The sequence below is a fragment of the Glycine soja genome, chromosome 15 (genome assembly GCF_004193775.1).
Source record: "Glycine soja cultivar W05 chromosome 15, ASM419377v2, whole genome shotgun sequence".
In the NCBI taxonomy this organism is placed as follows: Eukaryota; Viridiplantae; Streptophyta; class Magnoliopsida; order Fabales; family Fabaceae; genus Glycine; species Glycine soja.
In genome coordinates, this window is record NC_041016.1 from 49,473,895 (window position 1) to 49,577,942 (window position 104,048).

Here is a 104,048-nt window from a genome sequence, read left to right on the forward strand (position 1 = left end):
ATGGTTTTTTTTGTATAGAATCGCTGACTACCTTTCATCACAAGGATCTAGGACCTAAAACACCTGTTTGGCTTGTTCTGCCAGGTTGAAAGGCTCATTCTTATAAGCAAGTTTCTTTAGATCTACCAAAGTAAATATAAAATCATCGGTTCGCACACTGATATTGCTATCAACCCACTTACACTTAAAAACACACACATTGAATTTAACATAATTAAGCTCCCAAATTTCTTCAATGACTTCCAAGTAAGGCATGGATGTCAGACGGGGATTGTCATCATTTACAGTAACAATATGTTGGGATTCAGCCTTAAGACTAACCACACTACTTTGCATTGTATTCTTGTCATCTTGTGATTTGGTGTAGAATGAATACTTATTGATATTGTATCCCTGCCAAGTCCAAACATTTCGTTTAGGTTCATTTGCTAACTTCCTTAAAATTCCAAAAGCATTGTCGTCACTAAACATTCCAGAAGCATTGTCATCACTTTCATTGTCTATGTCGAAGAGGACTAAAAAATTTATTCTTGGTCATTTTTTGGTTACTTTCCTTCACTAAGGTTTTGTGACTAATTATGTATGACATAGCTTCCTTAGTGTTATTCAATATATATAAATGCGCTTGATTCAATTCCTCTAGACCCAAAGTTATGACATTCAGTCCTCATGAAGTCTTACCTCCTACTCTTCTTTCTTCTCAATCCTATATTATCTACAAATTTGTTTTTTTTATGAGAAAGACAACCTATAAAATTCTAGGAGAAGATAATTGTTTATCCTTATGTAATAAAAAAAATATATGATTTAAGATTGAATCACATGAAATATATTCTCAGTAGATTTGGCTAATCAAATCTTTCTTCATTTTTTTCTACTCAATTATATGAATTTATCTAATTATTCAAATTATCTAATATTTTATTTTCTTTCAAGATATATTAAGATAAAACATGATAAGATTTAAATCATTCTCAATCATCACAAATTTAAATATAACAAATATCTTATTCAAACTAGATATACAATGTTATATTATTATACAATAATTATCTATACAATAATAATCTTTTAATCCTTTTAATTATGATATGAAGATGTCACACTTTCTTTTATAATTATAAAATAGTCTCATTAATCTTATATCAAGCACCTAATCTTTTTCATCGATAAAACAATTGTTTAGCTCAATCAATTTTAAATAAAGTAATTAAAATAGACATAGTTATTATTCATTCAATAATTTCAACGATATTTAATATATCATAATACAAGTATTTCATATATATATATATATATATATATATATATTATCATAATCATTTTAATTCAAACAAACTCTTACACTAATATTTTTTAAAACTAAAACTAATAAAAATTATTATATTAAAAATTGTAGGATCCAGTTGAGTTTGATGAAACCCAATGACTCGAGCCAAGTTGGTCCGACTTTACTTGGTTGGTTTTTTTTAGTTCCTAAAATATGTTAAATTGTTAATAACTAATTATTGAATAACATAATATGTTTTTATAATATTATTTTATTTTTCTTGATAACAATATATAATAACTAATTATTATGTATTGATCATGATATGGTATAATATTTATATGTTTTATACATTTTCATCAAATTCATTTATAATCATCCGATAACTTTTATATTTAATCCTAGAAAATAAAAGTTTTCTTAATTATTTAATGACAATATGCACAAAATAATTTATATAATAAATGATTATATAATTTTTATAATTTGATCATGATAATATATTTAATTTTAGAGCATAAAAATCTGAAATAATAATATTTTATTAGTTATATTATATATTTTAATTTTTTAATTTATAAATTGGATTAATCGAATTAATAATTGACTTGGTTAAACTTCTATCTCATTATTGACTCAGTGTTTCGACCAATGAATGGATCACGCGGCAGTTTTCATAACATTGCCTGAGACGGACAAATCCATAATTTAGCCATTGGTTCTTTAATTCCAAAGAGAACCAGTAAGGTGTTTCTGTTCACTGTATTCCTCTGGTTGAAAGTCAGACAAACTAGCTGATGTTGTCCCTGAGGCTTTGGTTCTCTTCTTTAGCCACTCACAACACCCTTTCATGTTCTTCGCGAAGATCCTTGTTTTTGGTTCCTCATCAAATACTCAACAACAACACCCTAATAAGCAACACCTCCAAAATTCTTAGTTGCTGCTATGAGAAACCCATTAAGCAAAATGGGATTTTTTCAGTTGCCAGTGACCTCCAATCTTCTTCTTTTTCTTCTTCCTTCCCCAAAGATTCTCCCTTTTCAGGTACCCATTTCCATTTAGGCTAAAAACAATGTTGCCTTTGTGACACTGACATGAACCCATATGCATAATCTTGTACTCATTCCCTTGCCATGTTTTGCAGGATTGGAGGATGCTTTGGTGAGTTATCTCTTTGGGAAGAAGAGGGCAACTGACATTGCTCACATGTATGTACTAATTGAAAATTGAAATGCTTCTGTTTTCAAAATTTCTGCTTGATTTTTCCATTTTTCAGGTTAGTATTTGGGGGGAAAAGTCAGTTTGTTGTCTAGGACTTATTTTCAATTTTGAGTTGTTATTGTTTCTTCTAATAGAGGGGCAGATTAAAATTTCAAATTTTTTGTACATGCTGTTTTTTTTTTCTCTTTTTCTCAACCATGGCTGATACTGATATGCTAATATAGAACTATTATGTCAGCTTTATTTGTTGTCACAAATAATCATATAAATAATTTTTATTTTTAATTTTAAGGTATGCATAGGCGGATGTTTTACGAGAGCCTGATACTAGAAAGTTACATTGTATATGATTCATTATGATTATTTACGTGAGTGTTAGACTTGGAATTGATCTTATGCTGCATTTGTATCACAGAGTCACAAAATGCTGAGCAATTTAACTTTTTGTAGTCTAAAATTCTAATAATTTGTGGCAAAATTCTCTTTGTTATATAATTTGGATGGCCTCTGCTATATCCATTTCAGTTTCCATGCTTATAAAAGGTGCTTTCGTTGAGTTAAAAGTAAACATATTCCATTTTGTTACAGAACTCTATTCGGCAGGCCTGCTACTTGTACTTGTTATTATTCTCATATTTATCTATATAGATTTAGCCTTGATAATGGCTATATTTCTTGTTCCTACCAGGGTGTGGAAACATGTTGTTCAGAAAGGAGACACTGTCATTGATGCCACTTGTGGCAATGGTTTTGACACCTTAGCAATGCTTAATTTGGTTGCTGATGATTCTCATAATGGTTGTGTATATGCATTGGACATTCAAAAAGATGCTTTAGATAACACTTCACTTTTGCTGGAAGAATCACTTAATCCCAATGAGGTCAGGACTATAAACGAGCAAATAGTTTCAACTTTGAATTGGTGAAAAATATTGTATAAAATAGTTTGTTATATAGCCGCACACAAAGTTACTAGTATAACACTTGATCCTGCTGTAGTCTTGGCACTTGAACTGGCCTAGAGCCTTTTATTTTTGGTGTAGTTAATTTGACAACAATTAAGAACTTTCATGTCACCAACAATAATTTCAAAATACATGCAGAAACAACTTGTCAAGCTCTTCAATATCTGCCATAGTAAAATGGAGAATGCTGTTCCAAGGAATGCCTCAGTTAGGTACTCGCTTCATGAACTTAACCTCATTCCCCTGTTCCTACTTTGTGTTTAGAAGCTAATGATAATAAATAGCTGGTGCAGTTAATTTCTTTAGTAAACCCTTATTTTAGTCTCTAAAATTGTAAGCATTTATCAATTTAGTCCTTGAATTTATAAAATTATTGCTGTTGTCTCTAACTTTGCAAAACATCATTCACTTTAGTTCTTTATTTACATGAAGTGACTGTGGAAAATAAAGGGGAGAAAAGGACTCAAATAAATGACATTTGGCAATGTCAAGGATTAAAGTAAGGATTATGTAGAGTTAGGAACTAAAGTGATTTTGCTTATCATGTTGGAGACTAGGACTGGGGTATACTCGTAATTTAATTATATTCTTCATTTTATAGATTTATTGAAAACAGAATTATAACTTTTATCTTTATTCCGACTTTGTCTCATCTGCATGAATCTTATTCAAGGCTAAACAGATATGTCTCAAAATTTACAATGAATTAATATAAAATTTTCATATCATGCCATTCCACTTTCATGGTCAGGCTTTAATGGCTGATTTGATTATAGATTTAGGTTGGTAAACTCACATTTGATAAAGTCCATATGGAGCTAATCATATATTATTGTTGATTAATGATTGATTGTGTCATTCTTATTAGCTCAGTGGATTGCAATAATCATACAGGAATACAGGATACTACCCAAACAATTTTCAAAGAATAAGATAGCCTAAGAATTTTATGTTAAATTTTTTTTTTTCATGTTTCCATCAATTGAATATGAGTAACTAGAAAAAAATAGTAATTTTGAATGTTGATTTACAAGCCTAACCATCAGTTTAGCGTCTACTTAAACATTACATTGGTACAAAGATTATCAATATTAGTTGTAACCCTGAATAATGATTGCATTTATGTATTTATTATTATAAAACTACATATCATGGTGAGTGGCTATGGATACAATTTCCTGAACATTTAAGGCTTGTTTCTATCTTAATATTCTGCATAGGCTTGTTGCATTCAACTTAGGTTATCTTCCAGGCGGTGACAAAGAGATAATAACAAGATCAAAAACAACATTACTAGCATTGGAAGCTGCAAAGAGAATTCTAATGCCAGGTGGGCTTATCAGCATAGTGGTTTATGTTGGGCACCCTGGAGGAAGGTGATAATTCTAACCCTTTACTTTGTGTCATTAATATATCTTTGAAGTGCCCAATATGCCAATTTTCCATCAATGTTTTGAATTATCTATGACTTTTTGAAGCATAACTAGCTTCAGTGAAGCCTTAAGCATCTCAATTAGTTCATTAAGATATATTGAAATAGTTTTTCCTGTTTTATACAGGCCAGGCGAGCTAGCTTGCATGATTTTGTGGTCATCATATTTTTTTTTGAAAACTTTTTAGATTTCATCTACATTGCATTTTCAAGGTTTTATACATCAATATGTGTTGGAACATAACTGTGAGGTAAAATCTCACATCGAGTAGAAATGGAGAGGTTGAGTACCATATAAGTGAGGATAAGACTCATAAACATGGGCTTTAAGATTTTGGGTTAAAATGTAACTTATATGGTTTGCTCATGGCTCATTAGTGAAAGTCTTCCTAGTATTTATCCTCTTCCAACAATAAAAATCTTCCTAAACAAAAATGATTTGGCTTGTTTCCAGGGAAGAGTTGGAAGTTGTTGAATCTTTTGCTGGTAGATTGTGTGTTGAGAATTGGATCTGCTGCAAGCTCCAGATGTTAAACCGGCCATGTGCTCCAATACCAATTTTCTTATTCAAAAGATAATGTAAATTAATACCTTCTCTGATTTCTTGGTTACAATTCATTAACGTTCCTAGTCCTTATAAAACAATAAATTCTATTTTGCCAGATTTATTTAACCAAAGTGATTGTCTTTACCAAAGGCTTCATTTGAATTGTCCCTATCTTAAGTGTTATGTGGGTTCTGGAATTCATCTTCACAACGTTCTTGCTTTTGAGCTTATACTGCCATTAATTTCATAAATGTGCACCTGCATTATCCTTCCTGCCAAGTCATATGTTCACAAATGCAGAAGCATATTTGTAGTAATTGACAAATTTTCAGTCCATTAATAAACCAAATTATTGAGTATATGATGCATAAGTAAGTTTCAGGGTTATTATAAATTTATAATTGACTTGGAGTAAATTAGTCATGTTTCTAACTACCCTGCCCCTTGGGATTAAGTATGCATAGTTGCAACTTGCTAATTATTTCTGGTTGAACTAATCATTTATTTTTTCATATTCTTGATTACAAACTCATTTGGTACTTATCCAACTAGCTAGAAAGACAGTATGCAAATACTCCCATTGTCTTATTCTGTTCCCAGGAGCATACCTGATTAACTTTTATAATATCTTTCATCTCTTTTCTTGTACTTGTTATTGTGCCTGCATTTTGAGTCAGTCATATTGTCCATACTACTGCAAACCACACAACATGCCACCCCCATTTAGCTTGCTATCCAATATTTAGAAGCCATCTCCATTGGTGGAAATTCATTCTCACGTCATTATGCAGTGTTTTTTTTTTTTGTTCCTTTAAGTCATTATGCATTATTGACCTAAGTTCCCACCAACACAACACTTCACACCAAATTTGGCGTGAGATCTCACAACCAATAAGGTGTTTTTTGTATTTTATTCTGACACTCACAACCTTTAAAATTACATATAAAAGATTTTTAAATCCAACAAAATAGTCATATGTAACACATATTGCATTTTGACATATATAAGATACAACTTAAATATAAGAATATAGCTACCTATACAAAGTTCACCCATATCAAACTTTAAATACTTCATCTATCACTTTTAACTAATTCACACCCTTTAAAAATAGTTGATTAACCTAGTTAATAACATTAAACTTGTTAACAATTTGTATTATTTTACCAAAATTACTCTTGGAACTCATAGTATCTCTTTCCAACTAATTACTTTTTCACCTTATTAGTTAATGTGTAGCCTTTCAAAAAAAGTAACAAACAAGGGGTATAGAGAGAGAGAAACTAATATATATATATATATATATATATATATATATATATATAAAGAGATAGAGAGGGTCATGGAAAAGTAGGGGCTGGGGGTATACAAAAAGGAAAAATTGTAAATTTGATTTTCCATTTTGTTTCCAATCTTGATTTTGGTCCCCCGTTAAAATTATTGATGAATTTTGTCCTCCTATTTTATCCAATCACACAATGTTGGTCCATCAGTCCAGAATTGGACGTTGACTGTTAACAACTGACGTTGACCGACATGTGTCAACGTCTGAGAGGTACGTCAAAGGGTTCGCAATTTTTAACCCAGTAACATTTTTACCCCAACCCTAAATGGTAATATCGAAGTTATGTTTTAGAACTGCTCCTTGAAAATCCAAAATTGGAATCGCAAACCGTAATGGAAATCTCATGTGCGTGAGGTGTCGTTGTTGATTGTTCACGATGGTGTTCGTGTGCGTGAAATGTCGTTGTTCATTGTCGTAGGAAGATGGAAGTGTCTTTTATTTGCAAGTAAGTTAGGTTATTTTATTGAAGTTTTGTTTCTATTATAATGGCGGATAATTGTGGTCCATTTGTGGGGTTTGTTTGTTGATGTGGTCCACAAAGTGTTTTCCAGTGTGAATTTGTGTTGAGGTTTTAGGGTCCACGAGGTGTTTAGTGCTTTTTTTTTTTGTTGTGGTGGTCCCTTATGTCTTTGTTAGTGGTGTGGTCCCGATTTTGTCTTTAACAGGGTGTGTGCTGATTTTTTTGATCAAAAACCCTTCATTGGTTATCGTTTCATCTTGAAACATGAATGATGCCTTTTTTTTGTTGTGGTGGTCCCGATTTTGGCTTTTGTTTTTGTTTTGTTCTGAAAACCTTTGGTGGGTGTTGTTTTTATTCATTTTTTGGGCTTTGTTGTTGTTCATGTTTTTTGCAGGCCAACCTAAGAACAAACGAGGTTAAAAATTCACCATGGAGGGATGTTTATTTATAATTCATTTACTGTGTATGTCAATGGTCAGATCGTTGAAGAAGAATGGGGTTGGGATGTGGAGACTATGTCGTATATTGATGTGGTTGAAGTGTATGTGGACGAATGGGTGTTTGACAAATCTGAAAAAAAGTTGAATGATTTTAAGGGAGATGAGGTTGTTGTAATTGATGGAGTGGAGGCTAAAGCAGTTGTGGAGGGTGAAGATGAGATTGAGGTTCAAGTGGAGGCTGAGGTTCTGTTTGATGAGCAAGGTTTGGTCGAGGTTCAAGTGCAGGGTGAAGATGAGGCTGGTGTTCTAGGTGAGATGGAGGTTGTTGTTGAGGGTGTGATGGAGGATGATGTTGGGGCTGAGGAAGATGATGATGATGATAGCAGTAATTGTAGTGAAGTTTCAGATAGTGACTTTGAAGAAAGCTCAGATTGGACAGAATGGTTGGACCCTAAGACATTTAGTCAGAGTAGTGACCCCACATTTGATACTAATAAAGTAGAGTTAACAAATTTTGATTTTGATGATGAAGTTGGATATTCTGATGAGTTGGATACTCTAGGCGGAAATGAAGATGAAGGTCCTCCAAAAGTCATATTTCCTTGTTTTAAGGTGCCTGAAAATGATGAAGATGTCAAGTTTGAGGTAAGGTTGTCAAGTTTAAGAAACAAATTCTAGAGGCTATCAAAACCTTTGTTATAATGTCTAAGAAGAATCTCAAGGTAGGGGTGGGAATAGGTCAGGCCAGGTCAGACTTTAAAAGGCATGAGTATAACCTACGATTAATTTTTGAGGCCTGAGTCTGGCCTATAGCCTATCAAATGCTTTTATTTTGGCTCGGCCTGGCCTTTTTAAAAGCCTAGCCTGGCCTGGTAGCCTATTTAAAAGCCTATTTAAAAGTCTTCTTCACATTAAATCTTTAATATTCCTAGTTGTTTTTTACCAAAAGAAAAATAAATAACATACCATCTATAATAGGCTAAACACATAATGTTAATTACCTCTATCAAAAAGCTTGAAGTGAAAAGGATACACCTGACTCACACCTTGTAATTAAAATTTTACTTAATTATAGGAATGAAATCTGCTAGTTTTTTAAAAAAATAATATTAATTATACCCAAAAAATAATATAAGTATATATATATATATAGGTCGGCCTATCAGGCTTATAAGGCTTTTTAATAAGCCTAAGCCTGGTCTATTTAATTTAATAGGCTTTTAAAAAAGCTTGAGCCTGACCTTTTAATTAAATAGGTCAGGCCAGGCTAGGCTTTATGTAGGCCAAGTCGTAGGCCCCTATAGACCGGCCTAGCCTATTCTCACCCCTATCTCAAGGATAAAAAATGACAAGAAGAGTCATTGTTATCTATAAACAAAAGGGTTGTCCCTTCTACTTACGGGTCAGCAAGTCCATTCAAGTGACTTATTGGCAGGTAGTGACATTGAAGGATGACCATTATTGCTTTAGAACTGCCAAAAACAGCCAGGCTACACTTGAGTGGGTGGAAAAAAGGTTGATGTCTTTATTAATGCATACTCCGTACATAAAGCTAAAAGCCTTAGTTGCTTATGTTGTAGAAAAATGGGGATTCAGGTTGAGTATGGATCAAACATACAAAACAAAGGTTAAGGCAATGGAAAAAATTGAAGGTGCAACCAGAGATCAGTATAAACATTTAAGAAGTTATGTTGCGGAGCTAACAGAAAAAAAAAAACAAAAATAGTGCTGTGAAGATCAAATGTGACTTAACTCCTCATGGTCCTGTGTTTGAACTTGTGTATGTATTCCTAGAGGCTTGTAAGAGTGCATTTGCAACCACTTGTAGGCCTGTGATAAGATTGGATGGCTGCTTTTTGGAAGAATATGGTGGCCAATTGTTGTCTGGAGTAGGTAAAGATGGAAACAATCAAATGTTTCCCATTGCTTATGCTGTAGTGGAATTTAAAAATTATTCGTCTTGGAAGTGGTTTGTTGATATCTTGATAGCTGACTTACATGGTATTCAGGAAGGATGTTGGGCTTTCATTTCTGACCAACAAAAGGTAAATATTAAAATTATGTTGGACATCTAATTGTTACTATAATTTAATTTATTCACTGTTATTTTCAGGGGTTGGTTGAGGTAATCAAGGAGCTTGGCGATAACGTAGAACATAGATTGTGTGTCAAACATTTGTATGGTAATTGGAAGAAAAAGTATCCAAAAGCACGCATGAAAGAGTTGATGTGGATGGCAGCTTGAGCAACAACTACCCCTGATTGGGACAAGGCCATGAATTAGATTAAAAGTTATGATGTAGAAGCTTTGAAGGATCTGGAAAAAGGTTAAACCCTGCTACTTGCACAAGATCTGCTTTTAAGGTAAACACAAAATGTGATTTGCAAGTCAATAACATATGTCAGGCATTTAACAATGTAATAATGGAGTACAAAGACAAGCCAATTATTACTCTACTGGAGGGAATCCAATTTTACACAAGTTCCAAAATTTTGAAGTTGAGGACTATCCTCATGAGGTATGAGGGTTCCATTTGTCCCAAAGTTCAGCAAATCATTGAAAAAAATAAAAAAGCATGTGAAGCATAGCGACCACATTGGTCTGGTGATGCTGATTTGTCTTTGTTTGAGGTTTCAAAGGGCATGAAAAAATTTGTTGTCAATCTTAAACATCAGACATGTTCTTGTAGAAAGTGGGAGTTAACTGCAATTTCATGCACTCATTCAATAGCATGCATGTGGATCAATGGTGTCAAACTTGAACTTAGTGTCATTTCTTATTACAGGTGTTGTTTTCTATAATTATATTGTTAATTTGTTGTTTTGAATGGAATATGTTTAGTTGTTGCATTTGGCAGGAAATCTACTATGTTGACAATATATTCATTTATTGTCTATCCATGTAAAATCGAATTTATGATCTCCTTTACAAACACTAGTGATGCTTCCACCCGGTGATGAGGAGAGTTCTTGGAAGACCAAAGAAAGCAAGGAACAAGAGAAATGATGAGTTTACGAACACATTCAAGCTACAAAGACAGTCAAAATCAGTTGTTTGTAAAAAATGTGGGAAAATTGGTCACAATAAAAAGACATGTAAAGGAAAGACATCTGCAGATAGGAATATTCCAAAAGAGGGAAATAAGGTAATTTGTCTTCAATATGTGTTTTCCATTGCATTTAACAGAGTTTATGACTTTCAACATTCTTATAATATTTGTATTCAATACTAACAAAACTTGAAGAGACAAACAACATCTCTCACCAATGTTGTAACAAAGAAACAAAAGAATGTTTCATGCACAAGTCAGATCACATCTGCAGGAATTTAAGGAGGTGACAGTACCAATGAAACACAACAATCATGAATCAGTTAAGGGAGCCGACTAGGAGAACTTGGGCACAATGGATTATTAGTTTAAGTTTTTAGGATGCAGAACTTATATATTTTGTGCCTCGGTTCAATGAGGCTTTGTAATGCACTCTTTATGTTATTAATTATTAAGTTTATGTTTAAGTTTTTAGGATGCAGAACTTATATATTTGGTGACTCTGTTCAATGAGGCTTTGCAATGCACTTTTTATCTAATTAATTATTCACTTTATGCAGAACTCTCATGTTTTGTTGTTACTGCTTTGTTTAGTACAAAAAGTCAATGAAATTTCAGTGAAAACAAATTTCAAAGCTGAATACCAAATCAATACCAAACTTCAGAAGCAATGAAATATTCTTTTATTAGCATATTTCATTGCAAACTTGAAATTATGTTAATGAAAGAAGATTTCATTGCCTTTGAAGATTTATAATGCACTCTTTTTGGTTGTACGAGTCAGAAGGCTGTGGTGGTTGGGTGCACGGTGGTTGTGTGTGCTGATGATTATTGCGGTGGTCCAGGGATAAGAAGATGAGAATGAAGAAAGAAACTTATACATTGTGACGATTTTTAATTATTAGTATTTTAATTTCATTAACAATATTAACATTTAATAGATGAAATAATCATTTTTGAATCAATTTAAAAAGATAAATGATCAAAATAAATTTTTTAAAAGATAAAAAAATTAAGGTCATTTATCCTAAAATCTACATAAAAAGCTTTATTGTTAATTTACTATTTAAACTTTAAACATATTGGGCGCTAAATCGACAAACGCAGCAAAGGGCAACTATAAACCCCGGCCTAAATTGATTATGCGTGTGAATGCCAATCCAAACGTAAATTAGAAGTAAAGCATGTTTTATTACTGCTATTTAGCAGGAACACCATTATCGATCGTGACATTCAGTGATTTTCTTATATTTCCTTAATTTCTAGTTATAAAACTCTTTCAATTAATTTGTAAGAAAAATAATTAGTTTAATTAATCACATTAAATTTATTAATTATCTATACTATCATTCAAAAATTATCATTTTCTTATTATTTATCTATTTAATTATTTCTTATTAATATTTAAAGAGAAAATAATTAAATAAAAATATATAAAAAATAATAATTAATATATATACAAATTTAAAAAAAAACACAAACAAATTTAAAAAAATATCTTATAATTAAAGATGGAGAGACAACATGACAGTGAATTTATTGCTAATTGAAATATTGAAGGTATAACATATCATTCATCATAAATTATACCAAGTTAAGCCAATCATATATAGTTGACATATATCACTCGGAATGTTTCAGGAGAGGCAATATAATTAAAGACTTTAGTCTCTAGCAAGCTAGAGAAAAAGGATTATTATATAGGCTGAGCTGAGCAAGCCGGCAAGCCCGGCTATTCTTCTCTTAGTAATATGGCAAATATTTCGAAAATAATTTTACCGCATAAGAGGTGGCTCACCTGCACCAATAAGATAATTTTTAAGGTAAGAAAAAATCATTAGAAGCCACATGCAAAGCATAACTATACATGGGATTAATTACACATAAATGTCCTTGAGTATATGTATTTGCATGCATAAAATGAATTCTCTCGTGTTAGATTTTGGCATAATTTTTTCATTTTAAAAAAATTGTAATTATCTCTTTTTTTTACATAAGAACATTTTAAAATTTGATAAAACCTCAACTATTTAATATGTATGGGGAAATATATATATATATATATATATATATATATATATATATATATATATTAAAATATGTTCACAATATTTAATAAATATTTAAATTTTGTGTGTTTATTCCTTAATTAGGAAACAAAAATTTGTTATACTATTAGAGACTTATAAAAATATCAAAAATAAAAAATAAAATTATTTTTTTAAAGACTTAATATAAAGAATATATTTATAAAAAATAAATACAAAATTCAAGTATTTATTAAACAGGAAATCCACAACATAGCCCCCACACACATATATTCTTCACATGATTTTGTTACTTGAAAAGTTCACTAAATAAAAGGATGCATATTCCTGTATTGTATGAATAAAATTTTATTGATATACATACAAATAACTTTTGTAAAAAGTATGAGGAACCATGCTTTTTCTTCCAATTACAAATTGGATAAGTATATAATAAGTAGTATGACTTTTTGTCAACAGTCTTAGAAAGTAAAAAATTTCTTACGACCCTACCTACAATGATGGTTAATAAATGTTGTTGAATGTGTTTTTTAATCGATGTAAAAATCGTTTTTTTAGTAGTATTAGTTATTGTTTCTTCCCCGGCCTTCTCTAGCCACTCTTGTTTCAGTTGATGCCTTAGATGAGGTTCTGTCACTACTGTAAAAATAGTTTTTTACAATACGTATCCTACGACGGTTATATAGAAACCGCCTTAAAAAATAGTACGATGGCATTTTTGTAATTATTGTTAATTTTAGAGTATTTTACGACACATATTCTAAGACGGTCATTGAAAACCGCCTTAGAATGTTATATGTAATTAAATTCACTACGGGTCTTAATAAAAACCCGTCGTAATTGAGAAACAAAAGAAGCAAAATGCGTCCTCCTCCTCCTCCTTTCGCGAACCCTAATTCTTGAACCTTCCTGCCTCCACTCAGCTACCCTCTCATACTCTCACTCTCATACTCTCTCTTCTCTTTCTCGTAAGGGTCCCCACAGTGCACATGGGAGCTGGTGTTGACGATGAAATGAGAAAGAGCACAAGACGTTTATGAAAAAGCGTGCAATAGCTTTCACTAATTTGGCAAAGAGGCCTCCCATTTGCGGCAATGCAAACGCACCTCCTCTTTCCCTCATTAATTGAAATCGCTGCACCAGATCGAGCAAGTGAAGAAGCTTTTTTTTTTTAATAAGACAGATAGAGAAGTAAACGGGGAAAAGAACACATGAAAATATACATACCAGGTGTAGTTGAATCGGGATACACGCATTGATAGAGAGATGGAATGAGACAAGCCGCTAAAACCGATGTAGCAACGTTAGGATCAGTGGTTGTCAAACAAGTGCGTGCAGTGACATGAGCGCATGTTGTCAAGATGGTTTGGAATTTGAGAGTCTGAATGAGGAGTGGGGAAGTAACATCTCTGGGTCTTGGAAAATCATTGAAGTGTAGAGGGACATCATCAGTAACAGTTTCGGGAGATGATGCAATAATAGGGGGTCCTATGAGTCTGCGTGGTATGGGTGGTATGATTATGGGTTTGGGTTCTATGGGGGGGGGGGGGGGGGGGTACGGGTATGGGTTTGGGGTCTATGGGTTTGGGTTCTATGGGTGGTATTATAATAGGGCCATCATCAGTAACAGTTTCGGGTTCTATGGGTGGTATTATAATGGGGGTCCTATGGGTCCTATGGGTCTTGTGGGTCTTGTGGGTCTGGGTGGTATTATAATAGGGGGTCCTATGGGTCCTATGGGTCTTCTGGGTGGTATGGGTATGGGATCTATTACGGGTGCGGGTTTTATGGGTGGTATTAACACAATCGAAGCACCTTTTACAAGTTGTGAAGTTCTAGGGTTAGTAGGAGTAGTTTTGAGTGGGGCTGCTGCTCCATGCTCTAGCAAGCAACTATCCATAGAATCCAAAAGGCAAAGAGCCTACACATTTGGACGATGCAATGCTTGTTCTTCACTTCCACTGCTGCATGTTTCAGCAACATGCCAAGTGCATTGTTTCACTAAGTTTTTGAATATAGGAGACTCATACGCCTCTGGTTGGCTATTAAGCATAGGGTTAGTGGCTTCACCAATATTAACAACTTCTTCAACGGGATTAGTGGCTGCTTTACCAACACCAGCATCTTCTGCAGAATTTGTGACTTTGTCAATGCCTGTTTTGTCTGCAATTACCGCACCTAAAACAATAATAGGGTAATTAGTATCACCCTCATTTTCTCCAGTAATTAGTTATCTTAGTTAATTAATTTGCACTTTTGAGCTATTTGGTTGGTATATATATAAATATATGAGAGTATAGAAACTATAAATAAATGTTTATTATAAAAAATTTATAACGATCTTTGGTCCTTATGATATATCCTGACTTGCTTGCTTTCCAAGAGGTACAAGTATACATGTCTTTCTAACATTAAAATGGAACATAGTTAACAAAAAAAAATAATAGAACATGTTTCATCACCACACCAATTACTACTGAATTCATATTTATATTTTTTCCTTTTCTTTGGTTAAAGAGTTTCTTTTAGATGTATATCAGTAGACGTATTAACAATTAGTTGTTTTAAGAGGTAAATACATATGGTTTAAAATTCCATTTGAAGATATATAAAGATTACATTTAAGAATTTAACTTCTTTAAAATAAGAGAATATGTTTTAGAAAATACACAATGGTTATATTGATTCAAAAGTAATGATTATAATGCATATGTGTAATAAAATATAAATATATTAAATTTTCAACTGTAAATTTTTAAATTAATTGTAACTATTTATTTTGAAGAAACAAATCTTATATTTGCTGTGTGACTGTACACACCTTGAGTAAGATTATTTCTTACAAAAAAATACAAGCAAGAAAAAAAGTAGTTATGTATTTATTATTTTAATTATGTTCAATAAATTCAATCGTTTGTGATAAAGTTAATATATTTTATAAGTCATTCGTGTATTGGAAAGAACAAAAACTTCCATCAAACAATGGTGACATTTTGGAAAAAAAATGGTTTTAAAATTAAGAGTCGTTCATTTTATTATTTAAAGATGCTTGATAATTAGGAAGTTTAAATTCATTAAAAAAAGAGCAATTGATGTCACCGTCTAAAATTGTATGATTAGGACGATGATTATTTTAAAAAGTTAAATTTTGTGCTAATTTATATTTTTTAAAAGATATTTAAATTACATTTTTATTTCTTTAATTTTAAAAGTCAAATTATCTTTTCCTGACAAATAATGATGAAAATAAACATTTAAAACATACAAAATTGTGTTAATTAGTTATTGAATTGTATATATAGGACTGCATTATTTATTAGGACTCATTTAATGGTATTGCCTATGATTTTTAATTATATGGAATGATATTATATGATTTACGCAATTGATCTTATGGGATAATATTTTATTGTTGTGTCAAATTTTGTAAAATTACTTTTATAACCTTTTATTAAAAATTAATTACATTTTATAATTAACTATTAAATATAAATTTTTAGGACTCATGGTTAGGATAATATAAGATATAATAAGATATAAGAATTACTTGTGGAATGAGCAGTTCTAATGTATGCGCCACTAGTTTTAAATTGTTTCTATGCACTACTAGAAATTAAACAGCCTTACTATGACACTGGATCAAGGACGATCCTTCCAAAACATCGTTATCTTTAATAGGATGGTATTTTTGTAAATATAATAAATATTTTAAAGGTGGTTTGTATGAAAACCGTCTTTATACAATTAAAATAATAAAACAAAGATGGTTTTGATATATGACCGGCGTGGATATCAAATATTCAAAGACGGTCCATTTGGAAAACCGCCTTTAAATGAAAACGAATTTTTATTTTAATTTTAATGTTGTAGTACCGAAAGTTCTAGAGAGAGTACGAAGAGGACAAGTTGTCGTACCTCCCCCTCTCCCTCTCAGTGTATCTGAGTAATAAGGCGGTCCTTCTCCCTCTCCCTATCTGCTGGTCTGGCACTCTCAATTCCCTCTTGTGAGTTTCCTCTCAAGGAGGTAGCTCCGCTTCCAAATGTGGCCTAGTCGGTGGTAGTACTGTTTCGACTTCAAGAACTGGTCCAGATCGGACTTCACCTTGTTCTTCAGCTCCACGTCCATCGCCACCGTGTCAAAGCTCGTCGGATGCGTGAACGGCACCAAGCGCCACTCACCGGTGTCGGAGTTCATGTACAGCTTGACATCCTTTTTTCTTCGTTGCTCGATCTCGTCAGTGACAGAGAGAATGTGTTGGAAGTACTACCGAAAGACTCTGCGCTTGTCTTTCTTCTTTAGTCGAAGGACGAGTGCGTCTCCAGAAGCGTTGGTCCAGGAGAGCCTGGCGCCGAGGAAGGTGTGATGAACGGTGTGGTTAGGGTCGAAGTGGAGGAAGATGTCGGAGGGATTGGGGCCGGAGAAGAGGTTCGTGTAATTAGAATCTTCAATGGAGGGAAGAGAATCGAGGTAGGTGAGGATTTTTCGGTAGAGACTATTGTCCAAAGAGTGAAGATTATAGCGAGGGATTTTGAAGGACTAGTGAAGGTGGAGACGGTTTTTGAAGCAAAGGAACCATTGGTTAAGGATGTGAAGTGCAGAGGTTTTGCAAAAGAAGAAAACGATTAGAAAATAGGAGAAGAGGAAGAAGAAAAGGAAAAGCATGCTAATTTAAGAAATCATGGCATGAGTGTGTGTAGTTAATGAATTGAATTTCTTGATATTGCAGTTGTAGTTGCAGGGTACAAGCAAGCAGGGGAAAGAACTTTGTATGAGAAAGAGGTTTGAAAGGGTCAGGTCTGTGTCGGCAATTTTATTATTTTCAATCAAAACATGTGTTCTTCTTTGGTGTGTTTTGATTTTCAAGGTTTTTGACTCTTGCTAGCACTGTGCCCACATTTCTCAATTATCGTTATTAGGATTTTTGTAAGTCTTCTTTTATTTATTTTCTTGACATATGTTAATATATATGGGCGAATGATGATGACTTCTTCTAATGATAGGTTGCTCACATGATTTCATAAAGGGGCACTTTACAGAAAATGACACACTTACAGGTAAGTTATCTTAAATCAACCGTGGCTACGAATTTGTGTCGTAATACATGTTGTTATGCCAACTATTGGATTGGGGGGTGGGGGGAAAGTAGAGCCTCTAATTGATCTTTTTATGCCTTTAATTGTTGTTTGATTTCATCTTCATTACGATTTTTACCTTCCGTTCTCACTTTCATGATGTTGTTCTAGCGAGAGTCTTGGATGAGGGTATTGGTTCAAATCTTAACTTCATAATACATTCAAACAATGGCTATGTAAGATTTGATTAACTAGGAATAAAGACATATCATTTAATTTAGTGAATGATGTCCTTATTGTTGTCTGCTATGTTATTTTTAGATTGTCTCTTTGTTGAAGGATGACAGTACATTTATCCAGGAGTTGTTTGCTAGGCTAAAATCGCCAACCACCTCTCAAGAATCAAAGAAGAACTTGGTAAGCCTTGATGAAGATATTGCCAATATGCTGAGTGCTGACATGACAAAACAAGGACATTTAGTATACTAATTCTACATATGGCTAGTTGCCTTGAGTTAGTCCTAATTCCACATTTCTGTTAAACTATGCAGCTAAAAATTAGAGGTCCAATTACATAATGAAGACACATTCAAAACTAAGCTTCTACCAGGAATAAATGAAGCCGCAACTCAAAATTGCTCTTGCTTTAGTTATTAGCTTGCTTTGGATTCAACAATCATTTTGTGGTTAGTATAGCAATTTGCCTTTTAACTTTTGACAGGCATGACAATATGTTGAGTGCTGATATTACCAGGAATAAATGAAGCCGCAACTCACATGTGACTTCTAGTTGTATATGTTTTTTGTAGTTACCATGATTTTAGCCAGGCTATAATGATAATTATCATAATTAAAGTTAATTATGATTAACATAATTGGGTCAGTATGTGGGAGGGGGTAGATGTTTTAATTTGTGTAAGCGTGTGTTTTTTAGCTGGCAATTGCCAAACTATAGGTACCAAAAATATTTTAGCTGGCATATTATTAATAAGAAAAGAATCTCAGTACAAGCTTTATATATATATCTATATATAAAACTCAATACAATCATATTTCTTTCTTCTTATTTTTATCTTGTTCGTAAAAATTCAAATACTACATAAACTAAATAATGAAAATAAAAATTTATTTGAATAAATAATTAATTAAAGTTCTTAAAATATTTTTATGAGAATGGGGGGAAACATGATAAAGAGAAGACGTAAAAAATTATATTCATTTTAAAAAAATGATTTTTTTAAATTATAAGATAATTAAAGATTTTTATTTCTTGTGTACAAACTATTTTGTTGAGCAATTGTGAGCCTAGAGCCCACCAAGGTATTATGTTGTAATGAAGCTTATTCATTGCTGAACAATGAATGACCAAAATTCTAGGCTCAGAAATTGACTACTGCTGTGAGATTTCTTCTGACACTGCATTATATGTTTCACCATACCAAAAGTTGTGATTTAAATTTCAAATTATTGTGCAGGCCTTGCGACATGCTAGACAAATTGTACAGGAATCAAGTGGAGATGTTCATTATGGTGGGGGTCGTCAACCTATTGTCTTGAGGACATTTAGTCAAAGGCTTCGCAAGTAAGGCCCTTTCATGGATTGATAAATGAATTGATAACTTGATGATTCATGGATTCTGCTCCATTCCTGAAATTGTAATTCTCTTTACTACTCATGGGCATCTTAATCTAATTCATATGACTCCTGGAATATTATAACAGTGGTAGAATTACTTAAATTAACTTTTGGCCTACATTTTTCTGTAATGATATTTATGAACTTAAAATGAGTCATACAATTCTTAAGAATTTTGTTTAGAATATTACTCATCTAAGCAATGATTCTTATATGAGAATTCTCATGTCAATTGCTTTAACGATAAAACTAGATAATAATAGATCGATTTTTAAAGATTAAGAATTTCATAAAAAAACTCCCATTGGACATGTTCCAAGTGCCATTTTGGTTACTTACTAGAATCAATGTTCCAAGGTATTGGTTCCAAGTGCTAAGTGCCAGTTTGGTTCCAAGATTAAGAATTCTTAAGAATTTCATATGACTTCCAACTTTAGTGTTGTTTTGGTGATTGCCTGTGACTGAGATTAGTAGTCACACTTGTTCCCAAGATGCTTGGATAATATGATTTGTATATCATGTGGTTTGTCTAGGCAAGACAAATGCATTTATGTAAGTAGCCCATTCAATTCCATTAATTCCATATACTACTAGCTTTCAATTCTGTAAAAAAAAAGTAGCTCGAACTAAAAAAAATAAAAAAGTCATTCTACATCGGTTCTGAGGCGACTGATGTACAATGCTAATCATTCTAAGACGATCACGTGTTAAAGACCGTCTTAGAATGTAATGCATTCTATAGAACCGATGTAGAATGATAACCATTCTAATGTGTTAAAGACCGTCGTAGAATGCAATGCAACCGTCGTCTGCATTCTAAGACGGTCGTCTGCAACCGTCGTAGAAAAGCTTCCCCTTTTTACGACGTTTCCTACGATGACGGTCATAAATCGATGTAGTATACTTCAAATAACCAATGTAGAATCTCGCTTTTCTAGTAGTGATGAGAGTCACACCTATTGGAGCAAGGCAAAGCTTGCTTAGGACATAGGGATCATGCCCCCCACCCACAAATATTTTTTAATATAATGAGAATATCGTTTTTATATGAAAGTAATAAGAAAAATAAGTATTAATCATTAAATCTTATCATGAATGCTCATTTGAATTTTTTAATAGTCCCATTAATTTCTTATGCCACTCTCATATAAAAATAATTCTTCCACTAGATTTGTCTCCTATAACATTATGAAATATTCTTTAAAATTATTTATTTCTCAATTATTAATGATTTTAAGTCATTGACAGAGCTTATAGAATTTTAATTTGCAAACTTTTAGTTGCTGAAAGAGCATAAACAATGTAATATTCATTCATTTTCTTTATTATTGTTATTTTTTATAGACAATTTATGTTAATATTGCATTTAAGGTTTTGCTTTGGATAACATCAACTCTTATGATTGATTTAATAATATTTTTAATACACTAACTATTTCATTAATTTCATTTTCATATTTAAAAAAGCTTAATTTTGTTTTTTTTTTGTTTGCGTTTTTTCAATCCAATTTTTCTGTGTTTTATATCTTCATTTCAATATGGTATACAAAAGCTTATACAATATTGACTTGAACCTGTGAATTTTTCTTGTTAATTTATTATAATGTTTTTATGGATTTTGTGAAGTTTTTTCCAAAAAAAAATCTACAAATTTTGTTACATTTGAAAAAATAGGATTATTTCCTTAAATTTGTTGAAAAATTCATGGCTTAATTGCACTTGTTGCCCACAAAGTATATATAAATTTTCAGCTTGCTTAAGTGCATGGCATGTCACACCTAAGTGAGCTTAATTATATGATAAATATTCTAAATTTCTCTGGCTCAACAATTGTGTTTAAGCAAGACAAGTTAGTGTCTTCTTCAATTGATTTTGTCTTGGTAAGCTTAAGTACACAACAAGTTACGCTTAAGTGAGCATAACTTCACTTGTCTTTTTGACTCAATTTCCTATAAAAACTCTCACAAAAACATCAAAAAGACCTAAAACTAACCAAACAAAGATCGTAAGTGGTAATTCCTTATCTATCCTAATTTTTGTGTTAAAACAAGGATCAATTTATAAAAAATGCTAGATAAGGTGATCCATTTTGATTTCGCGAGAGGTGGAGGCATTTAGATCGAGCAATGGAGCTCAAGAGGACTTTTCTTATGTGTCGAGTAAGGGGTTGTAGAAGGGTGACAAAGGTGATCCTCTGTGAATAAAATTGATGTGATAACTGCTGATTATGAGTATATTTTGGAGTTAAATTATATATGAATTTATAATTTTTCTCTCTAAATTCTTCTTTTTTAAGCAAATAATTGTTAAATTAACATCATTTAAGTTTTTGTGAAGAAAATATTAAAAGTGATGAATTTATAATTCTTAGTGAGTATAATAAAGAAAAAAAAAGGATAATTCAAGTAAGCATGGATAATTAAGGAAACTAGACTAATTATGGAAAACTAACTAATTAAGGAAAACAAACTAATTTAGGAAAACATGGTTAATTAAAGAATGCAGACAAATTCAGAAAAGTAAAGGTAGTCTTAGCACGAGAAGCCCACCTAGTTAAGCTAATTTGCACCTATAAAAGAAGAAGAGAGAAGAAGGAAAAAACATACAGAAATTCCAAGAGAATACAATCCCTTGTAGAAGACAAAGGCTAGAAGAAGGAGAAGCAAGCATTAAGAGTTATTTCTTCCCTCTATTCCTTTTCTTATTTTCTTTTCCTTTACTAAATATTTTCCTCTGGTAGTTGTAAAGTCTCCATGACAATGAAAGGTTAAACCCCCTTTGTTGGGAACTTGACAGCTAACTACTCTTGATGTAATTTCTCTTCATATCTATTTATAAATATTGCATTTGCATTATCTTTTCTTGTGCTTAATATTATTGTTTGTGGCTTAATCACCCATTTGCATGATAAGTTTTAGGGGTACCATTGGAAAACGTGATTTTCTAATAGAATTGGGAAATGATATCTAAATAAAGTCATCGCTAAGAATAGGTTGATATTTGTTTAACCTGTTATACATCTTTATTCTTAATGCAATTTACTATTTAGCTATGCAGAGGGAATGAATGCTATCTTAGATCCTAAGTTTTGAATCCTAGAAAAACCGTGATTTCTTTGTTAGCTCAGTCATGTTACAAGCCTATTAAAGTCCTTAGTGATCTATATTGAGCATATATGATAACATTGATTGAGATGATGTGCAAAGTTGAGAATTTTACTATTCAATTGTTATAATTGAAACAATTTTACCGAGACACTTGTGGGATTGAGAGAAACACTTGCCTTGTGAGGATTGAAGTTGATGATTATTCCTTGTGATATGTCATTATTGCTAACCATTTCATTTGAAGTGCATCTTGTTCTGCTCCTTTCATGAACTTATGCTCTCCTTTCATGAAGCTTTTTGGAATGTATGTGGTTATCTCATGAATTGTGATTGATAAACTCTAAATTTTTTCCTTTTGCTTGAGGACAAACAAAGGTTTAAATTTGGAGGAGTTTGATAACGACTAATTATGAGTATATTTTGATGTTAAATTATATAGGAATTTGTATTTTTTTCTCATAATTCTTCCTTTTTTAGCAAATAATTGTTAAATTAACATCATTTAGGTTTTTGTACAGAAAACATTACAAGTCATGAATTTATGATGCTTAGGGAGTAAAATAAAGTAAAAAAAAAAACAGGATAATTCAAGAAAGCATAGATAATTAAAGAAATCATGCTAATTAAGAAAAATAGATTAATTAAGGAAAGCAAGCTGATTAAGAAAAGTAGGTCTAATTAAGAAAGTCATGTTAATTAAGAAAAATAGACTAATTAAGGAAAACATACTGGTTAAGAAAAGTAGGTCTAATTAAGGAAAACAAACCAATTCAAGAAAGTAAAGGCGGACTTAGTGCGAGAAATCCTTAGCTAAGCTAATCTGCTTTTATAAAAGAAGAAGAGAGAAGAAGGAAAAAATACAGAAATTCCAAGAAAATACAATTTCTTATAGAAAGCAAAGGTTAAAAGAAGGAGAAACAAGCATTGAGAGTCATTCCTTTCCTCTATTCCTTTTCTTATCTTCTTCCCTTTTACTAAATATTTCCCTCTTGTAATTATAAAGCCTCCATGACAACGAGATGTTAAACCCTCTTTGTTGGGAAACTACTCTTGATGTAATTTCCCTTCCTATCTATTTATGAATATTACTTTGCATTATCTTTTCTTGTGCTTAATATTATTACCTGTGGCTTGATCGGCTATTTGCATGGTAAGTTTTAGAGATATTGTTGGGAAACATTATTTTCTAATATAACTAGAAAAAAATATCTAAATAAAGTCATCAATAGGGATAAATTAATATTTGTTTAGCCTGTTATACATTTATATCCTTAATGCAATTTACTATTTAGCTCTACAAAGGAATTAGGGAGAGAAAATAGATAAATTAGGTTCTTTCATACCAGGGACCAAAGTTAGAGTATACTAGTAGACGCATAATAATATAAATAGAGAAAAATCATTAACATTACATCAAAAAGTAGTTCTGGTCCGCTAAGTTCCCAATGTTCTCATCTTCTGAATTTATTTCTACAATATTATTGGGTTCTTTAATTTTTCTGTCTTTAATTAATCAATTTAAATTCTTGTTTGATTTAATTTTATGCAAATTTAAATTATTGTTTTTCTCATAACCTTTTCAAGTTAATTTTCTTTTACTTCTTTTATTAATAAAATATTTATCTACCTAAATACAAACAAAATCTCTGTTTGACACTCAAACTTTCATTTTAACTTTATTACTTGCGACGAATTGATGTACTTATCAATCCATCAACACCATGGTGAAGCCACTCAATTTTGGAGGCTTCAACGAAGGATGGAATAGAAAGTGGACATAGGACTTAAGAAATAAAACACAAAAGCACGCATGTTTGATAATTAAGGTGTACAAGGGATAGAATTGGAATGGATGGAGGAGTATATATGTCAAAGGGCTTCTATTATATGAGTATTCCCTACATTGTATACATTCCATTGATATCCTTTTTTTCTCAATATATATATATACGTATTTTAATTTTAAGTGCTCATGGATGTTTTTATTCATCACGTAACTAATATGTCCCGATGGTCTTTGAGATGAGCCTTTTAATTTATCAATAGTTACATTTGCTCTTGTACCCGTCTGTTGTTTTGGTGAAGACGAGTTTTTTGAAGAATGTTTAACAACGTGTTTGACACATTGAGGAGGCTCAATCTTGGGCTTTTTTAATGCCTTCACTTGAGAAGCAGAGGTGAAAGACAATCTTCTTGTGGCCAATGAAGGTTGCATTGTGTCGATGATGCACCCTTTGTAACATGCAAATGATAAAAAATACACCTTTGATATTATATAGTTACTAACTGTTTTCATCAAATAGCAAAAATATTATTTTTTTGTGTTTTATATCTTCATTTCAATATGGTATACGAAAGCTTATACAATATTGACATGAACCTGTGCATTTTTTGTTGATTTATTATAATGTATTTATGGATTTTGTGAAGGCGTTTTGGAGATAAGCTAAGGCGTTTTGGTCAAGCAATGAAGCTCAATAGGACTTTTCTTAAGCGTCGAGTGAGTAGCTAGTGAAAGGTTGTAGAAGGGTGACAAAGGTGATCCTCCATGAATAAGATTGATGTGATAATTGCTAATTGTGAGCATATTTTAGAGTTAAATTGTATAGGAAATTGTAATTTTTCTCTCCTAATTCTTCTTTTTTGAACAAATAATTATTAAATTAACATTATTTAAGTTTTTGTGCAGAAAATATTAAAAGTGATGAATTTATGATGCTGAGTAAGTAAAATAAAGCCTAGAAAAAGCAGGATTATTCAGGAAAATAGGGATAATTAAGGAAAACAGACTAATTCCCGAAAGTAAAGACGATATTAGTGTGAGAAACCCGCTTAGCTAAGCTAATCTACACCTATAAAAGAAGAACAGAAAAGAAGGAAAAAACACACAGAAATTCTAAGAGAATACAATCCCTTATAGAAGACAAAAGTTAGAAGAAGGAGAAGCAAGTATTGAGAGTAATTCTTTCCCTCCATTCTCTTTCTTATCTTCTTTCCCTTTACTAAATATTTCCCCCTTGTAGTTATAAAACCTCCATGATAATGAGAGGCTAAACTTCCTTTGTTGGGAACTTGACAGTCAACTACTCTTGATGAAATTTTTTTTCATATCTATTTATGAATATTACATTTGCATTATCTTTTCTTGTGCTTAATATTATTGTTTGTGGCTTGATCACCCATTTATATGGTAAGTTTTAGGGGCAACGTTAGGAAACATGATTTTCTAATAGAACTGGAAAATGGTATCTAAATAAAGTCATCGCTAAGGATAACTTGATATTTGTTTAGCTTGTTATACATCTCTATCCTTAATGTAATTAGCTCTACAAAGGAATTTGGGAGACAAAATAGATAAATTAGATTCTTTCATGCGGGGAACCAAAATTAGAATATACTAGTAGATGCAGGTGTAAATTGAAAAAATTATAAATAGAGAAAAATCATTAACATTACATCAAAGGGTAGTTCTGGTAGGCTAAGTTCTAAACATTCTCATTTACTTCTATAATATTATTGGGTTCTCTAATTTTTCTCTTTAATTAATCAATTTAAATTATTGTTTAATTTCTTATCTTGTTTGATTTAATTTTCTGTCAATTTTAATTACTATTTTTCCCATAACCTTTCCAAGTCAATTCTCTATAACTATTTTTATTAGTAAAATATTCATCTACCTAAGTACAAACCAAATCCCTATGAATTCGATACTCAGACTTTTGTTTTAATTTTACTACTTAGGACAAATTGGTGCCCTTGTTAATCCATCCACACGATGGTGAAGTCACTCAAAGTTTTGGAGGCTTCAACGAAGGATGAAATAGAAAGTGAACATAGGACTTAAGAAAGAAAACACAAAAGCACGCATGTTTGATAATTAAGGTGTACAAGGGATAGAATTGGAATGGATGGAGGAATATATATGTCAAAGGGCTTCTATTTATAGATGTTTTTATTAAGAGTAATGGTATATATGAATATTTCCTACATTGTATATGTTAGTCGGTTAATACGACTAACTTTTGTGTAAAAAATTGTTGTAAATTGTATACAGCTCCTCCCATTTACAGTTCTTTTTGTAGTATTGTAATTACTTTTTGTTAAAATAGGTAATCAGTACTGAGTATCCTAATTTTGTGTGTTTAATGATCATTCCATTTCAATTTCAGGTAAATTAGGTAAGTTTGGTGAAGTGCAGAATTGAGTGGTTCGTTAAGCCGCTGTGCGCACTTAGCGAGCCATCCGCTAAGCGCACCCTCCTTCGGCTGAGCGTGAGGAAGGATCTGGAAGAAGGATGAGTTGTACATGCACGCTAAGCGAGGGTCCAACTCGCTAAGCGCACCGCCTGCATCCTTCAGCTGAGTGAGAAGATGTGCGCTAAGCCGCCAGCCACTTATGCGCGCTAAGCGAGCCATCTCCGTGCTAAGCGCGCGGCCACCAGCAAGACTGCCTATTTAAAGCTGAAACCTCAAAATTGAAGGGGTGAGTGGTTTTTAGAGAGAGATATTAGTTTTAGAGAGAGAACCAGCCAATGGAGAAAGAGAGATAGTCGAGCTTGAAGAGGAAGACATCTTGCAGAGCTTTGGATGAGATCTTGAGTGATTGTGAGGTTTCTAGAGGTGGAGGAGACATCCCCACTACTTGTATTTCTTCAGTTTTTCATCTTCTCTTTCCATTGTTGTAAAAGAAGCTTCCCTGCTATGGAGAGCTAAATCCTCAGTTGGTTCTTCCCATGGGGTATTTGATGTAAACACTTTCATATTTATCTAATGATGTTTTATGTGTTCTCTGTTCTATCAATACTTAATTCTAGTGTGCCTTTGCCTTGATCACGCAATTGCATGCTTAGTTAGGGTCACTCAACATTGGGAAATGGTTTGATCCTTAGAACTTGATAGGAAAGGACTAGCTTATCGTACATGCACGAGAGATTGGGGTACGATAACTTAGTTTTTGATATGTTTGTCTTAATGCGGTTTTGGTTAAATTTAGTCCAATAAGAGGGATTTGAGAACGATGCTTGATTAGGATTAGGCTAAACATGCACAAGGGATCGGGGTTTAGTAGTCCAAGAGACGACATAGAACACATGAACATTGTTAGGTAAAGAACATCCTTAGTAACATCAGACCACCCTGTAGGAAGACCAACAAGTTGTCTATCTGTCTTCACACACCGCCACTCACCTTTACCTGCTTTTGAATAGTTAGTTTACATACTTGTCCATACCACACACCACACTTTTATCACATGACGCTTATTTACTGAACCATAACTTTATCAAGTAAAACAAGTTCCCCGAGAGTCCAATACTCGGTATTCACTTACCGTTTTATACTACTTGAGCGATCCGGTACACTTGCCGGCCGTCGACCAGTATACATTCCATTGATATCTTTTTTTTTTGTTTTTTGTTTCTCTCTCTCTATATATATATGTATTTTAATTTTAAGTGTTCATGAATATTTTTATTCATGTAACTAATATGTCTCAATGGTCTTTGAGATGAGCCCTTTAATTTATAAATAGTTACATTTGCTCTTGTACCCGTTTGTTGTTTGAGTGAAGACAAGTTTTTTGCAAAATGCTTAATGTGTTTGACACATTGAGGAGGCTCAATCTTGGGCTCTTTTAATGCCCTCACTTGAGAAGCAGAGGTGAAAGACAATCTTCTTGTTGCCAATGAAGGTTGCATTCTGTCGGTGATGCACCCTTTGTAATGTGCAAATGATAAAAAATACACCATTTATATTATATAGTTACTGTTTTCGTCAGATAGCAAAAATAATAACCACCTTTACAAATCTTTCATGCACATTTGTCACCATAGAGGTTACCTTAGAAGTCAGTGTCCTCTTGTAGTTACTCATGAACAAGTTTTTATTACCCACACCATCTATTTTGGAATCATCTTCACACGTACACACTTGACCTTCATGGGGCGGCCACCTTTGGTAGACATGTGGAGAAAAATTTATGTCTCACATCGGTTAAAAATAAAATCAAATTAAAATATATATAAGTTAGAGACAACTCTTACCCCTTGAACTACCTTTTAAGATTGAGTTAAATCTAAACTCACATGCACTAAATCAAGTCTTCACCAACTAATGTTCCCTTGCACTTTAAATGGAAATAAACTTTATTTGGGTGCATTGGTGGTTTAAAATACCTGGACTGCCCAATAATATATAATTATATTACTTAAGCTGGTTTTATATTTTATATGTGTACCATAAGAGCTTATGAAGGTTATTAGTTCCCAAGCTGTATTAATGGAAAAAAAATCATGGTTATTTGCTGACAATCAATAACAACGTTCATTCGATGGATTATAAGGTGAAGTAGTAAATTACTTCCTCACCGGTGTGGAAGTGATGATTTTTATCTGTTATAGCAGGTTAGTTACCGGGATTATTTTTTAAAATATAATTAATAAATATTAAAAAATCTTAAATATAATAATAATAATTTTAAAACCCCTTTTACTTCCCTTCTCTTACGTCTCCGATCACTCCTCGAGTGTTTTACACATAAAAAATAAATATTTATTCAAATAATATAATTTAAAAAATATTTATTGATACATTTTCATGAAGTAAGAACTCGATTCCCCCAAACCATTTTTACACTTCCTCTTTTCAATTTATTTTATCCTCTACAATCGCCATTTGACTTCGCTTCTCTGTTATTGCTATAGCCTCTAAGCACCATTTCTATAGCTTACAAATTCTACTCCTGCAAGTGGTATCAACACGACCAACTTAATTTCTGCATAGTTAAATGGAAAGATGGTAAAACTTTTTTCATGTGAGAGACATTGCATCGCAAAACAGAGGAATACGTTTCATGAGAGACATCGAGAGGAACAACTTTTTTCATAAAAAAATAATTAAAAAGGTTACGCGTGGATTAAGAAGATTTCTTTTTTATTTTAAAAAAACTTGACATTTATTTATTACCTATTAAAACCAGTTACCAATATCTCTTGCACCCTAGAACTCTCCTATAAGCTAGTTATAAGTATTTGTAACATAAGATAAGTCTAAATAAGCGTTTGACAATCTCTTTCAAATGGAATCTCAAAAATTAACATTAGACATGATTTATACAATTTCAACTCAATATTACAATGATTGATAGTCATATTAATTATATTTGTTTGATTTTTAATTGTAATTGTTAATATATATTATTTTTATTGTTAAACTTATATATAATGGCATAGTAATTTAATTTAATTTTAATTTTAAATGTGTTAGGAATTATAAATTATGATATTTGTAAATGAAATTTAATTTTATACTATTGTAAGATTATGAATTTTATTTAAATATTATTCCATTTTTATTTGATATTATTTACTAGTTTAATTACCAGTTACATCCTTGAACTTTGAATAAGCATCAAATTACTTCATCCATTTTAGAAACTTTGATATGATGGGTTTCAGTTTAAAACATTTTTATATGATGAGATTTAGTTCAGTTATTTGAACATGTATGAGTTATTATAATTTTTTTTTGTTATTGAAAAAAATATAAAAAATCAATATTTTTTTAACATTATATTAATTAATTTTACTTAATTTCTAATAAATCTCATTTAGCTTTTTAATTTAATATAATATTAATAACAAAGTTAGTTGTATAAAATTACTTTTTTTTATTACTTTATTAACCTTTTTTTGTGTAAGAAATCTTTAACAACACTCGTTATAAGATAGAGGAGTAAAAATTAATCAATTCTAAATCATTAAATATTACCTGGCATTTTTTTTTCGAAAATCAATACACAGGATTTAGCAAGACGAAAGTTGGTAAGAAATGATCATGTTGACCCTTCTGTATTTATCTGTAAGGAAGGAGCTAGATTTGATTTTTTCTCGTTTGACTAAATGCAGAAATAAATAAATAAAAAACAATAATAAATCTAATTTCGGCAGAAGCGAAAACGGAAAGGACGGTGGATGCAAATGGGTAGACAGAGAAAAAAAGAACCGTCTTTTTCAGCAGAAAGGAGTTCAACAACTTGAAGAACAAGTTGATTCACGCACTGCGATGTGAAACCAACATTACTGCGTGATACCCAGGAGAAAAAACAAGTGGGTTCGTTTCATTTTCCTCTCAAACCCCTTTTTCTGGATTCAAAATTTGGTCTTTATTGTGATCCCTTCTTGACTTGTAGCAGCATCTTTTCAGCTAAGAGCATTGGGTAAGGGAAAGTTTTGGTTTTTATCAGCGTTTTTGCTTCATTGGATGGCTAGATTCAGTCTCATATTCTGTCTGTATTCTGTTTTGTTTGTGATTCTCTTTGTTGGTTTTGTCTGTTTTTGGTTTTGTTTGCCTCATTGTGAAGCTCAGCTATTGGTTGGTAGAACAGAACCCTAGATTGACTTTCCTGGGTTTGGGGATTGAGATGGAGTTGAAGGGGTTCTGATTGTGTTTCTGGTGGAGTCTAGATTGTGACCAAACTTGTTACATTTGAATGTGTTTTTTACTGTTGTTTATCGGTGTTTCATTTTTTTGGATTGGTGGTTGTCTCTCTTACTTGATTTCTACTTGCAACTGTGTTTGAATATTAGCTGATTTACCCCTGAATGCAATCGATTAGTTAGTTTTGATGCTTTTAAGATCGGCAAAAGCTTTAGACATTTTGTGGAATTCAACACCTAAAATTATGTTAGACTAGTTGAATGAAGAGCTAATAAGATGCCATTGTTATTTCCATTTCGTAATTTATTTGATAACTTACCAAGACAATTGCAAGTATTCACGATATCTGTGATGTGTAGTTATCCAAGTCATGCCCCAAAGACATAACGGTCCTTTAGCCATGGAAAGTCCATTACCGTTGTCCATTGAATAGACTATAGAGTATCTTTTCATGCTGCCAAATCCATCATTTGGTACCAAAGCTATTTACTGCATTAAAAGTTGTTAATGTTAACCTAGCAAAAGGTGTGGCCATTGTGGGTTTTTCTATAGTTATTCTTTTTGTAACTTAACATGTATTGTCATCTGTGGGCATGTCATATATTTGTTTCCATCTACAGGGACAATGTGACATCCTATTGAATGCTAATTTGTCGCTAGAACTTGTCTTGATTCCACTGTGTTTTACAGGGAGCTTGCATTGTATTTAATTTGCATTTTGGGAGCACAAGTACAACTGTTATTGATAGTTTTCAAGATTGCAGACACTTCAAATTTCTATGCAGCGACTAAAACTGCTCAGTTACCAAAAGTGTAGAGCTTCTTTTTGACTCAGATTTTTAATGTATTTTTCTATTATAAAGAAGAAAAAGATAGCGTGATGGAACAATCAAGATTCCAAAACACGGTTCTATACAATAACATGGAAGCTAGACACGACGAATACCACCAGCCTGGGTCACAGTCAGTGATGCAGGACCATCTGGATAGCACACATTCCGGTAGAAGACCAGCTGACCTCAATACATCAGAAGTTAAACCTGTACTTAATTACTCCATACAGACAGGTGAGGAATTTGCTCTTGAATTTATGAGAGATAGGGTGAATATCAGGAAGCCTGTATTATCAAATGTCAGCGATTCCAATTATACCCCAGGTTATATGGAACTGAAAGGCATTTTAGGCATCAGTCATGCAGGATCTGAAAGTGGATCTGATATTTCTATGCTCTCAATAGTTGACAAATATCCAAAAGAATTTGATAGAATGAATACATCATTACCTGGAGACAGAAGCAACTATGGGTCGATTCAATCAATGCCAAGAACTTCATTGAATCAGGACAATAGACAATTTGTGCCGGGGTATGGCTCTTTTGGAGTTTATGATAGATCCATGATGATGAAGTTTCTTTGTAGCTTTGGTGGTAGAATATTGCCACGACCATGTGATGGAAAGCTAAGGTATGTTGGAGGCCAAACACGTATTCTTCGAATAAGAAAGGACATATCTTGGCAGGAGCTCATGCAGAAAGCATTACAAATCTATAATCAGGTTCATGCAATCAAGTATCAGCTTCCTGGGGAAGATCTCGATGCTTTAGTATCTGTGTCATCTGATGAGGATTTGCAGAATATGATGGAGGAATGTAATCATCTATTAGATAGAGAAGGATCACAAAAGCTTAGGATGTTTTTATTCTCTATGAGTGATTTGGAGGATGCTCAGTTTGGTCTCAGCAGCATCGGCGATGATTCTGAGATCCAGTATGTTGTTGCTGTTAATGGCATGGACTTGGAATCAAGAAAAAACACAACCATGTTTGGTGTCAGTTTTTCTGCAAATGATATAAATGAATTGGACAGGCAAAGTATTGACAGGGAGACTAGTAGAGTTGGTGTAGAATCTATTGCACAGAGTGCTCCCCTGACTAACAATTTTGACTCATCATTGGCTACTCATTCTTCACCACCAGTGCTACCAACTTCCTCAAATTCTTATGATGCGTATCCACAGTTTTATGGTGATCAAATGATGCACCATGGGGAACCTAGTGATCAATATACTATTAATCATGGCCTTAATCCTTCTCATAAACCTGTTATTGGAGAGACTCCTATCATTATGCCTCCTCATATGCTTTTTAATCAACAAGGGATTTTGGGTGAAAGCCTTCAACCTCGTGGAATACAAGTACAAAATTCAGAAATACCAGGAACATTGGCAAACAATCTGGTTGATAGTTCAATTCAACAAGGAAGTGACCCTGGCAAAGTTTTAGTCTCAGAATTACCGTCAACAGCTCCTGCACAACTGCTTAATAATGGTTACATGAAAAATAATTTTCCTGAAGCATCAGTTGTTGTTACTGCACCAGAGGGGCATTCGTTGCATCCAACAAAGATGGACAAGCTCCAGGATTATGAAGTGACTTCTTCTACATCTAGCAGTGCATTTGGTGCTGCTTATGTTGATTCCCGCTCCAATGCAGCTGACTTGAGTTCGCTTCATCCTCCTCCTCTTCCTAAAAGAGTTTATTATTCGGAGAGAATTCCACGGGAACAATTAGAGTTGCTGAATCGGTCCTCAAAATCAGATGATACACACAGTTCTCAGTTTCATGTTTCAGATTTACTTTCTGACATCAACCCACCAGATTCAGTTACAGAATCTGGTGACAAGTTGCATGGTGGAAATCTGCCTAATCTATCTGAGGAATTAGGCATCGCGGAAAATCACTTGCATGCAGATGACTATGCTGTTGATAATGTGGCTGTCAATCATCAAATATACAAACTGCTGCCTGATGCAAGCAGTCAGATGAAATCAAAGCTAACTGAGCATGTGAATCCTGAGTTGAAGCAAGTATTATTGGACAATGGAGGATGCAAAGATTTGTTAAATAAGGATGATGTTGTTGGGTTGGAAACGGAAATTTATAGTAAAAATAACTATAATAAACCCCTGGTGGATGAGACAAAAGCCAGCAAACCAGACTTGCCTAATTTGCGCCAGGTTTCTTTTGATAAGCTCCTTGATGATCCAGCATCCAATCTTCCAGAAGTTGATTGGGGTGATACTTCTGTGAAGGAGTCTAATGAGGATATTAATGTTCAAGCCTTACCTGTTTCCATAAATGGGAATACAACTACAGAAGATTATTCTGAAGAATTTCCTTCAAATGTTGTTTCCAAACAAGTGCAAGCTGACATCCTTATTGATATTAATGATCGGTTCCCCCGTGAATTTTTCACTGATATGTTCTCTAAAGCAGTACTTGAAGAAGATCCCTCTAGTCTGCATCCATTAACCTCAGATGGAGTGGGCTCAAGTGTAAACATGGAAAATCGTGAACCTATACGATGGTCATATTTTCAAAAATTGGCTCAAGAAGGGATTGATAATGTGTCTCTTATGGACCAGGATCATCTTGGTTTTTCACCAGGAAAAGTGGTTGGAGATAATAGGGCTCAACATGTTACACCTTTAACAACTGATGAAGTTTCTCTGAACCATGCAGAGTCCCACCTTGATTTTGTTGAAGAAAATATAAGAGACTTGCATGGAAGGATTGGAGCAGAAACCACTCTTCTGAAGTCAAATTATGATCATTCCCAAGTGAATGACACTGAAAGTATGCAATTTGATGTTATGATGGAAAACATAAGAGCACAAGAGTCAGGATATGAGGTATGATTTTAACTATTTTGGGTTTTGGATTATGTATAAATATGTTTATTGGCTTACAGAAGTTCTTATCACTTAGGTTGGAAAGTTTGAAAAAATGAATAGCAATCTACCTCCTCCTGATCCTTCTTTTGCAGGAGAGTTTGATCCGAGTACCTTTCAGGTAAGATGCTTATTCTTGTGTGTGCAATATTCTCGTGTTTGCAATTGTGGGAGGTGTATTAAAGAGGATTTTGGTAAAAGAAATTCCTTACTTGTTACCGGATTTCTGTTAATGGATTGTTGTCTTGTGTATAAATGAATGTTACTAACAATAAGATTGAGAATGACATTCTAATGGTCTGGTTCTTTAATTATTCATTTACTTATTCAGGTTTGATTAAGTTGGGTTCAAAAGTTTAGGTTTGCACTTGACAGTAGATACGCTTGCATTTTAGTGATGAACATAACCTGATCATGTTAATCCATTCCTACCCTTCTGTTTCCATTTAAATCCTATCAGTGCCGATTATGTTGCGATATTAGTAATTAAAATCCCCTAATGCTTTTTGTTGTACTTTTAGAAGAATGACACATAAAATTCCATACAGGTCAGAATTGCTCCCTCTTGTATTAAAATTAAAACTAAGGGTGTGCTTTACCAGACCAAAAGTTAATAAATGGAAATTAGGTTTGTATCTAGAGTAAATAGTGTAATTCTCTGTCTAGCGTCAACTACTGTTCGTTCTGTTTTCTTTGTAATTTCTAAAAGTTCTTTCTGGAAAACCTTGTTTTCTAAAATTACTTCAAAAGAAAACTTACTACACTCTACTAGAAATTTAAATTGTTCCTGTCATCAATGATATGAGTACGGAAACTGCACAAAATAGATGAGGCAGCTCTGATTATTAAATTTCATCAATTTCAACAGGAGGTAGCAGTGTGTGTCTGTGTGTTTCACCGGTGGAGTGTTTAGGGTGGTGCTAGGAAGTAGAAGTTATGAAAGTTATTGATAGCCTCTATGTAACTATTCAAATTCTTTATGAAGTGTTTCTTTATTCAAATTCTTTGGTGAAGTGTTTCTTTGACATGATCTCTAACATGTAGATTAGCAATGCATTTTATGAACAACTCAATCCCATTCTTGGTTGTGGTATGTGTCTTGGACATTTTTGCATCCCTCATTTGACCTTTTGAAGTATATGCTTCTCCGATCATCTAGCTGTTTTTCACAAATATTCTTGCTTGAACACTGGCCTGAAAATCTTTAATTTCTTTCTTTATTCTAATGCACTGTTTAGGTCATAATGAATGACGATCTTGAAGAGCTGAAGGAACTGGGTTCTGGTACCTTTGGGACTGTGTATCATGGGAAATGGCGAGGAACAGATGTTGCCATTAAAAGAATAAAGAAAATCTGCTTCACTGGTCGATCATCTGAGCAAGAGAGACTGGTAAGTTATAATTTAATTTCTCTTGGATGGCACACTATCTCTTTTTATTATAAATTATTTCCTACCTTTTTATTCTTTCTTATTTTCCTTCCAACTAAATTTACTTGAAAGTGCTTCAATCAATTATTGATAGACCTTGAGGCATGTGAGACGATATTTGTTTCATTTCTCAGACTGTAGAATTCTGGCGGGAAGCAGAAATTCTTTCCAAGCTTCATCATCCAAATGTGGTGGCATTTTATGGTGTAGTGCAGGATGGACCAGGAGGAACGATGGCTACTGTTGCAGAGTACATGGTGGATGGTTCTCTTAGGCATGTATTACTTCGCAAGGATAGGTAATGCAACTAGAAAAAGTTTTTTGCATTTTTATTATTTAGTTTTATTAATCAATTACCTAAAATATTGGCATGTTTTGTTCATACCATTGTATTTAAAAACTAACCAGTAAAGGGCTGGTTTACTGCTGCCTCTTATTTGAAGTGAAATTCATGTTTTTATAACCATAACAACTCCTGTCTCGTATGAAATACATGATGATATATACACTTGTGTGTGTTTGGTGATGATGAATTTCTTTTTTTTACTGAAGGATCTGGATTCCATTGCAGGTATCTTGATCGTCGCAAGAGACTGATAATTGCAATGGATGCAGCTTTTGGAATGGAATATTTGCACTCAAAAAATATTGTACACTTTGACTTAAAATGTGACAATTTGTTGGTGAACTTGAAAGATCCTATGCGGCCTATATGCAAGGTATCTAAGCTGCAATTTTTCTCCAGTTTTCTATAAATTCAAAATGTTCTGCATTTAAAATAGAGGTTGAGTAGACTAAGAAATTTGTTTTTTCAGGTTGGGGATTTTGGCTTGTCCAAAATTAAACGAAATACCTTGGTTTCTGGTGGTGTGCGAGGGACACTTCCTTGGATGGCACCAGAGCTTCTGAATGGTAGCAGCAACAAGGTCTCAGAAAAGGTAGAATTTTTGTCTGAATGAAATACTTTTCCTATGATCCCTTGATAAAGAATTGAAATTTAACTAAGGAGCTGAGTTGTATTGATCTCTTTTCTTGATGTTAAAATAGCCTTAATCTAGCAAAAGTCTCTTTAACCAGTTCATATTACCCGGACAGTGGGACTACATTCTTCCTCTCACTTTTAAGCTTTAGTTATTCATAGCTTGCTATAGCAGCATTGCAGTGCGGAGCAGCTGTGGACTGTTACAAAATGTGAATAGTAGTGTGTGTCAAGTTGCAGCTGTAGTGGCCAAATCGCGGCCTTTAGCAGCACTAGAATGAGGAGTTTTAGAAAAACTATTTTTGCCCTCAAAACAGCGACATTTTTGGTGTTTTTTAGAGGCATAATTGAAATTTCTCTCCCCCTTTCTAGAGCTTAAAAAAATCCTAATTGGATAGTTTCCCACACTTCTTTCTACTGTGCAACAGCCACAATGATCAAACACCCTCCCCTCTCTGGCAGCATTTCCGGTGGCTGCTACCCTCCATTCTTTTCTTGGTTCTGATCTATGAATCACCACTTTTCTGAATTGAGTATTTTTTTTTAACTTTTGAGCATTTATATGTATATAGTATAAGTTGTTTAATCTGTATAAAAAGTTTCAGAATAGTGGCCGTGTTGCTATGTGCTATCTTGCCTTCGCATTTTTGGTTGACTGCTTGCTATCCAAGACTGATAACTATGCCTTTGAATAGAAATTTAAGCAAATTTAGTTTCAACATTTTAAACGTACAAAATTTCCTGTTTATTTCTTTTTCTACTTTTGGAAATCTGTTCATAAGAGAATAATGGATGCTTAGAACTTTCACCTCGATAATTTTTGAAAGGAATATCCGAAAATTAAATAATTTCAGTTTACAATCCATATATATCACCTTGGTGCTTGGAATTATTGATTGCTGAAATTGAATTTTGATTTGTAGGTTGATGTGTTCTCCTTTGGCATAGTATTATGGGAGATTCTAACTGGTGAGGAGCCATATGCCAATATGCACTATGGTGCAATCATAGGTATGCTATTTTTCTTATGTAGTTTTTCATGTCTGTGCAACTACATTCTTGCTGCATCCTCCTGAAAATGGTTTCTACTTTTCATTGAATCAACAATATTAGGAAAGTTTCTTCTGTAGTTTAAACAGTGACCATACCAGATTTTGTGAAATTGGTAATCAAAGTTGAGAATTAAGGTGAGGTAGGTTAGGCTTTCAAAAGAACTAGCTTATATCAAATGAAAATGTGTAATGTTACAGATTAAAGACGATGAAAACGAGAAATCCTGGTTTTAAACTTAGGACTCGGGGCATCACGCTAAAATGTGTTAGGCAACTACGTTTTCATATGTCTGGGATGGAACCAGTTTTTTTTTTTTTTTTTCAATTCAATCATAGAAGTATCCGAAAAATGGAATGTTAACTTCATTTCATTCTATTCCATTCATGATCAGGTATCCAAACATGGCCTTAAGATTGTTCTAAATTTCGCTGCCTCTCACTTGTTCTTGTTTTCTAATTTCTAATGTGTTTGCATTTGCATCTCACTGCCACATATAAATTAAAATTTTGATCCTCCTGTAATTTTAAACTCACCACATTTTATTCAAAGATCAAATAATAAATCATATAAATTATTTTGAAAATTAATTTAATATACATATTATTTCTATTCTAATTATATAAATCAATATAATTGCCTTAATTAATATGTAAATTATACAAATTATGTAAGTTTATTTTAACATGTAAATTATTTTTATTCTAATTATATAAATTAAAAAATTAATATTTATGTTTTTAGAAAACTTACATGTTAATATTTTCATTTTAACTATAAAAAAGTTATCTATTGAATAAGTTTTTTTTAATACCAATTATGTAAATGAAGAAAATTACATTAATTAATATGTAAATTATTTTATGTAATTTACAAGAGCCATGTAAATTTATTTTTATATATAAATAATACAAATTCTTATTTTAATTATAAAAAATAATAAATTTTCAATTTCTTATATTATTTAAATGTTATTTTAATTTACTTAATTCGTATAACTTACATAAAATAATTTTATTAAATAATCTATATGTTAGTTTATGTAGTTTTTTTAAAATCATAATAAAATAAGAACAAATTTTTATATATAATAATATATTAATTTATATTATAATAAAATATTGTGATAAAAATAAATACCTGTAAAATTAAATAATAAAAATATTTAAATATTATTTTTTTATATTTTAATTTATAAATTTTTATAATTCGAAAATAATTCATACATGTAAAATACTGTTTATAAAATTAACTAAAGAAAGCAAGATTTAGTTGCAAAAGGAAGCTTTTGTTGCTTTGGAAATGACACGCATATGCCAGTCTAAAAAGGGTATCCAAAAATACTATTATTGTACTCCACTAGTTATCTATTTATCATACTGGCTCCACTAACTAATTTCTTTCTGCCTATACAGGTGGCATTGTGAATAACACATTAAGGCCAACAATCCCAGATCATTGTGATTCTGAATGGAGAACACTGATGGAGCAGTGTTGGGCACCTAATCCTGCTGCTAGGCCATCCTTCACTGAAATAGCCAGTCGATTGCGCCTAATGTCTGCAGCAGCTAGCCAAACCAAAACACTGAAGCCAACTAAATGATTGAAACAGATCCTGACCCTCTTACACTAATGTTGGTATTCATGCTTTTTCTTGATAAAATTGAATACTGTTAAATTTATTCATTGAATGGTACTCCAAAGTTGTATTTTATTACCAGGGGCAGTGTTGTCTGGTACACTGTTATTTCTTTTTTTATGATTCAATGCTTGCCTGATTAACTTTTTGTTGTACCTTCAAATGCTTTAATAGAAATTCAAATGTCATTTTATTTTTTGTTTGGCTCCCTCAATTGTCTTTTTTATTTTTAATTTTTACATTCCTCTTCCATTACTCGTTCTTAAATCTTGGATTAGAAGCATTGGATTTACTATGGGCACATGTTAATGATCCCACATCGACTATTGACACGACCAAAGTATAGTATATAATTGGGGGACAATTTGACCTTTCAAGAATTTTGGTCTTGAAAAAACAAGCTATCATTTGTTTTATGAACAATGAATATGCAATTTCAGAAATTGAACTTTCTTTTATATATTTTTCCTATCTTGAAGCAATAGCTCAATGATGATGTGTCGATGTCCAATTCACATTTTGGAGTTCAATGATACACAAAGCAAACTCAAATTGGACAATAAAATTAGCTTCATTTTGTTGTAGGCAGATTATTGCTAGAGTAATATTTACGTTTTATAATTTGGTTCATACTTATGATCCATTTTAATTTGACCAAAACATATCCACAAATGTCCCAGTCACCGGAAAAGTGAAATTATGATCTTAGACAAATCTTACCTATAATTGCACCAATTATTCCAATGTTTATAGCTTTTTGTGTGAGAATTCAGTCACATGCAAAATTTAAAAAAAAAAATTGATTCATGATTATATAAAGATACGCAATAAATATTTCAACAAGTTCTATTCAAAAAGGAATCCAAAAAATCAATTAAATAAACTAACGTGTGATATTCGGAATGATAAGAAAAGCCGACCAAATAATAAAAAATTTAATAATTAGTTATCTGTTTATATTTAGAAATATTGACTTATTACAGTAAGTTTACCTCATTAAAATATGAAACTTAGGTGTGAGAAAAAAATTTTAAAAATTAACTTCTCGTAAATTATACAAACATTATTGATACAATTATTTTCTTTTCTCATTCAACAGGGTTCTATTATATGCTTTTAAAAACGTTCACCTTCGTCAATTCTAACGTTTTTCAACAAGTTGCTGGTAAAATTTTATTATTTTATCACTGTATATATAATAATATAATAATAACGTTATTTTCTCTCCTTGAAAAACGAACACGTGGCTAACGATTAACGAACTGTTGCAGTAAGAATAATAAAAAAAAAAGGTGCAAATTTTTGGACATAACTGTTTCTTCACTCCTTTGACTGTTTTGCAGACACAAAAGCTTATTTTATTCCAAAACAGGAACACAGCTTCACAAATCCACAGATATAGAGAGAGAAACAAGAGAGAGAGAGAGAGTGTGTGCTTTCATTTTGTTCCAAAAGGATCATTCAAGTAGAAGTAGATTCAGACAGTTTGGAACCCAAAAGAACAAAAAAAAAAAAAAAAGGTAAATCAAAAGATGGGGTAGACAAAGTTGGATTCTTTTTGGTTTCTTTCTTTCCCATATATACCTTTTTCATTTGATTTTAGTTTTTCCCCCAGATACCAGCCATGGCTCTTCCTCTGAAACCTTCTTGAGCCAAAGGCTGTATCAAGCTCAAAAACAATCATCATCAGTCAGGTATTTAGTTGATTCTGGTTCATCCTTTTTCATGATTCAGCTGTGATTTTTGTGATTGATGATGTCTTTTGCTGTTAATTGAATCAAACTTGATTTGTGTGCATATGATCCTCCATGCTGTGTTTTGATGGGGAAAGGTTGAAGTTAAGATCCAAGTTTGATAATTTGAGGATTGTATAATCATGGGAGAGTTGAGCAGCAGTGATCTAATATAGGGTCTGGTTTTTTAGTTGACCTTGATTGTTTATTCACTTTTTCCTCCATTTGATCTTTGCACGTGGTTTGATTTGCTCCAAGAATGATGGGTAATATATTTTCAGCTATTTTCTTATGGTTGGTGTTGGGTTTTGCTTCACTGCATCCTGCTATGGTTCTATGACTTGACAATATTTTGGGTGATGCATGTTGGATAAGGAATTTTCAGAGCAAGAAGTTCTAGCTTATAAATCTTTTTCTTCTTATTATTATGTAGTTAGTGTAAGTAATTAGAAGTAGTTAAGGAATGTACTAGGGATTGAAAGGAATAAGTACTAGATAAAGAACTTATTTTATCCGAGGACCAGAGTCTACTATCTGATTACTAACAAATGAAGACCATGAAGAAACAATCTTAGATCTATAGTATCCTCAACCTTAAGATTGTTAGAAAGCTGAGTTTTGTGAGATTTTGTGTTCTTCAAACAATAATAAGAGGCCAAAGTAGTATTTTATTTTTCATGTATGGCAGGTAACTAAAATTGCTAGTGGTATATGAGATATTGAATATCATTACAATTCCAATATGTTGGTGATATATTTTCCAATTGATTTTTTTGGGTATAATTCTTTTGATCTTTTATCTTGTATTCCTTCCTATTATGTAGTTGTTTCTATATCTTGCTACATCTTATAAGCTAAGCTGTTTCTAAATTTCATCATGCACGCAGGGTGACATATTCCAAAGGTAGTTTGATCTTTGAAGAAAGTACCTTATTCTTGAGAATTCTTAAGATTGCGGAAGCTTCTTCATGTGTTGATTATGGTGACATAAACTTGAGCATAAGTAAAGCTTCTTTCTGACCCATTGCCATGGGTAAAGAATTCAAACTTATGCAGTTGTTAGCAGTCTTGTTTGTGAGATTTGGAAATTGAATTTACAGTATTAGGTGCATTATTTCTACGTGATGTTAAGTGTCTTTCCGGACTGTGGCATTACAGTGAATCCATGCATTTAACTTTACTAATGAGGCTTTGATTAGACAATCAAGGATGCAGAAACATCAATACAATTCCATGGAACCTAACAATGAGGAATTCCATTCTGCACCACAGTTGGTCCCACAAGACCTTCGCGATGGCATGCATATAAATGCACGACCTCCAGCATTTAATATGGCAGAAAATAAACCTGTACTTAATTACTCCATACAGACTGGTGAGGAATTTGCTCTTGAGTTTATGAGAGATAGGGTGAATCTCAGGAAGCCTGCCTTTCCAAATGTTGTGGGTGATCCCAATTATTCAACAGGCTATATGGAATTGAAAGGCATTTTGGGCCATCCAGGATCTGAGAGTGGATCAGATATTTCTGTGCTCACAAAGGTTGAAAAGGGTCCAAAAGAGTTTGACAGAAGGAACTCTTCTCAACACCAGGACAGAAGTAATTATGGTTCAGCTCGATCCATTCCTAGAACTTCATCTAATCAAGACAGTTACCGAGTACTTCATGGTACTGCCTCTTCTAGTGTTTCTGAAAGCACACCAATGAAGATGAAGGTTCTATGCAGCTTTGGGGGTAGAATATTGCCACGACCTGGTGATGGAAAGCTTAGATATGTTGGGGGTGAAACACGTATTATTAGTATAAGAAGGGACATACGTTTTCATGAGCTTATGCTTAAAACATTGTCAATCTATAATGAAACTCATGTGATAAAATATCAGCTCCCTGGAGAAGATCTTGATGCGTTAGTTTCAGTATCTTCTGATGAGGATCTGCGGAATATGATGGAGGAATGTCATGATCTACAAGGCGGCCGAGGATCAAATAAGCTTAGGATTTTTCTGTTCTCTTTGAATGATTTGGATGATACTCAGTTCGGTATAGGTAGCATGGATGGTGATTCTGAAATCCAGTATGTAGTTGCTGTTAATGGTATGGACATGGGTTCAAGAAACAACTCAATCCTTTGTGGTGAAAGTGGCTCTACTCATAACTTACATGAATTGAATGAACAAAATAATGAGAGGGAGACCAACAGAGTTCTAATGGACACATTTGGTGTTAGCGGTTCATCCTTGACAGACAATGTTAAACCATCATTGACTATTCAATCTTCACAACCAGTGCTTCCAATCTCCTCTAATGCTTATGAAACCCATCCATTGTTTTATGATGACCCGGTCATTCGCCATGGGGAGGCTAGTCAATATCCACTACAGCATGGTCTTGGTCCTTCTAACAACTCTGCTCACAATATCCAAGAGATTCCAGTTTCTATGCCTACTCATGGTCATGTTGACCAAGGAATAATGAATGATGGACAAGCATCCAGTGAGTTGCAGGTACAAATTTCAGCTATGCCAGAAACGCTGGTAAAAAGAAAGGGTGATAATTTCATTCATACAGACAATGACCCCGGAAAAGTTTTCCCCTTGGAAGCAACATATCCTATTCCTTCGCAGCCATTTGAGGGCAATTTGCATGCTAATTTATCAGAGGCATCAGCTACAACTGCTATATCAGAAGGGCTTCATCCTGCATTGCCATCAAAGAACAAGGGTAAGCACCAGCAGTCTGAAGATGCCTCTTCATTATTTAGTAGTATGAATCCCACACAGACTCCTAAGTCTGTTGAAGATGACTTCTTTACTACATCCAATGATGCATTCAGCCGAGCTCATGTTGATGCCGAGTCCAATGTGATAGATTTCAGTTACCTTGAACCACCTCCACTTCCAAACAGAGTCTATTATTCAGAGAGAATTCCAAGGGAGCAGGCAGATTTGCTGAACCGATCTACAAAGTCAGATGATGCTCATGGTTCTCACTTACTCATGTCAGATTTGCTTTCTGACTTCAGCCAGAAGAATTCAATTACAGAATCCAGTGACATATTGCACAGTGGGAATATGTCAAATCTGAACATGATGTCCAGCTCAGCAGCAAAGCCTTTGCAAGCAGATGGCCATACTATTAATGATGTCCCGCCACAGACATACAAACAGTTGCCTGATACGACAAGTAAGGTGAATTCGAAGTTATTGCAGCATGTGAATTCTGAGTCGAAGCAAGTGTTAGAAGATAATAAAGTTTCTAGAAATGAGGATCAGGTCCTTAGTTCTGAAAACAGAACCAAAGGTGCTGAACATCTTGCATTTCATCGGGTTCCTTCTGTTGAACACAATCAGAATCTAACATCTAAACTTCCAGACCTCAATTTGTCTGAGGTTTCTACCAGGGAGTCTGATAATGATACTAAGGTCCAATCCCAGACTTTTCCTTTAACTGGAAACACAGGCCAAGATGTTTCTCAAGAATTTCCCCCAGAAGCTAAATCTAGACCTACACAGGGCGACATTCTGATTGATATTGAGGACAGGTTTCCCCGGGATTTCCTTTATGACATGTTCTCCAAAGCAATAATTTCTGAAGATTCCTCAAGCATTGGTCCATTACCAACAGATAGAGCAGGTTTGAGCTTAAACATGGGCAATCATGAGCCTAAACGTTGGTCATATTTTCAGAACTTGGCCAAAGAGGGGTTTGATAATGTATCTCTAATTGATCAGGATAATCTTGGTTTTTCGTCTGCTGTGAGAAAAGTACAAGAGGGGGATAGTAAATCTCAGCCATCTGCTCCTCTACCAGCTGCTGGTGTTTTGGCAGGACACACGGAATCCCACCTCAATGTTGGTGAAGAAAGTCAGAAAAATGTACCTGTGGCAACTAAAACAGAAGCAACAATCTTTCACCAAAAATATGAGCATTCCCAACTAAAGGGCAATGAAAATAAGAACATGGATGCCGTAATGGAAAACATACAACCACAGGAGTCTGAATACCAGGTATGTTATTAGTGGTTCTTTATCTGAAGAGCCTGCACAAAATTGCTCTTTTTGCTGATAAATACTGTAATGAATTGAATTTAGGATGGCAAGGATGAACCAAGGAATGTGGTTGTAGCAGGGGAATTCGACACCAGTACTGTGCAGGTATCATGCTTGGATGTATCATTTTGTTTGCATTGATGTATTCTACCTGTCTTTTCTACAGAGAATAATAATTTGAGAAATGCTAGCAACACTCTCTAACACACTCTCTACTATTAGTTGGAATTTTTTGAAAATTATTAATTTTTGTGGTCCTACTTCCTATTTAATGAGTCTGCTAATTTTGTGGTTTATAATAATTTTAGCCAACAATAGAGTGTGTTGCTAGCACTGTAATAATTTTAGTCTACTTTTCTATTTCCCATTGTAGAAATTGAGTTCAATTTTCTATCTTGTCATAAATGGATTACTGTCTAACATAAGATCCTACACTTGCAATATTAACCTATGTGAAATTTATAGGTTAAAGTATTTTCTGGCAGGATACTTATTCTACCTTGCTTAACTACTTTGATGGTACATCTGAGTTTATTCTTGAAAAGTACAATGTCACTCTTAGGTGACCCTGATGTTAATTGACTCATTAATCCACAACCATTACATAATCTGTTTTTCCCAGTAACATGTGCTCTCTACTAAGATGAATGACTATGGCATATCCTACTTAGACTTGTTTCTATAATTGACTTGAAGAACATCTGTACTAGATGATGGCTTGGTTGCTTAATGGACTTTTTTTTTCTCAAATAACATTATAGAATTTGAGTTCATAAGATTTACTAACATTTAATTTATTACATATATTTATAATGCACATGGCAGTTCATAAAGAATGAAGATCTAGAAGAGTTGCGAGAGCTGGGTTCTGGTACGTTTGGGACTGTGTACCATGGAAAATGGAGAGGATCGGATGTTGCAATTAAAAGAATAAAGAAAAGCTGCTTCGCTGGTCGATCTTCAGAACAAGAAAGGCTGGTAACTTGCCTATGAATCACCTACCGTGATTGTGTTCCTTTTCTCATGTTTTAGTCGCATATTTTTGTCAAGTCACTTTTATTTAAGGGGCTTATATTGATGTTATTCATTTCCACTTTCAGACCATAGAGTTCTGGCGGGAAGCTGACATACTTTCCAAGCTTCACCATCCAAATGTGGTGGCATTTTATGGTGTAGTTCAGGATGGACCAGGAGCAACACTAGCGACTGTTGCCGAGTACATGGTGGATGGTTCTCTTAGGAATGTTTTGCTTCGTAAGGATAGGTAATTCATCCATCCCCCTAGGGAATGGATCTTGTATTAAAATTTCACATTACTTACAGACTTAGTCATGTAAAAATTCTCTCTCTCTCTCTCTCTCTCTGCATAAACATTAAATAGGCATTGCCTAATCAAAATTGGTGAATTTTATATAGAAAGAGATAGATACAAAATTTTCATACAACAAGGTCATAGGAAATTTTAACAAAAGAGGTTCTGTTACCATCTTCTAGTTTTTTTTATTTCTATAAAGTGGCGCTATTATTTTTCAATTAAAGCCCTCACATTTTTCTACTTTTTATAATCCTTAGAAACCATTAACTATTTTGTCATAAAGAAAAATGGTGAGATTTTTGCATGATCTTATCCTGATTCCAGGTATCTTGATCGCCGCAAGAGACTGATAATTGCCATGGATGCTGCTTTTGGAATGGAATATTTACACTCGAAAAATATTGTGCATTTTGACTTGAAATGTGACAATTTGCTCGTGAACTTGAAGGATCCTATGCGGCCAATATGCAAGGTATCTTTTCAAGCTGTGGATTATTCATTCTATTACATTGTCTTCATTGTGATAAAGCTAAGAAACTTGCTTTTCACCAGGTTGGTGATTTTGGCCTATCAAAGATTAAGCGAAATACCTTGGTGTCTGGTGGTGTTCGTGGAACTCTACCTTGGATGGCACCAGAGCTACTAAATGGTAGTAGCAATAAGGTCTCAGAAAAGGTACAACTTCACATATTAAGTGGAAATTTAGAATCTCCGTTAGTTACAATGAATACAAAAATAGCTAGCTACAGGTTGATTCAAGTTTACCTTCTATTAGATTTTGACTTTGCCACCAACAAGCTTGTAGTTCAATTGGCACCTCCTTATGCTTTTAAGACTTTTTCATCGAGTTCCAATCTGTCTCACAGATTCACATTGAAAAAAGAAAGAAATTACTACTTTGCCTATTTAGTGGATCATTGTCCTTTACTGTCTCTAATTATCTCTATTATTTGAGAAGCATTAATTATTAATGTTATTATGTTTTTTAATCTTTAGGTTGATGTGTTCTCTTTTGGCATTGTCTTATGGGAGATTCTTACTGGTGATGAGCCATATGCTAATATGCACTATGGTGCAATCATAGGTGCGGTTTTTTTCTCTTCTCTTTGGAACCTTTTTTACAGTTGCATGGACTCTAGTAGTAGTCTTTCACTTTTCTGAGGCACTAGTTTGCATCAATAGTACTTCGATTGCATTGATAGAGCTTTTATTAAATACTCTTTAATAATCAAGGTACACTGTCTGAATTTAATTAACTATAATAAAACTTATCAAATGGGTAAAATCTGAAGGCCTAGGTGGATAATAGCCACTAGCAATCAAGTTAAAAAGGCCCCTATAGGTTATACCTAAACTAAAAAAAAATTAGAACACTTGTATTTAAATTCAAGTTACCCACTTACTTCGACTTACAAAAGCAACCCATGGACAACCTGAAGGAAAAACAATCAGGACAGCAGAAACTCATTGGGCAAGCTAAACCATCTTATCTTGTTTATTATAATAGAATTTGAATACTTTTCGCCACTCCTTCCTTGATATGTAAGTTTCCTTTGACATCTGTTGCTTCCATTTTCCAATGACATCTCACATCTGTTGATGAGAAAATTGCAGAACACAAATAATTTTTTCTTGTATGCATAAATTTAAGAATGACTGAGATTTATTTTTGAATTCAAAGTTGTACTTTCGGATTCAGATGGTTTACATTACATTGTCATTGCATTCATGCATCTAGCATCTATGAATTTTTTTTCTCCCTGCAATAATTTGTTTAACCTATCTGGAACTAACATGATCTACTTTCTCAAATTTTTCCACATTTTCTCCACTCATTTTGTTCATGCATACTGATCATTAAAGAAATCGTTCAGTTTCCCCTCACCCCCACCCAAAAGAATTTTTTCTCACTGCCTTGCACACTACTTGCAGGAGGCATTGTGAATAACACATTAAGACCAACAATCCCCAGTTATTGTGATCTTGACTGGAAAACACTAATGGAGCAGTGTTGGGCACCCAATCCAGCAGTCAGGCCATCCTTCACCGAAATTGCTCGCCGCTTGCGTGTGATGTCTGCAGCCGCTAGTCAGATCAAAGGACAGGGCCACAAGGCATCTAAATGAAAATCAACAGATTTGATCTGATTGCCACACACGGTTCATTCAATTATGCTCCAAAAAGATATATATTATTGTTATACAAGGGCCAACAATAATTGTTTGTATTGTAGTTTTCTGGTCCCTGCTCTTTTTGTATTTGATTGTGAATATGTATGTGTGCATGTGAAAAACCACATATATAGACTGTGCAAATTAACATTTGACTTAATGCTATTTCCACAGTGAATTTTGGACTGCCATTTCCCTCCTTTTACTTTCTCAGGATACTAGTTTAGATATCTCCTAGAGAGATAAAAAAAAAAAAAAAAACATTAAAGTAAAATAAAAAACCAAAGCTCCCAAGAGTGGGAAATCAACTAATATTTTACCTACAGCTTGAAGTTTCATGATCAACTAAAGGATGAAAGCTCTATATCAGAAAATGTTATTGTTACTGGGTTTTTCTTTGTCACTTTTCTAGCAAAAGTATTAAGCAAGGCTTGTTTATCATTACTCAAATCTCGAGTTGATTGCCTAAATTCTCTCTCCAATACGGGGGGGCTGGGAGATATTGATTGCTCTTTCATGCTTTTCTTCTTTTGCCACTACCCGTTTGCACTTTATTTCCCAAAATTATTTATCTGAAGCAGCATGGAAAAGAAATTTCTAATTTGATTTAATATGTAAAGAAACAAGAACACTTCCCAATTATTATTGTGATTTTTTGTTGATTGTGGCATTGTGCTGGGGTTTCATTGTTTTTGTAATCTCTTCCTTAGCAGAATGTGAAAAATTACCTTTTGATTTACCTGAAGCGGAAGAAGAACTAGTGGGTTATCAAACCAAATACTCCAATATCAAATTTGGTTTATTTTATGTTGCTTTCTATCTAAACCTATTCATTTCTTTCTTATTTGTAACAGATCTATACTTTGGTGGTTCAAATATCTCTTTTCCTTACATATTCATTTCTAATTTATTTAGAAATAAATCAAACATATGGAGTTTTTGTAATGATAATTGGTATCTTTATTACACTAACTAAAACATATTTATTTTTATTCCTTTCTATTGCAACAACATGAACTTTGCCTAAGGCTAAGAATAGATCAATTATTAAATCTTAAAAATTCCTTTTACCCATTTCTCTAAGCTATCTATTATTAATAACTTTGTCTCAATTTTACTATAAAAAAAAAAGTGAACCTTATACATTCATAACTTGTTTCAAACAAGTGAAAGAAAAAATATTCAGATGTGGGTTTTTGAGGTTTGGGGAAGGGGAGAAGAGGAAAGGGGTGAGATATCATGTTTTTATTTATTTTCTTCTTGCAATTTGTGACAATTTTAAACCACACCAAAATCATACTATTGTATTGTTAAAATCAAAATCAAAATTTGAAGATAAAAGATTGTCAAAATTGCAAATTGCAAATTTCATAGTTTTCTATTTGATGTGCACTTATGCATGAGAGGGACTAAAAAGTGTATTGAATTATGATTTTAGAAAAAAAAATTTGTCATAAAAAATCTATTAGATTTAAAAAACTTTGTAGAAAAGTAATGATTTTTAAAAAAAATTAAAAGATTTTTATGATTAGAATTTTATAGTTTAAATTTTAATGAATGTATAACGTTTGAACTCATATGATTTAAAAAAAATTATGGATTTACAAAATTTTAAAAGACTATGATTTTTTTTGGAAAACATTTAAAATTATATAAGAATTGATGAAAAAGATAATAAGATTTGAATAAAAAATAACACCAACACAAATTTTTTCAATCATTTAATAACTAATTAATCATAACTCAATATCATCCTCTTACATAATGTTTTTCCAAATCATAATTTGGAGAACAATGTCTTTACAACAATTATAACTAAATGTAACTACGTTATACCATTACGGATCATACAACAAAAACATAGAGCCCCTTTGATACAATTAATCATAAAACCACCTAGTTGTTGTAGCGCCTGCTACAAATTTTCACCTTCAAATTGCTTTGATCCTCCAATTACTAGCTAAAATCGCCAAATGATGAGAATACTACATCAAATTATCTCTGAATCATCAATTTATATGAGACGCACTAAAAAGGACTTTATATAAATTAGATGTCTTTTGAAGATTTGTCTTTTACCACATTCAAGAAAGTTATGAATATTAGACTGCTTTCACAAGAAAAGGAACGTGTAACAGGAGAAAAGAAAAGTTTATCAGTCGACAGACAATTTTTTTTTTTAAATCTCAAGAATTTGAATGAAATTGTTTGATAAAATATTAAAGTCTCATAAAATCTATTGAAATTCATTCTAAAAAAATTCATCGAATATTTTTCAATACCATAAGATTTTTTATAAATTATAAAAAAATTAATTAAATACCAATGGATTTTAATGCATTTCTCCATTCATCATTCCTAATTCATCACATCCAACACTCTATAAAAGACTTCAGTCGAAGGTTTATCAACTTCATTACTTATCACAATAATATAAGACTTTGTTGTTTATGATGCAAAATTTTTTACTTTGATTTATAAGTACTAAATTTTATAGTTGAAAATCACAGTAAAAAAAAAAAACTTTATAATTGAAGATAGGTTTGCTCATTGGTTGTGACTTACTGTTAGTCCACACCAAGTTAGATAAAGTCAATACTAGCTAAATGAAGCTAAATTAGAGGTTTTGCTTGATTTTTTTTTAATATAAGTGTTGTACTTTTTTTGTTAGATATTTCAAAAGATTAATATACAATTTAGTCATTTTAATTAAATATGTTAATGTGAATTAATGTTATGTTTCAATTGTAATTATTATTTTTTTAATTATATTAATCAGCTGTTATTTTCAATTAATTACTATTGATATTTATATTGAAGAAAGCTTAGAGAATGATAATGAGATCCTTTCTTCCCTTTGTATGTGAGTTCTTGGTTTTTCTCATAAAGAGTTTGCTAGTTCGATTGTCGAAAATTAATCTTGGAAATAACTTGTTATATCCTGGGAGACTTGCGCATATTACCCGAATAAGTCCTTAAGAGTAATGTAATTTTATACACCTCAGGTTTACTTTCTTTGTAATACATGATCATAAATCATAGTTTTTGAATAATCGGTTCATGGTTTGCCATTGATTGTGATACTGGATCCTAAGGACAACAATCTCAAGGACTTAAAAGTCGTTTGTGGTGTCGTACCTGGGTTTTCTCACAAAAGAGTTTGTAAGTTTTGTCACCCCAAATTAATCTTGGGAAGAACCTGGTATATCCTAGGGGACTTGCGCATATTACGCAAATAAGTCCTTGAGGACTGTGTAATTTTACACGTCTTAGGTTTACTTTGTTTGTGATTATACATGATCGTAAATCGTAGTTCCTGAATAATTGGCTCATGGTTCGTCATTGATCATAATAATGGATCCTAAGGACAACAAACTCAAGGACTTAAAAGTTGTTCATGGTGTCATATAGTGAGGCCTTCTGTTTATTTGCATCATGTGTGGACTCAACAACAATTAGATCATATACCACACAGTGAGGAGAAGAGATGCAATGTTCGATTGAACCCCAATGCTGGAAATTAAATGAGACTATTTTTTAAAAAAAAATTGACCTTAATATGTTTGACACTCTCTACCCCACACATATATGTAATAATAATAAAAGGAATAGGAATGTGGAATTAATTAAAAGTTTTAAAACACATTTAAATAAAAACATTTTAAAAGGGTAAAAGGTTCACATTCACTTTTCTAACATGATAATAGAACTTGTCCAAATAAATAATAAAATTATCTCGGCTCAAAACAAGGTCATCCAAAACTCCAAAGAATGAACTAAAGACTCAACATATAAAACAAAATGATAAAAATTACATGTCTAGAATTTCATGCAATTAATACAGAAATTTATGCCCCAATGTCACATCCTATCAGAGCATTGTGTTTCAGCATCCTCTAGCATGAGGTTCTCCATAGTCATCCACCTAACCATTTATTCCCACGAACACAAGATTTGATATCATCACAAGATCCAAACACAAACAACACACGGAGAATGAGTTATCACATTCCAAACTAATAGAGGGAAGCTGGACAACATATAGATATACATATCATATAAATGAAATACAACTTACTTTAACACATCTCACGCCATTCCACTACTTATTGTGTAACATCACATCTCAATACTACATGTCTCACACATTTTCACATCATTCACGTACTTAAGGATCAAAACACAATATCACTCAATATCGTCGCCCTTAAAGGGTCTTACAGTCGTGTGATTGTACAGTTCATAGCTCACAACTCAATGCATACAATTTCTCAATACACATGTGTGATCTCACAAGTTAATACATACTCAACTTGTCACTTACACATAGTTCATCACATTTCCATAATTCCAAGACAACATGTTATCACGTCTCATGCATTATATGCATGTCACACAATAATAATATTAATATGTTATGTTCATATGATTAAACCCCTCAAACAATTTCACATAATCATATTAAAATCATAGGTCAAAAACATGAAAACACCAAGAGCACCCAATTTTATCAATCAATTTGTATTAGGACATCAATTGGTTTGTCAAACACAACAGTCTCATAATTATAATCATAAAGGAAGAATCACAATACAGTAAACATCCCAAAATAAATTCCAAATTGATCCTCTAAGGATCCCTACACATGTTCATTCTAATCCCAATTGCGATAAACGCATCCCTTACCTCTAAGCGAGCTCAAGTGTGTAATCCGGCCGTGATAGTGGCGTCTCTGGCGGTTCCCTAAGATTCCTCAATGATTTCCCTCTGGTTGCTCGATTCAATGCCGTTTCGGACATTTTTGGGGCCCGGAGCAAAAACTCAAAAAGGGACCCCTAAACAATGAAAATTTATTTCATAAATAAATCATCGACAAAAAATTCATGAATTTATAAATTCAACCATAAAAAATAATACACAAAACTCTTATATATTAAAAAGTTTACCAAAATGAAGTTAATAATTATTTTTAGATTTTTTAAAAGTTTTAGGGCCCCTCAAAATGGGGGCCTTGAGCTATCAATCACCTTGCGCATGTGTCCAAGACGGCACTGGCTCAATTTCCAAGCGTTAGAGAGAAGAAGAAAAGATAGAAGTCTCCATTTCACTGTCTCTATGCGAGGGAAATTTATCTCTCCATAGATATTAGTTCGCAAATCCCAACGGTAAAGATATGAGAGACTGAGTTTCAAACCTAGTGTTCGAATTTCATGACGATTCAACGGTAAACAAGTTTGGTATCGTAGTTTTACTAGAATAAGTTTGGGTGTATGTGGGGAAAAAAAAGTTACGTGCGAGGGACATTTCTCTTACCTCAAACATTATTTTGCAAATTCCAACAGTGGAGATGTGCGAAAATGAGTTCCGAACCTAGTGCTCAAATTTAAATTTCACAACGATCCAACGATTAACGAGTCCGAGATCATAGTTTTACTGGGATGGTTTTAAGTATATGCAGGAAAAAGTGAGGGTTTTTGGAAAGGGGGAAGGGAAAATAGATTTGAGAGGAAGAGAAAGTAGAGATGTATTGTAAATGTAAAAAATAATTTAATATGTCTAAATTTATAGTTAGGGTACTCTCAGCCTATTATTTACTACAGATTTTTATTTTTTTATTTTATAAAAAGAAATCAATTTTACTCTTTATCAAATAAATAAATAAAATATTTTTTTTATTTTCTAAGAACATATATTTATTTTATTTACCTTAAAATCATTATTTTAATTAATGAAACTATTTCTTCTTATTTATTTAATTACAATAACATCATTATTTTCTTAAAACTCTATTTATTTTTAAATAAAATCATTTTTAATTTATTTTACGAAAAAAATGAAGTGTTACAGTATGTGTCATATTGAGGTAAGCATATTTGGAAATATTAGTTTCAGGTATTCCTCGATTGTTTGCACCAAGTATATATATATATATATATATATATATATATATATATATATATATATATATATATATAGGTGATCAAAATAATTTCTCATTTTCTCAAAGCAATACATTATTTTATAAGATATTGTAATTCAATTGTTGCATTTGAATAATTATTATGTTAGTTGTTAATTATTATTTATTGATATTTAAATATTTGTGTGTATTCTATTTATTTAAATATGTGTTTTAATTATTTAGGATCTATCAATGCGGGGATTTAGAAGTGACATTTGATTGATTTTATATGGTGGCAATAAAATTATTGGATTATGAAAAATATATACATGGGCTATTAGATATATGAGTTCTCTAAATTTTGTTCTTGAAATTAACTATCTTTATGATATGAAACATTGGGTTGTGTGAACTCCTAGCAATATTATGAGTAATTAATTTTACTTGGTTGTAGTATCAAATGTGAGTTTTCCATATTACAACTTATGCATAATATGAGACATTTGAGAGATATTGTATTTATTATGGTATCGAATATTGTGAATTTTTCATTGTATTAGAAAATATAGTATGTTAAATGGATCTTTAATCCGTATGAGACAAAATCCACTAGATGTGTCATTATACTTTATGATACATAGATGTATCATACTGGATTTTCTACTATATTATAGAACACAATGATGCTAAATAAATCTTTGATTCAATGAGAATCTCATGAGAGAATTTGTTTCACTTATAGAAATGTTGTCATTTGGAATTCAATCAAGTAGACCTATATAGTTTGATCTACTATAGAGACTAGGTTTGACTCAGTAGAATATGAGATTGATTAGCTAAAAAAATGTCTTTGCAAACAAGTTCCTTTGTGGGAAAGTGCATATCCTATATGTTGTGATTGCCAAAAGGCAACAACAAGAGTACATATTGTAATTAAAAATAAAGAGATATTTTGGTAAAGCAATTGCTTAAAAGATGAAAGTTATTTTATTATGTGAAATGAAAAATGAATTCGGCTGATCCTTGACTAAAAACCCTAGGAAAGAAATTATTGTTTGAAACATCAAGGGGAAAGAGACTTAAGTCACTTGAAAATAAGCAAATGATGGTAACACAACCTTTGTGGTTGGAGATTTCATGAAGAAAGTTCAATGGGAAAAACAAGTCAATTGTTATTTTAATGTGAGGTTAAACTTTATAGTTAAGTTTTATGTGGTTGTGAGAAAGCTTGACAACATTAAAGTTTTTAATGATTTTTTATATCCCTTATGGGTGATGTATGATTTATAGCCTACACCTGATGAAATCACCTAAATGAGTGTCAAGTGGAGCCGCTTGTATGAGATCCTGACAGGATCTCTAAAGCACTCATGAATATCGAGTGGGTGCATAGCATACTAGTGCAACACAACGATAACGACAAAAATTGTGGAGGTGTACTGTGATCGGTAAACCACTAGCACACGTAAAGTATTTTAGGTTCAATAGCTTGTTACACCTACTACATTATGTGTCATGTCTTATGAGTCTAGGTCTGACTCAATAGCTTGCTACACCATGGTCGGATACATTACATCCAAGAAAAATAGAACCCATGAATTTTGTATCTTCATCTTAAAATCTTTTCTTTAACCTTTTAAAATATGTTGAAGATTGTTGTATTTTTTTGTTACATATTTCAAAAGATTAATATATCATTTAATCATTTTAATTACATATTTTAATGTGAATTAATGTCATGTTTTAATTGTAATTATTATCTATTTTAATTATATTAATTAATGATTATTTCCAATTAATTACTATGGATATTTATATTGAAGAAAGTTTAGAGAATGATGATGAGACCCTTTCTTCCTTTTGAGTGTGAGTTCTTGGGTTTTCTCCTAAAAATAGTTTGCTATTTTTTGTTGCCCTAAATAAATCTTGGAAAGAACTTACTATATCATGAAAGACTAACGCATATTATGCAAATAAGTCCTTGAAGACAACGTAATTTTACGTGTCTCATGTTTATTTTGTTTGTGTGATTATACATAATCATAAATTGTAGTTTCTACATAATCTGTTCATAATTTGTCATTGGTCGTGATAATGGATCCTAAGGACAATAATAAGAATCAATTTAAAATATCTTTTGTATTAAATTTTCACACAAATATTCTTTTATTATAAGTCATTTATCTAACTTTACCTGACATGTAGAGCATTCTAGAAACCTTACTTTGGCTGCTATCATGCATAGTTAATAAAAAGTAAAGAAATAAATATTTAGCATGAAAAAGATTAAAAGAATTTAAACCAATAAAAATTGTTTGAAAAAAAAAAGAACGAAAGTATGTCTATTAATGTTAAAGTAGTTTTGAAAAAATATATAAATTTAAGATAAATTAAATGTTACTAACTAAGTTAAATATTTTATTTTTTAGTTCTTATAAATCAGTTAATTTACTTTTTGTTGAATAATAAACCAGTTAATTAATTCTTATAAAAAAAAGATGATAAAGAATAGTAAATAATTAAAAGAGAGATGAATAAAATTAATAACAAGATTTAGGGACAAAGGATGGTGATACTCACGATCTTCTTGTTGTAATTATTAATTGAAGTCAATGTTTCAATTTGCAGACTAGCCATACATATTCACACATAAAAAAAATTATAATAACGGTTTGTATTAGATTAATTTTTATAAGTATAATATATTAAGAAAAAATCTTATTAATGTAAAAAAATTTATATACATCGGCATATTAGATATTAGCCTAATGCATGCATTAACACCCAAATACAAAGAACAACAAATAATTAAGTCAATGTCCAAAAAAATCATGACCACTACGTACAAATATCTTATATAATAAGAAACCATGTAATACCTAAACATATTTTTCAAAATCTTATATTAAACATAAAAATGTGATATTTTCTATTTTACTTTACTGAAAATAAATTTTGATATCTTAAAATAAACCCAACCAAAGTGTAATATTTTCATGTAAAGATATCGTTTTCCAAGTAGTGCAACCTCTTATTGGTCTGGTGTGTTTGCCACAAGTCTATTTTTGGTTTGCCAAGACAAACAATGAGACACAAAAGTTGGGCTGAAAATGACTCCATGCCTCACGTATAGGATATTTTTCATAATAAATTATGTAAAAACTTCTAGTTTGACTTGCTTGCCACATTAGTTGCAATAAACTACTTTAATCATAACATTTCCTTCCTTGCTAGTTGTTACTTGAGAATGGATCACGAGATGCTCATGTAGTTATTTTTCTCTTAGTTAGAAATTATTTACTACAATTTAAATCTGTTTTAAAAATTCTACTCATACCAACCGCTTGAATTTACCTCAGATGGTCAACTTGTAATTTTTATGTACATTGATATTAGAAATTTTTTCACCTAGTTCTTTTAGTACATTAGCAACCTACATATAAAATTTTGGGGGAAAAAACTTAATTATTTATTTGATTTGGGTTAGGATGAACCACCTTGAATGATCTATTACAATAGATTATTTTGACCTACTAGATAAAATTTCATATTTATTAACAGTAAATAGTCACTTGGGTCTTTAAAAGCAAGGTAATCACACTTAAGCTCTTGAAATAACAAAAAATATTAAATAGTTTCAAATGAAAGTTTAAAATGTGCATCAATTTAGTTATTGTGCTTAAGTATGTTACCATTAATGCCCTTGCTTATTTGGCATGTTTTGTGCATACGTGGATTACATGTGACAACTAATAATTGTCACATGTCATTCATGTGGCGATAAAAAAATAATCCCATCCATATGGCAATCCAGTCAACTAGACTAAATGAAAGTTGACTTATTATCATTTTAGTTGTTGAACTTAATTACTCATCGTCATTTTGGTTCATGAACTTAGTAACATATTGTCATTTTGGTCCTTACAAGTACTTTAATTTTTTTATATTAAATCTCATGTTGCATGTAAATTATTAGGATAGACATCACCATATATCACTTCCATTTCTTATTCTTCATATTTTTCACGCCAAGTAATCATTAAATTCAAAATTCTTTCATGTTTATATATATTATACCATACTAGTCATTCATCGATTGGCTCAAGAGTTCAAGTCTCTTTGTGCTTATACACTCGAGGTTCGAGGACTGTGTATTGTATTGGTTATCCATTGATAGACCCAAGACTTCAAGCCTCTTCGTGCTCCCACACTTGAGACTAGAGGATTGTGTGCCATATTGGTCGTCCTCCAAACGGCCCAAGAATTCTCCCCTATGCCTATTGTTGATCAACATTTGATCAATATCCCAATAGAAACGTTATCCCATTTGCGTAACCCCCATCGAGGCTATAATGATCATCTAAGGAATGTTGTTACAAGACACCATAATAATAATTAAATGGGGAATTAAAAACATGAATGATTGTTACTAAGCTAAGGGGGAGGCTCGCGAATAAGAACTCTTGGGACGGAGTTGAGAAAGCATATTGCACTTGTCTCAGTTGAATGCTTCTAGGCTAGATCTTGTAAATCCTATGTGAGACATAGTTACATGAATATTTTGAATGGAATCCCTACAGTACAAAGTTAACACGTGGTGGGGGAAAGAAGCAATGTCATAAAGGATCACAAGTGCTTTAAATGAAACCACTCAAAACCCAAATGTCGCAACCATATGAAACACCAACAACTAGATTTCATCCCACGACCACTCCCTCTTACAATGTTCTATGATACCTATTGTTTGTCGACCGACCCAAGACTTCAAGCCTCTTCATGCTCACACAGTTGAGTTTGGGGTACTATGTACCTTACCAATCATCCGTCGATCAACTCAAGACTTGAACAATGATGTGAAAAGGAAAAGGATTGATAAAATTTAGGACAAAATATACTACACTTATCCTATTAAAAAAATATGTAAGGAAATTGATCTGACACTTTTATTTTCTGTACCTCTATATTTTTTAAAATAAAATAAGAGAGAAATATTAGAGTTTAAAATCAAATAATAATGGGTGATAGTTAGGAATAAAATAGGATATAAATGTATTTACAAAAAACTTCTTATACATTTATATATAATTATAGATATTAGTAAGCTACATACATACAAAAAAGGGAAAAATATTTTTAAAAAATGGAATATCAAATTCAATATTTAAGATTTTGTAGCAATTTTTTCAGTAATATCTAACTGAATTTTAGTCATACAAATCAAAATTTGTTTTATTTTGTGTTCTTTAAACAGTTTAGATAATTATTTTTTCACTCTATAAAATACTATCTAAACTATTTTGAGGACAAAAATAAGATTAAAAAAATAATTCCTTTTACAAAAACAAAAAAAAATATTAAATTACAAGAATTAAAAAAAACATTTAAACACATTTAAAATTTAATATTCAACCAAATGGATAACATGAGGTCCAAGCTTCCATAGGACAAACAAAAGACAAAAAGGTTCATTCCCCTCCCTCGCGGACGGCAATTCCCTCCACGCGCTCCTCCCAAATCCCCACAAAGCCCTTCACCTTTTGCATTAATTCCCAAACCACCCGTCACGCGCATGCGCCGCTGTCAACGACACCACGAAACGTCACAGTCGTCCACACAAATGCTGCGCCAACAACTACCTTGTCGCCACGTGTCCCTGAAAACTCTCTTTCGAATGTCAGAACTTTCCTCTCCCGCCACGTGTCGACCCGAGATAGATCCTCCCAGAAGCGCACTCTCTCTCTCTCTCTAGAACACAACACAGTCTCTTCAATTTCAAACGCACACTCTTCAACTTCACTGTCCCTCCCTTTTTAATTGAAACCAAACCAAACCAAACCAAACCAAACCTCTCTTTCTCAGTTTCTCTCTCTTAGGGTTTTCTCCTCCCCCATTGACCCACCGTCCATCGCAAAGGAAGTCGCGCCCAATTTCCATGGGTAAAAATTTCTCTCCCACCATTCACTTCGTTTGCCTTGTTTGATTTTCGTGAAACGCTGAAATAATGAAAGTTGATTCTTTTTTTATTCTCGCGTTTGTGTTTGTTATTATGTGTCAATTTTGTGTTTTTAGTGTTTCAAATGCTTGTTTTGATCGTCTAGGTCTTTGTGGATCTCTATGGAGCAGAGTTAAACGTTGTTGTAATTTTGATCATCTGTCTTGAAAAAAAAATTATAGTATTAATTGTAAAAATTTCTGGGTGTTAGTTTTGTTGGGAATGAATGATTATGATTACATTCTATGCATGCATGAGAGCGGTTATTTTTTTCATTGAATTTTGTGGAGGATAGGAAGTATTTGTGTTGTGTTGTGTTGGGAGAGAGGAAGTGAGGAAACTTCTTTGATATCAACCTTGTACTGCTAATTACAACTCGTTTTAAAAAAAGGGGAATAAATTTCAAGATGCTTTGTTTTCTCTGTTTATTTGTGTTAATCCAGGGGAGAGTAGAGAAGTTTGCTATCCTTTTGAAATTTTGATGTTCTGCAACAGAGCAGGCTTTTACATCCTGCTTTTGGTTTTGCTTTAAGTTTGGTGAATTGAGGTGAAAAGTAAAATACCATAAAGGGCATTTTCCAACCCTGCATGCATAATGATTTGTGGTCTGGTCTCTTGCACTTACTGGAGTTTTCTTTTTTTCTTGCTTCTCAAGATTAATAGTGTGCAACCCTGTGAACTGAAAACACAATAATGACTTGTTTTCTCTTCAATCTTCTATGCTTTCAACTTCTGCTCGTGGGTTTGTTGGACTTTGAATTCTGTTACTTGCAATTGGAACTCTGTATTTTTTTGCTGTGTCATGGGCGCATCAACGTTAGCATTGTTGGAGACAATATGGACTTGTTTTTGCTCTGTATTTTATTATTCATATGCCTTCTAAAGTTGGATTCTTGGATCTCTTCATGACTAATTTGGAGTACACATATTTCTATTAGTTGGCTTTTGTTGTGTGTTATGAATGCCATGTTTTTAACCCTTTTGTATAGCTAGCTAAATGCTAAAGGTATAGATTTTGGCCTAAGATTCTAGTTATCTGTTAAGGAATGGAAAGATGTGAGCATGTAATTTATTTGTATTATTGTGGTTGTTTCATAAATTATGTGGTTAACTAGTCCCTATGTTCTTCATGTATTTATGGTTGACTTGTTTACAAACATTATGGAGGTAAACTTGCTCATTATGTTGTGCCTTCTTAAATTTATTTTTGACATCTACATGGTAATCTCCTTTTATTTCGTTTATTTTTTAATCCATTTCAAGATGTCTTCATATGAGTAGTTCAATAAAGTATGCTGATCTCCATAGTTTTTAGACCTTTCCTACCACAAATTAGTGGTAGAAAGATTTGGATTTTATTAACCATTGGCAATCAGTGATTTAGATAAAGAAGTTCCTACTTTGTACTACACTGCTGTTTTCACTTAATACTGATATGCCTCTGTATATGAATATACAAAACATATGTCATGGTTGTGGGTGGGTTGTTAAAAGTAGGAAAATATCAAATCTCTAATCTGCTACATGACTATTATTGGTTTCTTATGTGATCCATTGTTTTAATAATTTTTTTGGCCTCTGTAAAAGTCCAGTATCCTTGAAGTTTGAATACCATATGATATGAGTTTTTCTGTCTGTTTTTTTTGTTTATTATTATAGAACTGTAAAGAGATTATAGTTTGTAGATTAAATCTTAAAGCAGTAAGTCATCATGGATAAATCAGAGCAGACTCAGCAGCAACATCAGCATGGGATGGGCGTTGCCACAGGTGCTAGCCAAATGGCCTATTCTTCTCACTACCCGACTGCTCCCATGGTGGCTTCTGGCACGCCTGCTGTAGCTGTTCCTTCCCCAACTCAGGCTCCAGCTGCCTTCTCTAGTTCTGCTCACCAGCTTGCATACCAGCAAGCACAGCATTTCCACCACCAACAGCAGCAACACCAACAACAGCAGCTTCAAATGTTCTGGTCAAACCAAATGCAAGAAATTGAGCAAACAATTGACTTTAAAAACCACAGTCTTCCTCTTGCTCGGATAAAAAAGATAATGAAAGCTGATGAAGATGTCCGGATGATTTCTGCAGAAGCTCCAGTCATATTTGCAAAAGCATGTGAAATGTTCATATTAGAGTTGACGTTGAGATCTTGGATCCACACAGAAGAGAACAAGAGGAGAACTCTACAAAAGAATGATATAGCAGCTGCTATTTCGAGAAACGATGTTTTTGATTTCTTGGTTGATATTATCCCAAGAGATGAGTTGAAAGAGGAAGGACTTGGAATAACCAAGGCTACTATTCCATTGGTGAATTCTCCAGCTGATATGCCATATTACTATGTCCCTCCACAGCATCCTGTTGTAGGACCTCCTGGGATGATCATGGGCAAGCCCGTTGGTGCTGAGCAAGCAACGCTGTATTCTACACAGCAGCCTCGACCTCCCATGGCGTTCATGCCATGGCCCCATACACAACCCCAGCAACAGCAGCCACCCCAACATCAACAAACAGACTCATGATGACCATGCAATTCAATTAGGTCGGAAAGTAGCATGCACCTTATGATTATTACAAATTTACTTAATGCCTTTAAGTCAGCTGTAGTTTAGTGTTTTGCATTGAAAAATGCCAAAGATTGTTTGAGGTTTCTTGCACTCATTTATGATTGTATGAGCTCTTATGCTGAGTTACTTTTGGTTGTGTTTATTTGAGGTACTGGTGTGGTAGTTAAATTAGTTTGTAGCTGTCCATAAGTAAACAGCGTAGCTGCTTAATTAGGAGGTCTGAAATGATGAAATAGTTTGTATTGTTATTGCAGAAGGTAGGTTTTATTCAGTATTTCATTCTATTGCAATGGCTGAATTTAATGCTCATCCGCTTAGTACTAGTTGATGTTTTTTCTTGTCACTCGTTACGTGTTGAGTGTGAAGAAGAATTAGTGTGCCATTCTTCACCTGTTCTTGCACACTACAGCCCCGGAAGAACAAATTGTTCCGATCATTTTCAATTTTTTTTCCCGGTAACATGAATAGTGGTTGATGTTAAATGCTGTCACTGTAAAAAAAAAAAAAAAAGAATTGACAGCAGGAAAAAAAAAATAACGAGCTGTTCTTTTTCTTGATTCAAAACCACATAAATATATCCAGATTAGTTTTATAGTTAATAATTGATTTTATTCGGAAGACTTATTGATAGAACTGATTGCAGAAAGCCCTTCTATAAGATTCATGACTACACGGGATTTTAGGCTCGTCCGCATATTCTGCAGCTGTACGGGATAGTCCGTAAACCTGTAACTACAGTATAAGCTCAACCAAAATCTAATTAATTTTAAAAATTCAATTCAAAATTTCTTTATATTTATGTTGAAAATTTATTTAGTCATGTTAAAACTTTTGCAATTGAGTATTTATTAGAAATTTAATAAGACTTTTATATATATATATATATATATATATATATATATATATATATATATATATATATATATATATATAATTGAATGTAATTGATTATTTTTTTAAGAGAAAACTATATATTTATTTTGAAATTGAATTTTTTTTTTAAAAAAAAATTAGGCCCACAGATCAGTCTATTTGGCCCACGAGATCTACATATGTGAGTGGATTAACATATTAAGTCTGTGTAAGAATACAGGAGAGATTGACCTGAACTGCTACCAATGCAAACTTACCTGCTTACCCACGCCTAAATGTACATGGAGGAGAAGCAGTGGGGACTTCTATCGGCTTCGTGGAATCTATACTAGATAGTAAAACAGTGGCAGACCAAGTTATGAACTCAAGTGTTGACAATTTTATCCTAATTTTTATACTTTTAATCATGTTATTTCTTGCATTGAGCAGTTGATTTTTTTAATGATATGATGAGTTTATTCCACTAAAAAAATTAATAATTGATATAGATGAAATATTAGTGTGTTAACTAAAAGGTACATGTTAACCCAAACAAATGAATGAAATGATCTTGTATTGTTTGGTTAATAAATTATAATTGGTAATTATATGAAAAATAATATTAGTTTGAATTATGTACCCTAAAAAAAGATTGGTTTGAATTATTTGGTTGATATATATTTATAATAATGTCATTTTCAATAGACACTATAAAAATTAAAATATGATAAGCAACAGATAGTATACACGAGGAAACATGGTAAGGGAAGTGTAGGGGATCATCCCACTAGAGGAGTAACTAACTTAGTGGGGAATGTGTGATGGGACAGGTGGCAGAGAGAGAAAGGAGGACTGTAACGTTATATGCTGAGGGAATAATCAGTAGTGGGGCATGTATGGACTCAGTTAGAAACTGCATGGGAGTTTTCTAAGCAGCTCGAAATGCTTAGCCTGTTTTCTGCATTTTTCATTTCCATTGTTCATCCATTGTAATTCACAAGTTAGATCCCATTTGAACTCTAACTTGATTTACATCAATAATATCTCCCATTTTCATCTTAAAATTGTTATTTTACTGTTTTATTACTTCTGGATATCAGATTGAGTCCTATCAATTTGGTATCAAGAGCCTCGGTTTCGATCTAAACGGTGGATGGTGGTTACGAGACACATCATGGAGAACAGAATCGATACGATGGAAGAGCGATTGGGGAACGTGGAAGCGACGGTGGTAGAAATCCGTCAACTGCTGCGGGAACAGAACGAGAGACCTCGCCGGAGACAGGGAAGACCTCTAGGTCGGGGAGATCCACGTAACAATGACGACGACGGGAGTGATAGTAGCACGTTATCACATGGATCACGTTTCCGACCACGACGGCACGGTGGTGGTAACGAACGGAGGTATTTTGGCGGGAGAAGGAAGTTGGAGATCCCTGTTTTTAAGGGTGATGATGTTTACGGGTGGTTAGTTCGTGTTGAACGGTACTTCAGGCTGAATGAAGTACGTGAACATGATAAGGTGGATGCAGTGATGATTGCGATGGAGGACAGAGCGTTGAATTGGTTCCAATGGTGGGAGGATCAAACACCATTGAGGAGTTGGGAAGAGTTTAAGGAGGCAGTGATTCGAAGGTTTCAACCGGGAATACTCCACAATCCCTTAGGACCTTTATTGAGTCTGAAACAAGATAGCACCGTCATGGAGTATAGAGAAAAATTTGAGATGTTGGTAGCCCCATTGAGAAGGGAGGAGAGGGGAATGCTTGATAGCATTTTCCTCAATGGATTGAAGGAGGAGTTTCAGGCAGAGATGAAGTTGTATGACTATCATGATCTTGCTGACATGATGGATCGTGCATTGTTACTAGAAGAAAAAAATGAAGCTCTGAGGAGGAGGGGAATTACTGGGAGAGATAGAACAGAATGGAAGGATAAAGGTGGAGGGTCCAAGTTTCGAAATCCTGGTGATTTTGGTAAGGACAGAAGGGAAATACCTAAAGTAAGTGGAGTAAGTGAGAAGGTGGAAGGAAAAGGGGTGGAAGGTGTGAGAGGTAGGAGACTGAATCCTGCAGAGTTAGAGGAGAGAAGTAAGAAGGGACTGTGTTTTAAATGTGGGGACAAGTGGAATAGAGAGCACATCTGCAAGTTCAAACATATGAGCTTGAGGCTGTGTGAAGGAGGTAGTGAGGAAGAAGAGATGGAAGAGGAGATAGAGAAGGTAGACAGTGAAACAGATGCTGTTGGGGAGTTGAAAACCTTGCAATTGTCATTACAAAGCAAGGAAGGTTTCACTTCTAATAAATCATTTAAAGTCTGGGTGACCATTAAGGAGAGGCAGGTACTTACCTTGATTGACTCTGGAGCTACCAGTAATTTTATAGCTTCAAAGTTAGTGGAGGAATTGGGATTAGAACTGACAGAGACACCTAGTTATGTCATTGAAGTAGGCAATGGTGAAAAGGTAAGAAATCAGGGGGTATGTGAAGACCTGCAGTTCCAAATTCAAGGTGTGGAATTCAAACAACATTTCTTCTTGATGGAGTTAGGAGGGTCAGAGATGGTGCTAGGAATGGATTGGTTGGCTAGCTTAGGCAATATTGAAGCTAATTTTGGAAATTTGTGCCTAAGGTGGGAGGCTGAAGGGAAGAAGTATAGCATTCAAGGTGACCCAACTATGTGTAATAGGCAATCATCTTGGAAGGCTATGATGAAGGCTCTAGCTGATGCAGGGGTAGGCTTTTACATACAGTCTATGGAGGCAGAGTTGGAAGAAGTAAGGGAAGCAGAAGGGTTCAATCAGTGGCAGCAGATACTGGGAGAATTTGCAGCAGTTTTTGACATGCCAACAGGTTTACCACCCAGCAGAGAGCATGATCATCCTATAATGCTCAAACCTGGGGCTGTCATTCCTAATATCAGGCCTTATAGATATCCCTATTATCAGAAAAATGAGATTGAGAAGATTGTGAAGGAAATGATGCAAGCTGGAATAATAAGGCACAGTACCAGTCCTTATTCAAGTCCAGTTTTATTGGTTAAAAAGAAGGATGGAGGATGGAGATTCTGCACTGACTACAGAGCTCTCAACAAGGTGACAATTCCCAACAAATTCCCTATACCAGTAATTGATGAATTATTAGATGAATTAGGGGGCTCAGTTATTTTTTCCAAACTTGATTTGAAATCTGGCTATCATCAAATTAGAATGAAGGAGGAAGATATTGCTAAAACTGCCTTCAGGACCCATGAGGGCCATTATGAGTACTTAGTTATGCCATTTGGCTTAACTAATGCTCCTTCAACATTCCAGGCTCTAATGAATGAAGTGTTGAGACCATATCTGAGGAGGTTTGTGTTGGTATTTTTTGATGACATCCTTATTTACAGCAAGAGTGAAGAAGAACACAAGTTGCATTTGAGGGAAATACTGCAAGTGTTGAGAAGGAATCAATTATATGCTAACAAGAAGAAGTGTTCCTTTGCCCAGAAGGAAGTGGAATATCTTGGCCATCTGATATCTGATAAGGGGGTGTCAGCTGACCCCAAGAAGATAGAAGACATGCTCAAATGGCCACACCCTAAGGAACTCAAGGGCTTGAGAGGATTCTTAGGATTGACTGGGTACTACAGGAAATTTGTAAAGAATTACAGTAAAATAGCGTGGCCACTCACCCAGTTACTGAAGAAGGATAGTTTCTTGTGGAATGATGAAGCTCAACAAGCATTTGACCAATTGAAACAAGCAATGACTACTGTTCCTGTGCTAGCTATGCCAGATTTTGACAAGGAGTTTGTGATAGAAACTGATGCTTCAGGGAAGGGTATAGGTGCAGTACTTATGCAAGAAGGAAGACCAGTGGCATACATGAGCCAAACCTTATCTGATAGGGCTCAAGGTAAATCTGTTTATGAGAGAGAATTAATGGCAATTGTCATAGCCATTCAGAAATGGAGGCCATATTTGTTAGGGAGACATTTTCAAGTGCATACAGACCAGAAAAGCTTGAAATTTCTCACTGAGCAAAGAGTCATGGGGGAAGATCAACAAAAGTGGATTGCTAAATTAATAGGGTATGATTTTGAAGTTAAGTACAAACCCGGAAAGGAGAACAATGCAGCTGATGCATTGTCAAGACAAATGACTTATGCCACTATCACCACTGTGCAATGTGAAGTATGGGAGGGTCTGGAAGATGAAGTGCAGAATGATGAGAAGCTGAAGGTTCTGGTGCAAGCCTTAGTTGGTGATCCTCTCAGTCACCCAGGGTACCAGTTGAAGGGAGGGAGGTTGTATCATGAAGGAAGAGTAGTGATTCCCAAGAATTCACCCAGAATTGCTTGGTTGTTACATGAATTCCATGCTACTGCTGTGGGAGGTCATTCTGGGTACCTCAGAACTTATAAAAAAATTTCTGGATTAGTCTATTGGGAAGGCATGAGAAAGCAGATCAAGGAGTATGTACAGGCCTGTGAGGTGTGTCAGCAGAATAAGTACCAGACATTGAAACCTGGAGGGTTACTCCAACCCCTGCCAATCCCTAAACAAATATGGGCTGACATCTCAATGGATTTCATAGGTGGGCTACCTAAGGTGCAAGGTACTGATACCATTATGGTGGTGGTGGACAGGTTAACTAAATATGCTCATTTTTTACCTGCTAGTCACCCTTACACAGCTAAGGATATAGCTAGATTATTCATTAAAGAAATAGTCAGATTACATGGATTTCCTACTTCCATAGTTTCTGACAGGGACAAGGTCTTTCTTAGTAATTTCTGGTCAGAATTGTTTAAGTAGGCAGGCACTAAATTGAAGTATAGTAGTGCATATCACCCTCAGTCTGATGGACAAACGGAGGTGGTGAATAGGTGCGTGGAAACTTACTTGAGGTGTTTAACTGGAAGGCAACCAAAGCAGTGGCCTAAGTGGTTAGCCTGGACAGAATATTGGTACAATACCAACTACCATGCTTCACTCAAAACTACTCCATTTGAGGCACTATACGGGAGACAGCCACCTATGCTAGTCAAGGGTGATGTCAGTCTATCTGCAGTGGAAGAGGTTAACAAACTCACAGCTGAGAGGAATGCGATGTTAAAGGAAATGCAGGAACAACTATTGAGGGCACAAGATGTTATGAGAACTCAAGCTAATAAGCACAGAAGGGAGGTTGTTTATCAGATTGGTGACATGGTATATCTGAAAATTCAACCTTACAAGTTGAAGAAACTAGCAAACAGGTTCAATCAAAAATTGAGCCCAAGATACTATGGCCCTTATGAAGTAGAGCAAAAGATAGGTGAAGTAGCATATAAATTGAAGTTGCTAGCTGACAGCAGAGTCCATCCAGTGTTTCATGCTTCATTGTTGAAGAAAGCTCTAGCACCTAATGTTGAGCCTCAGCCCTTACCATCTTGCATGAATGAAAACTGGCAATTAGAGCCTGAGCCAGAGGAAGCTTTAGACACAAGGAAGAATGAACAGGGAGTAGTGGAAGTCTTGGTGAAATGGAAAGACCTTCCAGACTTTGAAAATTCCTGGGAGCCAGTGGAAAAGCTCAGATCAGAATTTCCTGGATTTCTTCTTGAGGGCAAGAAGAGTTTTGAAGGCGGGGGAATTGATAAGCAACAGATAGTATACACGAGGAAACATGGTAAGGGAAGTGTAGGGGATCATCCCACTAGAGGAGTAACTAACTTAGTGGGGAATGTGTGATGGGACAGGTGGCAGAGAGAGAAAGGAGGGCTGTAACGTTATATGCTGAGGGAATAATCAGTAGTGGGGCATGTATGGACTCAGTTAGAAACTGCATGGGAGTTTTCTAAGCAGCTCGAAATGCTTAGCCTGTTTTCTGCATTTTTCATTTCCATTGTTCATCCATTGTAACTGCATTTTTCATTTCCATTGTTCATCCATTGTAATTCACAAGTTAGATCCCATTTGAACTCTAACTTGATTTACATCAATAATATCTCCCATTTTCATCTTAAAATTGTTATTTTACTGTTTTATTACTTCTGGATATCAGATTGAGTCCTATCAAAATAATTGAAGAATAAGGAGAAATTTTCATATTATACATATTTATATATGGAATTTAATTAAAATGTACTTAATAGTTTATTATTTTTTATGATAATTTACATATATCAAATATGATTTTTAATTAATTCATAATGTAAATTTGTGAAAGAATATATAAGATAGAAGAAAGGTACGATGGTGATTTAAATGTTTATTTAGTTGTACGAAACTGAATAAAAGACTTGATTTGTAATTAATTAAAAATGTTTATTACATGTAAATTATGAAACGGCTAGAAGAATGTAACTTGGCCGTTACAACAGATGATTATTGAAGGAGAAAAAAAAAGTGTTACCGCTAAGCTATGAAAAGTGGGATAACAAAGGAGATGGTGAAAATTAATGAAAGGAAGATCAAATTAATGATAATTTTAAATAACCTTATCCTTAAAATAATAGTTAAAAAGATAATTATGATTTTGAGGTTATATTTAAGGTTACATTTTATATATATAAAAAAGATAATTATTTTCTCTTTTTGCATTTAATAAATATATAGTTTATGTAAAATAATTTTTTAAGCATTAATATTGATTAAGATCAACCATTATTGTGAAGTATAAGTTTCCATCAATGATTGTAATAATTTCAAGTAATCTTCAGATCAATGACTATTATGAAGTTAAAATCTCGATCCATTAATTCACAAAAGTTCAAACTTCCTTTAATGAATAGATAGTTAGATAGATATAGATAGAGAATATCAATAATGATATTATATATAATTCTAAAATATAACAAATTTGTATATATTACCTAGGGTGTAAAGGTCACGCGAATCCAAATTGACTCAAACTCATCCGAACAGAACCAATCAAAATCGTTTATGTATGGGTTGAATCATGGATTTAAATTTATTGATTCAATCAAAATCAAACTAAACCGATCAATTAAAATTGTTTGGTTTGACTTTAAATACGAGCTCTATCGAACATACAGGGAATTAGAGGTAGCATTCCACCAATGTTCCTTCAGCCCTTTTTCTATGTGTTGGTGTTCTATATGACCAACATAAGACTCGACTTGTTAGATATTACGGAGGGTTAGTGAGCACCATATTGAATCTCTCTACCATTTTCTTCTCTTCCAATTTGGCCAATATGAGTTCACCTGTACTAGCAAATTTATCGGGGAATTTCCCATCTCAGTAGGAGCTTTCCAAAGAAATAGCTTAGTAGCCACATTAGCAGCGCTTGGGATGATTTTAGGCATGACGTATTCCCTTTGGCTATATAATCGTGTGGGGGACCAAGTGTTTGAACTTGTTAAGGTATTAATAATCTTTTTGAATAATATTTTATTTTAATTTGTATTAGTTTATTTTAGAATATTATGTTGATAATATTAAATGAATCAATTTTATTATTTTTAGACCTTTGATAATAGTGTATTAATTGTATTGGATAAATCATGATTTAAGATAATAGTTTTAAGAAAAAAATAAAAAAGATCAAATTTAAATAAAAATGATCAAATTTAAATAGATAACTCATTGGTTAACGAAACCAAACCCATAAATAAATTGGGTTGAATTTTAAAAAAAAAATTGAAAACTAAATCAAACTGATCAAATTTGATTGGGTTGGAAGTTGAATTTGATTAAACGGGTCCGCAAATACCCTAATATTACTTTAGCCGCCTATCATAATCCTTATTTTTTATAATATTTTTTTATCTAACGGAAAAGCCTGTTCTAGTTATATTAGATTTTGAGAATAAAAGTACTATTTTTAAATAAGTACTTTATTTCTTGCAATGCACAAAATAATTTTTTTAATAAATAGTTATATTTAAGTGTATATATTATATTCTAATTTAAATTATTAATAAATATTTTCTACATACAACAAATTATATTTTAGATTTATAATAAACAGTTAATGTTTATTTTAACTATTGATATTTCTTAAAAAATATATATATTAAATTCAATTTAAAAATAAAGATAAAAAATAAACTTAAAGAGATAAACTTAAAAAATCAAATATCAAATATAGAAATAAAGAGGAAAGGAAAGTGATTTGAGATGACAAACAAAAACTACTTTTTTGGCCCGTTACATCAAATTAAATTTAAAATTAAAATTAAGAGGTATATTACCTGTGATGTGCCTTTTGATTAAATTCTTAATATGTTTTCGGCTAATGAAACATTTATAGAGATTAGCAACAAATATTCTTGTTATTCAGATGAATTTTGATAAAAAAAAAAAAAAGAAAGTTTACAGGCTTAATGTCATTTTTTTTTGTTAATTATGTTTCATAACATTGAAAACATAAAAGACCAATATGAAACATTTAAAACTTTATCAAGATAAAATAAGAATGAAACATAATGAATAAATATTGACATTCGGTCTAATTCAACCCGAAAATTATATTTCAAAAAATTTAATTGCAATTTTTTTGTATCATTCAAATGAAAACAACTGAAATCTAATAAAAGTGACGCCTACTGCGTCTGCAAACAAAGCAGAATCGAGGTGTTGAGGACAAGACTCTAAACCACAAAGACTATCACTCGAACTTGATCTGAATTATTGCAATTTAAAATAATAACAAATTATCAAGAAACCAAACCTAAGTGGCTTTGAAATATTCTTCAATCATCGCACTCAAATCCCTCAAAGGCCCAGGCATTTTCTTCACGAATCTTGGCTTCTTCCTCGGGTGTGAAATCGTTGACGATGTTGAAGAACTTCCTAACAAACTCCACGCTCTTATTCTTGATGAAGTCTGCAATGATCTTAGTCAGGATATCCAGGAGGGTTTTCATGTTGAGGTAGTTGGCAGCGAGGATCAGTTCGAAAACCTCGTCCATGCCCAACGTCTTCACGAACTCTTCGTCGAATCCTCGAGCTTTGAACTCGAGGATTCGACGGAGAGTATTACTGGTGACGTTGGGGAGCGGAATGGGGATGGAAGTTTCGTTGTTGTTGTCCTCGATGAAGGTCTGTATCGTCACCATCTCCTTCACGATCGAGGGTTCCACCTCGAAGATGATTTCATCTGAAGTTTTCAGCTTAATGTTTTCTGTTTCTTCTACCATATTGGATTCTTCCCCCTCCACAGTTTTCAATCTTTTTGTATTCAATTCTTCTTCCTCTGCATGCTTCAGCATAGCCGATTTGGATGATTCTCCTTTTTCTCCCATTGTTGTTGTTGAGAGAGAACAAGACGGAATGAGAAAGTAACGAAGGAATCTGAGTTTGGTTTGGGTTAGGGTTAGGGTTCCGGGGGTACTTTTATAGGGAGAGGAATGGGGAGGCAACGGATTTTTTTTTTCTTTTTTTATTATTTGATTTGATATTTGATAAAAGTAACCTTTTTGAGATTTGTTTTTCTGTTTTTGTGATTATCTTTTACCTTCTTACGTGAGATAAAATAGGATTGGATGTATTGGAGGTTATCACTAAAAGATTAATAGAGATGAGTCTCAATCAATAAGAAATTTTTTTCAATATGCTATTTAAAATAATTACTAAAGTAAACAAATTTATTAGATATTATTGCATGATAAAATAATCCATATACAGTTAGATAATAATTAGATAACAATGTAAATATATGTTATATTATTTATTCGTTCATTATTGTTGAATTTTTTTTTAGATAATGTTTTTGTTTGTTACATCATTAACGTTGATTTAATCATGATAAGAATTTTGTTTTGAATCAGGAAAGATGTTTAGTAATTCATAAGAAAAAATATCTTTAAAGATTACTTCAAGATAATTCCTATATTTTCTTCCTTTTTTGTGTAAATATATTTTAAAGAATCTTGGTATTAAATGCTTATGATTACTCAAAAAATTGAGGATTTAATTTATTGGTTAATAAAAAATGTAAGGCGATTTAATATTATTAATTATTAAAGGTATTTAATATTAATATAATATATTATTAAATAACAAATATTCCTTTAGCTAATTTTTTTAAATGATTTTTATTCATAAAAATCAAATAACAGGTATCAATAAATTTAAAACAACTCACACGTCTTATCCAATAAATTAAACTAGACCTAATCAGATTTGATATTTGTTTAAAAGGATTGTTAACATGTGACATAATAAATAATAATTATATATTTTTTATATTCTTATTTTCAATATAATAAACATGTTTTCAAATTTTTTTTATGAATTTTCAATACATAGATTTTTTTTTTAAAGACTTTAGATTTTGTTATCTTCTAAGACTATTTCAAGATTTACTTTAAGTGAGTTTCTTTTTTAAAAAAAATCATTTATCTTTCTTCTCCCACTCATTCTCTCTCCTCTCCGGGTGGCCAGTGCCATCTCTCACGTCCTTCTAACCTAAAAGTTGCAGACTTGCATAGTATGAATTCATCTTCTAACCACCACCAGACTATGTTTACAGAGTACAAATTATTTCTGCATTTTACAAATCCCATATATTTTTCTATCAAGCATTCCCTGTGTGGACAAATGAACATCCAACAACAAAAAGGAATATCACACTTTTGAAGAAATGTTTTTGCTTACAATTACTATCATCAGATTCACTTCAAATTTGATTTCCAGATGAAACAGCTGTAATCAATAGAAAAAACAACAAAATGAAACAAAGTTGGGGGCTTTAACATTATATATATATATATATATATATATAGGGCTTTAACAATAGATATATAAAGTAACTCCCCTTCATAATGACTATCTTTCTTTACCCTACGATACTTCAATTATTTGGTTATATTACTTCACTATTGCCCATGTTTCTATTACCTCATTCTCCCATAGCTTACGAAAACATTTCATGCAATATCTCCTCTATATCTTGGGCTATCTTAGAATTTATTGGTACTGCTAACCGGGAATAATAATACAATAATTCACTTAACAAATATGTCAATTTTTTCAGCTATGTAATTTTCCAATGCTAAATCAGCAGTTTGACTAATTGGCTGCAAATTCAAAGATTCTCTGCCTCTCCAATTTCCAATGGCTAGGAATGAATGTTTTTGCACGGTTCAAATCCAGTTATTTGGTCCAATTTTGGCCTCAAGGTTAAACATTCCCCAATAAAAAAAAGGCCAAAATATATCCAATACAATCAAAATCATATGAAAAAAGACATTATATAAGATTCCAAGGGAAAATAATCCCTTGAATTTCCTGATTCAAAACCCGATCCACTTGTCTCCATTTGACTATCACAACGTATTCAACCTGAGACTTAATGTATTACTCTCACGTCTACTCCGACAATCAAAATCTGCCATCCGTGGAAGACGTGAATACAATAACAAACCATTTACCAAATCGCTACTATGCTTTAGCTTCTATCCATCATCCACTTTAACTTCTCTTTCAGCTTTGATTTTAACCACTTTTTTTGCCCTTCTCTTCAAAAATATCCTTTCTGTACTCGGAAATTATTAAGTACTAATTCCTTAAATATACTAATTTACTGTCTCTTCTTACTCCTTTTCTTTGGAGTTGCTATATCTGCTAATGGTTCTACTTCCTCTTTTCTCTGTTTTTTCCCTTCCTCTGCAGATTCTTGTCTTCTTTCTTTTGACTTTTTTTTCTTTGACAAACCTTTCTCTGTTCGCAATTTTTGTTTTCCCCCCTCTTCTGCTTTCTCCTCAATGCCACCTTCATCCATCATCTTCATTTCTGCCACATTCCTAGCAGTTAAAACCTACACAATCAGCAAACAGGTCAATTGGAGATTTTTAAAGTTTGGAAACTAAAAAGAAGCTTTACATAGCTCATAATTGAAAAAAGCCACAATCATCAGGCATAGTAAAAATAAAAACCATTTATGCAAGTCAATCACTGGACAAAAAAAGAAGCTATATGCAGTGCAGTGCTTCCACCTCTTTCTTTTGTTCTTTCCCTTCCTCTGCAAATTCTTTATTTCGTTTTCTCTTTTTACTTCTTTTAGTTAACAATCCTTTCTCTTCTAGCATTTTCAGCTTCTGTTTTTTCCGCTCTTTAGCTTTCTCCTCAAAGCCATCATCTATCATCTTCATTTCTGCTACATTCTTAGCACTGAAAACCTACAGTACATCACAGTGAATAAGCCAATTGAAAAAAACCACAATTATTTAGACAGAAAAAAGAAAAACAAACTAAATTAAATATGCAATTCAATCTCTAGAACAAGAAGTTGCCCCAACAAAAACATACCTTTTTCATGAGAGAAAGCGCGTCATTTTCTTTGTATTCAATCATTTCAAGTTGCTTCTCAATAAGTGCTTCAATTTCATGAATGAGATCAACATCATTCTGCAAATCCCAAATTTAAATATGCAATTCAATCTCGTTTAATATATGAAACACCATATCACAATTGATATAACCACAGACACTGCCTCTGCAAACAGCAAAACCACATCAATATACATAGACAACTTTATGTTACAACTTTCAACAGAGTTTGTACTTTGTAACACCCAACTGATGCTACATTCCTATTTGCAACCTAGGCTACTAGTACAATATGTGATTCCTACCAATATCTTCATAAAAATATATCAAAACTCCAGGAATTGTAACCTTAAACCGAAACCTGTACAATAAGGAGTCTCAATTGAACTTTACTAATTGTGACATTAGTCCTGATAAGAATCTGTTAGCACGAGAAACAAATATTTTCTGAATATGCTCGAGTGTTAATTCCACCCAATAGAATGCATTTATTTATATTCAGAGTCCATACAAAACTATACCATACACAAAATATAGAGCTATCACACATTAAAAATGGTTATACATGAAGATATCCAAGACACTGCCTTACACACAAGATAAGCAGGAAACTAAATTTTTAGAGTTTGCAACACAACCAAAATGAAATTCAAAATTCCAGATTCACATTCCAGATTGACAAGAGGCGTCAAATTTAGCTGAGATGACACCTTTAATAACTTCTACAGATCCAAAAATTTATTAATTCAACTGATGAATTATATAACTCCATCTATGGTCTCATAGTTGGTCTCAAGCTCGGGAAAAGGAAGAGGGTTGTGTGATTACATGTGCTAATGCTAGGTTGTTTGTTACCCAGAAGCTAGAGTACAGTGTTAAATAAGCTAGAGCCACCACATTGGCACTCAGATGTTGTGCTGAATGAGCAATAGTCCTTACAATTTATCTTAAAAAATTTCTTTCAAGCAAAAATTCTTAGATGCAAACCTGGGTGACAAGGCTCAAAGCCAGTCCCCCTCTACCAGCTCTTGCTGTACGGCCTACACGATGAATATAATCTCGTGGAAACCTGCAGATGAATATTTGCAATTCATTTAATCAAATGCTTCAAAAGTCAATTAGGAAAATACAGAAATTGGCCCAAGAGAAAGTAACCTTGGAACATCATAATTGATAACAAGGTCAACTGTACGAATATCCAAACCACGGCTGGCAACATCAGTTGCAAGAAGTATAGAAACCTTTCCCGATTTAAATTGATGAAGTGCTTCAAGCCTCTGAGCTTGTGATTTGAATGAATATAGAGCTGCTGCTTCTTGATCAAGCACTTCCAGCATTAAACTCAAACGATGACAATCTCTGCAATTTGGGAACTGTTAGGAACATCTACAAAATATTTAGAACAGAATGGCAATAGTAGGGTAGGGTAATTTATGTTATTTTACAGATAATTGTGCTACTTAGCTTTTAGAGATTTTATAACTTTAGGATCCTTGTTCAAAGGGATTTTCTTTTGCTTTTATAGTTAACGAATCGACCCTTTGATTAGGGTTAGAAGTTCAGTGCATAACCTAATTCTAAGCATGAATAGGTGTTAGTGCTTTATCTTTGTTTTATGACACATCAGAATACACCATATAAATTTAATATCCTATTATTCTGTGTCTATATTCTTCATTTTTTCCTCATTTCTTATCTATACCCTATCATTTCAACAGGAACAATAGATGAAAGTAATCAATTGCTGTCAATATTCCCAAACTTGGGATGTCAGAATTCAGAAATAAAATAACCTTTCTAAAGAAAGCAGAATAGCCAACAAAGTCAATGAACACATATTTGTCAACAATGCAATAACTAATAAAGTCAAATTTCACCGTGCCAATATTGGAATGAGAATGGGAAGGGGAAAGTTTATAAAAAAAAGCCTAATCATTTATTGAAGAAAAGTAGTCAAATGTGAAAATTTGATATTAGATATCAATTGTCAAGACAGAAACCAGCTAATGCAAACTATAGTATCAAACAAATGAATAAGAAGGCAGGGTTGTGTAAAATATTAGCTAAAAGTAGCAACAAGTCATCTAGAAAGATACCTGCATGTTGAGATAAATACGATGGCAGACCGAATTCCCATATCTTCCATTTTATCCAAAATATGCATCAAATATACATCCTTCACCTTTTTAGGGATGAATATAGCCTGTTGCTTAAGTGTTTCAACTGTTTTAAAGCCTTCATAAGCCTCATAGACATACATCTTATCTTGGTAACGCCCACGCAACTTTTGCAGATTACTTGTAGTTGTTGCAGAAAAGAACAGGTTTTGTCGATTTTCTGGTAAGCACTGAAAGATAAATCTCAATTCCTCCTGAAAACCAACATCCAGGACTCGATCTGCTTCATCCAAGACAAGGAACTGCAGAAGCATAGATCAAATATTAATTCAAAGAAAGGAATTATGAACACAAAGCAAAAGCAATGATTAAGCATACAGCATGCAATTTTGTATGCAAAAAGATTCTAATCAATGGATAGATTAGTCACATCTTTGAGACATAGTAGCTTGTTTTTATCTTTCTATAAATTTAGTTTGGAGGAGTTCTTATCCAAAGACAATAGTTGGAAAGCTGCTTCACTTTTTGGCCACTTTGGATTGCCAAGCCATTTTCTTTTCAATATTTTATTTAGGAGGATTCTTTGTCCTCACTCCTCTATACCTGCATACAGCGTGAGCATACTTTTTCTGTTTGTCAAGTATTACATGAAAAATGGTTACATTTCCTGTAAAAACCTATGTTAATGTTTATCAGTAAAAGGGGTAAACAATAAGAATAAAAAATTGTATTAAAACAGCAAATTAATTCCTTCCTAATTTGAAAAGGTATTGCAAACCCTTAAATTTAAATACTTCACTTAAACTTGCTAATCACCCTTTCGGCTCAATTTGGAGAGAAAAAGAGGGAAGATAACAGTTTAGAACCTATAGCAGCACTCATTGAGTCATCTTATAGAAACTTCTACCAAAGCTGCATATATCTTTTCAGTCTTAATCATAACAAAGGATATCATAACAATACAACATTTCAGAAGGTTAACAGTAGAGTTTCATGAAATAAAAGATTATAAATAACTTTACCCTAAGAAATAATTTTCCAAATGATCATCTTCAATCTAACATTTGCCAAATTTTCTTCACAGTTCAAACACTTCTAGTATAACTTTCCTTCATTTCATTCAAAAAGTTCTCCGACCAAACCAAAGTGCATGTTTGAAAATGAATTATTTTAAAAAATAACCATTTTCACTTCATAACTCACAAAACTTTTCATTGATAACAATCGCATTTCTTTCCAAAACCTCTGGAAAAAAAAGTAAAGAAAAGCACATTATTTCTTTAAAATAAGCTAATACAAACACATTATAAGTTTATTTCATTTTCACTCTAAAATGAACTAACCGAATTATGCATAAAGCATCAATCAATCAACCTCATCACCCGAATCACCACTTAATTCAACTATAATCCACTACATTCGCGCTTCATAGCAAGAGGAACAGCAATAACAAAAAAATACCGAAAAATAAACTTCATCACGATTATTCAGGATTTAGATGAGATAAAGGGCCAGTTTGTTTTAGGGTTTAAACTTATTTGTTAAAAAAACGCTTATTTTAATAAAATAAGTATTAAAATAAGCAGCTTTCTGGTTTCTTAGAGCATGTATTCTAAGTTGTTGTGAACAAATTCCAAGACCAAATTCGATGGCTCAACACAAACAGAACACAAAAGGAAGGGTGGGATGCTTTTGCAAAGCTCCGTTTGATTCCAACGTCTGTTTGCAACGGTTACCGTAACCCTGCACTTAGTAGGTTTGTCTAAACTGTTTTTGCTTAAAAAAGAATATCGCTTATTTTAATAAGCAAATCCAATTAAACTAATTAATTATTTATCCAAACGCACCCGAATCCAATTATTCATTACCTTGGTTCTGGAGAAAACGGGAGGAATATCAGGGTTATTGCGGAGCAGGGCGTGGATCCTCCCCGGGGTGGCGATGACAAGGTGCGGCCTCGCGGCGAGCTCCTTGGCCTGCCTGAGCATGTCCATGCCCCCGACGACCACCGTGATGCGGAGGTGCACGGCGGAGCCGAGGGCGCGGAACTGCTCGGCGAGCTGGAAGGCGAGCTCGCGCGTGGGGGTCACGACGAGGGCGAAGACGCCGAACGGGTGCTCAGCGAGGCGGTGCAGGATCGGGAGCGCGAAGGCCGCCGTCTTCCCGCTCCCGGTCTCATCGACGCCAAGCACGTGCCGGCCCTCCAGCACGCGCGGGATGCACCGCCGCTGCACGCCCCGCGGCCTCCGCATCCCGAGCTCCCGGCACGTCTTCACCGCCCATTCCGCGAGCCCAAGGTCGCCGAACGTCTCGGCGTCGGCATCGGTGTCGGTGGCGGTTTCGTCGGGGTGGTCTTCGATGCGCTCGCCGTTGGAGGTGGGGTTTGCGGCGGTTGAAGGGGGTTTGTTAGTGGCGGTGGTGGTTACGGCGGGTGAAGAAGGGGTTTTGCGAGGGGTTTTGAAGAGAGGGAAATTTGGGTCATGTAAGAGTTGTGATTGGTCCATTGTGTCCTAATTCTGAAATCACTACGTTTCTCTCTTTTTTCTCTCTCAATAAATACCATTCAATATCGATTTGGAATGTGAGAGAAGCTTTTGTATTTTTTTTTTTTGGGGGGAGGGGTTGGGCTTTATTTCGAGCTGTGCTCGCATTCGGGCTTAAGGGTGTTACTAATGGGTTATTATTATTCACACTACCAAAAATGTTATTATTCCCACTAGCCACCTGGGTGGGTTTTTATGTATTTTCACAATTATCCTTCCCACATAGACATTATTCGGTTATATAAGTCTACAATGAAATCATGCTTTCATGACTTATCTTTTTTCACCCCACATAAGAAAATCACTACAATTATTAAAAGCACTACAAAACTTCTATCAATCAAACTAACATACTAGAGGAAAAGTATACAATTGTAATGATTTAATGATTAGTAGACAGTTATCCTTTGAACCTTTTTTAATAATTGAAGCTCAACTAAACTTTTAGTTACAATTAAGGGATTAATTATATAGTTAAACCCTCTTTTATGCGTCAAAAAAAAATTACAAAGAAATTACTGAAGACTAGCCTTTAGCAAGAGAGTCTTGGGTGCACGAGAGGGGTTATTTTAACCTTTTAAATTTCATAAAAGTTCATAAGAATATTTTACAAAATTTAGTATGTAAATTAATTTTACCTAAAAATATATTCTAGATAAAGAGGCAATATTATAATAGATATTTTTTATAAAAAAAAAAAGCAAAAAAGAAAAACAAGAAGAAGAAGAAGAAGAATATGTCCTTTGAAAGAGGGGAAAAAGATAATGGAAATGGACTAAACTCACTAAAAGAAATTAAATTTACACATTCATAATTGATATCTCACAATTTAACCAATTGACTTAATTAATTATAAAAAATTCACAATTTAGCTATTCAAATAAGGCTAAAATAGAGAATATCAAGAGTTTAATTTGTCAGGTCAATCATGTAAAAAAATAGCTTAATTTATATATAACTTAATTATTTGCCTGTGTTAATAGTTACATGAAATACAAAACTTATTAAACAATTTCATATCATATCATTAAATATAAATGTAAAGTATTTTACATTTTAAATATTAATTAATATTTAATGTGGTTTATATTAAATAAAAAAAATTTACTCAACAAATTGACACATATTATAAATATTCATGAACAATTTTTAAACAAGTTAAAAAAATTGAATACGCATATTTTTCCTAGCAGCCTTAGTATCCAATTTTATTTATTTGTTGTTTCTAACATGTATCCTCCTATAAGACAAACTTGTTTGAAACACGGATAGGCATTAGAAAAAGTATCCCTTGATGTCTTTCAAGAGAAAGGTAAGCCATGTGAGTTCCACTTCATTGTTTGCCATGACCTTATATTCAACTTCAGTGTTGGAGCGAGAAATTGTTGATTGTTTCTTTGCACACCATGAGATAAGATTTCTGCCAACATAGATACAATAACCAGTGGTAGAGCATCAAGTGGTAGGACAACCTGCCTAATCTGCATCAAAGAAGGTAAAAAGATCAAGTGTGATGTTTGAAGTAAAGTGGAGACCTTAATCAATAGTTTATTTGACATATAGTAAGATACAATGAGCCATTTGTAAATGCATAATAGTAAGAGAATGCATAAATTGAGACACATAATTAATACTGTATGAAAGATCAGGAAGAGTAAGGATGAGGTATTGTAAAGCTCCAACAAGCCCATGAAAGTAACTTGGATCATCAAGGGGAGTGCTATTGGACGTCATCTTAGTCTTAGCTTCAAGTGGTGTGCTCATTGGCTTACAATCAACCATGTTAGCTCATTCAAGGATGGTAAGCACATAGTGTAACTAGGATGAATGGAGGCCATCAGTTGTCGAGAGTATCTGAATGCCACGGAAGTGATGAAGAGGCCTCGAGTCCTTCATGAAAAATTTAGATTGTAGAAGTTGAATGAATCCAAAAACTACAGTGGCAATGGATCCTGTGAGAAGTAAAGGGAGGGTCAATGTTACAAAGTAGCATGCTAGTGTGATTTTCTTTTGGGTGAGATCTCTAGCTTTCAACTAATTACTACGAGAAACTTGGTGAAGCCTTAAATTAATTTTTCACATTATGAATATGTTTATATTTATACATAGAAACTTAAAAGTATCGATAGAAAAATAAAAACATTTTTACGCCTAATGTGTAATATATTATATTACGCGCAGCAGCGTATACTAAGAGTAATGAAAAATGAAAGGAAACAATGCACGATGGGATTTAACCCCACACTATTATCTTTCAACGCGTCATCATCATACTAGTAAAACACCAAATTTATTATAGGCAATTTACGTACAATACTTTTCAAACAGTGATAGCATATGGCTTTATTTCAAACGACTATGCATGAGTTTGAACCAGTGGTTATATTTTCAACAACAGGGTAATAATGCAAGGTTGGGAACTTTGGATTTGGGACCAGGAGTTCCCATTAAGAACAGAGAAGAAAAAATTAAAAAAATAATAATAAATAAAAACTGAGTTATCCAAAAATGGCTCATTTCTAGAAATAATTTATACAATTTATTTACAAACCATTTTCTAAGCCTCGTGATTGATTTACCACGGGTAATAATCCAGGTGAAAATTACACAAAACCTTGTGTAACGCTCAGAATTACTCTGAAGATAACCCACCATTCTCACAATGACTTTGTCTCTACTGAGTCAGTGAGTCGTCATACTATGACTTATTGAACCATGTCCTGTGCAAGTTGGCACCAGCCTCTGGGAACAAAACGGTCACTTGTTGAAACAAAAATTATTCCTTTGATTGCTGTCTATCATGGTAGACAAGGCGTAACGGATGTGGCCCATCTGCATAATAATGCTATAGTACATACAGATGAGTAAAAGCAGCTTCACTTCAGATACATAGCGAGAACCCTGCACCAGAGAAAATGAACACAACAAATTACTTGAAAGATTCAAAAAAGAAAAAATAGAGAGAGGATGCACACTCATGATTCCTTTACCCAAAAACCAAAAGAAGTGATAACCTGTAAGCAACTTGAAAAAAGAGAATGTTTCTTTCATGAAAGCTTCTGAGGCTCATTTTTTAAAATACATTGTCTCCTCGATACTCCTAATTACAACACTCAGACTGTCACCGCTTTCCAATGCTTTAACAGCAGCTCGGTGTGCAGCTCTATGCCACTTGAGCAAATTATAAGATTGCAAAACTGCCCATCTTGCTTGATTGGACATCTGCTCAATGCAAGAATGTCAAGGTTTAAATTTTAGCATCAGAGATAAAATATAAACCATCAAACCAGATGCATCAGTTGTGAAAAGACCTCAGCTGTAGACAATGGAGGATCAAGAAGAAGACAGATGCCTCTAAATAGATTTTCATCATTTTCTCCACCCTCTGCCTCACCGTAAACAAGAGCTTCAGCTGCAATGCCAGCAAAAAGCACCATGCAGTACCTAAAGCAATGGTTAGTGGTTCCTTAAAGCATCAGTATCACTTGTAAGGCTTAAAAAAACACAGGGGCACTAGGGAAGGGGACTCAGTCCAAAAATAGACACAGCTACTTGAAGGCCAAAAGGCAAGTTTGTAAATGACTACAGAAATACTGATCAGTGACCAGAATTGAAACAGGAGTCATTAATTGACAACCAAAGAAACTAGAGCTAGAAATATCAAACTTTGAAAGGAGATATCAAACTTTGAAAGCAAGGATAAATTGGAAAGTGTGCTTTCTGAATTCAATGGCAAAGAGAACTGTACTACTAAAGTGTCAAGAACAATTGAACTCAAATTTCTTGATTAATTTCCTCTAAACATCTATCACAAAGTAAATCCACCCTAACCAGTGCATCATTCAATTATACAAGTAATTCTTCTATCAGTTGTTGATTCAACATATATCCCGGTTGGAATTAGTGGTTAAATGCCTATTGGAAATTAGAATTGTACAAATTTGTTTTCAGATTAATGTACATAGCTATTCTTGTACCTAGAATACACCATGATGTACTAAGGAACTAGAATCATCCTTGCAAACACCAAATAGTAATCATTGCCAGTGTGTATAAAGACTACATCAGCTCAATAACTCTGCTAGATAACCTCTATTAGAAGCTAGTTATGATAGGTTAGTTAGTCATTTAGAGGGTTCCTTAGTGAGTCAAGTAGGTCATGATGTATGTAAATAGGAAGAGGGGTTGAGAGGGATTTTTTTTCATGTGATTTGAGAGGGAATTTATGTTGGTGTGGGAAAGTGCAGCCACTCAAAGCCCTGGGAATCATTTGTACTCTTTTCAGTTAATTGAAGCTTTTCTTTCTATAATTTGAGTCAGTTTCTATCAATTGGTATTATCAGAGCTCCAATGTTAGAGCCACGGGGAACTGTTCGTGAAATGATTCCTGGATTCAATGGAAAGGAGGGCTATTGGTGGTTGGTCAATGCAGAGCAGTATTTTGAGAACAGATTACCAGAAGAGATGAAACTATCATTGGTTTGTGCATTTGCAATAAGAGGAAAAGCTCTCAAATGGTGGGTTTCCTGGAAGGAAAGCAATCATAATGCAACAAGGTGGACCTTTGAGAAGGCTGTGCTTAAGCAAATCCAACCAGAACTTGGACATTTCAGTCGACCCACCACCACCAACGGTTTAATTCTTGGACATTTCAGTTGACCCACCACCACCAAAGGAACCACCTGACTTGGATTCAGACATGAGAGCCAATGGGTCATTAATGTGATGAAGCTTGGGGTCTTACATATGCTGACCAAGCACCCACTGCCGGAACTGTCAAACTTTGGTGCTCATATGGTGGCTGATATAATTTTGGAGACAGATGAGGATGAAAGTGGGTGTTTTTCCTGAGCTGATGGAGACTAGGGCAAAATTGGAATTATAAACAAGGTCAATTCTTTTACCTAATGGACCAGGCCCCAACCATTGAAGTTGGTTCTCTCCAAACACTCATGGACCAAACTCAACAAAGTGAGGCAAAGAAATGGGCTTTAGTGATGAAGGATGAGAAAATGAAGTAGACAGTTAAAGAAAAATATGGTGTTAACTTTGTTTTTTTGAAATATCAACTCAATAAAAAAGAAAACAAACTAAACACATCTTACATTCTCTTGCTACATATTTTCCTTGAATAAAAGTAACACTAGGGCGGAAAAAAAGTTGCATCCAATACAATCATGCTGATAAGGGTCCATAAATCATGACTAAATCATATGGTATGGGAATGTAGAGAGGAGTTTCTCTTATCTGTGTTCAATAAGCCCTAAGTATATGGAAATGATGCTGTTGTCACAAAGTTGTTTTGTGGTGCTACAAAATATGCAAACACTTTAAAATGTGCCCTGGTGTTGGAGTTGGACCTAGAAAGGCCAAAGGAATGGTTTTTTTAGGATGGGAAGTGGTGTCAAGGGATGGTGGTTCTAAATTAGCCATGTGGATGTAAATTTGTTGGAATTAGTAGTTAAATGACTATTGGAAATTTGGAATTTGTAGCAATTAATTTTCAGAGTCACGTACATAGCTATTCTTGTACCTAGAATATACCATTACCATGCATGTACTTAGGAACTAGAATCATACTTGTAAACACAAAATTTGCCGTAGAAATAAATACTAGACCACCCGAGTAACTCACTTGAGCTATTCAGAAAATTCATCTTCATAATCCCTAAAACTTTCTAATGTATCACTTTAACTGTTACTATAACTATAATGTTATACACACCTGTCAAAAGCTGTACCATCAAGTCGGCCTTCAGCAAGGTCATTTGCAACTTTTTCGTCCCAAAACTGAGTCCCTGCCTAAAAAATACAAATTTACTGCAAGTAAAATTATGTTAAATACTTAAAGGAAAAACTTAAAGATTAAGGATTTCCTATTTACTGCAAGTAAATAAGGAAGCATACTGTGCAAATAAAGATTAAAGTAGAAAAACAGAAAATAAAAATCTAGACTTAATAATTGTTAAGTATAAAAGTGTAAACAAGTACAAGTAATACATAATTGATGACACTGCAGCTTGATCACTGAAGTCACCCATGAATTAATCAAATCTTTCGGCGGAGTCAATTTTCAACAATCAACAGAAGATATACTAATATTGGTATTAATGAATATGAATATAGTATCTTATAATGTCAGAGGGCTTAGGAGAGGGGTCAAATGGGGGGCTATAAGGAGACTAGTCAGGAATCAAAAAGTAGATATGATCTGTATACAAGAAACTAAGAGGGAGTAAATTGATAAGGCCACATGTCATGCATTATGGGGGGATTCAGATATTGGCTGGGAATTTCAACCAGCAATAAATACAGCTGGTGGCTTACTTTGTGTTTGGAGTCAGTAGGCATTCAAACTGGAAAGAAAGGAACTGGGCAGTGAATTTATCCTATTGGAAGGAGTCTGGCTAAAAGAAAACCAGAAAACAAGTGTAGTCAATATATATTCTCCGTGTGACAGCCAACAGAAGCGGATACAGTGGGATTCTCTTAAGCAACTGAGACAACTAGATCCCGAAGGTCTATGGTGCTTCATGGGAGATTTCAACAGTATTAGGCATCATTCTGAAAGGGATGATGTGTCTTACAGGGGAGTGGAAGCTACCAACATCAATGATTTCAATCAGTGGATAGCTGATGTTGAATTGGAAGAAGTACCTTCAGTGGGGAAAAAATTCACGTGGTTCAAGCCAAATGGGGCCACAATGAGTCGACTGGACAGATTCCTAGTATCCCTCAATTGGATTCAAAAATGGCCAACCTGCACCATGTTCACCTTAGATAGAAATTTTTCTGATCATTGCCCAATCATGCTCAGGGCTAAAGTCATTGACTGGGGGCCAAAACCTTTTAGGGTTTTCGATTGTTGGCTGAAGGATAAGAGTTTTATAAAGGCAGTCACAGAATGTTGGACCAGCAATCAACCAAGGGGCTGGGGGGGTTTCACTCTCAAGGTAAAAATAAAGAAACTTAAGGAGGCCTTGAAGGTGTGGAATAGGGATCTGAATGGTGACTCTCTCAAGAAGGTACAGCAAGTTGAGGCACAATTGAACAGGCTGGAAGAAGAAAGTATCAGCAGACAGTTGACACCTCAAGAGATGAATACTCGTAAAATGCTTCAGGAGGAATTATGGGCAGCAGCACTTTCCCATGAGTCACTGATGAGACAAAAGGCCAGAGTAAGATGGATCAAAGAAGGGGATTGTAATTCACGGTACTTTCATTTACTAACGAACTCAAGACGTGCAAATAATGCAGTCAAAGGAGTACTAGTAGATGGATCTTGGGTAGATGATCCTGCAATAGTGAAAGAGGAGATCCGGAGTTTCTTTAATAAAAATTTCAGCGAACCGGACCAATGCAGACCAGTTCTTAATGGAGTGAGATTCAAGAGTATTGATCAGATACAAAATGATTTGCTGGTGGGACCATTTAATGCGGATGAAATAAGGGCGGCAGTTTGGGATTGTGGAAGTGAAAAGAGTCTTGGGCCGGATGGACTAAACTTCAAATTCATAAAACAATTCTGGGAGGTACTCAAGCCAGATTTCAGTCGGTTCATTCATGAATTCCATGCAAATGTGGTGTTCCCTAGGGGCAGCAATGCTTCCTTCATCACTTTGATCCCAAAAGTGAAGGACCCACAAAATCTTAATGAATATAGGCCTATATCACTAATAGGCTGTATTTACAAGATTGTGGCAAAACTCCTTGCCAATAGACTCAAGAAGGTGATGTCACATATAATAGATGAGAAACAATCTGCATTTATTAGAGGAAGACAGCTTATACACAGTGTGCTGATAGCTAATGAGGCACTTGAGGAAGCAAAGAGGTGCCACAAGCCATGTTTGGTGTTTAAAGTGGATTATGAAAGAGCATATGATTCAGTCTCTTGGGGCTTTCTTTCCTACATGATGAGGAGGCTAGGATTCTGCTCTAAGTGGATTAGTTGGATAGAGGGATGTCTCCGGTCAGCCACAATTTCTGTTTTGGTCAACGGGAGTCCTACAAAAGAATTCACACCACATAGAGGCCTAAGACAAGGTGACCCACTAGCACCTCTCCTCTTTAACATTGTTGCTGAAGGTTTAACTGGTCTCATGAGAGAAGCATTGGATAAGAGCTTTTACAGTAGCCTCTTGGTGGGGGAAGACAACATACCAGTTAACATCCTCCAATATGCAGATGACACCATTTTCTTTGGTGATGCCTCAATGCAGAATGTGAAGACAATCAAATCCATTCTGAGAAGCTTTGAGCTTGTATCTGGGCTAAAGATAAATTTTGCGAAGAGTAGTTTTGGGGTAGTAGGGAAGTCTGAGCAGTGGCAGGCTGAGGCGGCACGATACCTGAATTGTAGAATACTGTCCTTTCCTTTTTCCTACTTGGGTATCCCCATTGGGGACAATCCAAGGCGTAGTCGGTTATGGGACCCTATAATCAGTAAATGTGAGAGAAGATTAGCTACATGGAAACACAGACACATATCCTTTGGGGGGAGAGTGACACTCATTAATGCAGCCCTAACAGCGATTCCTATTTATTTCTTTTCCTTTTTCAGGGTTCCGTCAAAAATTATAGCTAGATTGGAGGCAATTCAGCGACAATTCTTATGGGGAGGAGGGATGGAGCAGAGAAAGATAGCTTGGGTTAAATGGAGGACAGTCTGCCAACCAAAGGATAAAGGGGGTCTTGGTATTAAAGATCTGAGGACATTTAATTCAGCTTTGTTGGGTAAATGGCACTGGGATTTATTTCATAAGCAAGAGGAGCAATGGGCAAAAATACTGTTGTCAAAATATGGAGGATGGAGGGCGTTGGAGGAGGGCACAAGAGGAAGGAATGACTCCATTTGGTGGAAGGACTTGGTGATAAATCTGCAACAGCAACAGAATTTGGTACTTAAAAAGGAAACTGAGTGGAAGGTGGGGGGTGGGGATAAGTTCAGATTTTGGGAGGACCCTTGGACACACAATGCTGTACCACTAATGGACAAATATCCAAGGCTGTAGAGGATATCATCCCAACAGAAACAAATCATCAGCCATACGGGGACCAACAACAACAATGAATGGGAATGGAATTTAGTTTGGAGGAGGGCACTTTTTGATTGTGAAGTACAAATGGCAGACAATTTTATTGAGGAATTATCACACCAGCAGATACAGCCAAATGTGGAGGACAAATGGAGCTGGAAGATAAATCAAAGTGGATATTACTCAACAAAAAGTGGTTATGATTTGATATGGAGAGAACATATGGCAGCTGAGCAGAATTCAGACTTTGTGGACTTATGGAAGCTTAAAATTCCAGCTAAAGCACAGGTGTTTGCTTGGAGATGTATAAGGGACAGACTTCCTACAAAGATGAATCTAACAAGGCGACAAGTGGTGGTCAATGACTTGATGTGCCCATTATGTGGAGAGGTAGAGGAGGAGGCTGCTCACTTATTCTTCAACTGCCGCAATATCCTACCCCTATGGTGGGAGTCTTTATCTTGGATGGGCTTAACAACAGCAGTACCTCAAAGTCCTAGGGATCATTACTTGCAGCACATGCCCGACTTTGCAGACGGAAAGAAACTTATAAGTTGGAAATGTTGGTGGATCGCAATGACATGGACAACTTGGAAGCTTAGAAACAGAATAGTATTCCAAAATGCCATTTTTGATGGAAGATGCAATTCTAACTCTTTGGACATGGCTTAAAACCATGGACAAGGATTTTGCAATTCACTTCAATCAATGGTCTTCTAACCTCAAGGAAGCGTTTAGGAATTAGGTGGGAGGAAAGATAATGAATTTATGTAATAATTCCACGAGTTTGCAGTTTGGTTATGTACTAGCAATCAGCTGCACAATGTGGAATCATTTGTATCCTTAGTACATCTGGTACTTCTAATATATAATATATCTATTTTTGCTGAGCAAAAAAAAAAAAAATGGATAATATTCAGTCATATTCAGCACACAAACAATTATACTCTGCAGTGAAGGATTAAAAGGAAAAAGAAACTGTCTTCCCCATTGTTCTTTCTCAATAGTTAAATTTGCTTATTTGTTAGTCTTCATTTAATGTACTGATGCAGTGCTGGACAACAGAGACATTTTATAGGAAAATCTTCAAAATATTGTGCCATGAAAGAACAAGTAGAAGTATTGTTCTCCCTCTAGGGATGATTGGGTTGGTCAAGTTCAATGGCCTTCACTTCACCTAAGTGAGCTCTAAGAAAAAGACCCCCAATTTAGACCTACCTATATTGCTGTCAGTTAATATAATGTGTGAATAACTGCCCAATGTGCTAGATGATGAAGAATGAACAGAACAGTATGAGAGACAGAGAGAGAAGGAAGAGAAAGGAAGGGGGAGGAGGGCAGTGTACAGAGAACAGAGATAATGACTCAATTATAATATACCAAGTATCTCACTCAAAAATAACAAATGTAAAATAGTCAAATAGAAATAACATATTTGGAGACTACAAATAGGAACCATCAGAACCAATAGTGTCATATCATGAATACCTGTCCTTGGATGCCCATTTGCATTGCAACTATTGGGTCTAAAATCACCCCCCGAATTGGGCAACCCATAAGGTAAGCTGAAATGTCATAAGGATGGACCTTGTAAGATGTAATATATATGGCAGCACAAAGAGATCGGCAATCAATTAATCAAACATGATCCAAAATGTATATCCCCCATACGTGACCATCAAAATCCATTAAAATAAACAACAGTATTTAACCTGTTAGTAGATGTCCAGCTTCATGAACAAGAATCCGACGCCTATATGGTGGCCAGTAACTTGAGATTTGAGCTAAGCAGGTACCACCCAGAAGTATAGCATCTGCAGCAGCTAGACCTAATATCACTGCAAGGTTGGGCCTGAGGTCAATTCCTTGTGATATAAGAAAGGACACCCCACCAAGAAAAGCAACCAAAACAATGCTTGAACCATCTGAAAGACCCCACTTCTTAGGAGCAAGTTTAGTCACTGCACAGAAGGAAGGAAAAATTATATAGTACAACTATTTTTCAGCTACATAGAATTGTATCAAATGTTATTCATTCTGACATAACATGACTGAACTGGCACTTTTAGCAATTTACAGCTAGGGGGGAAATATTGTGCAGAAATTCATATTCAGACCTTCCAAACCAGTAGAGGAGCTCAAGACATCTGGTGTCACTTTCCTCGGTCCCTCCAAAACTGCAACAAGATGGACACCAGAAAAAGGGGGAGAAAAGATAAAGGAAAAAAATACCAGTTAGCGCATGAAAAAGCTTCACCAGAATGATTATAGGAAACAAATAATAGACAAGGAAAAAGTCCATACTAAATCACTAAAAAGTATCAATTTGGTAAAATTATTATAAAAAAAAAAAAAAAAAAAAAAAAAAAAACAACAACAACACACACATTTAGGCATTTAGCCAGAAATGATAGCTTTGATTTACAGATAGAAACACAAAACTCAATCTTATGACTTTCATCACATGCTAAGAAAAAAATCATTAATTTCTCAGAATACATCATCTGTGTGAATGACAGCAGACAGCTACATTACTAAATACAAGTCCACAGATCCCAGAAACTCCAACAAAAGCACAACTGCTGAAGGAAAATACACATATATGGTACTTTGAACCAGCATTATCAAATAGCAGCCACGGCAGCGCCATGGCATTACAGAATGGTGGAATCTGTACAAAAACACCATGAAAGGAGAATGGTGTGACGTTGTTAGTGTGGAGGCTTATGGAAGACACAATACATGTGATGTCCATGGTGAATTGTGATAGTTTCTACTGTCTAGTTTCAAGAGAACTTATAATATTATCCCTAAGTTTGTGAATTATGAAACTTTCAGAGAATTGTATATGTTTCTAGTTTATTGTTCTTTATATATGTAGCTGCCATGCTTCCGCCAAAGTCCACAATGTCATCTGCCATAATTTTACGGAAGAATTTTGGCTTGCCTCCATGAGCCACAATCCCCCCACAAATAATACTCCCTCTGGTCCTTAGTATAAGGCATAGTTTAGAAGGAATTGGTGATCCTTTTTATAAGGCATTTTAGAATTTCTATGAAGTATATTTAATCTTTTTTTCCATTAGTTGTCCTTATTAAATATTTTAAGTATTTGTGTTTTTTTATTGATAGTGGTGCACAATACTCTTGGACTTGATGTTTTCACATCCCCCATAACAAGTTAATAATTATTAATAAGGGCATAATTAATATATTAGTAACATTTTTTAAAAAAATTAATAAAATAAACTAAATTAATTACTTTTAATGGTATGTGTGATTGATGTCCAAAGTGTCTTATAATAATGACCAAAGGGAGTAATACTGTAAATGAAAAATTGAAATCGGACAGTACATGATGGCAACAATACAGTAGGAGTAAAAATTGCAACAATAGCCCTAATAGGCACTCACATCACATGTATCCAAAACAATACTATGTCTTGTACTTTTAAAATTTCACTTAATATTGTCCAGGATCACCTCCCCTGAAAGCTCAAGGTCTAAGGAGTTAAAGTGTTAAACAAAGGCTCGTGATTGTTTATATCTGACAGGTCACTTTACCTTGTACTGAAATTCAATACAAGGAATCAAGAAAACTACTTGATCATGGAGACGCTGATATGATATTATGATGTTAGGTTGTTAGCTGATATGTTATTATTGCTCTATCTAACACACAACTCTACCTTGTGCCGAAATTCAATAAGGAGGCAGCAAGGAAACTACTTGATCACAGAGGCCCTGATATAATACTTAGAATGAACTCTCCTCCTCAGTTAAAGATCTGTTAGGTAAAACTGGTGATTGGTTTTATAACTAACAAAACTCTGATTGAAATTATGATCGAAATCCAATGTTAGCACAGCTAATGTATTGCCTCCTTTCTATACAAAAGGGTACAAAAATGGCTTACACTATGTGCCTATCTATTTTGAGCAGAACAAATTATGGGGAGAAAAAAAAACTATTTCTATTAAGACAAATTTCAGTCACACCCCTTAAGATTTAGCAACATTACCCTCAATACGCTATTTTTTTTTTCTTAATCTTACACAGATTTTCCTTAATTTATATGATAGCATGTACCCTTCCTATTAATGTAAACCTCTGAATCTCTTATGGTGCTACATGAATTAAAAGACATTGGAATAACGTCAAAAAGGGATTCATAAAACTAACACTTAAGGGTATTATTATTATTATTATTTGAGTAAATTACACTGACATTCATCGAAATTCCGTCAAGTTTTGCTGATATCTCTCCTTTTTTTACCTTTATACTAACTCTTAATTATTTGAAACCTCGCACCCCCTATATATTACACCGACTCCCCTTTTTATTTGTTATCCAAGAAACACATTACACCATGTACCCTTACATGGAGTTGTTGTAAATGTTAAACCTTGTGGAGTGTCAGTGTTAGTGTAATTTGGTTAACAATTTTAATTATAACACAATATACTACTATTATTACTAAAATTACCATAAATTAAGAAGGAGAAAAAGATGAATCAAACTCACCAATGTTTCTGCATTTACCGAAATTGGGCAAGAAACCCCTATCTCTGAGGAACCTGTAAGCGTTAGCGACAAGTTTCATGTCATCAGCATTCAAACACGTGTCCAGAACCTCCCAGTCCCTCTGCGGCCCGAACCGCTCCAACTCGCCGAACCGGAGCCGAGTCGACTCGCTCGACGGAGAACCGCCGTTTACGAGCGGCTGTTCCGATTCGAGGGACTTGAGGAACCGCAGGGCTCCGGCGAGGTCCTTCCGCTTCACCGCCTCCTCGTACTCCCGCCATTCGCGGAAGGCTCTTCTGCGTACTCGAGTCGCGGCGGGGAAAGTACGGGAAAATCCGAGGGAAAACGGAGGGGGGGCGAGAAAGTGAGGAGAAATTTGGAGGTTTGGGAAAACGTTGGGAAGTGCCATGAAACAATGAAGCAGTGAATAGCTGTGTGTGTATTTAGTTTGTGAACCGTTCAATGAAGATACAACGGATCGACGTTATAAGTTCTTTTTTGGTTGATTTGGTAGATGAATGCTACAAGGGAGAACATACTTTATAATGAGGTAAATCACCAATTTTGTCTCTTTATTTGGTCCATAAGTGTGTAAATATATTGATAATCATACCGTTGAGTGAAATTTGTTTCCATTAACTTTTTTACAACATGACATGTGAAAGTGAGGAAGTAATTTTCACATCCAATATTGTGTAGATCAAATTGTTAGTTTTATCTTAGCACACAATATTACATGTGTCTTCTATACAAGAATTTCTTCTTTAATTTCTTTTATAATCCTCTTTTTGGCGTCCTGTCCTGTGTCTATATTGAAAACAATTTCTAGCGGTAGCACTTTTTTTTCCTTGTTTCTTCTCCTTCTTCATCCTCTTCTTTGTGGCACCATCGACATCCTTCACATTCTATTGAAACTCTTGTGATACCATTCACATTATATTAGTTTGTTCATAATTGATTATATCATATATTGGCTTGTTTATGGAAACCATGAACAATATGAACAATTGCTATCCTTTGAAATTTCAAAATCGAAAACCAAAATGCCTTATTAAGGATTCAAAAATCCTTTGTGGTGGCTTGCGATGGTGGGAGAAGGAGAAGAAAGGATAAAACAAGAAACACATTGTTCGGTTGTCTATGCCGACGTTTATCGTTGTGGTGTTGATGATGATGTCAGAGGCAGTAATTCACAACAAGATGATGTATCAGAGTGTTTGGTAGGCCTGAACGACCACTTTTCTCATCTATCTTGGATTTTGATTAATAACAATAAGTATAAATTACTGATGTTCTAATGAGTTTTTGACAAGTGAATAGGATCAAGTGTTAAAGGACTTAACAATATTTTGTATCGTCCTTACTCTAGAAAGAAATTGCTCGATTTACTATTTATCCAATGTCCAACGCGCTAAAATCAAAAGGCGTGCACTCAATATGGTAATCAATGTTATACATTGTGTTTTGGTTATCTTTCGCGTTCAGCTAGTAAGAAACTCACACCTTTTAAAATGATCAACATTGAGCAAAAAGTTTGTAATAACCAGAAAAAGGGAGTACACGTGTTATATCTTATACAAATTCATTTTGTCTCTTTTTATTTTAAATTGCTAACATTTGAATTTAAGGAAATGACATAATAGAAGAAAATGGAAGGTATTCACAGAATATTCCTTTAAAGGTTGCTTTCGACGAGGGCAAGGAGCACATAGTGTTGTCTGTACTATCGTTCAATTCCTCGCAAATCAAAGCATGTCATGTAACCTTATCATCTAGTGTGAGACAATGGTCTTTTCAAGGAATCGATGTTGATCGCGTAACGAATCTTTCACTAAAGTCTATAAAAGACAATCTCTACCCAAAAAGCAAAAAGGAAGAAAAAACTGACGAGAAAGCACAAATATATCTAAAGCAAAACTCTGTTGAAATTGATGGACAATTGATATAAATTTTTCACTAGTTTATTCTTTGCTAAGCAAATTTATCTTGTATTTGAGATTTATTGTTTATTTACTCTTTGAGTGTTATTGAATACTTGTATTTATTCAAACTACTATTTGTAAAAGTCATGAGTGACTTAGTGTTAAATAATACTTAGTTTCTTAGATTTAGAGGGAGTCTAAGAAAGTGACAGAAGTGATATTAAGAATAGTAAAGCCAGGAGTGGTAGGTCAAAATACTTGTTTTGTAATCAAGTTTTGATTAGTGGAACATTTTACTATTGAGTAAAAGAAAACTGGACGTCACTCAGGTTGAGTGAACCAATATAAATCAAGTGTTTTTACTTCTCTCGATAATGGTTTATTAAGTGTTCTATTAGCATTCTCTATCACTTCCTAATTACCAAGTATTTATTTGAAAAACTATTTTAAGGACTCTCTTTTATTATGTCACTGGACGATCAAGCCTGTCTTTATTAAAACTTGTATTCACTTCAATAAACAACTTGCCAAACATATACATTTCTATCTATATCAACATTAAAAGTTGTGAAATTTTTTTTCTTTGATATAAACATTATTCAACTCCCCCCCCCCCCACCCCTTTAGTGTGTTTGTTGTTATTTCGGTGTCGCTTGGAAGTTTTGCTCATAGCCTTTGATGGTGAAGAAAAGAAGGAGATAGGAAACAGGTGAAAGAAGAGAAGAAGTTTTCACTATCATTTTAGTCCAAAAAATTATGCGATGATGTGGAACGTCTCCTACACTGTGGATTTGACACATCAACAAGGACATGCCACGTATGCACTCAACATTAACAGAAACAAAAGAGACTTTATGGTAGGACTAAATTGTCATATATTTACAAAATTATAGACTAAATTGACAGTGAATGTAAAATACAAAAATTGATCATTTACCTGATTTGTTGTGTCTGGACGACCACTTTTCACATCTATCTTGGATTTTGATGCTTAACAATAAGTATAAACTATTGATGTTTTAATGAGTTTACAACAAGTACGCAAGATCAACCTTATAAAGGACTTATCTATAATCTACATGTATCGTCCACACTCAAGAGGTTAATGCTTTGTTAAATATTAACTGGTGTCTAACACGCTAAAACCAAAAGCGTCCATTCGTGACAACAAACAGTGTTATACATTGTGTACTATTACCACATGCGTCCAATCAGTATGAGACTCATACTAGTTCAAAATGATCAACACAGTTTGAAAAAGCTATGATAGCCGAAAAGGAAAGTGCACATATTCTCTCTCTTGGATTTTAAGTTTGTCTCTCTTTATTTGAATTGTTAACATTTGAATGTAAGGCAATGAAAAAATAGAAGAAAATAGAAGGTCTACACAGAATATTCCTCATGGTTGATTTCACCAAGTATAAGAAGCAGATGCAGTTATTTGTACTATTGCTCATTTTCTCGTGAATCAGAGCATGTCGCATAGTCTTATCTCCCAATGTGAAAAAATAGTCTTTTCAAGGAATCGACACTAATCTCATAATGGGTTTTTCACTGAAGTCTATAAAAGGCAGTCTCTAGGCCAAAAAATGACAAAATCATTACGAAAAAATGAAAATATCTTTGGAACAAAACTTTGTTGAAATCACTAGACGACAATTTAAGTTTTCATTTGTTTATCCTTCGCTAATTAAAGTTATCTTGTATTTTAGTTTTACTGTATATTCACTCATTGAGTATTATTGAATACTTGTACTCATTCAAACTACTGTTTTTGAAAGATAGGAGTGACTTAATGTTAAACAATACTTGAGTTTCTTAGATTCAGGGGAAGTCTAAGAAAGTGTTAGAAGTGGTATTAAGAATATTTGTATAGCCAAGAGTGGTAGGTCAAAATACTTGTTTTGTAATCAAGCTTTGATTTGTGGAACTCTTTACTATTCTATAAAAGAGAACTGGACATAAAACAGGTTGAGTGAATAAGTATAAACCAAGTGTTTCTACTTCTCTCCTTGACAGTTTATGAAGCATTCTCTTAACACTTTTTGTCATTCTTTTCATATCAAGTATTTGCTTGAAAAATTGTTTTAAAAACTCTATCTTATTCAATCACTACACGATCAAGCTTGACCTTATTAAAACACTTTCTTTTCAGTGGACAACTCATCATACATATACATATTTGTCTATATTTGTGTTAAAAGTTTTAAAAAGTTATTATCTTTTATTAACACACTATTCAACTCCCCTTCTAGTGTGATTGTAGTTATTTCACTTTTTAGTTATGTTGCATAACTAGTCTAATATAAGAATTTAAGAATAACATATTTTTAAACTCTAAAAGAACATGTATTTTTATTTTATTTTTAAATACAGTGTAACATAATTTTAATAAATAACCAACAACAATTAACACATGTGATAGTGATTTGCATCTCTTAATCAAGTGATTTAGAGTTTAAATCTTAATGGGTCAATACCCATATTGTGTGTGCTCATGATCTCGACAAAAAATTGTTATTGCTCCTAGTGAAAACAACTTTATATCAATACTATGGTCGACAAAAATATTAAATTTATGGATAATTATGTGATATATATTTAATTATTAGTGCAATAATTTGTATCATATGCCATAATTAAGTTTATAATTTTTAATTTTTTATATTTTACAATTTTTAATATTTTTTAGTTTGACATGTATGTTAATACATATTTATAAAATATATATTAAGAGATATGTATGTAAATATTTATAAAAATATCTATAAATAATGATTTTATTTTATATTTATAAGTATTTTATATCGCTTTAGTTTGTATAAATATGTCTTTTAAGAATATTAATTTTATAAACATATTTACATGATTAAAATAGTTTTCAGATTATGCTTTATTTTAGTAGTTGTCAAATTAAATACAAAATTAAAGTCATAAAATTAAAAATCCAAAATTGAACCAAACAAAATTACAAACGAGTAGTTTCAATTTTGTTAGATTTGATATTGCATTCAAATCAACCAAAATAATTCGTACATTGAATTTAAGATAAATTACTAATTTGATTTTTTTGGTTTTCTAAATTGTTTCAATGTTGCCCTTTCTATCAAATTACGCTAAAAGTGTTAATTCATAAGATGAATCAAAATCCTCAATAATTTTGATTATATGTAAATAATTATAAAGTTTAAAAATTATGTCTTATATGCCATCTGACAAATGCATTGTATCTACATCTGATTAATCAAACAAAAGCATACATATGCTAAGCTTTATCAAGCATTAAAGATTTCATTAATGCTCTATATATGAGATTTGTTTTGCAAAGAATGTTTGAAACATTATTCTTAGGATTTGTCGAAGGCTAGCAAAGTAGTTGAATCATCAAAGACCCAAAAAACAATATTTTTTTTTATTCTTAAAAGACTTGTTACACCTGTTGTGGACAATACCTTTTTTGAGCAAAAGTTTTTGTCTTTGTTAAAATGTGGATCAAGAAAGATAAAAAGAAGTAGTATTTCACATGGATTGGACATACATTTAATGCACCAACGAACACCTCTTCAAATGCAAGTTCAATTATGAAAAGAAATAAAGAATATCGTTTAGAGACAACGAACAATTTTTGAAGAATGGTTATAGATACAAGAAGCTTTGAAGACATGAAAAAAGGAACCTAAGAGCTTATATTTGAAATCTGTTAAGTTGTAAAGCTCGCAAAATACCTTGTAAATCTTGAGAGAAAAGATTAAATGCTTAATTTGTATGTGTATAAGACGTTAAGACTAGTTAATGGGCAAACCAACTTCAACAAATCATCCATTAGTAGCTTAGTAGAATAAAGAATACTAGGGTTGTTTTAAGCTTAAGGATAAGTTTTGTTATAAGAGTTAGAAGTGACCGTGAAGAATATTTGTAATTATGTTGAAGTTGGTGAAACTTGACAAATTACTAAGAACCAGATGTAATTTCAATGGTAGAGATGAACATTTTTGTGTCTGATTTGTTGTATCTCTTTCGGTTTAAATGATAGAGGGTTTTAATTTGATTTTATTTTCTAAAAGTGTTTTTACAAAATCTGTTGGAAATTGTCTAATCGAATTTGTTTGTGAAAATCTCATTATTTATCTTTTAGCCATATCAGACGATAATCTCATTTATGAAAAAGGCTTATGAAAATTTAAAATCACAATTCAATCATACTTCTTGTGATATTTGCCTTTAAACAAAGTGTATATATGACACAAGTTGATGATGGGTCAAATGAAATTTGGTTTTGTGTTTTGTGACCATTATGGCTAGTGGATCTTTCTTTTCTTTCATTTTAAAGGTCAAATTAGAGTTTCATGTGCTCTCTGTCATGAATAATGTCTAAGTTTCAAACATTTTCTTATAGTTGCATCAAAATTTGTCAATGATTAATAATTTAGTCATAAATTTGTTTTTCTCTTCTAGTGGTGGAACTCAAAGATGGTATACTACATGCCAATGCGAGGGTATGAAAATTTTGCAAACAACTTGCATTCTTATGGATGTCCTAACGACAAAGTCATTTCTTTTTCATCTTTTGATGTTTAATTTTCCATACATAATGCATATTTTTTTCCTTTATGAAAAACATAGTGGTAATGATGAAGAGTTTGAATGCAATTTGTTTCAATGGTTTTCATATGAAATAACATGAAAAAAATGTCATCATAGTGAGACAAAAAAAGAAAGATTAACAATCTTTAATGTTCATGAAATTTACCAAACAAATGGCAAGAGTTGTTCATAATCACTGACTCTAATTTTTTTCTTATGAATGCTATTTTTATCACATTGTTATGCTATGTAGGAGGTAGAGATTGAAGAAATATACATTTAAAGTAGGCATTCTCAATTATTGAAATTGTAGCTTTGATATTAAGTTTATGTAGTTTTTGTTTTAAATTTTAATGTAAGTTGTAATTTACATTATGCACTTTTACCGTTGAACTGTGAATGATGATTTGAATTTAATCAAATGTCTTAATTATTTTTTGTAAATATAATCAAATTATCTTTTGTAATGTTAATAATCAAATTTGGTCATTGATTATGTTAATGAAGTCCCAAAATATGTAAGGATGTTAATTTCCTTTTTATTAAAATCTTATGTATATGAAAATAGACAAAATAGATATTAAATAGTTTTATTTCTCATTTTTCTTGCAATGATAGATAAAATAGGTAAAGGTTGTACACACACACACACAAATACAAAGATATAACAACAATCATTTTTATTTTGCTTGAATTGGCAACAAATAATTTATTAAGTACATTCTAAAAAAAAGCATTACTGATTTATAACTTCGAAACATTTCACATTCAAAAATACATTCCAATTGTATTTCAAAATAGATTTTAAACATATTTGCAAAATATATTGTAAATGTACTCCAAAAAATCTAGCATTGAACATAATTACATTTTGAATGTTCTCCATCATAACATTACAAAGTATAGACCAAAATACATTTTAAATTCTCCAAAACCGTTATGGCTTCCACTAAGCTCTTCTTGTTGGTAACTTTTGTCTCATTGTAGAGCCCTTCTTATTGGCAATTGTTAAATGCCTTTTTTCATTTGTAGTAGGCTAAATGCAATGGATTACATATATGTGGTGATTTGGCTTGATGTAGTTGGTTGGGTTTAGGATAAACCATCATTGCACCATGTATTCCTACCATAAATGTTTTTCATCTATTAGGTAAGCTAATGGCGCATACACAACTTCATATGTATCCTTCCAAATATATGAAATAATGTACTCCTTTTCTACCCAAGAATAAGAATTTGGTATTAATCTGCTATGAAATTGGATATGAATCTAACAAGGAATATAACCATAATTGTAGTCATTCAAAAGAAAATTGAAGTCTAATTTCCAAGCTATAATAAAAAATTAAAATAAAAAAGAATAATTTTTTGGTTTCGTGGTTTGTCGGATGATTGCAAAAATGAGGTGTTGAGAATTTTACAAATTTGGTTTTGGAATGCAAAGTGTGAGTGTATCTCTGAGAAGAACAGAGAGAACGAGAGAGTGGGGTGGGTGCGTGTGTAAGATCGAGACAATGAAATGTGAGTGGCATTGCTAAGTATGTGTTACGTCATTAATGAGAAACAAAGAGAACAAATGAGAATGGGGTTGACCTTGATCTTGACCCACTTTTTTCAGGATGACTAAGATGGAGCTTTCTTAAGACCCCTCTTAAATGGGATGATTATAATAGGGTTGAGAGGAAGGGTCGACCTTAGGCTAAAGGCCAAATTGTTAGCTCTAGATATTGTACGTAGTTAAAATATTGTACATGGTTAGATATCGTATTGTTTTATTATATATTCTAATGTAATCCTATTGTTGATGAATAAGAAAAGGTGATCACTTTGCTCCTGAGGATGTAGGAGACACATTTACTGAACCTCATTAAAGTCTTGTGTTTGTGTGTGTGAAATCAATTCCTTTAGAATTTGCTTACGTTATCAACAATATAAATTCAATCATTTTATGATGCATAAGACTTTTAATTATGTGTGAGAAATAATATTTTAATTATGTGGGAGGAATACTTTTTCATGTTGAAAAAAGAAAAAAGAAAAATATCAAAAGAGGGTCGATAACTTAAAAGACTCACCTTATTTACCATAAAGAAACTCATATGACCTCATTTTATATAATGTGTTGCAACCATCATTTTTCTTACAACTTCTTACAACAATTGAAGTATTTCTAGAATTAGGCATCCCCTGCTCTTTAAGACTCTGGCCCTCTCATCTATCTTTCCTTTTCTCATCATTTTGTTTCGTGCTAGGTTGTTGATAAGTTGTACATTCATGATGCACATTTTTGTATGAAGCTAAGATTTAAAGAAATGAAAAGTGCTTTTACAAAATATGAAAAGTTACATTAAAAGAGTTTTGGGCACAACAATCCTTTCATGTGTTCTCCCTCATGAGCAATGTCTAAGTTTCAAACTTTTTCTTGTAATTGTCTCAAAATTTGTCTATGATTAACAATTTAGCCATGGATTCGTTTTTCTCTTCTAGTGGTGGAACTCAAAGATGGTCTCCTATATGCTAATGCATGGATATGACAATGTAAACAACTTACACTTTTATAAATGTTCAGAAGGAATTGTAGGGATGCCCTAATGACAAGGTCATTTCTTTTTCATT

At 33.4% G+C, this 104,048-nt stretch overlaps 7 protein-coding genes and 2 long non-coding RNA genes across 15 annotated transcripts; 5 read left to right on the forward strand and 4 right to left on the reverse strand.

Moving 5' to 3' along the window:
- The first annotated feature begins 1,922 nt into the window (after positions 1–1,922).
- Positions 1,923–5,597, forward strand: LOC114387121. Its single transcript, XM_028347252.1, has 6 exons — positions 1,923–2,314; positions 2,415–2,478; positions 3,180–3,372; positions 3,595–3,668; positions 4,677–4,832; positions 5,343–5,597. The coding sequence occupies exons 1-6, from the start codon at positions 2,068–2,070 to the stop codon at positions 5,464–5,466; spliced, it is 858 nt and encodes a 285-aa protein (XP_028203053.1). The 5' UTR covers positions 1,923–2,067; the 3' UTR covers positions 5,467–5,597.
- A 6,648-nt stretch (positions 5,598–12,245) lies between these two features.
- LOC114387702 lies at positions 12,246–14,325 on the reverse strand. The gene is made up of 2 exons (XR_003661388.1): positions 14,007–14,325; positions 12,246–12,529 (listed from the first exon to the last, which is right to left on the reverse strand). It is a non-coding gene; the product is annotated as an uncharacterized LOC114387702 (long non-coding RNA).
- A 2,279-nt stretch (positions 14,326–16,604) lies between these two features.
- LOC114387725 lies at positions 16,605–27,226 on the forward strand. 2 transcript variants are annotated; one of them, XR_003661392.1, is made up of 7 exons: positions 16,605–17,703; positions 17,781–17,834; positions 18,174–18,269; positions 18,404–18,538; positions 19,328–19,434; positions 25,025–25,132; positions 26,764–27,226. It is a non-coding gene; the product is annotated as an uncharacterized LOC114387725 (long non-coding RNA). The 2 variants fall into 2 exon arrangements; XR_003661393.1 differs by lacking the exon at positions 26,764–27,226 and adding an exon at positions 26,336–26,545.
- A 3,267-nt stretch (positions 27,227–30,493) lies between these two features.
- Positions 30,494–40,066, forward strand: LOC114387773. Of its 2 annotated transcripts, none has more exons than XM_028347973.1 (9): positions 30,494–30,808; positions 31,720–34,720; positions 34,797–34,880; positions 35,998–36,150; positions 36,324–36,487; positions 36,761–36,908; positions 37,005–37,127; positions 38,092–38,179; positions 39,634–40,066. In XM_028347973.1, exons 2-9 carry the CDS (start codon positions 31,910–31,912, stop codon positions 39,819–39,821), a joined length of 3,759 nt encoding a protein of 1,252 aa, XP_028203774.1. In that variant the 5' UTR covers positions 30,494–30,808; positions 31,720–31,909; the 3' UTR covers positions 39,822–40,066. The 2 variants fall into 2 exon arrangements, with proteins under 2 accessions (XP_028203774.1, XP_028203775.1); XM_028347974.1 differs by having other exon boundaries at positions 30,494–30,702.
- A 1,160-nt stretch (positions 40,067–41,226) lies between these two features.
- Positions 41,227–49,317, forward strand: LOC114387775 (probable serine/threonine-protein kinase DDB_G0282963). Its single transcript, XM_028347975.1, has 9 exons — positions 41,227–41,551; positions 42,478–45,598; positions 45,683–45,745; positions 46,466–46,618; positions 46,741–46,904; positions 47,280–47,427; positions 47,508–47,630; positions 47,952–48,039; positions 48,888–49,317. Exons 2-9 carry the CDS (start codon positions 42,800–42,802, stop codon positions 49,079–49,081), a joined length of 3,732 nt encoding a protein of 1,243 aa, XP_028203776.1. The 5' UTR covers positions 41,227–41,551; positions 42,478–42,799; the 3' UTR covers positions 49,082–49,317.
- Positions 49,318–60,800: 11,483 nt separating this feature from the next.
- LOC114388078 (nuclear transcription factor Y subunit C-2-like) lies at positions 60,801–63,892 on the forward strand. Of its 5 annotated transcripts, none has more exons than XM_028348409.1 (2): positions 60,801–60,964; positions 62,680–63,892. In XM_028348409.1, exon 2 carries the CDS (start codon positions 62,732–62,734, stop codon positions 63,536–63,538), a length of 807 nt encoding a protein of 268 aa, XP_028204210.1. In that variant the 5' UTR covers positions 60,801–60,964; positions 62,680–62,731; the 3' UTR covers positions 63,539–63,892. The 5 variants fall into 5 exon arrangements, with proteins under 5 accessions (XP_028204210.1, XP_028204211.1, XP_028204212.1 ...); XM_028348410.1 differs by having other exon boundaries at positions 60,812–60,964; positions 62,699–63,892; XM_028348411.1 differs by having other exon boundaries at positions 60,812–60,964; positions 62,706–63,892.
- Positions 63,893–72,880: 8,988 nt separating this feature from the next.
- On the reverse strand, positions 72,881–73,939 carry LOC114386542 (SKP1-like protein 14). The gene has a single exon (XM_028346556.1). It carries the CDS (start codon positions 73,673–73,675, stop codon positions 73,124–73,126), a length of 552 nt encoding a protein of 183 aa, XP_028202357.1. The 5' UTR covers positions 73,676–73,939; the 3' UTR covers positions 72,881–73,123.
- A 1,452-nt stretch (positions 73,940–75,391) lies between these two features.
- LOC114388711 (DEAD-box ATP-dependent RNA helicase 36-like) lies at positions 75,392–81,367 on the reverse strand. The gene is made up of 7 exons (XM_028349355.1): positions 80,689–81,367; positions 78,800–79,122; positions 77,859–78,062; positions 77,691–77,772; positions 76,683–76,781; positions 76,370–76,552; positions 75,392–76,191 (listed from the first exon to the last, which is right to left on the reverse strand). The coding sequence occupies exons 1-7, from the start codon at positions 81,322–81,324 to the stop codon at positions 75,955–75,957; spliced, it is 1,764 nt and encodes a 587-aa protein (XP_028205156.1). The 5' UTR covers positions 81,325–81,367; the 3' UTR covers positions 75,392–75,954.
- A 2,305-nt stretch (positions 81,368–83,672) lies between these two features.
- LOC114388443 lies at positions 83,673–95,470 on the reverse strand. The gene is made up of 8 exons (XM_028348939.1): positions 94,927–95,470; positions 92,519–92,578; positions 92,114–92,362; positions 91,890–91,966; positions 87,089–87,165; positions 84,675–84,807; positions 84,378–84,585; positions 83,673–84,264 (listed from the first exon to the last, which is right to left on the reverse strand). Exons 1-7 carry the CDS (start codon positions 95,333–95,335, stop codon positions 84,430–84,432), a joined length of 1,161 nt encoding a protein of 386 aa, XP_028204740.1. The 5' UTR covers positions 95,336–95,470; the 3' UTR covers positions 83,673–84,264; positions 84,378–84,429.
- Between the last annotated feature and the right edge of the window lie 8,578 nt (positions 95,471–104,048).

Bases quoted from the DNA above. Each gene is read 5' to 3' on its own strand.
- LOC114387121 (XM_028347252.1), top strand. From the start codon at position 2,068: ATGTTGTCCCTGAGGCTTTGGTTCTCTTCTTTAGCCACTCACAACACC. The intron at 2,479-3,179 runs GTATGTACTAAT...TGTTCCTACCAG, and splicing joins GCAACTGACATTGCTCACAT to GGTGTGGAAACATGTTGTTC. The intron at 3,669-4,676 runs GTACTCGCTTCA...TATTCTGCATAG, and splicing joins CCAAGGAATGCCTCAGTTAG to GCTTGTTGCATTCAACTTAG.
- LOC114387773 (XM_028347973.1), top strand. From the start codon at position 31,910: ATGGAACAATCAAGATTCCAAAACACGGTTCTATACAATAACATGGAA. The intron at 34,721-34,796 runs GTATGATTTTAA...CTTATCACTTAG, and splicing joins CACAAGAGTCAGGATATGAG to GTTGGAAAGTTTGAAAAAAT. The intron at 37,128-38,091 runs GTAGAATTTTTG...TTTGATTTGTAG, and splicing joins GCAACAAGGTCTCAGAAAAG to GTTGATGTGTTCTCCTTTGG.
- LOC114388443 (XM_028348939.1), bottom strand. From the start codon at position 95,335: ATGGCACTTCCCAACGTTTTCCCAAACCTCCAAATTTCTCCTCACTTT. The intron at 92,579-94,926 runs GTGAGTTTGATT...ATCTTGTTGCAG, and splicing joins CGGTAAATGCAGAAACATTG to TTTTGGAGGGACCGAGGAAA. The intron at 84,586-84,674 runs GTCTTTTCACAA...TGCATTGAGCAG, and splicing joins CTCCATTGTCTACAGCTGAG to ATGTCCAATCAAGCAAGATG.
- LOC114386542 (XM_028346556.1), bottom strand. From the start codon at position 73,675: ATGGGAGAAAAAGGAGAATCATCCAAATCGGCTATGCTGAAGCATGCA.
- LOC114387775 (XM_028347975.1), top strand. From the start codon at position 42,800: ATGCAGAAACATCAATACAATTCCATGGAACCTAACAATGAGGAATTC. The intron at 47,428-47,507 runs GTATCTTTTCAA...GCTTTTCACCAG, and splicing joins CTATGCGGCCAATATGCAAG to GTTGGTGATTTTGGCCTATC. The intron at 48,040-48,887 runs GTGCGGTTTTTT...CACTACTTGCAG, and splicing joins GCACTATGGTGCAATCATAG to GAGGCATTGTGAATAACACA.
- LOC114388711 (XM_028349355.1), bottom strand. From the start codon at position 81,324: ATGGACCAATCACAACTCTTACATGACCCAAATTTCCCTCTCTTCAAA. The intron at 77,773-77,858 runs GTTACTTTCTCT...ATTCATCTGCAG, and splicing joins ATCAATTATGATGTTCCAAG to GTTTCCACGAGATTATATTC. The intron at 76,553-76,682 runs GTATGTTTTTGT...GATGTACTGTAG, and splicing joins CGCTTTCTCTCATGAAAAAG to GTTTTCAGTGCTAAGAATGT.
- LOC114388078 (XM_028348409.1), top strand. From the start codon at position 62,732: ATGGATAAATCAGAGCAGACTCAGCAGCAACATCAGCATGGGATGGGC.